Source organism: Cibotium barometz, chromosome 12 (assembly GCF_041138505.1).
Source record: "Cibotium barometz isolate CiBa-2024 chromosome 12, ASM4113850v1, whole genome shotgun sequence".
NCBI classification, from domain to species: Eukaryota; Viridiplantae; Streptophyta; class Polypodiopsida; order Cyatheales; family Cibotiaceae; genus Cibotium; species Cibotium barometz.
Window position 1 is genome coordinate 10,756,390 of NC_141057.1, and position 144,179 is coordinate 10,900,568.

Genomic DNA, 144,179 nt, shown 5'->3' on the forward strand with positions numbered 1-144,179 from the left:
GTCGGATGTTGGAGTGCCTAGACAAGGTTTGGTTGAGAACATTGGGTGCGACCAATGAAAGGCATGGATGTGTGGATTAGTGCAGGATGAGAGTCACAGTTAGATGGACTGTCCAAATCTGTGTACACAAGTGCCAGTGGCAAAGGAATGTGTGAAGAGGTTTAAGTGCAAAGCTTGTAAGGGTTTGTTCATAAGTGGAAGCTTAGTAGGATTTTCTTTTAGACTTGGGGGTTGTTTAGCACTTGGACTATCCGAGTGATGTACTTGCTAGCAAACCTAGTTATACTAGCCCTACCCTCTTGGGGGGAGCGCTCCACCCACTCAATGTGGGGAAGCAGTAGAAGGAGAGTTGAGGGCAGTGCTTGTCTTTGAGGCGAGGTTTCCGATGGGCTTGCCAGTGGTATCGGATTGCGGGTGTATTCGCATTCACGATCATGTGGTGCCCCATGAGTCGGAGAGGGAATTAACGAAAACAACATTCTGCTCTCGCTTCGTCATCTTCTCTTTTTCCGACTTCTTCCCGGGTTATTGTTATCGCAACTACCGGTTGGTTCGTGGGGTTTTTCCGGCATTGGCTGCTTTGCCGATTGCTTATTCAGAGCCAAATGCTTATGTTTTATCGTTGCACCATTGCCTTCTTCTTGCCCGCTTCTTTGGTTTGGTTGTCGGGTTTGCGTTCTTCATTCTTGCCAACGTTTGTGATCCGTTGCTGAGCTTTTGGTGCGGCTTGGATTTTCTTCTTAACAACTTTTTTGTTTTGTTGCCAGATTTCTGGTTGTCTCTGCTTACTCTATCTGATGACGGCCGAAGCTTTCTCTCTCCTCTCTTACTCTCTCTCTTTGTCTCCTTTCACCCTCACCCTCTGCCTCTTCCTCCTCTTTCTCTTCTACATCTTTGTCTTGTAAATTGTCTACTAGGTCTTGCCTCCCACCAGCACTCATCCAAGATGTAGTGCCTATACTTGTAGATATGGTCGTGAAGCCTCTTGTTCTCAAGACCGATCATAATTCTATCAAGTTAGCGATAAATCATCTAGTCTTTCAAGTGTTGTATCTTATATGGAGATACTTGGTTCTACCAATGTAATCTGGCATTGTTTATCCTTGATGTGAACTCATGTCTCTAGCGAATGGCCTCTATATAAATAAATAAATATTTTTTGATGGATTTGTATGCTTTAAGCTCACAATGATCTACATGAGTCCTAATTATCCTAACTCTATCATCATGGATTTACGGATTTCATTGGTAGTAAAATACATATTTTATAGGGGGAGAGCATTTTATAGGTGGATGCTCTCCCAAGTGAAGATTCAGAAGGAATAAACAAAGGATTGCCTAACTTGCTTATCCAAAGCCTCTTGTTCTTAAGACCGATCTACCTACAACACACATTTTAAAGCCAAGAGGGAGATCCACAAACTCAACCCATACCAGACAAGCTTTCAGATGCCAACCAAACTTAAAAATGGTCTAGTCTCTATTTACTAGTATTAAGCAAGGATGTATACAAAGTCCTTAGATTTTCCCTATTTGACATTAGACACAAAGTAGGCAGCAAAAAATAAGTGCACGTTCAAACGAGTAAGATGACAAAGCACCTTACATTAGGTTGGGCGAGTAAAACCATGTTAATATATGCAATGGTTAACACACACACACACACACACACACACACACACACACACACACATATATATATGTATGTATGTATGTATGTACACACACATATACATATATATAGTCTTACAGAGTGTATACCATGTTAATATATGGAATAAGTTGGCAACTGCGTACTTAAACTCATTTTTTGTCTCATGAGATTGAATCACCGTTGGTGCACACCCCTTTGCGCGCGGCCTTGGCCACGGCAAAATAGCAGCAAAGCAGAAAGTACTACTATTGAAGGATCTCCTCAAGGGAGAGAAACAGACAAACAAACAACCAACTTGAGCAGCCGGCAAGTCACATTTTCTTCCAACAACATAATCTCAAAGGTCAAAACGGATGAATTGATATGTTATCAAAACAAATTCTTCAAATTGAGAGTGTGCATGCTCATCCACATCCTGGTGCTCAATTTCTAGATCCTTGCAAAGGCATGTAGATAATCCTTATCATGGCCTATGTGAATATTCTACCTTATTTATAAGGGATTTAATCAAGAAGTGAATAAGTGCCCAAAAAGAAAAGAGAGGAGGATCATGTTGATGGATTTGCTTCTTTTCTGTTTGTTTTTGATTGGGCTTTCCCAGGTTCATTGCATGTGCTTGCAGCCTTCTCTAAACCCTTCATCATCACTTGCCTAATTGCATCCATACCTCGAGCTATTGTTACATCCATCTGCATGCAGCTTGTAACTCAGACAGGTAGTTTATAAAGATTTAAACACATGAAGCAACTTTTGAAACTGAGCAATCTTGAAGCTCCTTTTGCTAATAGGAAAGAGAGCAAAGGCTCAGGAGCACCTGTTCCCTCTCAGCTTTGGTAAACTTCCGAAGAACGAAGGCACCTGGATCCATTGATCCTGGTGGTCTTCCAATACCTTGAGGAAAAACTTCTTTGAGCGTTAACTCTATCAACTTGACTGTTGCTAATGAAGGGTAAGATCAAAAAGGAGTGTAAAGAAGTCACCAAGTTTGATTCGTGGAAAATCACGACTCCCTTTGAGATGCTGAATCACACTTCTCATCCTGAATCAAGATTCTTGATGCAGGGAGAGTACTGAATGAGAACAGCTCAACACATGTTTGATGCAAGCTTACTTGAAAAAAACATTATCAGCAAATCTACCTACAACACACATAAACCTTATCACCCGTCTCTATTAAAACTGTGAACTAAGATTATATTAGCTTCAAATCTAGAATGGCATTTGCCAGCCATTTTGGAGTAAGTTATGAACCATCAAAGAAACTATGAAAAATTTATGCAAACGACATGCGCACAAAAACATACACTTTTAAGGAGAGGCTTACCAGACCTAAACCCAGAAGCAAGGTTGAGGATTTCATGAAGTAGCAGTCTTATTCAAACCTTAATGATACAGCATCCTCTCAGTGGTCAGGAGGGATGCAGCAGCCAGATTCTTGCGGGTTTGTCTTAGCTTGCCAGCCGATCAATTGATACACATTGCAGTTTGCTACTTCCCACAAGAGAACCCAGTCATGCTCAGGGGTTATTCAAGGATGGCCTACCGCTCTATGCCTGATCCCTCTTAAAAATGCTCTCTATAGTACTAGAGCTCTAGATATTGTATGCGCACATGTAGTAAGCAGTGATGTCCAGCACTCACTAATGTCGTTACATAGCCCACATAAGCATACATCCAACTTGGAAGAGTGCCAAGTCTACATAAGCCATCTCCTAACCATTTGGCCACACTTGGCCACCATCCAGTGTCTAAACTAGGAATTGTCGGGTGCCCGGGTACTCACCACAACGGCTACTCCTCATAAAGGGGGTTTTGCAACGTGATTCATCCTTGACCAAGAAAACGGGCATGAGAAACCATGAGCCTAGATTTATCCTTGACAAAGTATGAGGCAATCCCTTGAGGGGGGGGGGGGGGGGGGGGGGGGGGGGTTGTTGGGATCAAGGTCTTGCCTATGTGTTTGTTAGCGTATATGTGTAAACATCCTCTTACAAAGGATAAACACCCACTTATATTTATGTGTGTGAGCCCACTCTTAGAGTGGTCAGAAAAAATAACTAGATATTATACCTGTTTGCATAAGCAGTGATGTCACTCAGATGAGCTTCTAAGGCTACAAAAGCATTGTACTTGGTGAAGCTTTAGAACACACCAATCTATCAATCATTGAGTCGTATAAATCACTCTCTCTAGATCTTTGTTCTCTCTCTCTCTCTCTCTCTACTCACCATGGATATTTTCCACTCCTGTGCACCATGTCACAATACCAACTCTCTAGCTAGAAGGCCAAGGCTTAATCAAGTGCACTAGCAAAGTCAGTGGCGATGGCATCCAAGCTTTTGTTGTGGATGACCAAGTGGTTCTCCGCTATCACTCCTTAACCTCACCATGCAACCCTTGAAGCTCACCATTCATGGCGAGAGCACAGAGAGACTATGGTGGGTGTAGTGGGACCTTGGTGATTCCTTTGAGCCTTGAGGTTACTAGGCGGTGCCGAAGGAGTTGGTGCGCGGCTCTCTTGGGGTTTTGGTACCAAGGGTAACTCTACTTTGATAGGAATGGAAATGGATAATGCCACCACATGGACTTCGTATTACCTCTTGAAGCACGGTGCTCGAAGGATCTTCTGACTTCTTCGAGGATATTGGCTCTTGAAGCAACTGCTCTCAATTCCTAATTAAACTTGGGGGGTGGCATCAAAGACATGGCTTTAGGTCTCCACTCCATCTTTAGGATATAGGTTTTGACTTGGTGGTCGAGACTTGCGGTGAGGATTGCTTTGACCTCACGACCTAAACGTAGGGGTTCCGTTCGTAGAAGCCTTGAGCTTCTAGCAAGTTTGTCGGAATCTAGTAAGGTGTTGGCTATTGGGATGAAACTGAGGTCTGGGGCCACCACTTAACTTTCTTCAGCTTAGGCGGTTGTGGGGCTGATGGCTTGGTTTTCCGAACCTAAGCAAAAGGGTTCCCTTCATAGTAGCCTTGAGCTACTAACAGCTTGGTAGAGATACGAGCAGGGCTCGGGTTGTAAGTAAAGCTTTGTTGCTTGGGGCTTCCACTGGGCATGCTTCGACTCGCGGATAGCCTTCTGATTGAAGGCTGACTGCCAAGTTTTTGCTTGGGCATCATAGACTCCTTGGCTGGCCAGGGTGCTCTTGCGTATGCACACTTGCTTGGGGGCCTCCCTAAGGGGTTGTTGAGGTTGATGTTTGGGAGGTGGTCTTCGTCTCTATTGGCAAGGTTTTGGATCACCATATTGGTTTCAGGGGTGGTGAGAGGAGAGGAGAGTCCGGTTTTAGGGATTAAGGTGATGGTGTCTATTTGGAAGATGAGTATTAAGACGTTGAAAGGTTCAGGGTCTCCTTGTCCACCAAAGGTATGGTAACCATCCCAAGAGGAAGCTCGAGTGTAGCAGTTTGCTTTCGCCAACTGATTGTGCAATCAGTGGCTACAATCCATCCCCTCCCGAGGATGATCCTCTCTTCCATTATGCTTGCTAGTGTCACATGAAACTTGCAATACACAGGCTTAGTGCCTCAGTTAGAGTAGCTGTTGAAGGGATTAGGGGTGGGTGGCCTAATAAGGTCCATGTCTCCCAAGAAAAAATTGTGACTAGCCCCTATGTCAACCAAGGCTGGCCGCACAATTACGTGGTCTTTTTGAGAAAACACCAACTCCAGAAGAGCAGATTTCACTATTATTTCCATTTCGGCCACACCATGAAGGTCAGCTTTGTTTACAGAGATTTGAGGGGCCGTGGCCTCTTTGGTTCTTTTGCTGTCAGGGCAATCGCCTCGAGGCGTGCCCTGCATTTTTCCTTGTCCTGCCTTTGTTGCTCCTCCTTTTTCTTATGGATTTGATAGAGAATGTCCTACCACCCAGTAGATTTAATGAGAATTTGCTTATTGACAAACACACTTAAGATATAATTTAAATGATTGAAATGTTACCCATTGTGACCCCCATGTCCGCCTTTTGGTAGTAAGCGCATGGCAGCGAATTCCAAGTCCATGTCGTCAAAAATCTGCAAAGTAGAAGTGCAAGCGATCTTTGCCATTAGTTAAGAGACCACAATCTTTTAATTTGAAGTGTCCTTTCAGCTACAAGACATTTGTTTTCTTTTCTAGCTACAAAAAAAAAAAAATCTTTGAGCTGGTAAATTTATAGCAGGTACAGGACACTAAAGCATGCATCAAATCCAGCCGAAAAGGGAGAAAACAAGTCCTTTTCCATCTAAAAGAACTAAAGCTTATATAATCGCCAACCATTAAGCATTTGAATTAGCATGCCTTTTAAGATGGGAAAAGGTGGGATCGAACAAGCCAAAGGCAATGACTATACGACGAATAAGACAAGTGTGTTCAAGGGAGGAGAGTGGCATCAGCTAGCCAAGCCTTTATTGCAGAATTGCTCATGGAAAAACATTTGGAAAGTTAACAAAAAAGAGAGAATAGATGATTCACTGAGCTGGTTTTGCAAGGGTCACAACACTATAGGTGACAAGATACGTTGTAATGTTGGCATCACTACATTTCAATAATACTCCTTTTAAGTCCTCTGCAGTTGTCTCCCTCTGCTAAGGATGCCCACTTACAACATCCTGACACAAATATGTGGTAGTGGGAGCTTCTTTCTGAGATCATCACACATGGCCATCAGTGGCCTCCACCTTCCTATCAGGGAGAAATATGAACTTTAGGACACTAAGTTTGCCATGATACATCTCCTAGAAACGTACACAAATTTAAGTCTGCACAAAGGTGGTAGGCAGCACATACAACTGTTCGAAAGCTACACTCACACACACACAGTTAGGGTTTCAGCAAACAGAGTCACACAAAGAAGCCACACAAACATGGAGATGGAGATGGAGACGGACATAGTACACAGAGATGTTGAGAGTGAGAATCAATGGAGGTGGTAGAGCCAACCTTTCACGTATGTCACATCCATAATAATATGAAAGTACAGAGCAATAGATAAGAGTGTCCTTTCACACTGGATATCCAAGGGAAAAAACCACATGGGAAAAAGTTCCCTTGGTTAGGTCCTGTTCACACGTAGCACTACCATAAGTGTGCATTTGCCTTCAAATCCCCCCTGTAGTGTAAGTGTGAACTTGTGCAAGGTAGCACATCACTTCAAAGCTTTTGTTGGGCATCTGTTCAACACATGGATTGCACACATGATGGCTTCCATCCAAAAAGTATTGAGGCAAATTCTGTGCTTTCACCATACATCTCGCCATCTTCATGAGAGACATGTCCTTTCTCTCAACTACACTGTTCTGTTGTGCATTGATGTTTGATGCCTTCTCAAGCAAATAATCCTTGAATGCATTAGACACGTATTCTTCCCCTCTATCTGAGTGGAGTGTTTGTACCATACATCCATACATATTTTCAACCATTGCCACAAAATGTTGAAAGCATGTAAACACATCTGCTTTTTCTTTCAAAGGATATACCCAAGCAAACCATGAGTAGTCATCAATGAAGGTGACAAAGTAAAGATGCCCCCCCATGGATGGTGTCCGCATCGAACCACATACATCAATATGTATGAGCTTTAATCTATTTTCAACTCTAACAGCTGGTTTGTGGTGCATCTTTCCCAAGATACACCCCTCACATACATGTCCTATTGGAGACCTCAACACAGAGGTAGATAGGACTGCCAAGCAAGATGCTGAAAAAAAGTCCATGAAAAAACTGCCAGGAAAAAAACCGTTGGAGTGGGCTGAGCGGCTCTATCACAAGCTCCGCCCAACAGGGGAGGAGCCGCCGGCCGGGCTGGGCCGCGGTGGAGCTTCGGGCAATAGTGCCGTTTGTGGATGGCAATGGAGAAGAGGGCACCAAGAGGAGGGTGGGCAGGGAATAGAAGCGGCCACGTTCTAGGCGGGGAACTTAGCAGGACGGCGCACATGAGGCCGACAAGGTCCGTGTAGGCAACAGCAAGCAAAGGAGGTAAGAGCAGAGAGCTCTGATACCAAATGTTGGAAAGCTACACACACACAGAGAGTTAGGGTTTCAGCTCACAGAGTCAAATAGAGACGGAGATGGAGATGGACACAGTACACACAAGATGTTGAGAGTGAAAATTAGTGGAGATGGAATAGTCAACCTTCCACGTATATCACATCCATAATAATATGAAAGTACAAAGCAATAGATAGAGTGTCCTTTCACACTGGATATCCAAGGGCAAAAACCACATGGGAAAAAGTGCCCTTGGTTGGATCCTATTCACACATAGTAGCACCACAAGTGTGCATTTGCCTTCAACAACTACTTCGCCTCGACAAATTCAAAATGTTTACTCAAACATCTAAACATTTTCGCAAAATCTTAAACCACAATATACATAACATAAACTAACAGCAAATTAAATGATTGTACCATAAATCAAGGCAATACAAATGATGTAAATGGTGCAAAAGATAAGCTATACATAGTAGTCAGGACAAACTAGCGCACCCCCCACCCTCCCTCCCTTCCAAAAAAAAAAACAACCCTGAAAAAAACACACACCGTGCCCTCGTACACTCATTTGGTTAATTCTTTTACATTGATTCCAAGTCTTTAGATACGTTACATGCTACGTGGAAGTGGACTGATTATATGCTACTATCAACGCTAGCACAAACTGAACATGCACGAAGAGAATGGAAGAGATTCACCTAATCTACTGCATATATTAACTGAATGAGTGAATATTCACAATGATTGGTTACGACTCCAATCATGAATGCTGAGTGTTAACCACTAATGCATAGACTGACTTTACTCTGCTGCTTCAAAGCTGTACAGAGCTGAAACCTGATGTGCTATGGCTGCCAATCGCTAATCGAGACTTCGCTCTGCTGCACGAGGATTTGGCACGGCAGATCTCTGATTGAATGCTGAGATCTAACCCTGGCCCTGCTTTTTATGCTCTCATAACTGCTCCAGTGGGCCAGCTTTTTGCAAGCCCAAAGATTATGTCGTGAGATTCATAATCGTTCGTATTAGAAAGATGCCCAACCCTTGCCCCCTTGCCCAAGTTGGTATACACATGCTTCAGCTGCCCAAACTTGTCCAAAACTACCCATAACTTGTATATTTATGCCCACATGTGACTCATGTGAGAAGATCATAGTCAAATCGACTAGACAGAAATTATTCAAGGAATCTGGTCAGCACTCTTCCCTTGGAGAGTGCAACAACCCTGAACTATGTCGGTTAACCATTAGGTTTCCTACACAATCTTCTAGAAGAAACAATTTGTAACACTCTCTGTGTCGACTAGACATACCCCCTCTGCAAAAGGGAATGTCCACTGGAGAGGAAAATGCAGCCAAAGAGGGGCTGCAGTCCTGAAAAAATAGGCCGCCTAGTTCCAAACTCCAAGAAGGAAGAAAACGCTGATGAGAAAATACCTTCAGGCTGTAAGCGATGAAGCCAAAGTGAAGGGAGAGCAATCAGCAGCAACTGTCCAGAAAACGCAGCATCCAGAGGGCTGCAAATCTGAGAAAAACGTAGAGGTGAAGGGGCTGTAGATAGGGCACAATCTGGGCAGCAGAGGGAATCGCTGAACCGAGAGCGATGATACCATGAATGAGTGCACAGAGTGGAAGCAAATAAGCACTAGAGTGCGCTGAGCAGAGAGTGCAAGAGAGAGAGAGATATGGAGCAACTATGCTGAATATACTGAAGTGATACATTCCCAAGCAAGAGACAGAAAGTGTCTCGTAATTGAGGGAGCAAAAGAAAGACTAGGCAAGATGAAAAAGTGAGAGGCTAGCCCACCTATTTATACGTAAGAGGGGCTGGCCGACTGGACAAGATAAACTGGCCAACTGGACATGATGTAGCTGGCCGACTGGGGAAAATACGTCCACGCTAGGAAAAATACTAGAAAAATATATAAAAAAGGGGTGGCCAGCCCACAATCAAGGGCCATGAAAAAGGGACCAAAAGGGACACCAAATATGGGCAAAAACTGGGGATGAATGTGCTAACATTTAGGGACTCTTTTGTAAATCAAAATGGCCCTGTCCAAATCTTCTCCCTCGTACATAACTTGAGGATCTGATTGTCTAGCCTACCTATACCAGGGATCTCCAAGTGATGTAGCAAGATCCTACCAATCAAGTGTACATTACCAATCTACCTTTGCAAATTTTTTAGGTCTCTCAGCAACCCCATATGGAATACTGAGTGGACACAAAAGTTGCGAAGTATCGCGGGCATTTGGGATCTTTGTTGAGCAGGATTATTTTTTTTTTTTAGCATTTGGAATTTTTTTCTCAAGGTGGGGGAGGGGGGGGAGGGAACTCATACCATACGAGATCATATGGAACCGTACCGTACGAACCGTATGGTACGAATAGGTTCGTACCAATACGAGAAACAACCATGCTTGTGTCTCTGTGTACATGAACAGAAATGCCTGGTGGATTGGTGTTCCATTGGATCTAGTACCTCGTGTACTTGCCTGGAGCATGTCTATTTTGGTATAGTCTCATGAACGGGGATTTACCAATGCTGCATTGCATAGCATCTTTATGTGCTTGCTTACAATTGAAATTGAATGTTGTTTTCATGCTTGCTTGACCAATGTGTAGTTTCGAGTAAGGGGACGCCCGCCCGTGAACCGTGCGTGTATGAAATTGTCTGCTGACATGGTTATGTGGCATGTGGCAGGTGGTAAGTATTGGTCATAAACCTAGTCTTAGGAATTAGCACTTATTTATAAGTGTGTGTATACACACTTCATTAAGTTTTAGGCGACCAAAACTAACTTAGAAATTATGACCAGCCCTTCATTCACACACACTGATGTCCCGAGGTGGAGGTGGATAAAACCCAATGCCCACGGCTCAGACTTTATCCCCTTTGTACAAAGGGAGAAACCAACCATATGTCCGTTCTAGCTTGCACCACAAAGCACTTACCTGACACCTAGAGTGGACAACTCATCACCTCACTCTTTCCTCTCTCTCTAGAAGTAGGCGCCTCCTTCATGAGGCCTCTTTGGCTGTATTTTCTGCACTTTCTCCTTCTCAACTCCATATCCAAGCTTGCTAGGGTGTTTTCCAAGATTCCAAGAGTGTTTCCAAGTGTTGTACACTCTCCTGCACACTCCCAATGCTTGAAATTCACCAAATAACTCTTATTTTTCTATAATTTCTAGTCTTTTTACTGAAAACCCTAATTTCAGCCTTCCTTTCTCAAGTTGAACCGTAGGGGAAGCTTTCCCAGGGTTCCCTTCATCCTCTTGAAGACTTTTGTCGCAAAGGATTGTGACAAATCGAAGATTTCATCACTCCAAGCACTTCCATCGCGAAAACTTCCGCTATCATCGACTCTATTTGCAATTGGTAAGCTTTTATGCTTAATTACGAAAGCAAGTAGCAGGAGGGAGGAACCGGACTCCAAGATCACATACCCCGTGTAGTGTTTGTCCTACGTGCTCTCTTCATAGTGGGTGAGTACTTTAGGTACCGTGAGGTATGGTACGTGTACGGTACGAGTACGTAAAGTATGCATCAAGACAAGTACTTTAAGTACGTTCACGTTTTTTTACTATATATGTGTGTGTGTGTGTGCGCGCGCGCGCGCGTGTGTGTGTAAAATAAGAAATATCTAGCATCCATACAAAAATAGCATGAAAGACAATGGTAATATTGAAATGAAAACTAATCTATTAACTACTGAGCAATGACCAATGAGCAAAATAATTTAAAAACGGGCCAAATAAGTATTGTACATTGAACCTCATATTTAGTATGAAGATCTTATCCGTACGAGGTACGGTATCTATGGAGTGGTACCGAAAGTACTGAAGGTACACATTGGATGAGTACGAGTACGGAATGCCACTATGGCTCTCTTGCAAATTGTTGCTACCATGTGTTGGTGGAACAATAGAGAGCAGATGGTAGGAAACATGGACACTTGAGAGGGTAGTGTGAGTTGCAAGTCTACACCGACAACCACATTGCTTGTAATATTGTATTCATATGCATTGGTATGGAAATCTGGTCAGAAATGCCCATGACACTATGTACTTGATTCTCCCAAGATCAATATACTTTATTTGAGAGAGGGGCCAACCGTTCAGGCTCATAGTGCATCTCTTGTTAATTCAACAAATTACTTCTTGTATTAAGTATGTTGTCCATTAAATCTTGGTATATGTAAGTGTTTTGATTAGCATTGTGTTCAACCAAGTTACATTGGTATCAGAGCAAACGGTTCTCTTTCACTTCTATCGTGAAAGATAATCACCGTGAACACTAGCTATCTCTACACTTAGAACGCTATGGACAGCCATACAGTGAATGTTGGAGATGCTAACACAAGAGGCGGGGACAATGAAATGCATGCCTCCAATGCTTTACAAGATAAGCAAACTCATGTGGTGCACACTAGGGAACATGAATATGTGGGACAGCCGTTCCGTGGCAAAGAGAAAATGCAAGAAGAAGAGTCCATAGTCTAAAGGGCTGAACTTACTCGTACGCAGGCTCTTCTCTATGCACAACAAGAAGAATCGAAGCTATATCGCCGCGAGGATCCATTGGTACATGACCGTTTGAAGCCAAGAAAGCTGAATCTTATATGGATCATGCAATGGCAATGATTGCTTCAGAGTTGCACATGCAACCGAGGAATGCATCACGTGCATACTTGGCTTGTACCGAGCATGCCTATGCAGAAAAGGCAACCATCCCATATATATATATATATATATGAGTCCAGAAACATACCCAAATTCACCTTTTAGGAACGTGCATGCTATATACTCATGGTAGTTAACCCACAAGACTATATAACTATCAACTCCATTATGCATAGTATGGACTAGATACTACGACATTCCCACTAACGTCATCAGTGCCCACTTACGTCTAAGAGGATGAATCTCCATGCTATGGGAGAGGAACCATCGGCGACTTCACGCCATGTAGGAGTACCTTATGTAGCCCATGAAGGATGCCATGTTTATGGTAGTGGTCAAAATGTATGTCAAATGCCATTGCCAGTGACATGTAATTGACGCTGGTGAAGAGGGTGATAACATTCCCCTTGTATCTCGTACAAATTAAGAAAGTAATGTTAAAGAGTATTTTTGCGTACTTGATTTTTGTACACGATCATGTTGAGGAAAATAATGTGCATGTAAACACTCTTAGTAATGATAGGCTGAAATTCTTGCAAGAGTACAATGATTGTTTTGTTGATGAGTTACTAAAAGAGTTGCCACCCATACGACTAGAAGATCATCGCACTGATCTTGTGCCAGGTAGCTCACCACCTAATAGGCCAGCCTATCATGTAAGTGCATCCCAAAAAGAGGAGATCATGAAGCTAAATGAGCTTCTTGGTTCAGCCAAGCTCTTTCCCATATTGTTCGCCCGTCCTCTTGGTTCAAAAGAAGGATGGATCCTTTTGTATGTGTATGAATTATAGAGCTTTGAATAAGCTCACCATCAAGAATTAGTTTCCGATTCCACGCATAAACGACATCCTTGACAAGTTGGATGGATTGGCATGCTTTAGCCGAATTGATCTCAAAAGCGGGTATCATCAAGTGCGTGTAGTGCCTGAGGATACACAAAATTTCTTTCAAGTCAGCATTTGGGCTTTATGAGTATCTTGTTATGCCTTTTGGTCTTACAAATGCCCCGACTACATTCAATAGAATGATGGATCGCATATTCCATGGGTACAGGAAATTTACAGTTGTCTTCTTTGATGACATCCTAGTCTTCTCGAAGACCGAAGAAGAGCTAGAACTCATTTAGCTATTGTTTTTGAAGAACTCCGTAAGCATAAACTCTTCATAAATGCAAAGAAGAGTGAGTTTTTCTTGTCAGAGATGCATTATCTTGAGTATAGTGTCCAAAGATGGAGTGCAAATGGATCCTGCAAAGGTTGATGCCATTTGGAATTAGCCTGAATTAAGTTCGGTGCATGAGATCCGTAGTTTTCTTGGATTATGCTCTTATTACCACATGTTCATTCGGCACTTTGCATGGATTGCTTCTCCTTTCCATGATTTGACAAAGAAGAAAGCTACATTCAAATGGACTAATGTAGAGAGGAATGCATTCCTCAAATTAAAAGATGCAACTACTCATGGTCCAGTGTTGATTATTCTGGACTTGCAAAAGCCTTTTAGTGTGGAATGTGATGCATTTGGAAATTGCATAGGAGTTGTCCTAAATCAAGAGGGACATGCCATGGCTTATAAGAGCCGAAGATTACATGATGCAGAGCTCTCTCTTGGCATTTATGAGAAAGAGCTCTTGGCTGTAATTCATGCACTCACCATATGGAAACATTACCTTCTTGGGGCTGATTTCACTGTGAAGACAAATCACCAGAGTTTTGAGGTATTTTCTTACCCAAACTAAATTATCGGAGAAGCATATGAGGATGGCCAATTTCCTCTCTATGTTTCATTTTCAGATCTTATACACCCCAAGGAAGAAGAATGTAGTGGCAGATGCATTGTCACGAAAGCCGTATGACTTGTCTGCCATACGTGATTTGTATCATACGGATACTGATTTTGCCACTATTTGGGCTGATTTGATAGCAGGTCATGCACATGTCTCGTATGTGATGAAAGAGGGTTATCTTATGAAAGATAATTACCCATGTGTGGTGTCTAACATGAGGCAAAAGGTTTTGGACGAGTGCCATGCTCCATATGTTGGTCATAGAGGCATAATGCCTACTATGCACATGATTGAGAGGTATTTCTTTTGGCCAGGTATGCAGAAGGACATAGAGGCACGTGTACGTGCATGTATCACCTGTCAAAAGGTGAAATTTGATAGGCAAAAGGCACCACGTTTGCTTCAGCCATTGCCTATTCCCACGCAGCCATGGGAAAGTATTACAATGAATTTCATTATGGACTTGCAACGGACCCAATAGGGTGTTGATGCAATATAGACAATTGTGGACAAGTTTAGCAAGCAAGCTCACTTCTTGCCAGTCAAAAAGACCATCAAAGCTGAGCATATGGTTAAAATATATCTTGCACAAGTATTCAAGCATCATGGAATGCTAAAGTCCAAGAACTACAAGTCTCTTTTGGCGGGCCTTATTTGATAACATGCACACCAAATTGAACTTCTCATCATCTTATCACCCTCAAACGGATGGACAAAGTGAGGTTGCAAATTCAGCCATGTTGAATCTCTTGAAATGTTATGTGGTGGATCACAAGTCTTCTTGGGAGACCGCTTGTGGAATTTGCATACAACAACACGGTGCATGCATCTACGAGAAAGGTCCCGTTTGAAATTATTTATGGTAAAGTGGTTTTGCCACCCATCCTTTGCACAAAGAATGAGATATTTGCAGCTGATGAGTATGTAAGAGACTTGGATATTGCTTTTGCTTAGGTGCGGACAGCCATTGCAAGGTCACAAGACAAGCATAAAAAGGCTGCCGACAAGCATAGAAGGCAATTGGATATTAAAGAGAATGATTGGGTATTGCTGAAATTTGAGAAAGCAAGGCCTGGCAAAGAGGGTGCATATCCTAAGCTTGCAACTAGGTACTATGGGCTCTTTCGAGTGATCGAGAAGATCAATGAAGTGGCTTTTAGATCGGCATTGCCTAGTCATTGGCACATACACAATGCTTTTCATGTGAGTCTCCTTCGCAAGTATGTAGGGCCGGAGCCCAGTGAAACAGTCATTGAGGATCCACCAGAAGTGGATGAGCTTGAGGAGATCTTGTAGCCAGAGCAGATTGTATGTCACAAGGAACGCAAGTTTGCTGTAGGCAAAGTTGTCAGGCGTTACCTTCTGAAGTTTAAGAACTATCTTCCCATTGATGCTAAAGAGATAGATGAAGAGTTTTTTAGAGATTGCCGCATTTGCTTCTGACATTTGGATGCTTTTTAATAGCGGACAACTGTTTAGAAGTCAAGGGGGATATCACCATTTGGTCAACCAATTGTTCCACCCGTGCTTTCTCATCATGTATGTACATTGGACTGGTGTCCATGGCAGTTGTATATGTCGGGGATTGATGTCACTCATGTGATACTCTGGAATTGGCTTTCCATTGGGACTTGTGTCTCTATGTACATGCCTGGAAGTGCCAGGTGGATTGCTGTTCCATTGGGTCTGGTACCTCGTATACTTACCTAGAGCACATCTATTTTGGTATAGTCTCATGAACGGGGATTGTCCATACCAACGCTGTATTGAATAGCATCTTTATGTGCTTGCTTGCACTTGAAATCGCATGTTGTTTTCATGCTTGCTTGACCAATGTGTAGTTCCGGATAAGGGGACGCTCGCCCGTGCACCGTACCTGTGAAACTGTCTGCTGACATGGTTATGTGGCATGTGACAGGTGGTAAGTATTGCTCATAACCTAGCCTTAGGAATTAGCACTAATTTATAAGTGAGTGTGTACACACTTCATTAAGTTTTGGGCGACCAAAACTCATAAATAATGACCAGCCCTGTGTTCACACACATTGATGTCCCGAGCTGCAGAGTAAGCTCGAGGAATGGCTCCGAATCTCCAAGAGAAGCTCGAGGCCCTCGAGACGGCAATGAAGGCACTAATCAAGGAGAACAAGAAGACATCCGATTCCAACCTCAATGAGGTGGAGAACAAACTACACCGGCACATCATGGCCCTCAAAGCACGGTCACGGACCTTGAACAAGAGAACACAGCACTCAAGGAGGAGGTGAGTGCATTGAAAGTGGAACTGGTAGCCGTCAAGAACACCGAGAAGGAAGAAGGGGAGATCAATGACAACACTCTCACGGCCATCAAAGAAGAGATCTCCAAGGAGATCACAAAGGACATGGAGGGAAAACTCGAAGCCAAGCAGTCAGGATGGGTTGAGCTATGGAGGATCTAGATTCAAAGATACAGACAGCAGTTTGGAACTGCTATGGAGCACTTTGGACACATCCTGGGAGGATGGAGGAGGTCATGGAGGGACGGGACATCATACTACTTACAGAGACACACCAGAGCCCAGAGAGGGGGCTACCCAAAGTAGAGGGCTATCAATGGGAGTTTACATACAGGAGGACCACACGGCAGAGCACATCGAGAGGATCTAGAGGTATAGCGGTACTCTTCAAGCGAGAGCTACAGGAGCGCCTACACGTGGTAGCACGTGACCAGGAGGCTAGATACATGTGGATTAGACTGCAGCTCTCAGCAGACAGAGTATAATACATTGCTCTATGCTACTTCTCTCCTAGAGGATTGAGATATGCCATGACAGCAGAGGATGAGAGTAGAGGCGAGGAGGAGGACACAGGGCCATTGGGAGAGTCACCATATGCAGCCCTTTCAGATGAGATCATACACTACTCCAACCTGGGGGAAGTCCTCCTTATGGAGGACTTCAATGCACGGACACATAGCCGACAGTGCGACATTTATGATTTCGAGCACCCCGAGGTGATGCACACACTAGAGGTGGAGGACATGGGGCCGGATAACACCAGATATGGTCATCACTTACTTGAGCTGGGAGCGCGACACCATCTTGTTATTTATAACGGGATGAGACAGTGGCAGGATTCAGGAGCACTGACATGCTTTCCACGATCGCGGGGGGGGGGGGGGGGGGGGGGGGGGGAACAGTGGACTACATCATGGGGTCCATGGAGACTACACAGGCAATGACATCTTTCACCATCCCCCCTTGTCTTATTGGTGCGGATCACACGTACCTGTTTACTGTCACTGGCGAGCTCCACACCAGCACCCACACAGCCCACACAAGCATTGCATACAACCTTCTACTTCACCCATGACTTGGCAGACATATATGAGCATCATGTATATGACGGGCTATTCCAGATGGATCCCCTGTCACCTCAAGACACACTCACCACCCAGTTGTCATCTCTACTACATACGGCTGCCACCCACAGCTTCCCCCATCATACACATTGCACACAAAGATAGATCTGGGAGCATGCCCCAGAATCGGTGGTATGATGATGAGTGCAGAGAGCTATATAGACACCTCCGGGCCCAAAGAGCACTGGGGACCATTATACAGAGACAGGCGAGCCGACAGATGAGGATCCTCACACACCGTAAGAGGCGTGCATATGAGGAGGCATAGTACTAGGATATATACCACCTACTCATGAGCAGAGATGCAGTCATTGCATGGCACAGGATGAGAAAGCCTCGCCCTCGTACCTCGATTGAGGATCCACACACATGGCACACATATGCAAAGAGCCTCTACCATATCCCTCAGCAGCCGCCCATACCACAGCCACCACAGGAATCCCGCCCTACCACCTCTACTTTCTTTACCGCCTCGATGGTAGAGAGAGCTATCCGCCGGTTACAGCATGGGAGATCGGCTGACCACACAAGTATACAGAGTGAGCATCTTATTTATGCAGTTGACACACTGGGACCCTTTGTTGCTCACCTCTTTAATAGGGCACTAGTGGAGGGTCTACCAGCTGAGTGGACTATGCACACCATCGTGCCTCTCCACAAAGCGGGAGACATGCTAGACCCCAGCAACTACAGGACTATCATGATTGGTCATACATTGGCCAAACTTTATGGCGCAGTGCTCGAGGCAGAGTTGAGCTCATATGGAGAGAAGGAGGGACTGCGAGCACCAGGGCAGGCTGGATTCCGACGAGCTTTCTCCACTATTGACCATATATTCACTCTGAGATGTCTGATTGACCAGGCTAGGGCGCGGGAGAAGAGATTATACTGCTGCTTTGTGGATTTCCGCAAAGCATTTCACATGGTGCCACGAGAGAGACTCTTCCAGTGCCTACAGTCATTGGGGATCCCATCAAAGATGGTTTGGGGCATCTATGCTTTATATGAGCAGGTCTTTGGGCGCATACGATGCCCCGGGGGGCTATCTGATGTTATTGCTAGCACCATAGGTGTGAAGCAAGGATACCCACTCTCTCCTACACTATTTAGGCTATACAACGATGAGGTGGCTGACTTCATTGGTCACGGTCGTGGGGACGGGGTAGACATCTCAGGTCATTATGCTATATGCAAATGATATTATTCTGGTCTCTGAGTCGCAAATGGGACTACAGCACCATCTCCATGCACTCGATGACTTCTGCACACAGAGGGGGCTTACAGTGAACCTTGGGAAAACCAAGGCTATGATTTTCCATACCTCAGGGCCGGTTCGACGACAGGCCATCTTCACACTAGCAGGAGGACAGGTAGAGGTGGTAGACTCATATGTGTACCTGGGGATTGCATTTACGACTCCGCCAGGAAGATTTACTATGGCACAGGCAGCCAGGGATAGACTCACATGAGGGTATGCAGCTCTGGCCATGCTAGAGAGATAGCGTCACCAGGCACACTTCCAGGAGCCCCGCACGAAGGGGTAGTTGTTTGACACACTAGTCACCCTTGCTTTGATGTATGTTGCAGCAATATGGGCACCTGGGCTCGCCACCTCCACATGGTCTCAGATAGAGAGGCCTTAGATTCTTATGCTCTCACGGATGATCCGCAGCAAACCCTCCGTCCCACATGACATTGTCCGGAAGGAGTTTGCTGCACCTCCTATGCTAGTAGAGGCCCTCTTCCAGACGATCTGCTTCATACGGAGGATCAGAGATATGCCATTAGATCGACTCTCACATAGAGCTTTTGAGGCGTCCAGGCAGCTCGCAGAGAGTGGAGATAGGAGTTCATGGTATTCACAGATGATACAGTGGCTCACTCAGCATGGTCTTGACATAGATCACCTGCCACCTTTCCAATATGATATACATGCACCACACATCCAGCTCTCTCATAGTGAGAGGAACACAGTCCTTCGGCAGGATTTATGGCACGATACACTCAAGAGACTTGGATTACACCCAGTCAGCCTCTACCGCTGAAGATGCTATACTACAGAGATCAGTTTATGCGTATCTCAGCGGATGGATTCATACAGAGACCTCGATACATGGATGTGTACATGCCTCTCACAGTGCTTGAGTGGTGATTGGCTAGCTCAGAGTGTCATCACACCAGCTTGAGATTGAGGCAGGTAGGGCAGCACGGATCCCCAGAGCAGAGAGGATATGCAGACTATGCCAAGAGGAGGTTGAGAGTGAGGAACATTATGTATGTAGATGTAGAGCATATAGTGTCATTAGAGAGAGATACAGCACTATCTTCGGTGGACATCCCTCACTCCGCCAGATCATGGAGTCCGCGAACCAGCGCAGATTTGGCCAGTTCTTGCTAGAGACACAATGCCACAGAGAGACACTGCAATGGACTCATACCACAGGGAGAGGTGGGCGACAGCTCTAGCTCACTGATTTCTTCCAGAGATCTATCCCAGTGCCTATTCTGACACAGGAGGGGGTTACACTTCAGCGCGCTACGGACCTCCGAGCCAGACAGAGACCGAGAGCACCAGGCTACCAGACTCCCAGACTACATCAGAGGGAGATCACAGAGATACGGGCTCGACATCAGCACCATATCCAAGAGCGGCTAGCTCACTTACACTCACACCCGGAGATCATGCTCCGAGGTATTTTTGCCTCGCCATCGCCTATGTATCACATATTACACCCCCATTATGGTACTGGTTGGAGCTAGACAGATCTGCATTGCATTCTTGTATACCCTGCGCATACAGGTTGCATACTGAGCCTCTAGCAGTAGTGCTCCATCCATCACCCCCCTACTAGCTCAATACTTTCATAGTTTATTTCATGTTCATTTTGTCCTTTTTTTTCCTGAACATCCAGAAGACATTGACAGTTGTACATTGATTTGTCTCATAGGTCGAGTTCGGCCTCTAGTACACATTAATACAGCTCTCTCTCTCTCTCTCTCTCTCTCTCTCTCTCTCTCTAGAGGATGGGCTCCTACTCATGGATCCCCTGGCACCTATGGATACCATTACAGCCTAGCTGGCATCACTCCTACACACGGCTGCATTACAGAGCTTCCCACATCGTGTCCACTCAGGAGAGCCTTCGAGATCTGGGACTATGCCCCAGAACAGATGGTATGATGACGAGTGCAGGGCCCTATACTCACGGCTCCGCATACAGAGAGCCTTGGGAGCCATCACAGAGCAGGAGTTGAGGAGAGAGATGAGGAGACTTACTCGCCGTAAAAGGCGGGCCTTCGCAGAGATACAAGAGCTAGAGATCTTTCATTTCTTCATGAGTAGAGATAGCCCTATCTCATGGCGGCACTTCAGAGAGCCCCGGACACCAACACCTATTGCAGACCCACAGACATGGCACACATATGCAGAGGGCCTATACCACGCCCCACAGCCACCTATACCTCAGCCACAGGAGCCTCGACCTACCACAGCTAGCTTCTTTACCCACTCGATGGTAAAGGAAGCTATCCGCCGCCTACAGCATGGACACGCCGCCGACCATATGGGCCTGCAGGGTGAGCATCTCATATATGCAGTAGATTCTTTGGCTCCTTTTCTTGCACACTTGTTTAACAGGGCACTAGCAGAGGGTTTGCTTGCGGAGTGGACGATGCACACCATTGTGCCGTCTCACAAAACAAGGGATATGCTCGATCCGAGCAACTACAGGACGGTTATGGTTGGCCACGTGTTGGCCAAACTCTATGGTGTAGTGTTGGAGCAAGAGCTTAGCTTATATGCTAAGCGAGCAGGTTTACGCTCATCATGGCAGGCAGGCTTCAGGAGAGCTTTCTCTACCATTGACCATGTATTCACTTTGAGATGTATGATTGATCAGGCCAGAGTGAGGAAGAGAAAGCTCTATTGCTGCTTTGTGGATTTCCGCAAGGCATTCAACACAGTACCATGAGAGAGGCTCTTTCAGTGCCTACAGTCTCTTGGCATAACAGCAGATATGACATGGGGCATCTAAGCATTATATGAGCAGGTTTTTGGGCGAGTCAGATGCCCAGGAGGTATGTCCGAGACTATTGCTAGCACCATTGGTGTGAAGCAAGGATGCCCACTTTCCCCACGCTATTTGGGTTATACATTGATGAGGTGGCTGACTTCATTACACGGGGAGGCGGAGATGGAGTTGATTTAGCAGGTACCTCAGTACATATTATGCTTTATGCTGATGATATTGTATTAGTGTCTGAGTCTCCAGGTGGTCTACAGCAGCATCTACATGCACTCCATGATTTCTGCACACAGAGGGGTCTTACTGTGAACCTTGGTTTGGTCTTTCATACATCAAGACAGGGCAGGAGTCAGCTGACATTCACTCTCGCAGGACGCCAGGTGGAGGTGGTGACATCATACGTGTACCTAGGGGTTACCTTCTCTGCAGCAGCCACACGCTTCACCATGGGTTCGGCAGCAAGAGCTAGATTGACACGGGGATATGCAGCATTGGCTATGCTAGAGAGACAGTGCCACCAGGCGCATTTTCAGGAGCCCCGGACGAAGGGGTGGCTATTTGACACATTAGTCACACCGACATTGATGTATGGAGCAGCGGTATGGGCGCCAGGCCTTGCTACCCATTGGTGGACACAGATAGAGAGACCACAGGCCCTCATGATGGCACGCATGATACGTAGCAAACCGTCAGTACCCCATGACATTATCCGAGCAAGAGTTTGCCGCGCCTCCTATGATGGTAGAGGCCATATTTCAATCTATATACCTACTAGACAGATTCAGAGAGATGCCACAGGACAGATTGTCATTCAGAGCTTTTGAGGCATCTAGACAGCTGGCTGAGGCAGGAGACAGAGGATCATGGTATGCACAGGTCACACATTGGTTCTCACAACATGGCCTAGACATGGATCATCTACCACCATTCCAGTATGACAGGGATGCACCACATATCCGTCTCTCTCATAGTGAGAGGAATAGAGTATTGAGACAGGATCTATGGCAGCTCTATACACGAGAGACATGGATATCGCCTACACAGCCTCTTCCACCGAAGATGCTATACTACAGAGATTACTTCATGAGTATCACTGATGATGGATTTATAGAGAGGCCTAGATACATGGAGGGCTTTTTACCACATGGCTCCCGAGTGGCTATTGGTCAGCTTAGAGTTTCATCACACCGATTGGAGATTGAGACTGGCAGAGCAGCACGGATCCCCCGAGAGGAGAGGGTATGCAGATTGTGCACAGAGGAGGTGGAGACTGAGGAGCATTATGTATGCAGATGCAGAGCATATATAGCTATCAGAGAGAGATATCCCATTTTATTCAGAGAGCCACATTCCCTACGCCAAATCTTTGAGGCAGCAGACCAGCGCATACTGGGGAGATTCATTCTAGACATACAGCGCCACAGAGAGACATCACTACACGCTCAGATAGCTCCAGAGGGGGAACAACAGACACAGATTACTACATTTTTTCAGAGATCCATCCCACTCCCAGCCCCTACACGGCAGGGAATTACTCTCCAAAGAGCAGAGACACTCAGAGCCCGCAGGAGACAGAGGACACCTTGCTTTCGGACACCACGCCTATACCAGAGAGAGATGACAGAGATCAGAGCTCAGTTTCACAGAGGGGGTGCGGAGCGACTGGCTCGCTTTAGAGCACACCCAGGCATGTTCTTCAGGGAGCTGTGGACACCCCCTTCATTGATGTATACCATTTTATACCCCCAGTATGGTACAGGATGGAGCTAGCTAGGTTGCATATCATGATTGTATACTCCATGCATATAGCTTTGCATTCTCCTAGTAGTAGAGCTCCATCCCCTCCACCACTCATTGTACTTATTGCACACCTAGATTCAGCTTTTTAGTTCAGTACTTTTTCATTTTGTTGGGATGACAGAGGATACCCCATACAGGTACACCGATTTGTCTCATAGGCCGAGTTCGGTCTTTTGGAAGACGTTAATAAAATCCGCCATCGACCAATGAGAGACTTCTTTGGATAGTGATGTGTATGATGCTTACCTTTGTTGCTGGAGTTTTCCTCCCAGATGTTATCCATTAGGAGCTCCTAGTACCGTACTTTTCCTCATAGTTATTTCAGTTTCAGTTAGTTGTTTTTAGCTTTTCTTACACAGACATTGTATCAGATCCACCAATTGTTGTAACCTTTTTGGTCTCATAGGTCATTTTGGCCTTTTGAAGACGTTAATATATCATTTCATTTCATTTCTCTCTCTCTCTCTCTCTCTCTCTCTTCAATGCCTCCCCTTCAATGCCAATTCACTTGTGGAGGTGGTGACACCTCTTTGGGTCTCTAGGTTTGTGTTGTCCTTCACCACTCCCGTCCTATTTGCCCAAATGTTAAGAGTGGTTTTTTTATCCTTTCCTCTTAGTGTAGCCCCCTAGATAGCGTGGGCCAGTACGTTAGTGGAGCACACCTTGAGGGACCACCCAACTAGTTTCTCCCACCTTAAACGTGACCTCCGGATCACATATGCCATAGGCCAACTTTGGTCTACGGCACCACTGGAGTTCGTGACACCCATATACATATACATATAGACAGACAGACAAATAGATAGATAGATAGATAGATGGAGATATAGAGATATATCTTTCAAAAACCACTAGAATATGATGTCATCTCACACATTTCAGGCATTATGATTTTTGTTAGCACAAGGCATTGTAAAATTTGGGATTGCAATTATGGGATTAAAGGAGATGAAGAAAATAAGGAATTGGGATTAGGGCGAAAAAGAGATGGGAGAAGAAGAGGTGAAAAGAAAAGAAGAAGAGAGGAGAAGACTACTAAGAAAAAGGGGAAAAGCAGAGGAAGTTGAAGAAGGAAGAAGGAAGAAGAGGAGAAGGAAGGAGAAGGAGAGGAAGAGGAGTTGCTACTACAGAGGGACCTACTCTAAGGGAGAAAAAAAAATATTTTATTTTTTTCGAAATGGCTAAGAGGTTTTTTAGAAATGTTTCGCTTCGAAACATTTCAAAGGTTTCGAAATGAGGAACGTGTTTTTTTGTGAGTATGCTCCGAGTCAGCATTGGTGGCTAGTATTCAAGGTTCTTGTCCATTTGCAGTAGGCATGGATCCCCCCCCCCCCCCCCCCCCCCCGAAACAAGATTCTTCTATTAGTTAATAGAAAACAGCCTTAAAAGGGTAAGTACAAACTCGCTTCCATTTACAGAGCAAGGATCAAAGAACAAAAAAGGGAGAGGAAGCATCCCCTTCTCCTCCAGCTGGCCGCTCTATGAGGAGAAGGCTATCTCATACAAGGGGTGGGGGAGGGAATAACCACACGGGTGGTCTATAGTGCCAAGTGGACTTACCACCACTATTTGTGAGAAAAGAACTAGGTCACTAGAGCCTCAGGAAGGCTTCCCGACGCTTCCGCATACAGTCAGAGCCACCCTGAAGCTTTCCGCCCACTGAATGCGGAGGGTATGAATGATGTCGAGCCAGATGCTCCTAACGGACTCCAGAGGCAGGGTGTGGGTGCCTTTGATGGCTTTGCTACATCGATCTCTCCAAATGTGCCATGCGGCAATGCTGCTACAAATCTCCCATCTCTCGCTCAAACCAGGAGTCCAATGACCAGTAGATGGGGTTGGGACTGGCACTATCAAGACGCGAAGGTGAGAGACATGAAGAGCTAGTCCCCCACCTTCCTCCTCATAAGCTATGACGACCTCGGCCTTAATGACCCAAGCGACAATGCCGCAAGGAATAGTATGGGACGCATCCCTACCCATAGTGAAGATGCGGAGAATCCACTGCCAAACCTGCTGAGCCTTCGGGCATTCCCAAAGACAATGTCGCCGAGACTCCTGGGGATGACCACATCTCGGACATGATGCTAGTCTACCTCAAATGGCCAACCACGTGCCTATCGCCAAACTCCTATGTGCTAGCAACCACAAAAAGAGAGTGATCTTCCGAGGTCCCAGAGTCTCTTCCAAAAATGTGAGAGAAAGTGTGGTGAGAGGCCCTGAGACTACCAGTATCCTGCTGCTGCCGGAGTGCCCTCGACCTCGGGCCTCTAAATCCTATGGCCAAGCCATGCGGTGTATGCAAAAAATGGGGGTACCCAGATCTTGAAAGAAAGTGAAGCAAATAGAAAACATAGATGTAGGCCCAAGTACAAGACCTGTAAATACTGGAAACTGATGTTTATTGCTGAAAACTGAGCACGAGGGAAGCCCGTAGGTATCGTATAATGATAAGAAGCAAAAGCCGTTGCTAATGACCTTGAGTGGATGCAGGAATATGAGATGAAAATGGGGGAAAGGGGGACAGCCCTTATATATTCCCATTGATAGCTGGTCGGCCAATTGTAGTAGGCCAACAGCATCACAATAGCATAAAAATGCTATAAAAGCATTAAAAAATAGGGAAAAATAACTAAATAAATATGCACATGCAAGGCCTCATAAATGGCCAATACAAGCATGAAAATGATGTAGTAGACCATCTCGAGATGTTATATTCCAACACCTCCTCTTTTGCGCCAGAGGGTCGGTCCAATACCAGCACGCTGACGTAAGAACTCCAAAAGTAGCCGAAGTTTGGTCTAGGGGGATCCTTTGGTTGATCATGGATCCTGTAAAGCATATAGAACTGAAAAGGATCGACGAACACTGGACAAAGAAGAACATCTCCTCTCAAATCGGAAGGAAGAGGTACAAGTTGAAGTAATGGACACATCCAAAGCAGGTGATGTAGAAGCAGCATCGGGATCAATCCAAAAGAAGAAGTTCTCAAGAAAGGGAACCACTGATAGCTCCAAGGAAAATGGTACCTCTTCTGTATCTGTATAACAAGTATCGGTACCGTAGTGGACTCCTCTGAAGAAGAAGAAGAAGAAGAAGAAGAAGAAGAAGAAGAAGAAACAACTGGTGAAGTAGGAGTCGGTGACACCAAAATGCTTGGAGAAGGGCTAGGAACAACCACCAATAGAGCAATCACTGGAGAAACCGCACAGGTAGCAACTCCAAAATCCACCAAAGGTACGCTAGATGAAAATATTGTCTAGGTTAAAGATTCTCCAACAATAGGAGAAAGATGATCTTCAGACGATGAATCCTTCTCTGGAGAAGGAGGAAATGAAGTAACCTCTATCATGGATAACTAAATCCGACAAGGTTGAAGTTTGAACCAAAATAGACTCTAAAATAGTAGAAGTAACCACCAATGAGAATTCCATATAACCCTCTGAAGGTGCCTCCTCTGGAACATTAGAAGCGGAATCCTCCTCTGAAAGCATATCTTGTAGCATAGGAGGGAAACCCAGAGAAATATCATCAACACCATGGAGAGGGTAGGCACGATCATCTGCAATGTTAACGGAGGAAGAAATCATTGGATGATCCTCAACCTCATCTGATGTGACCCTAACCTCTACTGAAGAAGTCGTAGCTGTGGTCACTAGGATTGTGTCATGTGGAGAGGGAGAAAGAGAATCTGAAACTGACAAGGGGGGCACTTTGGCCCTAGTCTCCTGATGTTGTGAGGCAATGCCTAAGTCCGAATACCACCTTTGAAGTTCAAGGCACAGCTGAGAGGCATCATAAGAAGTATATAAAAATTCCACCCGTATGGAAGGTGACAAAGATTGGATGATAACTATCCTTGCACAAGCATCATAAACTCCACGATAAACATGATCCAATAACCGAGGAGAAGCCTCCAAAGTTAACTGAGTCCAGTATGACCAAATTTAATAGTTGGTAGAAGTAAGGGGAGGGTTTCCAAAAGCCATCACCACCAAGAATCCAAACCTCCTCAAGAAAGACTAGAAGAGAGGGTGGGTGGAAGATCCAGGCATTGGAGAAGAAACTGTAGAAGCAGGAGAGAAATCTCCTGAAGCTATGTTCTCTGAAGAAAGGGGCTGAATTTAAAAAAATCAGCAAATCCTCCTCTCAAGTTGTGCACAGCAAGAAGAAAGGGAGGGAGGGGGGTAAACTGAAAGCAAAGGAAGAAGGAAGATCTCTCCAAGCTGTAGATCCCTGCCCTCAGTACCTAGCAGAGGGCTTCAGCAATGCAATCAGCAGAAAAATCAGCAATCTTTGCTAAAAATTCAGAAATACAACAGTCCCAAGCATCAGATAAAGAAAACGCAGCAATCTTGAGGAAGCCTCTGCTCCCGGAAGAAAACGCAGCTCTCTTCTGTTTACAGGTCAACGTTTTTCTATGATACCATGAAAGAAAGTGAAGCAAATAGAAAACACAGATGTAGGCCAAGTACAAGACCTGTAAATGCTGGAAACTGATGTTTATTGCTAAAAACTGAGCACGAAGGAAGCCCGTAGGTGCTGTACAATGATAAGAAGCAGAAGCAGCTGCTAATGACCTCAAGTGGATGCAAGAATATGAGATAAAAATGGGGGAAAGGGGGACAGCCCTTATATACTCCCCATGATAGCTGGTCGGCTAGCTGTAGCAGGCCGACAGCATCACAATAGCATAAAAATGCTATAAAAGCATTAAAAAATAGGGAAAATACCTAAATAAATATGCACATGCAAGGCCTCATAAATGGCCAGTACAAGCATGAAAATGATGCAGTAGACCATTTGGAGATGATATATTCCAACAGATCTCCTCCCTGTCTTTAGGATCACACCAAGTCCACTTCCTTGGGGTCCCACTGGAGGCGCGTGATGGGTTGGCTCTCCCAAATCCATAAACACCAGAGTCTCTCCGTGGCCACCTTGGTCAGTGGTGGGTCAATGTGGCACTCATGTCCATGGAATCCGATCACCCTCACCCTCTGTAACGTACATCCCTTGAAGTCTTGCAAAGGGAGTCTGATCTCACTATATGCCATGAGGTCCAATTGAAAAGGTGAGCAAGGCGGAGCTCTCATCCGGGCCATGAATTGCCAGGAGAATATCATGCCTAGTGAACACTCCATACCACTGCGGGGGAACAGGGTCAAGGATCGGGGTCGGCCACTCCGGAGGAATGGCAAAGTCGATGTCGAGGCTGAGTCTGCCCCTACCCCGGATCCCAATCAGGCCCCTCTCCTGAGCCGCTGGGGTGAGCTGTTTGAATGTAAGCCAATCTCCAAGGGACCTAGCAGGGCCCGTGCTCAAAGCTCCCCAGGATACATGAGGGCGAGTCCCTAACATGTGACCACTAGGTAAATGGATCAGGGGATTCCAAATCAGGGGTTGTTGGAGAGACGCTCCTTGGAGGCTACCGGAACAAATTGCTAAAGGGCCAAGCTGAGGGGATCCCAAGCTTGTAATAAACTAGTTGCAAATCTGTCCTCAATGTTGGGGTAAAGGCGTTATGCCCACCCTTATAGTGTGTACAAGCCCATAAGTTATAGTACATAGTACACTTAGTACTTTTAATGTACTAAGTGCACTATGTGTACTAGTGCAATATACATGTGTGATAGGGGAGTCACACACTCATGATTGATGAGTTGACTTATCCCCACAACTCTCTCTCTCTCTCTCTCTCCCTTGCTTCTCTGTGTATGTCTCCCACATAACTCTTAACCCTAATTCTCTCCCATCAACTGGTATCAGAGCGGGTGTGCGGGTGTGCGGGTCATCTTCATCGCGAAGAAGAAGAAGCTCGGCTATGGAGCCTTGAGCTTGGCACGAGCAGAAGAGATTGCTTGGAGCTTTCGGTGCTCAGCAAGGAGCACATGCGCTGCAAGACAGTGAGAACTGTCGTACAGCTGTGGGTGAAGCGAAGGACGACTTGACACAAGCCGGCAGAGACAGTGCGGTGAGCGTGTAGCGTTGGTGGCCACAAGGCGTGTCAGGCGCCTACTGCAACAAAGGCGTGTAGCGCTGGGCGAAACTGAAGCGCCCGGCGTTGAGCGAACAAGCGCTGGGCGTAGATGCGCTAGGCGAAAGCAGGCTTGAGCGAAGGCGAATACGTAGGCAACTGAACCAGGCGTCTCCCATTCACGTTCGGCTGTGGTCGCTAAGGCACTTCAGCGTGGAGCGAAGAAACAGGCGAAACATATGCGAAGGCTGGCGCTAGGCGAACATTGCCGGCTTCATCGTCCGCTTCACCCTTCTCGTTTCGATACCCCGCCACTCCTTCGATTGAAGGTGAACCGTGTGCATTCTTCGATTGGAATCTCTTGAGGCTCTGCAGAAGAGGTGAAACCAGGAGTTTGTCACCCAGCCGTCCTCCCTACCTGCACAGCTGCAGGATCATCAGCATCTGCATCAATACAGCACCAGCATATTCATCACGCCCCCCCTCTCCTGCAACAGAAATCAACCTGCAAATCAGAGAAATTCAGAATTTCATAGGTACTTGCCTTTAATTTTTTGCGAATTTCTTATCAATTAAATCAATTGAGCAGGTACAGGTGCCCAATTGCTCAATTTTTGAGCAAAATTGGCAAAATTGGGTGACATTGGTCACAATCAGGATAAATTTGCAGGAAATTGGTCAAATCAGGATCAATTTGCAGGAAATTGGATGTCGAAATTTGGGGCTTTTGATGTAATTGTGCAATTAAGCACTCATACATGCTGTATGATGTGAAAAATCGCACATTTGGGCAAAATTGCAGCAAATTGCAGTGCAAATCAAGGGGCTTTTGTGCCGATTTGGTTGATTTGCATGCAGGCAATCGCATTTGATGCTGTGGATAATGTGTTGATGCCTTACAAGCACTCAATGTGCCTGTAAATCAAGGGGCTTTCATGTATTTGATGTATATGTGGCCAGGGGGAAGCATCGTGAACACTCTAAATGCCTTCATGTGCGTCAATGTACCATGCATGATCAGAAATTGATCTCAAATCAAGGGGCTTTTCAAGTTTGTATGCTTGTTGAGCTTGGCAAAGCAGCAGGCAAGACATATATGCCTTGAATCCTCAGAAATCAGCTTGCAGTCAAGGGGCTTTTGCCCAATTTCTGTTCGGGACTGTTTTATGCAATGTACAGGACTGTAAAAGTCTGATTTTCACTCATTTGGACAGCCAGGAGAGCATTTATTGCTATTGTACCTGCTGGTACAGATTTGGCACAGCTTTGTGCATGTTTTGGCATGGCTGTACACTGTTTTGAGTGACCAAAAGGTTCAATTTCAGCTGCTGTACTTGCCGGTACAGGTTTGGTACATTACAGGTGAGCACTTAGTACTGCTGTACAGTACTTTGGAAGGGCAAAAGAGCACATTTAAGGTGCTGTCCAAAATCTGCAGCAACCAGATTTTGGTGTTTTCATCACAAAAAGTGGGAGAAAAGTTGCATTCTTGCTTCCGCAGTGGGAGATAAAGCTTGGGAGAACATTTGTGAGCACTTTGTGTGCTTTGGGTGCAGTGTTTGCACATTTGCAGGGAGTCAGGCATTGACAGGTTGCATTTTGCTATGGCAACCACAGGTGAGAGCTCTTCATTGCTTCACATCAAGAAGCTTGAAGGCTCGCATAACTATGATATTTGGCAAACCCAGTGCTACAATGTGTTGCTCCAGAAAAAGCAGCACAAGCCTATCAAAGAAAGGGGTGTAATGCCCGCTTCTCTTACTGCTGAAGAGTGGGAAGATATGGATGAGCTGGCAAGATCTACTATCATGTTGTCTGTGTCAGACTCATTACTTTTCAGCATTCGTGAAGAGAAGACAGCTTGGGGAATGTGGCAAAGATTGCAGGACTTGTATGCCCAACAAAGTGCCTCAAGCAAAGTGTATTGGTTGAAGAAACTCATAGGCCTTCAGATGAAGGAAGGGGCATCTATGACAGCCCATCTAAATGAGTTTAATGGTATTGTCAGCCAGGTCATTAATCAAAAGTTGGCAATGGACGATGAGTTCAAAGCCACTTTTTTGTTATGCACTTTGCCAGAGAGTTGGGACACATTCAGGACAGCCACTAGCAATTCGCATGCTATGCTGTCATATGCAGATGTTGAGGGTGCTCTTCTTCAAGAAGAGATGAACACGAAGAACAACTCTGTTGGAAAGTCCAATGCAATGAATGCACGTGGGAGATCCCAGCAAAGGGGGAAAAGCCAAGAAAGGGGAAGGAGCAAGTCTCGCTCCAAAAAGGATTTGGAATGCCATTATTGTGGCAAGAAGGGACACATCAAAAAACAATGCTACAAATGGAAAAATGATCAAAAGGAAAAGGGAAAAGGCAAAGACAAAGAGAAAGATGAAGCCAAAGATGTAAAGCCAAAGGGCAAAAGTGGAGTCAAGATTGAAGAAATCAATGTGTCACATGCAGGTGGCAGTGAGGATGAGGTCCTCTTTACGTCTTCACTTGATGCCCATTCACTTCTTACAGGTGGTCATGGTATGCACTCATGGATCATTGATTCAGGTGCCTCCTTTCATGTCACAGGTTGCAGAGACTTGTTTGTCAGGTACACTGCTGGCAATGAAGGAGTGGTTTATTTGGGTGATAACCATGCATGCAAGATTCTTGGCAGAGGTGATGTAAGGCTTGTATTTTCAGATGGCTCACAGCTTATGCTCCATGATGTCAGGCATGTGCCTGAGATCAAGAAGAACCTGCTTTCTACTGGACAGCTTGATGATGCTGATTATGTTACCACATTTGGTAGTGGAAAGTGGAAGATTAGTAAGGGCTCACTGGTTGTTGCCAGAGGCTCTAAGGTGGACACTCTTTACTTTATGCATGCAGGTGTTTGTCACCATGCTAATGTAAATGCAACCGAGCTGCCGGAAATTTCTATGTGGCATAGCCGGTTGGGACACATGAGTGTCAAGGGAATGGAGCAATTGTCTCGTTTGGGTTACTTGCCTTCTCTAAAGTTTTCAAGTTTTCAGTTTTGTGAGCATTGTATATATGGTAGGCAACTACAGTGCCCCCACAAGAAAGCTCTTGGACAGAAAGATGCTCAGTTAGAGCTTGTGCATACAGATGTATGTGAGATGCCTCAGCTTTCTTTGGGAGGGGCAAAATATTTTGTCTTTTATTGATGATGCCACACGCAAGGTGTGGGTTTATCCTCTTCGTTTAAAGAGTGATACATTCTCAGTGTTTCAGAAGTTTGTTGCTCTTGTTGAGAATCAAACTGGCAAAACACTGAAGGCTTTGCGTTCCGACAATGGTGGAGAGTACATGTCCAAACAGTTTCAGGACTTTTGTGATGCTAAAGGCATCAAGAGGGAGCTCTCTACTCCTTATGATCCTCCACAAAACGGGACAGCAGAGAGGATGAATAGGACCATACAGGAGAAGGTCCGTTCTATGTTGTCACATGCTGCATTACCTCATGGTTTTTGGGCTGAAGCTGTTATGACAGCCGTTCACCTTATAAATAGGTCACCTAACACGAGGCTTGGTGGGAAAGTGCCAGAGGAAGTATGGACAGGGAAGCCTCCGTCATACAAGCACTTGAGAGTGTTTGGTTGCGTTGCGTACGTGCACATACGCAAGGAAATGCGCACCAAACTTGATCCTAAGTCTCACAAATGCATATTCCTAGGATATGGTGACAGAGGTGAAATGGGGTATAGACTTTGGGATCCCATGAATAGAAAGATCATACGCAGCAATGATGTCATTTTTTATGAAACATGCATGTATAAGGAGCCTGCAAGGCAACAGGAGCCTGGCAGAGTCATCTTTGATGATGATGGACATCATGGACAACAACAAAGGGCTGTAAATCAGCCATTACAGCAGGAAAACCAGCCCTTAAATGGTGCTGAAAATGGTCCAAATGGACAGCCAGATATGGCAGAAGATATCCCTATGGATATACCACAGTTGGAGGAGATACCGGGCATGATATTTCAGCCTTATGGCATGGAACAGGAGCCACCAATGGGTGATATGCAGGCTGGACAGCAACCTGCAAATGATGGTCATTGGGTACGGAGGTCCACTAGACCCTCCAGAGTCCCTGACAGGTTTGTTCCAGGGGTTGACTATTTGATGCTTACTGACTGTGGGGAGCCCTCATGTTATAAGGAGGCTTTACAGAGGGCAGACAAGGCTCTATGGGAGCGTGCCATGAAGTCAGAGATGGATTCTCTGCATAAAAATGGAACATGGAAGTTGGTGCCTTTGCCTGCAGGCAAGAAGGTTTTGCCATGCAAGTGGGTATACAGGCTCAAAGTTGCACCAGATGCAAAGCCAAGATACAAAGCCAGGTTAGTGGCTAAGGGCTTTAAGCAGGAATATGGTGTGGACTTTGAGGAGATCTTCTCTCCAGTGGTCAAAATGACCACACTTAGAGCTGTGTTGGCTTTGGTTGCGCATGATGTTCTGGACTTGATTCAGATGGATGTGAAGACTGCTTTTCTTCACGGTGATCTCCATGAGGAGATATATATGCAGCAGCCAGAGGGTTATGCAGTGAGTGGAAAGGAGAAGCTTGTATGCAAGCTGAAAAAGAGTCTTTATGGGCTCAAACAGGCACCAAGAGAATGGTATCATAAATTTGATACATTCATGAAATCTCAGAAATTCAAGAGAAGTGACATAGATCACTGCTTGTACACCAAGAAAGCTTTGGATGGCAGTCTATTGATCCTCATCTTGTATGTTGATGATATGTTGATTGCCGGGAAATCTCGTAAGGAGATGGATACCTTGAAGCAGAGGTTGCATGAAACCTTTGATATGAAGGATTTGGGTGATGCAAATCACATCTTGGGTATGCGGATACTTCGAGACAGAAATCAGCATGTGTTGTATTTGTCTCAGAAGGAATACATTGGCAAAGTCTTGCAGAGGTTCAATATGGACGGGGGGAAGAAGACTAGTACTCCTTTGCCTCCATATGTGAAACTCAGTGCTATGGACAGCCCACAGTCAGATAGAGACAGGGCTGATATGGCCAAGATTCCGTATGCTTCAGCTTGTGGCAGTCTCATGTATGCCATGGTTGCTACTAGGCCGGACATTGCATTTGCAGTGGGAGTGGTTCCTAGATACATGGCCAACCCTGGCAAGAAGCATTGGGAAGCAGTGAAAGGTGTCATGAGATACTTGAAGGGCACACAGGATTTGTGCATTTGCTTTGGCAAACAGGATGCGTTAGTGCATGGTTACACGGATTCGGATTATGCCGGTCATCCAGATAACCGGAAGTCTACTACCGGTTATGTGTTTACATTCACAGGAGGTGCTGTGTCATGGATATCCAGGATGCAGAAGTGCACTGCCTTATCTACTACAGAGGCCGAGTATATTGCAGCCACAGAGGCTTGCAAGGAGGCATTATGGCTATCTCGGTTAGTGGTTGATTTGGGTTATACAGGGGATATTCCATTGTTGCATTGTGACAGTCAGAGTGCCATTCAGTTGGCAAATAACCCTGTCTTTCATGCAAAGACGAAGCATGTGGATGTGAAGTATCACTTCATCAGAGAGGTGATAGAGAACAAGCCAATTCAGCTTGTTAAGATTCATACGGATGACAACCCGGCTGATCTGTTGACAAAGAGTTTGCCTCCGGAGCGGTTTGCTCATTGCAGACACTTGATGGGCATTGGATGAGGCCATTTTCAGCCTTGATATGGCCTTGTATATTATCATGTACATGCTGATTTTTTTTTTTTCTTTACTTAAGGGCACTTTGCCTTTAAGTGGGAGGTTGTTGGGGTAAAGGCGTTATGCCCACCCTTATAGTGTGTACAAGCCCATAAGTTATAGTACATAGTACACTTAGTACTTTTAATGTACTAAGTGCACTATGTGTACTAGTGCAATATACATGTGTGATAGGGGAGTCACACACTCATGATTGATGAGTTGACTTATCCCCACAACTCTCTCTCTCTCTCTCTCCCTTGCTTCTCTGTGTATGTCTCCCACATAACTCTTAACCCTAATTCTCTCCCATCACTCAAAAGCTGAAGCCAGGGTCCACATCTCCGTGAAGATCCATCTAGTGCTCTGCGGCCAATGGCCCCCCAGACTCGCTGTACGGGCTGAAATCTTGGCCAGGAAGAAATCCTTCCAAGGCTCGCTACTTGGAAGAAGTCCTCTAACAATCAACTTGCCCAGAAGTGCACGGCTCTGAATGGCAGGGTTGATAATGCCCAAGCCCCCATTGCTGGCTGTATGATCACTCTCCAAGCCACCTTGGCCCGAGTATGCCTCCCGTCGCTGCCAGCCCACACAAAGTTGCGGATCAACCATTGGACCTAACCGATGCAAGCCCGTGAGAAGGCCCAGCAAGAACATGGTGGCAAGAAAAACCTAGTTCGCCACCACTACTCGGCCGGCTAAGAAAGCCTCCTCCCTGAACTCCAGTATAGAAGCTTCTTCCGAATGCTTAGAAGAAGAGGGGCTAGCTGCTGCTTTGGGGAGATATCGATGCCCACCTCGCATCCAAGATAACGGACTGGAGTGCCCCTCGGAATCCACACGAAAGCCTCAACTAGACGCCAAGTCGGGGCAAGCAAAGAGCCAACCCAAAATCCACACGACTTGTGTCAGTTGATCTCCGTTCCACATGCGCGACAAAAGATCTCTATCGCCTCTACAAATCTCTAAAGGTTCCCCCCATCTCCTGATAAGTATGTTGTTGTGTCATCTACGAACTCGGAGTCTAGTAGCTCCTCCTGAGCACGAATGGGGAGACTCAATCCTTGAAGCCCAGTCTCCTCAATTGAGAGAAAAATTCTTATGGCCTCGGCAACAAATAGAAAGAGATACGGTGCTAGAGGGCAGGCCGACCGGACCGAGCCAGAAAGGGGAAATATGTCACCTCTAACTCCCTGAATGAGAACCTGACTGTGAGAAGCCAAGTAAAGTCCGGAAACACCACGGATCCACTCCTCTGGAAATCCCATCCAGCACATCATCCCCTCCAAAAAGCCCCAATCAACTCTATCGTAGGCTTTCTCAAAATCCAGCAGGAGCACAATGAGATCCTGATGGCACATCCTGACCGAAGCAGGTGCCTCCCAGAAAGTGAAGATGATGTCCAAAATGCTTCGGTCCTAAACAAAACCTATTTGGGTATCATGAATCAAGTCATGGAGGAAAGGCTAAAGTCTCCGATTGATGGCCTTGGCCAAAATCTTGTAAGCGGTCCCAAGAAGGGTGATGGGTCTCCACTGCTGAATCTCCAATATGTCACAACCGTCTTTGGGAATTAAGTGGATCAAACTCTCTGAAAGCTTCTCTGGCATGGCACCATAATCACTCTTGTTGAAGGCTTCTCTATGGCTGCCTTCCATGAGATCCCAATGACAAAGAAAAAAGGAGACTGGAAGCCCGTCCGCTCCCAGGCATTCGCCCCTAGGAAGTGTCATCAAGGCTAGACAATTGCTAGCGGCGGATTGACGTGGGCGATGCACGGCAACCTGGTCTCGACGAGATCTCTCAATAATCCTTATTTTCGCGCCCCTTGGGATAGCACTATCAAAGCCAAACTAGGAATGGCCGACGGCCGTAGCGGATCGAAGGCCCAACCGGTTAGAGAGGTCCACTTCAAGACATACACCATCATGTTCACAGGAGCTGTGCCTCACACCAGAAAGGACCGGTTTCCGAGGCCTCCATCAGCTCCTAAGTTGTGAAGGGAGTCAATAGGAGACTCCAGAGAGCAAGAGAACCACCTCTCTCGTATGCCACCAGACCCACTCTCGTGCATCCACCACCTGTAAGGATATGGCAGCGCCCGTGAGAAGGGGTTTGAAGCAATCTGTGGCTATGGCTCTCACATGGGGGGATTTTCGAAACGATAGATCCATCCTATGGATACCATCTCTCCGCCTGTGGGGACCTACAATCTCAAAGAAATCCCCAGTGACCCAATCTCCCGCCTGCATCCAAAAGGAAGCCTTGGCATGGTATCTGTACTCCACTCTCTGCTCCTCTATGGATATGAGCTCAATACAGGCGGCAGCTAACTAACCCTCACCTGAAGTTGCTGAAGAGAAGCAAGGTCTCAGCAAATGCTCCTCTCCTACTCACGAATCCAGTCGATTTGCTCTGTGCTGCGTCTTGAAAGATTGGGGCCGGTGGTCCTCCTATCAGACCTCGAAAGCACAAGCTCCCGGGGCTACGTCCAAACTCTGGTAAATGCCAAGGGCCCCCTGCAGTGGGCGTGGATTCCTTCACCTCTCATTGGCTTTTACATTGCTTGGATTTACTCTAAGGTGCACTCTTTATAGGTTCATTATTACAAGGCTTTCATTTCTAAGGTTTTGGGCTTTGCAACATGGACAATTAAATGGCTCCCCCTAAGATAGGTGTTACTTGATTTTTCCCAACAATCTCCTCCTCAAGTAATATCCATCCCTCTAGCATATATGGATTTGACCTATTTTGTTTCCATCTTAGCTTGGGTGATGTTTTACACAAGGTAGGAAGTGGGGATGGCCTTATGTTAGTGGTTAGAATGCCCAATCATCATGGGCTAGGTTAGGCGTCTGTGGCTTTGGGAGCACCTCCCCTTAGCCTAACTACAGTGGTATCCCGGGGAGTGGTCTTGGCACAATCCCTTCAGCAGCAGGTCGGAGGCACAATCCCCCTCTTCCAGTGCGCTGCCAGATTGGGGCATTGCACATTACTCCAAGAGTTAGACGGCACTCCCATGGCCTCCTCTTGGTGGCGGTCTCAGGGCATCTCCCCCTTCGGATTTCTAAGATCAGATAAAGAAAAAAAAAAAAGAATGAAATAAAGCATAGAAAACAAAGTCTTCTCCATGGGGGACAAGTAAGATCAAAATATAACCCTTACCTTAGCTTCTTGGAATTTTTGAAGCCTCATTATAAACAAAAATGAAAACAAATTCTTCTCTGTGGGCACAATGTAAAGACATTACAGCTTCAAAACACAAGAATATTTACAACATAATCAGCCATACTTTGATGAAAACTAAAGAACAAATCATTCAAAAAAATATCGTCCGTCACTGGGCTGACATTTTTTTCTTAAGGGTGACGAGATCAATGGCATACCACAAGAATCTGTTGGATAGGTATCCGATAGTACGCTGCAAGCGGCCCAACCTTTTTATGAGAACAAACATGCTTAATCAATTATTGTTTTCCAGCACATGCATGCACAATTTTTTAGCATAATGAAAGCTATGTTAAAAAAACTTGCTGGCAAATGCTTTCTTATTATCTAAGAAATGTAAAGATAATTAAAATACTGTCATTAAAAACAACGAAGCAACCTTTCCCAAAGCATAAAGGAAAAAGAATTCCTCTATATTAGAACAAACAAAGGATTAAACAAAATATTAAGACCACTCCAAACAAAATGCATGTTCATGTATATGAGTATTAATCAAGTACGTAGCTCTATATTTCTGATACACTCGCTTTATTTGTTTGTTGCAGGCTATTGCAGTGGGTATCTCAAATTGGTGATACCGAAACTAAACTGCACATGGTCTTTTTTCAGGATATGTTAGTCTAGCAGGTACTGCTAAATAATACCAATGCTATTACTTCAGAAAATAGTCTGATAAAATTGGTAATTTGACAATACCAAGGATTGTACTAGTTTGATGATACTAATGCTAATCTTTTTTCAGGATATGTTAGTCTAGCAGGTACTGCTAAATAATACCAATGCTATTACTTCAGAAAATAGTCTGATAAAATTGGTAATTTGACAATACCAAGGATTGTACTAGTTTGATGATACTAATGCTAATCTAGTTGTGTTCAATAGCCTAGTCTAGAAGACAATTTTCATTTAAGTGAAGGTGGCTGCTCTCTCACTCGGACTATGTTTGCACTACCTTAGTAGATGGGTTACTCTCTCACTCGGACTATGCTTGAACTACCTTAGTAGATGGGTTGGGAGTACGGTTGGTAATGAAACTCGCGGCGGGTGCCCGGGGGACTAGGGTCTTTGACACACTTGTTGATACCATCAATGCATATTAAAACACTTAAACATGGCCATAGCCTTAACACATCCATCATCACTTTGCATAAGACATAAAAGCTAGACAAAACATCCACAAATGCTGAAAATGGATCTTGCACATGTGACACCACACAGAGGCCGGAATGGGCCGACCCCCCCCCTTGGAGTATTTTATTACCCAAGGAGATTAATATCATGTACAAGCTTTGAGGGCCTTACTCTCCCCACGGGAGATGCCGGATTATCCATATACAAATCCCATACACAACCCAACACGAGGCTACCAAGCTAGCACATAGGCTGTAGAAATGCTGAGCCAACAATATAATCCATATACCTCCGTGTGGGTACTGATTCTTCCCCAAAAACCATGGGTCTTCATGCAATAGAGCTGGTACAGTAAGTACAACTCTCCATTCAGCCGGTACAATAGGTACAATGGCTAGTACAGCAGGTACGATGGCTGGTACAATGGCTGGTACTGTCGATACGATGGTTGGTATAGCTGGTGCGGTGGCTAGTACAGTAGGTACAGCAAGTACAAATGTTGGTACAGCATGTATAGTGACTAGTACATCAAGTACAGTGGTTGGTACAGCGAGTACAAAAGCTGGTACAATCGATACAATGGGTGATACAACAAGTACAACAAGAACAAGGATTGGTACAGCCAGTACAATGGCTGGTACAACAAGTACAATGGCTAGAAATCATAATAAATGATTAAATACCCTTGCCTTCAGTATTTCTTCGCGATGGAAGCCTCCAAAACAGTCCCCAACAGCCGGTATTCTTCATGGGCAGTCTTCAAGAGACAGAGAAAGAGAGTAGCCATCATTAGGGCAGCCAGTAACGGTGGTAGAGGCTAGTGTGCAGCAAGAGAGCCTCCATTAATGAAGAGAGAGGGCTCCAATTTATAGATTTGGACCTCCCATGAGCTAAAATGGCAAGAGAAGGCTACAATGACAAGTGGAGAGCCACACAATAGCTGAAGTGACAAGTGTGAGGCCACTTGTCTCACTTTGATCCACTTTCTAACAAGTGTCAGGCCACTTGTCTCACTTTGGTCCACTTTCTTGCCACATGTCCCAATCTAAGAGATGGGTCCTTCCATAAACTTTATCTCTAAAAATATCCCAACTGGTAGACATTCTGTCATAGGCACTTTGCCAACTCTTGGTATCTGTTCAATTCCAGATGTAATGACGCGAACAAAATTTCCATCGGAGTCGGGCCAAAAATAGCAGCTCTCCTAATTTTAGGAGTGTGATCCTTTGTATTCTAGGATAATCCCCCATTCCCAAAGCTTGTACTTTCCAAATATTTAGACATCCTAGAGTCCACCAGACCCCTTTCATACTGGAAAATGTCCAAGTTGGTGACATCCTCCCCAGCTTCTTAAAAGTTGTCCGCAACTTTAAGCTTCAAGCCATATGTTCAATATATAATCATGTCCCATCAAGTGGGCGAGACGAGACAGTCTCAAAAATCCAATACATCTGAAGAATCCATGTCCCAAAGAAATGGGTGAGACTAAATAAGTCTCCATAATACCAAAATGATGTCCCAAAATAAATGGGCGAGAATTCCATGGAAGATATGCTAGACACAGGCACAAGAGCCAATTGTGTCTCAAATCACCAATATCAATGAGATAATCATATGCCAATGAAAATCACCAACCAGGTGCTAAGACAAATAAGTGCCATGCACAAGAAACTAGTGCCTCGCACAGAAACATGTGCTATGCACACAAACTGGTGCCATTCAAAAGCACAAACCATGGTGACAGAAAAGCTGGTTCTCCATAGTTCTGGCAATCCTTTCTCCCAATCCCAACAGTTCCCATGTTCTCCCATACAATCCCAACTCTGATCAACAACCATGGTGACAGAAAAGCTGGTTCTCCATAGTTCTGGCAATCCTTTCTCCCAATCCCAACAGTTCCCATGTTCTCCCATACAATCCCAACTCTGATCAACAAGCATGGTGTGGAAACAATGAAACACTCACTCCACAATCGCAACACGAATCCACGTGTATGGTGGAGTGTTCATTGAATTGCCCTTTCACAATCCCAACATGAATCCACATGCATGGTGAGATGAACAATGAACCTCTTGGCCTCTGTATGGGGAGATAGTGATTCTAATATGGCATTAAGATAAATAAATAAATCCATGTCCCAAATAAATGGGCGAGACAAAACAATCCCATAAGTCCAGATATCATAATCCATGTCCCAAGTAAATGGGAGAGACAAAATAAGTCTCCTGCCAACAAGGCATCGGTCCACATGACTCTTGGCATAGACATAAGTCCCATGCCAACCAGGCATCATGTCCACTTTACCACTTGCACTCTGTGTTGGTACTCTAACCACACACCTTGGATGAGAGGTGGGCTCAAGTAACAAGATAATCATAAGCATTTCTGCTACACATAGTTTATAGGCATTTCGGCCACCAACTCACACTATCCTCTCAAGTGCCCATATTCCCTTCCATCTGCTCTCTGTTGTTCCCCCCAGATGTGGTAGAAAGAACCTTCAAGAGAGCACGTAGGACAAGAGAACACTACACATGGTATGTTGTGCTCGACACTACCCTCTGAAGTGCCCATGTTCCCTTCCATCTGCTCTCTATTGTTCCACCCACACATGGTAGAAACAATCTTCAAGAGAGCACGTAGGACAAGAGAACACTACACAGGGTATGTGAACCATGAGTTTCATAAGTCCAATGCATCCCAAATAAAGGGAGCCAAAAAGAATAATCCATAAACCTGAGGATGGATCCAAATCCCTAGAAAAGAAGTCTTGGAATCCATAGACCTGTATACCATAATCCTTGTATACCATAACTCTTACCACATACTCCGTGCTAACCACACACCTTGGAGTAGAGATGGACTTTTCTCCATAAAAGCATCATATCCATGAGATATCCAAAGATTTCTTCTCTATAAACTCGGACAAATTCTTCCATAGAAATTGCTTGTGAAGCCCAATATCTATATAAATCTCGTCCAAGAAAGAAATCTCCATAGATATAATCCATCCCAATAAAGGGAGCCATAAACAATGTTTCCCTGAAACCATCTCAAGGCAAACAACACCACCTTTCTTCTTGCATGGCTATGCAAGGATTAGTGAACATCAAAAACACTTCATAGTAAATAGCCAAAGCACCAACTTTGCAAACTCAAAGTATACTTAGCTTTTCTTTGCCACGTTGATCATGAAGCCAAAAGAAATATCTCGTCACCATATCCTTGAGATATCTTGAGATATATCTCCATATAGCTTGCCTGTAAGCTTGATAATATAATCCACAATATCCATATGGAAAGAGTGCTAAACGTGTGCACATAAAGCCAACTCCATACTTCCAAGATAAATTATGTGAATTCATAAATCCTTAGACCAACAAGCTGTCTACTGCTCATGCTCTTGCTTCATAAGCTATGAAGCGGCTGGCCATGCTTAACAACAATGATGGTAAGTGTGGTCCCCACTTGAGATCTTTTCTCTTCCTTATTGATAGAAGGAAGCCTCCACTTCCAAGAAAGCCTATGCTCTGATACCAATGTGACTCGCGGCGGGTGCCCGGGGGACTAGGGTCTTTGACACACTTGTTGATACCATCAATGCATATTAAAACACTTAAACATGGCCATAGCCTTAACACATCCATCATCACTTTGCATAAAACATAAAAGCTAGACAAAACATCCACAAATGCTGAAAAATGGATCTGCACATGTGACACCACACAGGCCGAAATGGGCCGACCCCCCCCCGGGGCCCTTGGAGTATTTTATTACCCAATGAGATTAATATCATGTACAAGCTTTGAGGGCCTTACTCTCCCCACGGGAGATGCCGGATTATCTATATACAAATGCCATAACACAATCCAACACGAGGCTACCAAGCCGGAACATAGGCTGTAGAAATGACGAGCCAACAATATAATCCATATACCTCTGTGTGGGTACTGATTCAGGTACAGTGGCTGGTACAACCGGTGTGGTGGCTGGTACATCAAGTACAACGAGTATAAATGATGGTACAACATGTACAGTGACTAGTATAGCAAGTACAGTGCTTGGTACAGCAAGTACAAAAGCTGGTACAGCCGGTACAATGGGTGATAGCAAGTACAACAAGTACAAGGATTGGTACAGCCAGTACAATGGCTAGTACAGCAGATACAAAGGCTGGTATACAAGAAGTACAATGGCTAGAAATCATAATAAATGATTAAATACCCTTGCCTTCAGTATTTCTTCGCGATGGAAGCCTCTAAAACAGTCCCCAACCGCCGGTATTCTTCATGGGTAGCCATCATTAGGGCAGCCTGTAATGGTGGTAGAGGCTAGTGTGCAGCAAGAGAGCCTCCATTAATGAAGAGAGGGGGCTCCAATTTATAGATTTGGGCCTCCCATGAGCTAAAATGGCAAGAGAAGGCTACAATGACAAGTGGAGAGCCACACAATAGCTGAAGAGACAAGTGGAGAGCCACACAATAGCTGAAGAGACAAGTGTGAGGCCACTTGTCTCACTTTGATCCACTTTCTAACAAGTGTCAGGCCACTTGTCTCACTTTGGTCCACTTTCTTGTCACATGTCCCAATCTAAGAGATGGGTCCTTCCATAAACTTTATCTCTAAAAATATCCCAATTGGTAGACATTCTATCATAGGCACTTTGCCAACTCTTGGTATCTGCTCAATTCCAGATGTAATGACGCGAACAGAATTTCCATCGGAGTCGGGCCAAAAATAGTAACTCTCCTAGATTTTAGGAGTGTGGTCCTTTGTATTCTAGGATAATCCCCCATTCCCAAAGCTTGTACTTTCCAAATATTTAGACATCCTGGAGTCCACCAGACCCCTTTCATACTGGAAAATGTCCAAGTTGGTGACAGGTAAATATGGGCAAAGGGGAACAACGGTTTTGCCGTGTCCTACTCAAAACTATTAACCAGTAGTAAGCCCAATTGAGAGTACAAACTTCGCCTTGAAAGACCTCACTATTGTCAAAAGTGCACAGCGGAAAGCATGAGACAGAGGCACAAAGAGAGAGAAAACGAATCTGCATAATGATGAAGAAGCAATGATACAAGCAGCCTTGTGCAAGGGGTGGTCCCCATAGGTGAGGGCATGATGAACAACTACTCCCGTAAGGGAAGACCTGGGGCTAGAAGCCCCTTTCAAGGTGAGAACTAATGAAATAAGAGCTTGGCTTTTATAGCCCCTACAGGAGCTCGCCAACTTGCTCTAGAAAAGGACTCACGACTAGCAAATCATAAACATGTGAAAATGGGTGGCCAACCCTACAACCAAGGGCCCTGAACAAAGGGAAAAATATGGTGCTGCCCGGGATAAATCTAGGCACCCTTGATACACAACTTGGGCACACTACCAGGAGATGAATAATGCTAACACCCCCTCTCAGATCCTAGGAGAAACCGATCCAAGGAGTTGGAAAAGGAAACCTCCAAAGCAAGTCGAGAAGTCGATCTGTTCCCGCCTCTGCCACTTACTCCAAGAAACTGCTCCCAATCAGAAGTCCAACAAAATCCAAAAATGAACCACCAGATGTCCATATCTCCAACCCAATCTGTATCACACCAGTCCACACAATGTGCTCCCTCTTCAAACCAAGAAAGGATGTCGTCTGACTCTCTACCTCCAAGAAAAAATCTGCTCCTTAGAGAACACCGCCAAACTGTCTCCCTGTTGGCACCCCCTCTAGACACCCTAGAGGCCCACAATGTACATCAGCCCTGGTACTCAAGCCTCCAACTCTGAGCTTGTTGAGCACCAATCTCCAAATACAAGGTTTCCGGATCTCCATGTATCCCTCGGTCCAAGAACGCCGCTCTGTCTTGCTAATACTCCAAGTGGAAGAAACATACCTCCAACACTGTAGCTGACAATCCTACCGGCTCCTGACCTTTAAAACCTGTATCCATAACTCGTCGTCGCGTGATGGGACTACTACTCACACACCCCTATGAGTCACCCGATCACATGGCAACACCCCCTGAGCTCTTTGGTGTAAACTATGGCACTGAGCTCAAGAAAGCTTTCCTGCCAAAACCTGACACCCCTAGCTGGCAAGCTCCCAACCAACTAGTCACGTGTCCATGTGGAACCAAACTTCCACAACTCATCATCCCAAAGCACAATCTGATGTCAATCATCTGCTCCAAACTGCTGCTCCACTGGTACCTACGTGTACCCAATGAACCTGTACACATGCCATGCATCCTGTTCCCATCTTGCAACTGAGCAAGTACTTGTGAACCTCCGACAACAGCTCTCGTCACCAAATGACCTAGCCTAACTCTGCATGAATGCCAATATCAACCTGTACACCAAGCTCCCAAATCAATGCTCATCCTAGGGATGAAGACTCATGTGCCTGTACCCTGTTATCTAGAAGGCCATCTGCCTGGGGAACAGGAGTGGCTCATGTGCCTGTACCCTGTTATCCAGAAGGCCATCTGCCTGGGGAACAGGAGTGGCTCACCTTGCCAAGTAACCACATCCCCCTCTCAAGGTGAACACCCTGAGAACCTAAAGGAAACACCTGTACACCAGCAAAACTATGCTGAACTGGCACAAACTCATAGACCCCCTCTACTATTGAGAAAGGACTAACTGTCTTCCACACACACCTCGAGGATGTGAATCCAAGTGTGCACCCATGAGTCTGAAAACTCTAACAAAGCAAAGATTCAAGGGCTCAAGGCCATGTGGGAAGGCACCATTCCTGGAAAAGAACACCTGCCTTCACTGCCTCCAAAACGCAGATGAGATAATGCAAAAAATGCTGTTGTAACCAGCCGGCAGCACGTGTACCACGAAGAAGAGAGGGAAGAGGAAAACACAGCACCTTCAGCACCTCCTCTGGCTGCCCCAGATCTGCAGACAACGCAGCACGTGTATCTCCCCTACTCTCTGCAGAAAACGCAACGTGTCTCTCCCCTACTCGCTGCCCCATATCTGCAGAAAACGCAGCCATAGGGGGCTACCCTCCACCTCTGACTTGGGGGCAGAAAAAAAACGCAGCCTGTAGGCGGCTGATCTCCACCTTTTCACAAGGTCCCAACATGTAGCTATAGCTAGCTGCCCCTTCACCTCTTCACAAGGTCCCGACACGTAGCTATAGGGGCTGCCCACAGCACCTTCTCCAGAGAAAAACGCAGCCATGCTGCCCTCCTTCAGAGAAAAACGCAGATTCCTTCTCTCTCAAAAAAAACGTCAGAACACTTTCTGTAGAAGAGCTTCAACCTGGTGCTTTGATACCATGTCAAAAGTTCGCAGCAGAAAGCGTGAGACATAGGCACAGAAAGAAAGAAAACGAATCTACATAATGATGAAGAAGCAATGATACAAACAGCCCTGTGCAAGGGGTGGTCCCGTAGGTGAGGGCATGATGAACAACTACTCCCGTAAGGGAGGACCTGGGCCTAGAAGCCCCTGTCAAGGTGAGAACTAATGAAATAAGAGCCTGGCTTTTATAGCCCCTACAGGAGCTCGCCAACTTGCTCTAGAAAAGGACTCACGACTAGCAAATCATAAACATGTGAAAATGGGTGGCCAACCAACCCTACAACCAAGGGCCCTGAATAGAGGGAAAAATATGGTGCTGCCTGGGATAAATCTGGGCACCCCTGATACACAACTTGGGCACACTACCAGGAGATGAATAATGCTAACTATTACCTACAAAACTTCCTCTCAAGAGGAAAGTTATATTAAGTAGGCTACGCAAGCTTGATTTTACACTCTAGGTCCAAGATGACCATAGGGAAATTCTAGATAGGTACAGCAAAACAAAAATTTGTGAGTGAGATTTCCAAGGAGCCGGGTCACTATAAAACAAGCCACACCAAGCTTGATCATACATTTTCTTTCTAAAAGGTTTACATTGGAAAATAACCACACAGTGGTAAGGGAGAAATGCCTCCCAAAGGCAGGTGTGGCAAATAGCCGGAGAGAGCCCAAAGCAAGTCCTCTTTCAATTAGTAAGACCTTTGTGGAGCACCAACCTGAGAAAGATTTTGACCTACTCACCATCAACATATCATACCAAATGTATGAATGGAGCATTGAAGTGAAAGGGGAACACTTTCCCTAGTACCTAGCAATAGAGTTGAAGTTCAAGAGAATATGGATTTTGGCCTGGCGTTTGAAAAGGCATGCCGTGCTCATATTCCAACCAGTTCCTAAGGGGAAAAATTGCTTTTTCAAGAAAATCTTACCTTTTTCAGAAGTTCCTTCTCTCTCAAATCTCACTCAGGGGACCTGGCTACTCCCCACGGAGCTTCCATCGAAGATTCACTTCCACAATGGTGATGGGCCACTTGATTGTGGCTTCGCAGCATAATGATGATGATGATCCCATTTTGTATCATATGGCTCAGATTTGACATTCCCAGCTCATAGCTCTAGTCTTTGTTTTCTTTCGTACCATGATGAGACACTATTGTATCACTTTTGGTCTCATAGATGAAGGCTGCTAGCTGTTAGACTATAGAGGATAAAGCTCCATAATGGAGAGTGCAAAAAGACGGAGAGAAGAGAATGTAATGCTCAAGTGATTGCACGACTCAATGCTGATTTGATTGATGATCTTGATTGATGAGTACAATGCCTTTTTGTAGGTATAACCTTATCTTATGACTCAACACAATCACACACACACACACACGTGTTGCCACATGGCACACTTATCACCTCATAAGAGGTAGTTCACGCGCGCGCACACACAATAACACATATAAGGGCTGTATCACATGGATGAAGCTCCAAATATCCCAATAAACCCCCCTTCAGAGCAAAGGTGGTGAGACTTGAATGCAAAAGAAAGATAGTACCTTCTAACCCATCACATGCTATGCCAGAGTTGACTCATCATGCACACCTCCAGTGTTATGATAGCCCTCTAATCACATAATGCAACCGAGGTAGCAAGACTAGCACTTCAGTCACCCCCTAGCTCCTAACTAGGGTAAATGAGAAAAAGGAACCCTTTATAGCATCAAGGCTCTTGTTACACACAAGAAAGGAAAACATAGATACAATCATATTTTCAAGAGACTAAACTGGGCAAAGAACCCTTATTAACTCACAAATACATAAAGGCAGCTGGAATGCCCACTCATCGTCTATCTCATCAAGGGAGACTTGGGCCATTGCTACAACTATCTTCTCCTCTTCATTAGGTTCCCCTTCAGATTCAACAGTAAGATTTGTGTGATGTTTCTCTTGCTTTGTTTGGCGCCACCGCCCTGCCACAAAGCTCTCACCCAGTGATTCTACTTCCATGCGGAATCACGTCAACAAACTAGTCATTGCGATCTAAGATATCTGGGTGCAAGAAGGAGATTTCCACTGAGGATATGGCCATCCGGCTACTTGCTCAGTTGCCCCCAAAATATGAGAGCTTCTATTCTTCACTTGTTACCTCAGAACGGACCGAAATCATTACTTGGGATGAGCCAATGCCTATGGTCCTTGATCAGGAGAGCAGATTCAAGGATTCTTCTTCAAAGAAAGGTTACCACACTTCATTAGACATAGAGGGGGGAAGCCTAACAAAGGCTGCACTTCCCTCTAAGGACTCTAAGGACTCCAAGGACTCTAAGGATGCTAAGCCGAAGGGGTCTTCAGCTCCTAATCTTCTGGCGAAATTATTGCTCCAAACAGGGGCACTTATGACAACAATGCCGGAGTCACATGTGGGACTTGACAGGGAAGTCGAACGACAAAGGGGTGAGCTCATCTGCCAAATTTGTGAAGGAGTCAGCTTTCGTCACCCTGATTGATCTCCAGTTCGATACTCCCCATCCAGTGGTGGAGCAAGCTTTTCCTAATTATTCCAACTCATCTCAGTGGATTTTGGACAGTGATGCCACATAGCACATGACTTATTGCAAGGACTGGCTTGATGCTTTGCAGCAACGTTGTGCCAGAGTTGCCTATTGGAGATAACTCTACTATCCCCATTCTTGGCGACAATGCCCCTCATTCCGGACAAAGTATACCTCGAGAATGCTATATGTGCTAGCTTTAGGATTCCATCTCCTTTCTGTACATGAGATTTGCAAATTGGGCACTAAGGTGGAATTTATGGGGGACTCTGTGGTCATTTGTGACCCTCTCACTAACAAGATCCTATGGCAAGGCTAAGTGGACCATGGCCTTTACAAACTCACAGCTCTTTACTCTCACACAGGTACCCGCACAAGCGATCTTTGGCATGCTAGATTTTATTGGCATATATGATATGAGTAGTGCCACATGTGAACATGGGCTAACCAAGGCATACTCACCAGAAACGAGAAACGAGAACGGAAAAATTCGAGGAATGGAGACAGGGAAACGAGTTTTTAGGGGTGGAAACGGCCGTTTCCTGTGACAATATCACTACGGAAACGAGAAACGGCCATGGAAACGAATGGGGTCCTGAAACGGAGAAACGCGTTTCTAGGGATTGAAACGGCCGTTTTTTGTTAATATGAACCAAGGGCACTTTCTCCCTTTGGGTTTTTTCCCTTGGCGATCTGGTGTGAAAGGACACCTTCTACTTTAGTTGTATTATCATATTATGGAGTTGACCTTCTAGCTCCACACATTCCAATGCAATCTATTCTTTGCATCTCTCATCACTTGAGTATGCTTGCCTATGAGTGTGCTTGCCTATGAGTGTGCTATTACTGTACCTAACCCTAATTCAGTTGTTGCATGCAACTCCCCTCCTCGGCCAACAGTGGTATCAGAACTAATTCCTGCTTCCTCTTGTGCAGGCGTTCATCCGTTCACCACGCCCGACTGTAGTTGTCTGACGACACTGCAACCATCCGTCTTTGTCTCCGGCCGACTTGTGTGCACCTGTTCTATTGCCTTGTCTGCTACCTTGTCTGGCTCTCTCTGCTCGTGCCCCAACTGCCGGCTATGCTAGTGCACATAGGACCCCCCCCCCCCGCAGGCGTGGTGCTCGCACCAGTGGGCGAAGCTCGGCCCACTTTGTGGCTGATGTGGCATTGGATAGATTTTCTGTCCGACAGCTCGTCGTTGCCGCCTGACATCATCAGTCGTGCTCGCCGTCGTCGTTTCGCAGATTCGTCCACTCTGCTCGCCAATCGACACCGCCGTTGGTTCGCCGTTCTATGCTCTCGTTGTCCATCACCCATGCTCGGTCACCTTGGCCATTCCAATCCTGTTGCTGACTTCATTGTTCGGCTCTGGCACCCACGCAAGCCTCTACATACTATCTTCCTTGTCCAACACTACCTCTGCGAACCTCCAATTGTTGTCTTCGCTGCAAGCAGGCCTCAAGGCCCCCATCGCCCACCTTCCCATTTCGATGGCTGCCTCTTCCATTGCTGCTTTTGACAACCGGTCTTCCCAATGGGCCAACAATGACTAAGAGGTATTTTTTGGCTTTTGCTCTTGGGGTTTTTTTATGAATTACTACTTCAGTGCAGCTGGCAGCATTACAGTGCAAAATTACGATAGCAAGGTTTAGTAAGATTTGGGGTTGTTTGAAAATTCGTGCTTACTTGCACAATTGCAGCTACAGGGTACACAAGGATTTAAGGCTTTTGCAATTTACATGCAATTGGCACAAAACTGAGCCCAACGATGCATGAAAATTTAGGGCTTTTTGCAAAAATTGGGACTTTCCATTCTACAAGCCTCGATTGGATGTTTATGCACTTATTGTGCAGAGATTTGCATTGCTTGTGTTGTCAAGACACTCCAAACATTTACTACGGCCTTGTATTGAGGCAAAAAGTTTGCCTCAAGAATCTGTGATTGCTTGGCATAGCACTCCGGTTTATTGGGTTTTTTCTTGCAGGTGCTTTTTACAGCATACTTGGTTGCAAGTGTAGTTTCATGGTCCGAAACCTTCTTGTGGCCAATGGTTTATGGGGTTATGTATTAGGTGAAGATGTACACCCTACAGACAGCACCTAACACACCTGGCCGTGGTGCTCAGCAAGCTGCAGTACCCACTCCTTCCTCACAAGAGCATAAGAGATGCGATACTCGTGATGCCCAAGCGATGGCTTTGATTCCTTTGTCAATAAAGCGATCAATCATACCGCATATCAGGTCTTGCAAACCATGTATCAGTCAAAGAATGAGGCCAGGGTTGCATATCCCAAGCGATGGCTTTGATTGCTTTGTCAATAAAGCAATCAATCATACCACATATCAGGTCTTGCAAACCACATATCAATCAAAGAATGAGGCCAGGGTTGCTCAGTAAATCTTGTGCAAGATGAGTGGGACTTTTCTTACTTGCAGTTATGATGCATCATTAGAGCATATGTCTCTCAGTGTCAATGAAAGACATGACACATGGTACTTTGACAATGGTGCTTCTAAACACATTACTTTGACAATGGTGCCTCTAAACACATACCTCACAAAGGATCTTGGAGGGAGACATTATCGTTGAATATTGTCCTACCCAAAACGACACTGCAGACTTATTCACACCAAAGGATTATCTCAGTCAGCTATTTGCATTTATGGTAGCTCGGGCCTAGGGCCACTTCCAGGACCTCAAAGGGGGTGTTAGCATATATCATCTCCTATTGGTGGCTATTTTGGTGTCCCATGCTCAGGCAATCCCCCTATTTTTCCCCTACTTTGATGTGGGCTGCCCACCCTTTTTTGACTTTTATGCCTATTTTTTCCATCCTTTTCAAGTCATGTAGGAGTCTTGAGGGAGTCGGCTAGTTCATATGGAGATTATATGTATGATGTCCCTCCCTCTCACTTTCATCATCGCTTTTGGTCATTTGGCGAGCACCCTTCAGCCCTCTGCTTACGGAGTCCACTCCTCTCCTACGGGCTGGTTGTATCCATCTTTCTTCTTGAGGATTAGTGCTTTAGCATTTTGCTGTTTTCTCTCATCTCTCACTTGATGCTTCAGCATTTTTGTCATTTGTCTACATCTTTCCGCTGCCCTCTGATAGAATATGCCTGGCAAATACCCACAAACGATCTAATGTCATATGCTATTTCCGGAATCTCCTAGTTAGGCATTTCTGCAACCTTTGCAGGGTCTAATCACATGCCTATGGCACTGATTATAAATCCGAGGTAGTGAACCTCATATAAACAAAACTCCAATTTCTTCTCATTGACATAAAGCTCATTGCTTTCCAGCAATTTCATCATTGTGTCGTCGTCAATGCTGTGCTGCTCTTCTGTAGCTAAGAAAATCAGTATGTCATCCAAAAAAATGAAGACACTTTCTCTTATCAAGTCCCTAAATACACGAATCATCATGCGGTTAAACGTAGCTGGGGCATTAATTAATCCAAAAGGCATGACCACAAACTCGTAGTGGGCCCACTCAGTTCAAAATGCAGTTTTGGTGATCTCGCCGTACACAATTCTTACCTGATGGTAGCCACTTTTGAGGTCAGTTTTTGAAAACACCCTTGCTCCATTCAGCCTCTCTAAGATGTAATCAATCTGAGACATAGGGAACTTGCTCTTTATCATCAACTTGTTGAGCGCCTGATAATCTACGCCTTCTAGTCTGGAGTAAGGTGAGGTCCGTTGTTCGAGTTCTTGGAGCGACCCTGACGAGGTCTAGTTCTAACCCTTGCAAGAGACAGTGGCTGCCTTGTCTACTCCGGGCTGGGAGGTCTTTGGTTTCCCGTTGTACTTCATCTCGGCACTTTGCGCGAGCAAAAGTGCCCAATCAAAAGTTTCTGGTTCAAACATGTGCACATCCCGTAGTCGTTGTCGAGGAAACAAATTTTGCAAGGATCTGGTGTTCTCTCTCATCGTCAGAATTCGTCATAGTGGGAGTGGTCAGGATTTTCCCACGCAACAATACCATCCACTGTGTGTGTTGGAGACGTTCCTAATCACTTCCAGAGGCTATAAACCAACCATCCTTCGAGGAACAAGAGTCACACCAAAATGGGAGTATAACCAGTGTCTGAAAACCAACCACACAAGCAAAAAATAAAAATCTTCTTTTTCTTGGCTGAATCTCTTTACCAAAAGGCAAAGCTTTGATACCACTATAACATGCGGAAGCTTACAGAGACAGGATTATACTTCAGATACTGAATATTCAGCACCTTGGTTCCTAATGATTGCACAATGTAGCGGAAGTAAGAGTGCAAGAGAGAGGGGGAGAGAGAAAAAAAGTTGTATTACCGTCTTCAAAAGGACAAAATGACCTATGAGACCAATGGTAGTGTAACATGCGGAAGCTTTAGAGAAGATCGGTAACTTCAATGCTCAGAAATCAGCACTCTTTTCGCGACGGAATTAACGCACAAAACTGAATGAAGATGTGCAGAAAATAGAGAGAGAGAGAGAGAGAGAGGGAGAGAGGAGAGGACACAGTATTGGGTCCCAAATACCCTCTGCAGGGCCCCCACCACGGATGGTGTATTTGCTTTATTAGAATGATGTAAATCTGAAAAGAAAACACAGAAATCTTGACCTTTCTTGGCTGAGAAATCCCTGCCCTTGACCTTCACTCCTTCACCCCTTTGCGTTAGCAAGCCCTTGCTTGTCTTGGCCCCTTGGATTGCTTGAGCACTTGGTGAAATATGAGATAACACAAATGGACCTCGGCCTTGGTATTTATACTACTCAAGTGTAGCAGTCGGCCAGTATTATAGCAGTCGGCTGTCGGCTGTCATATATTCAATCCACGACTGAATAAAACAGTCGGCCAGTATTATAGCAGTCGGCTGTCATATATTCAATCCACGACTGAATAAAACAGCATTAACTCACATTAAATGTTGCGCCTGTTTTCCTACTTGGCTTGGGCACCTATGCGCATGGATAAAAGTGGTTGGGCACTGTGCCCCTGCTGCCTGGGAGGCTGGGCACTGATTACACTGTTCTGGAGACTGGGCAGCTTGTATGGGCTGCCCCATACTTGCCCTAAGTCCCACCTAGGGCTGGATAACCAGTCGGCTACAAGCCCTCATGGGGGTGGTTTCACACCATCCCCATGCCCACACTAAGACTTGGGATAGCCCTATGGGCTGACCCCTTGTTCTAAAAGCAAACCCTAACTAGCTACACAGTGATCTGGCATCCGGTACCATACCAGATACACAAAATCACTGACATCATTCCAGAGGGAGACTCACAGCGCGGACTGGCACTGTTTCATGTGCAGGACAGTGCACAGCTGACCTTGGACTCTTGTGCAGGACAATGCACACCTGACCTTGGACGACTGAGATGGATCCCTGGCTGACTCCTCCCGGACTAGGCTCACATGGGACCAGTTTACCATCCCAGGTCCTGCACCGTCTGTATAAATATGTCGACGTGGCATCCAAGTGCGGGATACACGTGACATCCCCTTCTGCTTAACGTGACGGAAGCTGCAGAGCCTCCAAATAATCCGTCAATAATGCCACATAGTCTTCGAAAAACTCTTTGTCAAGCCATATCGCTTCATGGGTCCCTCGGTCCTGAAACTTCGTGAGGAACTATCTTTGTCTTTGGCCTGAGCCATGCTTGAAACGGTGCAAAAGGATCTATTCTGGAACCATAACCTCTGCTTCGTCAACAATATCTGATTCCGCTTCGTCTTTGACTTCTGAAGGGATTGGACTTGCATATGGCTTTAACCAATTGACGTGAAACACATCGTGCATAGTCCAACTCGGAGGTAACTTTAACTACATAGACACCTCATTAAATCTTCTTCCTGATGGGAAAAGGTCCGAAGCTCCTGAAAGACAACTTTGGGCCTCGCTTGCCCACCTGTTTCAACCTTTGCTTCATAATCCGAAGATAAACCCAATCCCCTTCCGAAAACTTCATATCCCTTCAGTCTTTATTGGCCTGTCGAGTGTAGGCCTCTTGCGCTTTAGCCAACCTGTCTTTAACTGACTCCAAAATCTCTTGATAAGACTCCGTCACTCTGTTCGCTTCAGGTATTGAAGACGAGGTCCTGGTCAACAATGATTGGAAAGGTCTTCCAAATGCTACCTCATATGGAGTCCTGCCAATAGCTGAAGAAAAAGAATCATTCAAAACAGCTTGAACTAAAGGCAAATAAGATTCCCACTTACCTTGCTGATCGTGGACATAACACTTCAGCACATCAAAGGCCAACTTGTTGTATATCTCTGTCTAGCCATCCGTCTGTTGGTGGAATGCACTGGAAAAATTCAATTTAGTACCAAAGTTATCAAACAATACCCTCCAAAAATGACTGGTAAACTTGGGATCACGGTCTGACACTATGGTCCTAGGAATTCCGCCAATCGGGTGCCAATGCCGAATGAAGAACTGGGCAACATCCTCGGCAGTCACATTGGCCCTGCAAGGAATAAGCATAACAAATTTGCTAAATCTATCAACAATAGTTAAGCACTGCGTATTACGCTTACTCGGACTGGGAGGCAGATTCGTGACAAAGTCCATTGAAATATCTTGGAAAGGACCCTCAAGAATTGGCAAGGACTATAACAACCCTATCTTCTTTCCACGAGGAGCTTTCACCTTTTGACAAATATCACAGCGTTGTACATATGAAAACACATGTCACCTTATCTTTGGCCAATAATATTGCCGTTTCAATTTCTCCAGAGTCGAATTCATGCCCCTATGACCACCAGTACTGGCGTCATGGGCATCATGGAGAAGAGCTGCCCTGAACGACTTCATGACACAGAGTCAGCCTTTGTAGAAAAGCCAACCATTGCGTATCAAAAAGTGGCATGGTCCTGTGGCATCCAATGCCTGTTCCCACTGTGTACCGAATTCCTCGGAATCCGTGTACGTACGCTTCATGTCATCTAGTCCTGTGCCAACAAGATCAAGTCTAGTGGTCTGAATCTAAGTCACTTGTCCCTCCCTGCTCAAAGCATCGGCCACTCGATTGGCCTTTCCTGAAAGGTACTCGATCATACCACCGAATTGCTGGAATATCTGGCTCCAACGGTGTTGTCAATCACTCCACCGTGCACTTGGCATTGTCTGAATCCAGCGTAATGTCTAATGGTCAGTGCGAACCTCAAAGTCACGGCCATACAAAAAATGTTTCCAAGGTTTCAAGGCATGTATAACTGCTAGGAGTTCACGATCATAGATTGAGTAATTTTTTCTCGGCGGGCAGTAGCTTACGAGACATGTAAGCTACTGGATAACCATTCTGTTGTAACACACCTCCAATTGCGATATTACTCGCATCGGTGATCACCTGAAATGACTCGCAGTGGGACAGCAGTTCATCCAGCATATAGTCATCAAATCAGCATATTCAGCACCATAGGCAGCATATTCAGCATATAGTTCATCATTCCTACCTCCTACATAGAGGGAAGCCGGCATCAAAGGGTGGACCTCAGCATTGGAGCAAGGAACAGTCCTCATCATCAGCATTCAGCCCATCCCTCTCATCCCAAAAAGGATCTCCATCTAGGACAGCATCATAGATCTATTTAGATCTCATTGTAAACCCATTCATCTAATATAGCTGCATTGCATTGCATTAACACTATTTGTCTCTCTCTTAAACATCATTAAGTGAAGTTTAGTAAGCCTAAGGTTGTGTTTACGACGGTCAATCCCACACGTCACATTGGTATCAGAGCGTTACAGGATAACCAGCCTTAGATCATTTTCATTCCATCAGTCATTCAGTCAGACATCATGTTAATCGCTTTAGCACAGTTAAACCTAGATCTCAAAATCTTGCAAGCCATCCTTAGGGATTTTCCCTTAGGCATGCATTAGTAGCCCATCCATTTGCATTCTTGCACAACATATAGGGTTGCACATGGCTTGCATAGCAGTTGTGATATGCAGCGGAAGTCTTTGTATTGGAAGATCCTGTCACACAAATGCTCACACCGTCTTCTGTATCCTGAGTTTCGTGAGTTTAGCAATCCACTTTAATACTTCAAACTTTAAAGAGATATGAGAGAGAGGGATATGAGAACTGTACACCAGATTGGGTCCCGAATTACCCACTGAAGGGCCCCCTATCCTGATAACGAGATAGTATTTGCTTTTTTTCTTTAGAGAGAATGACTCTGGACTGTAGATAAGCCAAACGCAAGATCTCGGAGGATCATAAGCTGGCTGAAGTGTACACGACTTTAGAAACACCTCGATGAACTGATCTCGAGCCTATGCACTCTTCCCAAGGGCATGAGGAAGGGCTGCACACCTGAGGCTGAGAAAAGAAGATGGTGGACTGTTCTAAGCTATGTTAGAATGCTGTAAATGCTTATGAATGCTATGTTACCTTCACCAAAGGGCTGGTGTATGACTGGATGATGTACTGAAGGCAGGATACTGATGTAAACTGATGATTCAGGGCTGAGAATTGCTGTAGACTGAAACGCAGACCTGTAGGGATGATGCTGGACTGAAACGCAGGCTGAATGCTGATGCTGGACAGAAAACGCAGGGCTGTAGACTGAATTCTGGCCTGAATAGATGCTGAAAGCAAGCAACTGTTCACATGCAAAAAAAGGCAAGTATCTTATGCTGATTTGGGGCTGATCTGATGCGCTTATGGCTGTAGGGCTGCTGAAGATGCATGCGTTGGAGAACCAAGGTTGGCTGAAGCAAACTCAAGCACTCCAAGGGCTGGATGAGACTAGTCTAGTGCTGAAGGCAAGGGAACTCCTAGGGCTGAGGAGGAAAGCTCTTAGCACACTGAAGACTAAATGAGAAACTAAGCCCTCTATGCAAGCCTATTTATACTAACTAGAGGCTGGTCAAGTTGGCTGGTCATTTATTTAAAAAAGTTTATATTTATAAATGACAATAAATGCTAAATAAATACCAAAAAATATGGAAAAATACCAAATAAATCCTAGTAAATTCCCTAAGGCTTCTGGGATGTTCTAAATGATGCACAGGCATATGAATGCATATTATGCAGGATGCAGAGTGCTTTCTGATGCAAACCCTAAGGCTTCAACTGACTCTACATGCATGAATGATTCTCTCCAAGTGGGTTAAGGGACTTGACTGACTGACTGACCCGCTAAGGCTGAGGAATGACCTACGTAGCTCGTGCCTGACTTATCCTAGACTGAGGATGTACAATGGGGTCACGGCGTACGACAAATATCATCCTACTAGGTTCTAATACTGTACAACTGTTGCACTGCTGATGATGAGCCATCTTGTCACCATGCACTGAGTGCAGAGTGCATGTGACATTCCCTCCTGCTTAGCTTGGCGGCAAGTTCATGGCTTCCAAGTAGTCCGCCAACAACTGGGGGTACTCTTGGAAGAACTCCTCGTCTAGCCATACGGCTTCATGGGTGCCTCGATCTCAGAATTTCGTATAGAAATGACGTATCCGTCGACCGGAACCATGCGTCCATCGATAAAGAAGGATCTGCTCAGGCTCAATAACTTCTGCTTCGTCTACCACGTCTAGCTGCTGTTCATCTGAAACATCAAACACTTCTGGACCAACATATGGTTTTAGCCAAGAAACATGGAAAACATCACGCATTGTCCAACTGGTAGGCAACTTTAACTTCATGGAGACATCACTTAACTTTTTGACTACTGGAAAAGGACCAAAACTACGGAATGAAAGCTTGGGACAATGTTTGCCCACTTGTTTCAATCTTTGTTTCATGATGCACTGATAGACCCAATCCCCTTCCTTGAAGTGGATATCTCGTCTAAACTTACATGTCTTTCTGTGAACTGAATAATGGCCACGCTCAAAATTGAGGGCCAAACTGGGTTGAGTACCAAACTCTGCGGAATTGACATACTGATCTTTTATGCTATTTAAGTCTTTTCCAAGGATGTTGAAAATGGTAGACTCCGGACTGGTCTGGATGCTGGTCTTTCTACTAAGAACATCTGCTCTACTGGGTTATGCTGACCAGGGATGTACTTAATCATTCCTCCAACTTGTTGGAAGAGCTGACCTTGTCTACTGTGCTGAGCACTCCACTGGGCACTTGGCATCATCGGGAGCCACTTAAGTGCTTGGTGGTCTGTGGTGACTCTGAAAATATGTCTATAAGGAACATGTTTCAAATGTTTGAGAACTGACTGCTGTTCTAGCTTGCCCTTGAAAGTCTTGGAAAGACAAGAGGGAAACTTGCTAGGAGGTTCTGCTAACTGTGGGATACTGGGTAGGAGATCATCCTTAAAAAAGTCTGAATGAGAAAGGAGATCTGCCAACTGAGGGACTGAAGAAGATGAGACAAAGGTTATCGATGAGATAGAAGCTGTCTAAGCATAAATCAATGCTCCTTCTGCTGCTCCCTTGCACATAGCTCGTCGGGCCTGGAGATGAGAAATCATAGGAACGCCAAGAATGCTCCTATTGCCCCGAATCATGATAGGCTCAGGAAAACCTTTAGAGATAATAAAGGTGTCTTGCCCCCCATTGGGAATAGGTTCATACTGACGAAACCACTGGATTCCTAAGATCATGTCACATCCCAAGAGAGGAGAGACAATGAAATCTCGCTGGAATGAGGCCTTTTGAACTTGAAAAGAAAACTGTTGTGCCTGTTGAGATATGTAGGTGCGGAGACCAGGTGTAAACCCGTCTACCTCCAAATGATAGGGCACTAAGGTACAACTCATGTTGGTAGCCAACTGGGGAGAGATGGCGTCCTCAAAACTACCCATGTCAATAAGGATTATGAACTGTCGGCCCTTGGCAAAGCCATAAGCTCGGATCAGGCTTTTGTGTGTGGTTGTTGCCTCGTCCTCCTGCTTAGCATCAAGTACCACGGATAGCATAGAATGCATAGAAGGTAAGATCTGAACTGCATTGGTGGTAGCAGGCGGGTCTGGAGGAGCGGGGGATACTACGGCAACTGTGGCAAAAGGCTCTTTGGAGGCTTGCTCCGTTTGCCTTTTTGGACAATCCTTCTTACCATGCCCAATGGTATGACAAAAAAAACATCGATTTTCTGACTGATACTATCTTTGCTCTTCTGGAGGAAGATAGCCTCCAGTGATGCCTGCTTGAGCCTTTTCCTCAAGGGTCTTCTTAGGCTAGGATTCCTTACCCCCTGAACTAGAGCTAGGATTGTTGTCTGTCTTAGTGTCTTTAGAAGACGAATTACCCTTCCCCTGTTGGGGTTTAGTACTGGACTGTGATGACTGCTTGGACTTGCCCCCGTTGAGCTTCATTTCTTCATTCTGAGCGAGAGTCAGGGCCCGGTCACATGTACTTGGTTCAAAGTTACGAACTGTGAACCGAATGTAGAGTCCAATCCACGAATGAATTGCTCCATCTTAGCCTGCTTAGATAACCCTAACTGTTGTGCTAAAGTAATAACCTTACCGGAAAACTGAAGCACTGGGGATCCGTTCTGTCTGAGTCCATAGAACTCGTCTTTCAGACCGGTCATGTACTCGGACGGGAGAAATCCGGTCTTCAAGTCATGGACAAAGATGTCCCAGTCAAAGGCTGTGACACCTCTGGCCTGGTCTGTATGAATACTAGACCAATGCTGCCACCAAGTGACTGCCTCACCAGTGAGATGGGGAGCCGCTAAGTGGACTTTGTCTTGAGGGTCTGTGACCGTAGACAAAGGAAAATGAACATTAAACTGATGAATAAATTGATTAACTGATGAATGATCACACTTCAGTTCATAGATCATCCATCTCCTCAGCGTTTCCTTCCGAGGCAACAAGGAGAGCATCAGTTCAGCATCAGTACATCAGCGTTTCAGCATACAGATAGCATTCGAATGCCTCCAACGCTCGTGGAGTCATTCGAATCCGTTCCATACGGAAGGCTGTCTTGGGGATGTCCCCCTCCACAATCCTCACTTGGTGGTACCCACTCTTTAAATCAAGTTTCGAGAACACCTTTACTCCATTCAACCTCTCGAGAATATAATCTATTCGAGGCATCGGGAATCTGCTCTTGATAGTCAGCTTGTTGAGTGCACGATAATCGACACACAGACGGGAAGACCCATCTTTCTTCTTGACAAATAGGATCAGTGCTGCAAATGGCGACACTGGGGCGAATGAAGCCAGATTGCAACAATTCTTGGAGTTGGCGGTCCAACTCCAATTTCATTGCCTTGGAAAGGCGATACGGAAACTTGCTCGAGGGTTCCGAGCCTGGGAGGTGGTCAATCTTGTGGTGCTCCGATCTAGACGAGGGGAGCTGGGGAGGGAGGCTGTCCCGAAGAAAAATATTCTGGAACTTTTCATGGAGAGCCGAGTATTTCTCGGAAGCACTGGCCACCGTCTGGGCTGTCTGGATGTATATCATCGCACACTGTGTGCCTTTCCTGACTGCTCGCTTAGCCTGCAAGTGGCTTATGAGTGGAAAGTTCGGAATCCCTAGCTCACACTTAATGGCCACTGGGGCGTTTGACACATTCCGATTAATCTAGAACGTGTGCTTGTCCCACTTGACATCTGGAAGAAACTTGTGAAACCACTGAATATCCAAAATTATGTCTGCTCCTACAAGAGGGGCAACCATAAAATCACACACAAATTCTATGCCCTGAATAACTAACTTAGCACCTAGAGCTTCATACTTGACGCTCGTTGTCATGCCTGTGCTAAAACCCTCAACCTGCTTGTCCACCGAAGTCAGGTCGAAACGGGCACACCTAGCGGCCTGTTCCATGATCACATCCTCCGTGTTGCCGCTGTCAAAGAAGACGACGACTGTCTGGCCACCTCTGTAGCCAAAGGACTTGAGCAATTCATTGCGCTCATACTCCTGGTCATGGGCGCCCTTCAGCTTATCTTCAAGCTCCCGGCTAATAATTGCTCCGACTGAAGCACCGGGGTTTGAAGAACTAGGGGCAGCCACTGGGGTCTGTGTGGGAGCTGTCCTCACCCCACGGAAGCTGTGGAGGCAGCAGCGGCGGGCTTTGGAGGCTTCTTAGGAAAATCCCGAGAAGTATGTCCTTTTGTATGACAAAAGAAACATCTACCCTCCTTGTACTGAGAAAGCTCCTCAGCACTCAACTTGCCACTTGTCTTGCCTGCCACCGCTTTTGGTCTGGAGTAAGCTTCGACGCATTGTTCGAGTTCTTGGAGCCAAAGGCTCTCGGGCTCTGTCCTGGGGAAGACCCCGTCTGGTTCTGGCCTTTGCCCCCCGAGGCCGTAGCCTTGGGAGAAGCCGGCTGGGAATAAAGAGGAGAGACAATGAAATCTCGCTGGAATGAGGCCTTTTGAACTTGAAAAGAAAACTGTTGTGCCTGTTGAGATATGTAGGTGCGGAGACCAGGTGTAAACCCGTCTACCTCCAAATGATAGGGCACTAAGGTACAACTCATGTTGGTAGCTAACTGGGGAGAGATGGCGTCCTCAAAACTGCCCATGTCAATAAGGATTATGAATTGTCGGCCCTTGGCAGAGCCATAAGCTCGGATCAGGCTTTTGTGTGTGGTTGTTGCCTCGTCCTTCTGCTTAGCATCAAGTACCACGGATAGCATAGAATGCATAGAAGGTAAGATCTGAACTGCATTGGTGGTAGCAGGCGGGTCTGGAGGAGCGGGGGATACTACGGCAACTGTGGCAAAAGGCTCTTTGGAGGCTTGCTCCGTTTGCCTTTTCGGACAATCCTTCTTACCATGCCCAATGGTATGACAAAAAAAACATCGATTTTCTGACTGATACTGTCTTTGCTCTTCTGGAGGAAGATAGCCTCCAGTGATGCCTGCTTGAGCCTTTTCCTCAAGGGTCTTCTTAGGCTTGGATTCCTTACCCCCTGAATTAGAGCTAGGACTGTTGTCTGTCTTAGTGTCTTTAGAAGACGAATTACCCTTCCCCTGTTGGGGTTTAGTACTGGACTGTGATGACTGCTTGGACTTGCCCCCGTTGAGCTTCATTTCTTATGAATTGCTTCCAGCAACTTAAGGACTTTCTCCACATCAATGTCATGCTGCTCAACCGTAGCTGAAAATACCAATATGTCGTCCAGAAATATGAACACACACTTTCCAATCAAATCCCGAAAAACACGCATCATCATGCGGTTAAATGGAGCTGGAGCGTTCGTCAAGCCAAATGGCATGACCACAAATTCATAGTGGGCCGTTCCATACGGAAGGCTGTCTTGGGGATGTCCCCCTCCACAATCCTCACTTGGTGGTACCCACTCTTTAAATCAAGTTTCGAGAACACCTTTGCTCCATTCAACCTCTCGAGAATATAATCTATTCGAGGCATCGGGAATCTGCTCTTGATAGTCAGCTTGTTGAGTGCACGATAATCGACACACAAACGAGAAGACCCATCTTTCTTCTTGACAAATAAGATCGGTGTTGCAAATGGCGACACACTGGGGCGAATAAAGCCAGATTGCAACAATTCTTGGAGTTGGCGGTCCAACTCCAATTTCATTGCCTTGGAAAGGCGATACAGAAACTTGCTCGGGGGTTCCGAGCCTGGGAGGTGGTCAATCTTGTGGTGCTCCGATCTGGACGAGGGGAGCTGGGGAGGGAGGCTATCCCGAAGGAAAAATCTTCTGGAACTTTAGCCGAGTATTTCTCGGAAGCACTGGCCACCGTCTGGCCTGTCTGGATGTATATCATCGCACACTGTGCGCCTTTCCTAACTACTCGCTTAGCCTGCAAGTGGCTTATGAGTGGAAAGTTCGGAATCCCTAGCTCACACTTAATGGTCACTGGGGCGTTTGACACATTCCGATTAATCTGGAACGTGTGCTTGTCCCACTTGACATCTGGAAGAAACTTGTGAAACCACTGAATATCCAAAATTATGTCTGCTCCTACAAGAGGGGCAACCATAAAATCACGCACAAATTCTATGCCCTCAATAACTAACTTAGCACCTAGAGCTTCATACTTGACGCTCGTTGTCATGCCTGTGCTAAAATCCTCAACCTGCTTGTCCACCGAAGTCAGGTCGAAACGGGCACACCTAGCGGCCTGTTCCATGATCACATCCTCCGTGTTACCACTGTCAAACAAGACAACGACTGTCTGGCCACCTCTGTAGCCAAAGGACTTGAGCAATTCGTTGCGCTCATACTCCTGGTCATAGACGCCCTTCAGCTTATCTTCGAGCTCCCGGCTAATAATTGCTCCGACTGAAGCACCGGGGTTTGAAGAACTAGGGGCAGCCACTGGGGTCTGTGTGGGAGCTGTGCTCACCACGGAAGCTGTGGAGGCGGCGGCGGCGGGCTTTGGAGGCTTCTTAGGACACTCCCGAGAAGTATGTCCTTTTGTATGACAAAAGAAACATCTACCCTCCTTCTTGTACTGAGAAAGCTGCTCAACACTCAACTTGCCACTTGTCTTGCCTGCCTCCGCTTTTTGGTCTGGAGTAAGCTACGCACCTCCCATTGGATTTGCGTGTCAAGACCATACAAAAACTGCCCTTTCTTGTCCGAATCAAATAAGCCTAATTGCAAACATAAAGTCGAAATTCTATTGGCAAACTGAAGGACTCGTTGCACGTTCTGACGCGCTCCCCTGAACTGGTCTTCGATTCGCTCAAGGTAGTGGAGCGGTAGAAACCGCTGCTTAAGATCGCGGACAAACTCGTCCCACACATAAGCTGCCATACCTAATCTGGTGTGGGCGTGAGTCCACTGAGTCCACCAAGGAATGGCCTCACCTTCTTCCAAGTACCAACTGGCTAAGATCACTCTATCAGTATCTGTCTTTCTAACTGCAGCAAAGTAAGCTTCAAACTGATGCAACCATGAATAAAGAGTTGTAGTTTACCATTATACTTACTGAAGTTCATTTTCTCGGGAAAATGATTCGAGGGTGCCGCAGATGTCAATCTGGCGTCCAATATTGCTAGGTGACGCTCGTGCTCCACGCGTCACATGGCTTCGTCTTCTCCTTGTCGGATCTCCAATGCACGCATCTGCAACTCAAGCAAACAGCTCGGTTGCGGTCGTGACTCTACGAGAGGTTCCCTGTGTCGAGGATCTGGAATCTAGGATACGGAAGGAGAGGGAGGAGGAGATGGAAAACGCGACGCTGGGGAACGGGTACGTTCTTCCAGAGCTGCAATCTGCGCCTTCTGCTCTTCCAACTTGGTCGTCTAGTCTGCGATTGCTCGCATCATCTGCTAGAACATATCTGTAACACTCAAGCTTGGTGCTCTAGCTGGGCTCCCTGGTGCACTCTGGTCCCATGGTTCTTGGTCTCTCTCATCGTCGAAGCTCGCCATAGCAGGAAAACGCACTTCCTTTCCGGAGCGCAATCTGACCATCCACTATGTGTGTGGGAGACGTCTGGAGGCTTCCGGAGGCTGAAAACCAACCGTCATTCGTCGAGGGACAGGAGTCACTCCGAAAGGGGTAGTCCACTGGGGTCTAAAAACCAACCACACGAGCGAAAAAAATTCTGGTTTCTTTGCTGAATCTTTGCACTTGAAGTAGGCTCTGATACCACTGTAACATGCGGAAGCTTCAGAGATGATCGGTAACTTCAATGCTCAAAAATCAGCACTCTTTTCGCGACGGAATTAACGGACAAAATTGAATGAAGATGTGCACAAAATAGAGAGAGAGAGAGAGGGAGAGAGGAGAGGACACAGTATTGGGTCCCAAATACCCTTTGTAGGGCCCCCACCACGGATGGTGTATTTGCTTTATTAGAATGATGTAAATCTGAAAAGAAAATACAGAAATCTTGACCTTTCTTGGCTGAGAAATCCCTGCCCTTGACCTTCAATCCTTCACCCCTTTGCATTAGCAAGCCCTTGGCTGTCTTGGCCCCTTGGATTGCTTGAGCACTTGGTGAAATATGAGATAACACAAATGGATCTGGGCCTTGGTATTTATACTACTCCAGTGTAGCAGTCGGCCAGTATTATCGCAGTCGGCTGTCATATATTCAGTCCACGACTGAATAAAACAGAATTAACTCACATTCCTATTCCTGGGCACCTATGCGCATGGATAAAAGTGGTTGGGCACTGTGCGCCTGCTGCCTGGGAGGCTGGGCACTGATTACACTCTGTTCTGGAGGCTGGGCAGCCTGTATGGGCTGCCCCATACTTGCCCTACACCCCACCTAGGGCTGGATAACCAGTACCACCCCTGGCCTGCCCCTAGGGCTGTCCTACAGCCCTCCATGGCCTACCCATGGCTGGTGGGTACAGCCAGGGCCTTCCTGGCCCTCATGGGGGTGGTTTCACACCATCCCCATGCCCACACTAAGACTTGGGGTAGCCCTATGGGCTGACCCCTTGTTCTAAACGCAAACCCTAACTAACTACACAGTGATCTGGCATCCGGTACCATACCAGATACACAGAATCACTGACATCATTCCAGAGGGAGACTCACAGCGCGGACTGGCACTCTTTCATGTGCAGGACAGTGCACAGCTGACCTTGGACTCTTGTGCAGGACAATGCACACCTGACCTTGGACGACTGAGATGGATCCCTGGCTGACTCCTCCCGGACTAGGCTCACATGGGACCAGTTTACGATCCCAGGTCCTGCACCTTCTGTACAGATATGCCGACGTGGCATCCAAGTGTGGGATGCACGTGACAGGTAGTCAGTTGTGCAGTGCACTCTAACACGTCTGTGGCTGGATCAGAGTTTCTATTCCTCCCACAAACATGGCAGAGCATAGATAGTCTTGTGGAGGGCCCCTGTGGGCAAGCACTGGCGGTATGGGACGCCAGGGCTGACTGGCATGTATCTATGGTGTGGAGCCTTAGCCCTATGGTTGGGTGGTGAGCTATCATGCACTCTTTATGTTTGGCTAACCCTAATCTTGTGTTGGACTGTGTTACATGATTCTTGGCAAGATAGGTTTTGTGGGCTTGTTACAAGAAGTTACATATCAACCACTGTACGTGGCCAATTCACGCCTTGGAAAAGGCCTAGCAAGAGGCAACGTACCACATGTTAGCGAGAAGGACCAAGGTAACAAGTGAGCGCATGGTCGTGCTCCAATATAGATGCTTCTTCCAAATGCTCAGAAGAAGCAGGGCAAGCTACTACTCTAAGGTGATGTCGTGTAATATGCGGAAGCTTCGGAGAAGGATCGGTACTTCAAAACTCAGAAATCAGCACTCTTTTCGCGACGGAATTAACGCACAAACTGAAAGACGATGTGCAGAAAATAGAGAGAGAAGGGGGAGATGGAGAGGACACAGTATTGGGTCCCAATTACCCTCTGTAGGGCCCCCACCACGGATGGTGTATTTGCTTTATTAGAATGATGTAAATCTGAAAACAAATACAGAAACTTGACCTTTTCTTGGCTGGAAAACCTGCCCTTGACCTTCAGTCCTTCACCCCTTTGCGTTAGCAACCTCTTGGCTGTCCTGGCCCTTGTTTGCTTGATGCACTTGGTGAATTATGAGATGATCTCAATGATTATTGGCTGGAGTATTTATACTCCCTTTTGCATCCAGTCGGCCAGCTTCATGAAGCTCCACGACTCGGTCTTATTCAATAAAATGCTTTCACACTTTAATAAATGCTGGCCACTCTACGCCTGCCTGCTCGACAATTTCCAGGCTGCTGGGCACCATGCGCATGGGTGTGGGACTGCCCCCTACACCTGGCCGACTTGCTGGGTAGGGTTTCTAACCCTGTCGGCTGCCTGTCCAGCAGCCCTAGGGCTGGCCGACAGCCCTTCCAGCCCAAGCCATGGCTGGTGGGCACAGCTTGGGCCCTCCTGGCCCCTTGGGGGTGGTTCTACACCTCCCCCATGCCCACACTAAGAGTGCAAGTGCAAATCTTCGCACTGGGGTAGCCCTATGGGCTGGCCCCATCTCTACATGCAAACCTACATGCCTACAGAGGTCTGGCATCCAGTTGCAAACCAGATACACAGAACATCTGACATCATTCCAGAGGGAGACTCACAGCGCGGACTGGCACTGCTTCATGTGCAGGACAGTGCACACCTGACCTTGGACTCATGTGCAGGACAATGCACACCTGACCTCGGACGACTGAGATGGATCCCTGGCTGACTCGTCCCGGACTGGGCTCATATGGGACCAGTTCACCATCCCAGGTCCTGCACCTTCTGTACAGAAATGTCTACGTGGCATCCAAGTGCGGGATGCACGTGACATCCCCTTCTGCTTAACTTGACGGAAGCTGCATAGCCTCCAAATAATCCGTCAATAATGCCGGATAGTCTTCGAAAAATTCTTTGTCGAGCCATACCGCTTCATGAGTTCCTCGGTCCTGAAACTTCGTGAGAAACTGTCGTAGTCTTCGGCCTGAGCCATGCTTGAAACGGTGCAGAAGGATCTGTTCTGGAACCATTACTTCTGCTTCATCAATAATGTCTGGTTCCGCTTCGTCTTTGACCTCTGAAGGGGGTGGACCTGCATATGGCTTTAACCAACTGACATGAAATACATCATGCATAGTTCAACTCGGAGGTAGCTTTAACTGCATAGACACCTCATTAATCTTTTTCCGGATGGGAAATGGTCCGAAGCTCCTGAAAGACAACTTTGGGCATCGCTTGCCCACCTGCTTCAATCTTTGCTTCATAATCCAAAGATACACCCAATCCCCTTCTGAAAACTTCATGTCCCTTCGGTCTTTATTGGCCTGTCGAGCATAGGCCTCTTGCGCTTTAGCCAATCTGTCTTTAACGGACTCTAGGATCTCCTGGTAAGACTCCGTCACTCTGTTCGCCTCCGGTACTGAAGGCGAAGTCCTGGTTAACAACGACTGGAAAGGCCTTCCAAACGCTGCCTCATATGGAGTCCTACCAATAGCTGAAGAAAAAGAGTCATTCAAAACAGCTTGAACTAAAGGCAAAAACGATTCCCACTTACCTTGCTGATCGTGGACATAACACTTCAGCACATCAAAGGCCAACTGGTTGTATATCTCTGTCTGGCCATCTGTCTGTGGGTGGAATGCACTGGAAAAATTCAACTTAGTACCAAAATTATCAAACAATGCCCTCCAAAAATGACTGGTAAACTTGGCATCTCGGTCTGACACTATGGTCCTAGGAATCCCACCAATCGGGTACCAATGCCGAATGAATAGCTGGGCAACATCCTCGGCGGTCACATTGGCCCTGCAAGGAATAAGCATAACAAATTTGCTGAACCTATCAACAATAGTTAAACACTGTGTATTACGCTTACTCGGACTGGGAGGCAGATTTGTAACAAAGTCCATCGAAATGTCCTGGAAAGGACCCTCAGGAATTGGCAAAGGCTGTAACAACCCTATCTTCTTTCCACGAGGAGCTTTCACCTTTTGACAAATGTCACAGCGATGTACATATGTAAACACATCACGCCTCATCTTTGGCCAATAGTATTGCCGTTCTAATTTCTCCAGAGTCGAATTCATGCCCCTATGACCACCTGTAATGGCGTCATGGGCATCATGGAGAAGAGCTGCCCGGAATGATTTCATGACACATAGTCGGCCTTTGTAGAAAAGCCAACCATCGCGTATCAGAAAATGGCATGGTCCTGTGGCATCCAATGCCTGTTCCCACTGTGTACCGAATTCCTCGGAATCCGCGTACGTGTGCTTCATGTCTTCTAGTCTTGTACCAACAAGGTCAAGTCTAGTGGTCTAAATCGCAGATACTTGTCCCTTCCTGCTCAAAGCATCGGCCACTGGATTGGCCTTTCCTGGAAGGTACTCAATCATACCACCGAACTGCTGGAATATCTGACTCCAGCGGTGTTGTCGATCACTCCACTGTGCACTTGGCATCGTCTGAATCCAGTGCAATGCCTGATGGTCAGTGCGAACCTCGAAGTCACGGCCATACAGGAAATGTTTCCAATGTTTCAAGGCCTGTATAACTGCTAGGAGTTCACGATCATAGACTGAGTAGTTCTTTTCGGCGGGCAGTAACTTACGAGACATGTAAGCTACCGGATGACCATTCTGTTGCAATACACCTCCAATTGCGATGTTACTCGCATCGGTGATCACTTGAAATGGTTCATCCCACGAGGCAAGGGCTAAACAAGGCGCTTCTGATAAAGCCACCTTGAGGTTCTGGAATGCCTCCAACGCTCGTGGAGTCATTCGAATCTTTTGCCTTCTTGTCTTCACTCCCTTTAGCAGATCGGTGAGGTCTGCCGAGAGATCAGAAAACTTGTCAATGTGGGTGGAATATGCCTGGCATATACCCACAAATGATCTAATGTCATAAGCGGTCTGAGGTACTTCCCAGTTAACAATCTCGGCCACTTTAGCCGGATCAAGTCGAATGCCTTCAGCACTAATTATATATCCCAAGTAATGTACCTGGAACAGATAAAATTCTGACTTCTTTTCATTGACATAGAGCTCGTTGCTTTCCAGCAACTTAAGGACTTTCTCCACATCAATGTCATGCTGCTCAACTGTAGCTGAAAATATGAGTATGTCGTCCAGAAATATGAACACACTCTCTCCAATCAACTCCCGGAAAATACGTATCATCATGCGGTTAAATGTACCTTGGGCGTTCGTCAATCCAAATGGCATAACCACAAATTCATAGTGGGCCCGTTCTGTATGGAAGGCTGTCTTGGGGATGTCCCCCTCTACAATCCGTACCTGGTGGTACCCACTCTTTAAATCCAGTTTGGAGAACACCTTAGCTCCATTCAGCCTCTCGAGAATATAGTCAATTCGAGGCATCGGGAATCTGCTCTTGATAGTCAGCTTGTTGAGTGCACGATAATCGACACACAACCGAGAAGACCCATCTTTCTTCTTGACAAACAAGATCGGTGCTGCAAATGGCGACACGCTGGGACAGATGAAGCCAGCTTGCAACAATTCTTGGAGTTGGCGGTCCAACTCCAATTCCATTGCCTTAGAAAGGCGATACGGAAACTTGCTCGGGGGTTCCGAGCTTGGGAGGAGGTCAATCTTGTGATCCTCCGGTCTGGACGGGGGGAGCTGGGGAGGGAGACTGTCCCGAAGAAAAATCTTCTGGAACTTTTCATGGAGAACCGAGTACTTCTCGGAAGCACTGGCCACTGTCTGGGCTGTCTGGATGTAAATCATCGCACACTGTGCGCCTTTCCTGACTGCTCGCTTAGCCTGCAAGTGGCTTATGAGCGAAAAGTTTGGAATACCTGGTTCACACTTAATGGTCACCGGGGTGTTTGACACATTCCGATCGATCTGGAACGTGTGCTTGTCCCACTTGACATCAGGAAGAAACTTGTGAAACCACTGGATACCCAAAATTATGTCTGCTCCTACAAGAGGGGCAACCATAAAGTCACGCACAAACTCTATGCCCTGAATCACTAACTTAGCACCTAGAGCTTCATACTTGACGCTCGTTGTCATACCTGTGCTAAAACCCTCAACTTGTTTGTCCACCGGAGTCAACTCGAAACGGGCACGCTTAGCGGCCTGTTCCGTGATCACATCCTCCGTGCTGCCGCTGTCAAACAAGACGACGACTCTCTGGCCACCTATGTAGCCAAAGGACTTGAGCAATTCGTTGCGCTCATACTCCTGGTCATGGGCCGAGCTCCCGGCTAATTATTGCTCCAACTGAAGCACCGGGGGTTGAAGAACTAGGGGTAGCTGCTGGGGTCTGTGTGGGAGCTGTGCTCACCACGGAAGCTGTGGAGGCGGCGGCGGCCTTTGGAGGCTTCTTCGGACAATCCCGAGAAGTATGTCCTTTTGTGTGACAAAAGAAACATCTACCCTCCTTCTTGTACTGAGAAAGCTCCTCAGCACTCAACTTGCCACCTGTCTTGCCTGCCTCCGCTTTCTGGTCTGGAGTAAGCTTAGACGCATTGTTCGAGTTCTTGGAGCCAGAGGCTCCCGGGCTCTGTCCTGGGGAAGACCCCGTCTGGTTCTGGCTTTTGCCCCCCGAGGTGTTAGCCTTGGGAGAAGCCGGCTGGGAAGTCTTGGGCTTGCCACCATTGTGTTTCATTTCTGCACTCTGCGCAAGCGAGAGTGCGTCCTCAAAGGTGACTGGCCTAAACATACGCACCTCCCATTGGATTTGCGTGTCCAGGCCATACAAAAACTGCCCTTTCTTGTCCGTATCAGATAAGCCTAATTGCAGACACAAGGTCGAAATTTTATTGGCAAACTGAAGGACTGGTTGCGGGTTCTGACGCGCTCCCCTGAACTCGTCTTCGAGTCGCTCAAGGTAGTGGGGCGGTAGAAACCGCTGCTTAAGGTCGCGGACGAACTCGTCCCACACATAAGCTGCCATACCTACTCTGGTGTGGGCATGAGCCCACTAAGTCCACCAAGGAATGGCCTCACCTTCCAAGTACCAACTAGCTAAGATCACTTTGTCAATATCTGTTTTCCTAACTGCGGCAAAGTAAGCTTCAAATTGATGTAACCATGAATAAAGAGTAGTGGGATCGAGTTTACCATTATACTTACTGAAATTCATTTTCTCGGGAAAATGATTCGAGGGCGCCGCCGGTGTCAATCTGGCGTCCAAAGCTCCGAGGTAACGCTCGTGTTCCACTCGTCGCATGGCGTCGTCTTCTCGTTGTCGAATCTCCAATGCACGCATCTGCATCTCAAGCAAGGAGCTTGGCTGCGGCTATGACCCCGTGAGAGGGTCCCTGTGACGAGGATCTGGTACCTGGGATACGGAAGGAGAGGGAGGAGAAGATGGAAAACGCGACGCTGGAGAGCGAGAACGCTCCTCCAGAGCCAAAATCCGCGCCTTCTGCTCATCCAACTTGGTTGTCTGGTCTGCGATTGCTCGCATCATCTGCTGGAACATGTCTGTGACACTCAAGCCGGGTGCCCTAGCTGGGCTGCCTGGTGCACTCTGGTCCCATGGTTTTGGTTCTCTCTCGTCGCCGAAACTCGCCATAGCGGGAAAATGCAATTCCTTTCCGGAACGCAATCTGACCATCCACTATCTGTGTGGGACTTCCGGAGGCTTCCGGAGGCTAAAAACCAACCGTCCTTCGAGGGACAAGAGTCACTCCGAAAGGGGTAGTCCACCGGCGTCCAAAAACCAACCACACGAGCGAAAAAAAATTTCTGGTTTTCTTTGCTGAATCTTTGTCCTTGAAGTGAGCTCTGATACCATTGTAATATGCGGAAGCTTCAGAGAAGGATCGGTACTTCAAAACTCAGAAATCAGCACTCTTTTCGCGACGGAATTAACGCACAAACTGAAAGACGATCTGCAGAAAATAGAGAGAGAAGGGGGAGATGGAGAGGACACAGTATTGGGTCCCAATTACCCTCTGTAGGGCCCCCACCACGGATGGTGTATTTGCTTTATTAGAATGATGTAAATCTGAAAACAAATACAGAAACTTGACCTTTTCTTGGCTGGAAAACCTGCCCTTGACCTTCAGTCCTTCACCCCTTTGCGTTAGCAACCTCTTGGCTGTCCTGGCCCTTGTTTGCTTGATGCACTTGGTGAATTATGAGATGATCTCAATGATTATTGGCTGGAGTATTTATACTCCCTTTTGCATCCAGTCGGCCAGCTTCATGAAGCTCCACGACTCGGTCTTATTCAATAAAATGCTTTCACACTTTAATAAATGCTGGCCACTCTACGCCTGCCTGCTGGACAGTTTCCAGCTGCTGGGCACCATGCGCATGGGTGTGGGACTGCCCCCTACACCTGGCCGACTTGCTGGGTAGGGTTTCTAACCCTGTCGGCTGCCTGTCCAGCAGCCCTAGGGCTGGCCGACAGCCCTTCCAGCCCAAGCCATGGCTGGTGGGCACAGCTTGGGCCCTCCTGGCCCCTTGGGGGTGGTTCTACACCTCCCCCCATGCCCACACTAAGAGTGCAAGTGCAAATCTACGCACTGGGGTAGCCCTATGGGCTGGCCCCATCTCTACATGCAAACCTACATGCCTACAGAGGTCTGGCATCTAGTTGCAAACCAGATACACAGAACATCTGACATCATTCCAAAGGGAGACTCACAGCGCGGACTGGAACTGCTTCATGTGCAGGACAGTGCACACCTGACCTTGGACTCATGTGCAGGACAATGCACACCTGACCTCGGACGACTGAGATGGATCCCTGGCTGACTCGTCCCGGACTGGGCTCACATGGGACCAGTTCACCATCCCAGGTCCTGCACCTTCTGTACAGAAATGTCTACGTGGCATCAAAGTGCGGGATGCACGTGACATGTCGACCCCGACTTGGTAGCCAAGATAACGCATTGGTAACGCACTGGGGCACCTCTTGGAATCCCCTGGAAGGACTCAACTAGTCACCAACCCGAAGTAGGGGATGAGCTAACCCAAAATCCACACTATTTAGTGTCAGTTGACATGTGCTCCTAAGGCCCAGCAAAAGCCGCAAACCTTTGGAGATTAGCTATTGTCATCTGCAAACTCTAAATCAAGGAGCTCCTCCGAAGATCTCATAGGAAGACTAAGGCCTTGTAGTCTAGTCTCCTAATAAGAAGCTAAAAAATTGCTCACTACCTCCACAACAAAAGAGGAAGGGCACAAGGGGACAACCCTCGCGTACTAAACAAGAAAGTGAAAACCTATTGCCCCAACCACCCTGGATCTGTGCGAAGCCGAGTAGAGGGCAAAGACACCTCGGATCCAAGTGGCGGGGAAACCCATCCTACACAATCCCTTCAAGAAAGCCCCAATCCACCCTGTCGTAGGCTTTCTTGAAATCCAAAAGGAGAATCGCTAAGTCATGTTACCGTAGATGGGCCATGGTGGCGGACGACCTCCCACAGGGTTAAGACATTATCGAGGATGCTCCTATCCTAGATAAAACCTGTCTATGTACCATGGATCGGATCTGGGATTTGGAGTTGCAGAGCAACAATCAACAACTGATGGTTTTGTCTAGGATTTTGTAGGCAATCTCCAAGAGGGTTATAGAATCTCCAGCTTGTTAGCTCCCTCCTTGGGGATCAAATGAATCAAACCCACTAGCAATCTCTCTAGCATAGATCCGGAAATCATAATCTCATCGAAGGCCACACGGAAGACGCCCTACATGAGCTCCCAATGACGAAGAAAGAGCATGGGAATCGAAAGCCCATCCTCACCTAGGCACTTGCCCCTCGGGAGCGCCTGCAAAGCCTCTGCAATCTCCTCGGAGGAGAAGGGTGTCATCAAGAAGCTCCGGAGAGTCGATGGAACCACCTCACGTGCTACAAGCGGCCTCCTCCATATGTGTGTCAACCAAGAGCAGGAAGTACAGATCAATCGCAATACTGTAGACTCAAGGGGATCTAATGCCACCAGCCCATTACTCCACAAAGTCGGTAAACATCATCCCAATAGAAATGTAGACCTATCGAAGCAAAAATTCCTAGTCACCCTGTCTCCGGCTTTGGTCCAAAAGAAGCTCGCACATGGTGGCACTACTCCATTCTTTGGTGTGTGTGCTCCCACCACTACCGTCCTCTAGAGCCTCATTCATAGTGAAACCCCCCCCCCCCCCCCCCCCAACATGGGTAGGCAATCTGCTCGAGGAAATCCTGTTGCAACTATATCCAACCGTCAATCTGATCTCTCACCTCATTTGGGGCATAAATGTTGACACCCACAACGTCCTCCCCAAGTGAAAGCAATACCCACTTAGCTCTACCTGAGATGATGGTGCTAGAGTCTACTACCCAATTTTCAAGTAATGCTCTTAAATCATGAGAACAACTAGTCGCCTACGATGAGGATTTGTTAAAGGTCTTCACACACTACCATCTTGCACTACGTGCAGATGGCACCTTCCAGGCCAAAGACCACTCCACACAACTAAAAGAACAAACTATGAGCCCTCAAATACCTCTCCTCACCATGCAAGGCTTTGGGAGAGAGTTTGGAAGGGGAAGTCACAATCCATCCAGGCCCAAAATCGCTCAAGGTGAGCACGGATGCGTGTTGACAAGAAGGTCCACTTGGCACGCTCGTGTAGGATTGAGTGCGTCATTAATGTTGGCACATCGTTGTGAATGTACCTAAAAATCTCCTTCTCAATAGCAGAGCTGAAACGCAATAAGATAATCAAACTGCAACCTTCACCCACCTCCAAGCATAGTTGTGGGGAACTCCCAATACTCTCGGTTTTTGGGCTGTTTCAGCAATTTTAGGGGGGTCCAAAGATCCGAAACGCATTTCAACCGTTTTGGCCATTTCCATTTTCCGAACGTCATGTCTCAGCATTTCCCATTTCCTTGTGCCGTTTCCCCAACAACACCTCTCATTTCCCTTGCAAAACCCCAATTTCAAGGCAATATAAATTGCTCATTTGTTATTTCTTCTCACCAATCTCCTTTTCCCTAGTTTAGGGTCATAGACTCTCGTATTTTCTTGCATCTCCATGTACTTCTTCTATCCCTCTTCTTCTTTCCCCTCCCCCTTATTTTGCATCCCCCTTGCTCATGTGGCATTTCCCCTTTTCGACCCCCTCATATTTGCCGTTTTCGTTTCTGTTTCGGTTTCCATGTTTTCCATAACTATGCCTCAAAAGCCTCAAGATCCATCTCAGCTATCAACCATGTGTGGCTGATAGCCTCTGGTATCCTTAGGTCATCCAGAATGTGCAAGAAGTCGATAGCCTCACTCCTAAGAGCATTGTCCACTGAGGTTCTGTCCCACTCCCATTTGGGGAGGACAACACTCAAAGGGAAAGATAAAACCACCACACCACCATTTGTGAAGGAAAGGTGAGAGGGTGAGAGTGGTGGAGAACAACACACACAATGAGAGGTCCCACCACCTCCGCTAGGGGACTGGAGTCCAGCGAGAGGCACCTGAAGAAAGCATACGTCACTGGGTGTCCCAAGGTGCATGGAGGTATTCCCTCGGCGGACTGTCGGGAGAAGGTTGAAACTGGAGTGCAGAAAATGATCATCTCCACCGGGTTCTAGTACTGCTGCCAAGACCTGTACCGACTACCCTCATTTCTGCCACGTCCTTTGAGCAGTACTCATCTATAGCAGTCAGTTTCAACAACCAGAAAGGCATGACATCACAGCAAGACCTTGCAACCAGATTAATGTCTTCTTCTCCCTTCACAGGCTGCCTGTTGTAATATTATATGAATATACATTATGTGTGTGTGTGTGCGCGCACGCGCATGCACGCACGGATGCGGGTGACAAGCTAGAGTCTTACCGATTCTCCAGATAAGTTGACATAAGTCTGCGGCTTGGCAAGCAGCACTTGTGAGGAACCAATTTCTCCTATGCAGGGCCCAAAAGAAAAGAACTACAAATAAATTATACTACTAACTCGAAATGTCAAAGAGCAAATTCCAAAAGCGAAAGTGATGATACCCCTTCCCACGAGTGCTTTATGTTGGTTTACGCTCAGCCTGATGCCTTCTGCCTCCGCTATGGCATCAATCATCTCAAAACCAATCTGCAAAAACATCACAGAGGGGTTCATGCCCAGGGAGCGTTTACTTTTCTAGCAGAATGTCTTTTCTAAACAATTTTAGGAAGTCGCGTGGGGGGGAGAGAGACTGACATTGTGGCGGGTACCCTGATACAGCTTCCCTGGGTTGCCAAGGCCTACCAACAGCCAGGGATGCTTGGGGCTGGAGCTAGGCTGGGGCTGAGCGCCACTGCGAACGGCACGATTCTGATGGCGCGATGACGACGGTAACCGCATCGTTGACAGTCGCCAGTTCGAGGCATGAAGCAGATGTTGCATTTCGAGAGCTCTCATAATTGTACAAGTTTGATTTAATAAAATAAATAGCTCTTAGTCAATTCACGTTCAAAGACGTAACCTTGTAAAATCCATCTATTTGTAGTGAAACCGTATGTAAGATCGGAGGCAATGAAGTTAATGACAAAAGCGTTTTTATGTTCAAGTCTAAGAATGAGCTTGCTTGTCTGTTTTTATGTTCAAGTCTAAGAATGAGCTTGCTTGTCTCTGACTTCGGCTCGAAAAAAACAAAAATACAGTAAACCCTCGTTACACGTGGTACCTTACATGGCAAGGGGGAGATTCTAAACCCTCACAAACGGTTGCCATTTACACTAAAGTCTCATCCTCAACATTGACATTCTTTTCCCAAAATGAAGATAAATCCTTCCTCGAACCTCAATGAACCTTGCCAAGGAATTGCAAAGCCTCACACTAGACAATTGCCTCTTAAGAAAATTATAATCTTATCATCGAGACGATCCCTCTCCAATACAAAATCCTTGGCCAACCACTTCCTTGACATCCATTGAGCAACATTACCAAGCCTATCCACCAAGATGCACCCCAACATCATACCATTGCCATGAAAATCAATGGTGCGTGCGTGTTACATAATGTCCACCCTTTAGCTCAACAGGGACGTCGGACGTCAGTCCCCCATGCTAGTGAATTGGTATTGTGAGTGACCTCGCATTAAATACTAGGTACCTAGTGTTATTGGTATAGCTTAAGACCATGCTTGACGGATGCTTGTTGTTGAAGTGTAACAAGCAGTGCCATGTTTGACGACTATTTGTGGTCAAAGTGAAACAAGTGGACGACGCTAGACAACTGCACACGGTCGAAGAGTAACAAGTGGACTACACTAGACAACTGCACATGGTCGAAGAGTAACAAGTGGTTTATGCAAATGATGTGCCATGCTAATTGAAGTGTAACAAGTGGTAATACATGCCATGCTAGATGATGTGTAGTATGAGAGAGAGAGAGAGAGAGAGAGAGAGAGAATCTGATAGTTGAAAGTATGCAAAAATAGGTGTTTCATAGAAATGGTAAGATCAGGTACTTTGAGGCATCCTCTCCAAACAATTTCCTTGAATGCTACAAGGGATAAGAGACTAAGAGAGAAAACTAATCTTAAGAGAGAAAATGTATCTGTTTCTCAAGAAAATATTTCTCATTGCTTGAATGTAGCTTTATATAATGTTTCTTATAACACTGGTAATGTGTCGATCCATGGGATGCATATTAGGGATATGGGGGAGAGTTCATCAAGATGATATCAAGGAGATGAGCACAAAGCTTAGCCATTACCAATAAGATAAAAACTTAGTAGACATAATCATTGAGACATTGCTACAAATAGAACTTCTTTGAAAGCAAAGAGCTTACCTATATATTGACAAGATGTTGGGCATAACTATAGTAATAAGGTTAAAGCTTAGCAAGGATAAACATCGACATATTGCGAGGGATAGAGCTTTTTCAAAAGGAATGCATGCTAATATTTCTTTCTCTAGTATTGATGTGTTGATACATGAGAATCGTATTAGTAAAAATGCATCAAGGTCTTTTTAGGAAGGAGATAAATATAATGGTTTGCCATTAGCAATAAGAATAAAACTTAGTAAAAGTAGTCGACGAGAGCTAGGAATATGACTTCTTTGAAAGCAAGGAGCTTGCTTGGATATAGACAAGAAGATAGAAATAACACTATGTCACTAGCAATGAGATTAGAACAGGGATGAGCGTCGAGACAGATTGCCATGGATATACCTTTTTTGTGAATTCCATTCATATGATGATAACAAGGGAGAATATATACTCACAATGAAATAGGACTTGCATATGTCCTTATACTGAAAGAGAAGAATTTAATGACATGTTAACAAGGGATGATCTTCATGAGGATGAAGAAATGATAAATGTTCATCACGACTCATATGTAGCATCTTTTTGCGATGTGACAAACAAGTAGCATGTGCTCAAAGGGTGACAAGGGATCTTCATGAGCAAAGAGAAATGCCAAATTTGCACCAAGATGCAGAAGTTGCATTTGTGCATCAGAGTAGAGACATAGCGCATGCTCAGGCAACAAGGGAAAATCTTCATGAGGAGAGAAAAACAAAAATTCTTCACCAAGATGTAGAAGTATCATCCATTCATCAAGGTGCAGAAGTAGAACATGTGCAAGTGATGACAAGGAGTGATGTTTAGGGTACTTTATGTAATGTGCATAATAAAGAAAAGGGGGGGGGGATTTTGTCTATTCTTCATGAATATCCCTGCGTACCAAGTATGCATGGTGCAATGTGGTTGTTGCTCTATTTAATTGTGATACACTCATTAGGAGAACTCACAAATCGTTGTGGGCTTTTATGAAGCACAATTATGGAAGTGTGAAAAGAAGAATTCTTGTAGACAAGCCACGATGCATGCCTATAATCCTTATGTAGGGGCATTCTATAATGTGGGAAGAATGTTGAGGACAGTCCAAGTTTAGAAATAAAAATGACAACATGTGAGGGTAGGAGTACATCAAGGCAATACTTGATTCTAATTGGTAGAGGTATGGCATGTGAGACTCCTACCCCTTTATATACACAATAATATTGCAGCAAAAACTAAACTAAGGGTAAAGTAACTCACTCGGGGCCTCATATCACAATGTCCCAATGCTTGGCTTTCCAATATCTGATTGAAACAATCCTTGGCTATCCAATATCTAATTGAAACAATCCTTGCACAAGGAAATGTGTATGATTCCATAACGTGTTTCTCTTCATAATTCTCACAAGCATGCCCCATCATGTGGGGATCCTCTAAGGCTCAACATAACGTCGACTCCTCAATTATGAAGCCAACTTCTCTATTCTTTTTAAAATAATTCTTAACCTAGCTTTTCTACCCCAAGTTTTTCATTCTATAATACAATTTGGTCTCAATTCGGAAATTACCCACCATAAACTTGAGTCCCCTCTACCGCCCACTTTCCAGTGGGAGATCCTTTTCTACTTAGACTAGTTCCATCTAGCCTTTTGCTTGACCACTGGATCTATGGATTTGGTGTTTCAATTAAAGATTATTGTTTGTATCCGGGGACATGGGGTTTTACTCCCAAGCCCCCTAGACACTTGAGTATCGTGAGAACACTTCAACATATATAAGCACACCCATGTCTTTAAAAAATTCATAATTTTAGTATTACACCCACCTCTTAAAATAATTCGTAATTTTAGCGTTACAATTTATATTGTTAACTTGGTTTGCTTAAATCTATTACAAAATACACTTAACAAAAGAAAACATCATGAACATAACCATTGTAGCCTAGAAATTACCCTTCCAAGTCACTTGAGCATCACCCATTTGAGTTCAATATTCTCATAACCGGGGAATTACCCTTCCATATCACTTGGGAATTACCCAATTATTATTAGAGTTCACAACATATCATACTTACTATGTGCTACAATAACACAATTCATTGAGCACTTTCATCAATCGATTTATCCACAATTATACCAAGTAAACTATCACAAATCGGACACAATAACATCCCTTTTGGTGAGTCTCTACTGTGATCCACATGATTCAATTTAGTTATAATTATCTTAATTTATTTAAGGGTCTATCAAGATTACCTTAATCTTTTCCAAGGTTATCCCTCTTCTAAGGATATCTTCACAGTTTCTCAATCACATAACAAGGGACTATATTCCATCTAATCTTTTTGGTTTCTTTAAGCTTATATCCCCTGAAACATTCCACAATACTCCAGCAATTTTGTAATAGAACTATTAACATAAAGAGCACTAAGGATCTTTGCCATGATAATATGTCTTTCTCTCAAGACTAACTCCTACCTTAGATACCATCAATTCCTACCCATTTAGGTAAAATTAAGGCAATCCTTAATTAACAAGACACTTAATCCAAGTTTAGGTCCATAACATTTTTCAGAGTTACTAATCTTTAAGCTTATATTCCGTGAAACATTCCACAATACTCCAGTGATCTTGTAATTGAATTATTAACATGAAGAGCACTAAGGATCTTTGCCATGATCATATGTCTTTCTCTCAAGACTAACTCCAACCTTAGATACCATCAATTCATGCCCTCCTAGGTGAAATTCCCTTAAACCATAAGAGATTAGACTACCTAAAGATCACATAGCTCACATAGTCTTACCTTATGTTGAGAACTTTAATCATAGAAATAATTTCCTAAGGTTAAGTAGATTCAACCTCTTTCAAATAGCACTCTTGTTTTGTTTAGCCTAGAATACTAAGGAAGGTATAATAAAATTTCTAAACTAAGATTTCTACCTTTAGATACCTAGGTCTCAATCTTCTCCACATGAAGTTCTAGCAGATTTCTTATTATTAGGACCCATGCTTAGTAAAAATTCTAGGGTTGCTTTAGTTATCTCTTTTTACTAAGGTCTCACATAGGAGTAGTTGTGATTAATCTTCTTTGCTTAACTTCCATAAGCCTTTCTTAACCTATACACATTCTTAAGAAGATCATGCTCAATTGATCTATGTTTTACTAGAGTGTGAATATACTAGGAGTAACTTAAGTGTTTTTATCTAGGCTACTTTCTTTTTCTTTCTCTCTCTAGATGCCCAATCTTAGTTTTAGTGATTCTACCCTTATGTTTACAAGGAGCTTATCTCTTTAGCTCCTATGGTTGGAAGTTAATACAATTAACTCCTTTGCTCTTGGGTTAATTACAAAGAATCCTTGTGTTTAAACTCTCTAATCATGGCCTTATGGCCTAGTCTACTTATAGAAGAATTTACTAACATTAGGTCTGATGTTCTCATAGAGAAAACCAGTTGCAGTCACAAGGGAATATCATTTACATGGACCTCTATAGGTTCTAAGTATATCTCTTAAAATTGAGCTCCCAAAATAGCCTTATTATTCTAAAGTTAACTGGCCTTATTCTCTTAAGTTCATGCATCCATATACACTATCCATATAATATGAAATCATGCCTTAAATTTATTCTTAATCATGCTTAAGGACGCCTTGCTTCATATCCCCATGTACTATAGTACCAAAAATTATCATAAACAAATGTAAGGGGATAAATCCTTAAGCAATTTAACCTAAAATAACAAGATGCATAATCTTAGCATCATCCCCTAGGGTTAACATATTCATCGCATACATCATTATTCCTTACATCTTATATTTATGTGCATATGATGAGGATCATGCATATCCAATCATTCCAATCGTCATCTCAAATCATTATTTTCATAGAATGGATCACATCATTAAGTCGCATACATCATCATTCCTCATATCTTATGTATGTGCATATGATGAGGATCATGTATATCCAATCATTCCAATCATCATCTCAAATAATTATTCTCATAGAATGGATCACATCATTAAGGCATACAACACAGTGTTAAGGATTTTCTCCCTCTTATATGAGTTATCATTTATGGCATACTGAATCCTTCATATGTCCACCTCTCTATGTCAACGCCATGACTCTATATAAATACCTACATCACCCACGTATATATACATTTACATATGCATATCACATCCCTCTGCAACTTCATATATAATTAATTGTATGCAAGAACATCCATATCATCTTGTGTATTATTCAAAAGAAACTTTGCACCCATGTTCTTATATTTACTCATGGAAACGCATGTTGGAGTAGACTGTCTTTAATCCATCACGTATATAATCTTTATTATGATGTAGTTGTGCACTTAAACATGTGTGCAACCTTATAGACAATGCTAGGGGTCATTCCCATTATATTACACTTCATCCACGTGTGCATGATGCTTTGGGAACCCATTCATCATCATGGGTAATCAAACTAATAAACACAATTCTTGTCTTTTATAATTTACATTAGGGGAAATTCGGTCTCCAAATGGGCCCTTTTAGATCCCATTAAAATAATATAAGGCTAGCTAATGAGAGTGCTTGGATTCTAGATCCATGTAACACGGATCTTTTTTGTAAGAGTGGTCCCCAAAATTTCAAGCTAAAAAAAAAGGAATAAAATATATTGGCATAAAACTAAAAAATAGAAGAATGTTATCCTTGAATACCACCTACCAAAATGTATGTCAGAAGAAATATCAAGAAAAGAGGCCAGAGTGATTGTTATGTTTGTTAATCTTCCTGACCATGATGTATGTCATTTGTGAAAACTTACAGGGTTTTTTGTCAACTCGACTAGAAGGAAAATGAAGTGCAAGGTTCACAACATTTCTTTAAATTTTTATTTTCGTTATTTAGATTGTTGAGCTCAACGAAATGGTAATAATGTTCTCTTTTCCCTTTGTAGATGAGCTCTAGGAGAAAACACATCTGCGACATTGAAAGTGTGGAGCTTTTTAACAAGAAGGATGCTAATGGTAGCTGGATCCCTTAGCGGTTTAGGAAGTCAAACTGGATCACGAGCGATGAGACCCAGCATTTGAGGAGCATTTAAGGTAAAACAAAAAGACATTGGTGATCCTAACAAAGCATTAGAAAGGTAGGATCGTGGAGTTTTGAAGGCGACCAAATGGTGCAATCAAAGTCCTTGTGTAGCATGTTTATATGCACACGAACATAATGCTACATCACCACGATGAAAGTACAAGATCTAAGATAAATAGTAAGAATCAATAAGTAGTCTTTGTTTTTTGTGTTTAATGCCTGATTGTTTTGTGCTTTATAGCTAAGCATTAAAATTTTCTTGCAGCTTTATATCAATTGAATGTGGAGGAGTGGCAGAATGTAGAGTGCATCAGTGGAAAATTTAATGTCTTTCATATAGAGATAGGCATATTACTATATGATAACCCATCCAGCCATTTAGCTGCACAAGGAATCTTCTTTTATAATTCCATGTATGTTTTGGCTAATGCAAATGATAATGTTGGTAGACCAGAGTCTATCCCACTACCACCATTGTCTAGCCAAGAATGGTTTTGTTCTTGCACAGACATCATTGCAGCATACAAGAATAATATAAGAACAGATATGCATACAGCAATGAAACCATCAACAGTTTCTAAGGACATTTGAGTTGGTTTATACCATTTAGTGCCTTTGCACAAATGTTTGCATCATGTGAGGGTGCCAAGAAAACAAGTTAACATATCAAGTGAGGTCCCTTGATAGTGATTGGATGAACCAAATTTTGGCGGAGGGATGGGATGTAAAGAGGACCTCTGTAGAAGATGCCATTGAATGTAAAGTAACAATACAAGATGTTACATTCAGGTGAAATTAAAACATAAAGTTTTTTTTGTGTTTGTAGCAAATTGTGCTAGGGCGGCATTTGTTAATTTTAAGCATTGATTGTTTCTATGACCAGGTATTTCATTGGGAGGCAAACATTATGCATGCGATTTCATTACAGAAGATGGTGACTAAGGAGAGACGTCTGGCAAAGCTTGAATCAAGACATGCATGATGGAACACACTCTTCCATCATCGATGTTGTCATCCAGTTACAAGGTTGAGACCCGTTAGTGGTCAATGTAGAAAGCCATTGGCCACCATTGGCCTTTCTTCGACAAGAGATCCAATTGATGTGTAGTGATGTATTGAGGGATGTTAAGTTAGATGGTAGGAAGATCGGAAGCAGGAGTGAAGCTTCCAAAACCTGATCAGTTTGTATCGAACCATATATCCTAGAGGTTGTGGAAACCTTGAGATTGTAACATTTCCAGCTATAATAAAATTTCAAGAGTTATCTTTGGTCTACATGATGTTGTATGAATGTTACTTTTTTTTACATTTTTTTCTTTCTATGGCAACCACACGTCTTGGGCATCCCTGCTCCTCTACCTTGAAAATGTCTAGATTTCAACATTAAGCAATAATAGGCTATTATTTACATACGTTACTTTGAATTCTACATATAAGCCCATATCAGTGCAATATAGACCTTGTGTAGTGCAAGTCAGTATAACGCGATATAAGGCTTCCCCTTGCTAACGCCCAATGTAAATCGTGTTGTACTGACATGCAATATACAAGTTCTTTTTAGCTCAAATATGGAACCCTATTCCATATCTCTATCTCCTAGTTGTGTTTGCTGAAATTTTAACAATGCAAACTTAGTATAGCTTGAATTTAGAATCGTGGAGAACGAAAGAAACATTTAATGTAAAGACATCACCGTAAAGCGAGTTCTCTTAGAGATCATCATTGCAACATGGAGATACAAAAATGCCTTGTTAAAATTTGGCATGACAAATTTTTTACATGTTTAGAGCAGTTAATACAAAGAATTTACACATTGTCAATATAAATTTACACTTTGCGTCAAAGGTGAATGGGCTGACGCAGAATATTATCGTTGGGCAGGGGAGTGCTCTTGCTGTGCTTGCTCCCTTCTTTGAGGGGATGGCGAATCTCCAAGATGGATCCACTCCCTGTCAGTTGGCATTTTTGGATACTGTCATGGCAGGGCGGCATTGGTCTTGGCCGTTGTGGAGGAGGTACAAATGCATATGGCATATCAGGCTCTCGTTTCCCAATATTGTTAATTAGAGTCTCAATTGTTGTGGCCCTATATAGTCACACATCCAAATCTATATAAACTGAGTCTTAGGTTCTACATATACAAAAAATTACATATGTGCTATCAGTGAATGTAAAAAGAAAAGTTTTAAGGTATCATTAGAAGAAGAAGTGCATGCTTACATTTTCTAAGGGTAGTGCCACCATTACGTGCAGCAGCAACATGGCGTTGTAGCACACTCTCCAACCATAGCTAAAGCCATCATGTTGCTCTTGGACTTTGCATATCTGATGATCTCCGTTGAATCTAAAATCTCCTCTTGGGTAAGGGCCTCAATACTAGCTATTAACTTTTTAATAGATCTGCACACCATTTTTCAAATATCTCCCCTCCCCCCTCTCTCAGAGTAATATAAAAAATGATCATGTGGACTTATTGCCTCACGTTGCCATGAGATCATGCAGTTGAATTGGCAAGATAGCATTGCTTCGCCTCAATATCTACAATAATCAAACTCCAGTGTCTACTACAAAAGTTAATAAACAGTATAAGACTATAAACCTAGTATCTATGTCAGAATACCACAAGTACAATTTAGGTCACATGACACTTACGCTTCATGGTAGGCCATTACAAAGATTTGGGCATGGTCCAAATCTACATGCCTAAACCATGGACAGATATCCATGTAGGAAACATCCTCTGAAACCAGAAATGGGGATATAAGAGAATCCGATCCTGCGTTGAGCTTCCCATGGCAGATTTGACAAAACGAGACTGCATAGATAATTAACATCGTATTACTTCGAGAAAGAATAACACTTTAAATTAAAGTTTAGGGCATGGAACATAACAAATCTTAAAACAGCCTTCATCACTCTATCATTGACCTCCTTGTGTATTCTGCATAACACCTCAATCTCTTCCACCTCGAAAGGGAAGTATTGAGGAGTGTCTCGCACACCGGCAACCTCACAATGAAGGAGGGGGCAAAATAACTCAAAGCTTGGACATTAGAACTATGCAATTCTTGAAATTTAGCTTCTCTCCTTGCCCTTTTAATTCTCTCCATATCAGCCTTCCTATTTCTGGCTTTGTCTCGTTAGTCTTTTGTACATTTTGTCGTGTGTCATGCGAATGATTTCCCTTAGTCTCTTTAGTGACAAAACTATGTCCTTGCCTCGGGGGAGATCTACACGATATCTTTCATCCTTGTGTCAGTGAGGCTCATTGGCTCTAGGGTCTTGTCATATCTGAACCTAAGAAGCCGTACGAGTACATGTCCTTTGACATTATTATTGTAGCATTATATGGTAGTGATGTGTGTGAACACACTTAGGACCACCGGGGCACTTTTTCCCTCACTAGGAGGTTTTTTCCCCCGTGCGTATGTACACCCTCTTAACTACTCATTTTGGGGTGTGTACTTATCTTTTGTATCTGGCATACATTTGTTCATTCTAATCTAGTGAGTTTGTGTTCTCTCAAGCTTCTCTATCTTGTGTGTGTGCATTGTTGCAACCCTAACCCTAATTCCAACAATTGGTATCAGAGCTAGTTTCCTTGACACTTAATCTAGTAGTCTGCCTCCCTCCTCACACGACCCTATTTTTCTGTCTCCGATTGAGATACTCTCTTACGAGAAGAAAGTGTATACTGTAGTTTGTTGTATACATTGTATACAAAAATTTTTGGGATCTGTGGCTTGATTCGGGCACGTTTCAGGCGCGTTTTGGGCACCGCAAGGTTTTTGCAGACGTTCTGGAGAGGCGTCATTTTGGATTGGTTTTGCTCGAGTCAGGGGTTTTAATGTGTTTTAGGCACTTTGTATCCATGGCTGAAAATTCATGTGAATGTAAAGTTGGCACTCTTCGTTCAGATCGAGGGGGGGAGTATAAGTCCAAGGAATTTCATGCATATATGGCTGAAAAAGGCATAAGGCATCAATGTACAGTGCCATACACACCTCAACAAAATGGTGTGGCTGAGAGGAAGAACATGTCTCTCATGGAGATGGCACGATGTATGGCAAAAGCCCAAGATTTACCTCATGGTTTTTAGTTAGAGGCAACTATGTGCGCAAACTATGTGTTGAACAAATGCCCTACCAAGGTCTTGCAGTATAAAACTCCTTATGAAGCTTGGCATGGCAGGAAGTCTTCTGTGGCTCATTTGCACTCTTGCTCAGATATTATCAATGATGTATAAGGATGCTTGTCGCTACTATGAAGCCACCCTTCCCACTAAAGAGGAATTTCAAGATGTTCAGCAAAGACTTAATAGTCCGCAAAGGGAAGAGGAGTGTTCAATTGTTGAAGCTATTGAGTCATCAATCAACTTATGGACAAACGATTTACTTATTAATGATGAGAATTAGAAGGTCTGATTATAATAATTTTGAATATCGTGATGAAGCTTCTGGATACTCCATTTGTTTTGTTGGCTTATGGACAATTTTGTTTTGTATAGCTGGTGGTCTATGGCAATTATTTTCTCATACGCGCATTAGGATCACGAGTGGGAGGACTTGGAATGAAGTCAGCACTAGTAGGGGAGTACATTAATCGGCTTAAATTTCCAGAGGTCATTATCTTCCACAAAAAGTTTTCAAAGAATAAAGCTGAATTCCCATTGTTTGCAATCAAAACATTATCTAGATGCCTTGGGGGATACCCCGTCAGGTGGAATGCAGATAAAATCATGCTTCTTGAGAAGCAAGTAGTGGTGTGAACCTTCGGGCAGGGCCTCGGAGTGTATGCTCTAAGGAGCAAATATTACTTAGCCTACATTGCATATAAATTAACATGTGGGATCAGGGATCCCAAGATGTTAAGTGAATATGGCAAAAGGGAGCTTCTCAAATTTAAAAGACCGAGAGTTCCACTAATTCTATGAGTGCAAGATGATGCCGAGCCATCTGCAAAGAGGGAAAACCTTCACGCACCAGAGGATGCTATTCAGCAGGATCAGGAGATGCAATAAGTAGTCTTTGTTCTCTTACTCGTTCACGTGCATCTAAATTAGAGTTGGGATCATATTTGACTGTCTTCTCTAACACTCCTTCTAATTTATTGTTCTTGGTCTCTAGATCCTTTGCTTTTTTATCCAATTCATGGTTCTACAAATGCTGAGCATGAACAACTTTTACCAACCCATTGTATTCATTCTCCTTGTTAGACAGTCAAGCCTTTATCTGCTTGATCTGAGCTTCTTAGAATTATCTCTGATGTTCTACAAACCACAAAACAATACTGACATTGAAACTAACTCCTTTCTTTGCAAAAATATACTGTGCAATAAAACATTATCATTAATTTCAGACAAGTTTGCTTTCAAATAACATAAAAAATTGATGCCATAGTACCTCCATTGAGCATTGTAGCAACACTTCTTGATGCCCTTCTTAAAGCAATAATACTTCTTGGTAGCAAAATAATCGAGTATAGAAAATTAATGAAGGCAAATATAAATTAATGAGTATAGAAAATTAATGAAGGCAAATAATTGAGTATAGAAAATTAATGAAGGCAAATATAAATTTTTGGTTCCACTTGAAGGCACCAGAAAGCCAAATCTCTCTTCATTGTTGTCCATGCATAAATAGTATGTGAGGAAAGAGGAGATTAAGGCGAAAGCTTAGAGGCTTCCTTGAGAGATTGAAGATTTGAATGGAGGGAAATTCAAATGGAGAAGTGTGGCTATTGAATTAGGATAACTTGCCCAATGATAACCACCATAACTTCATGAAAATGCACTAGAATAGAACTTAAGCATATTTATTGCGTTGAAAAAAAGATCTATTCATAATACTAAGTTCGCTTCCAAAGATATATTCGAGTCCTTTTAAAAAAATGCCCCTCTTTCCAATCAACCTCTTCTAATTCCATGTTGTACTTATGTCAGAAATATAGTTACATAGTTACATATGTAAGAAATATCCTTGTACTTGTTTTCTTACTTTTTAGAGTACTAGCTTTTCACACATGAATTTCCACTCGTAGTGGTTGAAGTTACATAGAATTTAAGAACATTAGAATAAAATAAGCATTGAATCTCTTTAGAAAATATGGAAAAAGAAAAATTTAGATTCGAAAAGAAGAGAGAAACCCAATATAATAATATTATTTTTACACTTTTTTGGGATTCTAGGATGGAGAAAGCCTTTAAAGGGCCCATTTGGAGCCCGAATTTCCCCTAGTGATAACATATGAGGTTCTTGACACGGATGATACCACACCCTACTAGGCGTTTCATTTACTTTCTATTTCTCTTATCAATTACGTTTAGTCCTTATTTAGGGATTGCAATTCCTAACAAAACTCCATCCTAATTCATATCATAATCCCTTTCATTATCTTCATCATAGTCCCTATTACACTCCCTATCACAATCTCTTTTATGATCTCTAGCATAATCTCTCCTATATTATTTTTTAATTAATACTTAATCAATAAATTAGCTCAAAATTGATAAATAATAGAGAAGCTAGGGCTATATCTCAACCACCAATAATGATAAATATTTGAAGTATTACTAAAATCATACCTTGCAAAAATTTACAAAACAATCTGAATCACTATTTTGCCCATAACTAGAGCTCCCAAACTTAACTATTTTGTGTAGCCATACAACTTTCTAGTTTGGGCCCAGATCAAACTAAAGGATTATGAAGGTATAAAATGTACAATAATAGAGGTGTGTCTCAAAACAACATTCTCTAGAGATGAAGAATGTTATATTTTTGCCCTCCCTCTAGCCTTCTTATATAGACAAAGGGGTAGCCCACCATGCATGAGAAGGACTTCAAAGTGTAAAAAATGGATCTCATGTAATCCTCCATGCACTCACGTTAGTCTCCATGCAACTCATGTTAGAGCCTCCATTTATTTTAAGTTAAGTGGAGTCTGGAAATGCATATTGTAGATCCTTTTATTTTCTTATTTTTACCCTTTTAAAATGTTCCCTTCATATTAAGTTTGGATATATCTTATTTTTCAAGCCCATATTTCCATGGAAACCACACATTTACTTTATATAGTTATTTATTTATCAAAATAATAGGAGGTATCTTATATCCTCGCCCCCTTTAAAAAATTTGAGAGGTCCTTGTCTCGAGCTCTTTACACCCTATGTGCGGGTGTTACTCACGTGATATATTTCTCTACCAAAGAATATATAACTTATCTTATTTATTCTATCACTATTTGTATACAACGATGAGATCTAGCTCTAGAAGCTTAGATTTTCTCTTCTTTTATTACATTAGAAAAAGTATCAATCTTGAAAGTGGCTGATTGGATATGGGTCCATACTTTTGAGCTTTTTTTTCCTCCCAAGCTTGAGGAGAGGTCCTTGGTTAATTTGGGTAGTCTTTCATTAGATAGTCTTGTTGTTGGCACTGAAGCATTTATCTTTATGAAAAAGTTAACTGCATCACTCCCCATGTCTATTCTTGAAGGCTACTTATTGCCTCCCTCTTAATCTAGTAGGGATGATCCTAGTTGGTTGGTGCAATTATTCATCTGATGATACTCTTGTTGGCCTCCCTCTTAGTCTAGTTAGGGAGATAAATTTCTTCTTTCTAATGGCCTCCCTCTTAGTCTAGTTAGGGATGATCCTAGTTGGTTGGGGTAATTCTTCATATAATGATCCAGTTCTAGCATCTAAACGTCCATCTATTTTCTCTAAAAAGATTTGATGCATTGCTCAGAGAGGGCACATCTATGATATATTCTTGAGAAAAATGCCCCTCTCTGATCTAATTATCCCTGATTCTTGATTTTGACTTAGTCATGAGTGTTCTAGACTAAGAAAGGGGACCTTTTTTGGAAGGGGTGGTATCCTTTTGAATAGCTTCTATTGGAATAACTTTTGGAAAATCCTCCTGCCATAACCATGGCTTTAAAAATGGAGGATGGTTTTGCATTCTTGACTAGGTTATTCAAAGGTGGATTTCATTTTATCCTCCTTAAATTATGGAGGATAAAACCTTTTGTGAAGGTTTCCTTTCATGGTATCCTATAATAATTAATTCTGGTTCCAATGGTTGGCTGACAATAGTTCTTCCAAAAACTAGTCCGAGCATTCACTATAATTTTTAAGCGGGCAAGGGAAAACTTGCTTCTTTCATTATATCTATCCATATCAAAATACTTGCCCATAGGCTCTATCCAAGCCTCTGCTTCTTCACCCTAATTCTTTCCTTCTCCCTTGAAGGGATCTGGTTGGGCTCTGTGAAGGGCTTCTTTAATGTCATTATCCAAGGTTTCTTGGTGAGGCATTTCCTCTTGCTTGAAAAATATCAAAAAAATCTCTTAGACTCAAACTCACTCTTGAGAAAACAAAAGGTTTTTATTCAGTTGTTCTATTCTCATACATAAGTAATGTAGCTTCATGAGATCTCCAATCCAGTATAGTACTTAACATTATTTAGCTAGGACACTCTCCCTCCATTGATAATTTTATTTAGCTAGGACACTCTCCCTCCATTAATAAGTGATGTAGCTTCATGAGATCTCTAATCCAGTATAGTGTTTAACATTATTTAGCTAGGACATGCTCCCTCCATTGATAATTTTATTCCTTAGAACCAACTCCTCCATAAGATCTAGTCTCACATTTTATAGGGAGAATAATACTCTTTTTAAACTACTCTAATGGACTAGAGTAAGCAATGATCCATAATGATTTGTCATCTCCAAAGTCTATTGGCTAGTTAACTTAATGTATTCCCTTTGTCATGGGTAAGAACTGATCCATAATGATTCGTCGTCTTGAAGGTCTTTTAGGATGGTTAACTTAACTTATTCCATTGGTCATGGAGTAAGCAATGATCCATAATGATTTGTCGTCTTCAAGGTCTATTGGCTGGTTAACTTAACTTATTCCCTTGGTCATGGGTATGATTCGTGGTCTTCAAGGTCTATTAGCTAGTTAACTTCCCTTGGTCATGGGTATGTTAATCTAAAATTACCATCTCAATAAAATCGTGAAAGGGTAAACTTTCAAGTCTCCCTTAGTCAGTGTAATACTCGGGTTTTTTTGGTAGTTGAGTCACTTCCCTTTGAAGGTACAACTTAAAAAAAAAAACCCTCTTTCTAACTTTGGATTCTTAATATATTTTTGTTTCAATAAGTAAGATTTAAGAGGATTATACAAACTTTGAAAAGATATTGAATCTCAAGTGTCAATTAACTTGTTAATAATTTAACGAGAACAATTCAAAACTTAATCCTTTTCTTATGATTTACAATTCAAAACTTTATCCTTTTCTAATCATTTACTATATTAAGACTACATGCATGCTAAGCCCAAAACTACTTATCATTGTTTGTCATTTATTTCTTAAGATTTGCTTCCAAAGTACCGAGGATCACTTGACATGCCATTTGGGATACCAACACACAATGCACTCAAGAATTACACATCTGAGGGTACAACATCATTATCCAGGATGCCAACAACTTAGACATCTGGGATACCACCACCTAGGCATGGGATATACCAACACCTAGGCATGAGATATACCAACATCCAAGCATATGGGATACCAACACCTAGGAATATTAGGAATTACACATACAAGGGTTCATTCACCCTTGGGAATTACACATGAAAGGTGCAACATCTCCTGGGAATTACATATCTAGTTTCAGACCCACATTCATCCTCATGATGGGGTTAAGATCCCAGATAATCACCTTGGTGTGAAGCATCCAGATAACATCCTTATATCAACTATTCAAACATGTGTTAGTACCTTATTTAATAATTTACACCATACAAAACACTGGAGATACCTTATTTAATAATTTACACCATACAAAACAATGAGATATGTGCTGAAATTTTCTTTTAAATAGAGCTTCAATCTATCCTTCTAGTCATTCATGTGTTAATGATTTTCTAATAAGATTGCCTTCTATATTTCTCAAAAGGCTACCCCCAATCTTATTTCTTAGATTTGTTGTATGAATATCTTGCATGTGCACCCACAAGATACAAGCACAATTTCTTAGGATGGCTGTCTTATCATGTGAAGATATTCAAACCACCTCTCTCAGACGGTCACTCTTTAAGAGATATCCATATCACATGCATTCAAGCCCCTATATATAAACCCCCTTTTTACAATCTTTAGTTTTTAAAGGACCCCCTATTGTATACAATCTCTTTTTTATAAAAGGGTTTAATGTATGTATATATATATATATCCTTCCATATTTTTTACACCAATCCCATGGGTCTAGCCTTTCACCTGACCATTGGGTCTATGGAGTTGGTATTTCAATTAAATATTGTTGGTTTGTGCCCAGGTACAAGGGGTTTTACTCCCAAGCCCCCTAAAATCGACAATTGAGCATCATGTATACTTTAAAAATAGAGGGGCACACCTACCTCTTAAAACAATTCATAATTCAAATAGTACAATCTAGATTAGCTTGTTAACTTGGTTTATATAAATATATTACAACATACATTTAACAAAATAAAACATCATGAACATAACCATTGTAGCCTGGGAATTGTGATTACCCATCCGAGTTCAATATTCTCATAACTTGGGAACTACCCTTCTAGGTCACTCAAAAATTACCCATCCGAGTTCACAACAATTCATACTTATTAATAACACAATTCATTGAGCACTTTCACTAACCAATTTATCCATAGTTATACCAAGTAAACCATCGCAAAAACTAGACATAATAACTTGATCCCTTTTTGTGAATCTCTATCATGATCCACATGATTGAATTAATTATAATTATCCTAATTTTTTAAAGGATCCATCAAGGTTACCTTACTCTTTTCCACGATTATCTATCTTCTAACGATATCTTCATAATTTCTTAATCACATAACAAGGGACTCTATTCCATATAATCTTTCTAGTTTCTTTAGGCTTATATCTCGTGAAACATTCACAACATTCCAATGATCTTATAATAAAACTATTAACATGAAGAGTACTTAAGATCTTTGCCAAGATCATTTCTTTCTCTCAAGGCTCACTCTAGCCTTAGATACCATTAATTCCCACATGTTTAGATAAAATTAAGGTAATACTTAGTTAACAAGATTCTTAATTCAAGTTTAGGTCCATACCATTTGTCAGAGTTACTAAACTCTTGGTCATCTTATTCCCTTAATACATAAGAGACTAGACTACCTAAAGTTCACATAAGAGACTAGACTACCTAAAGATCACATAGCTTACATAGTCCTACCTTCTGTTAAGAACTTTAATCATAGAACTCATAATTTCCTAAGGTTAAGTAGATTCAACCTCTTTCAAATAACACTCTCTTGTTTTGTTTAGCCTCAACTACTAAGGAAGGCATAGTACAATTTTCAAACTAAGATCTCTATGTGTCAAACTTCTTCACTTGAAGTTCTAGTGGATTCTTATCTTTGAGATCTATGCTTAGTCGAAATTCTAGGGCTTCTTTAGTTCTCTATTTTTACTAAGGTCTCAACAATTTGAAACATAAGAGTAGATGCGATTAATCTTCTTTGCTTAACTTTCATAAGCCTTTCTTATTCCATACACATTCTTAAGAAGATAATGCTCTATTGGTCTAGGATTTACTACAGTGTTAATCTACTAGGAGTAACTTAAGTGTTTTTCTATATGCTAGTTTCTTTTTCTTCCTCTATCTAGATGCACAATCTTAGCATTAGTGATTCTACCCTTATGTTTAAAGGAGGTTATATCTTAAGTTCCTATGGTTGGAAGTTGATACAATTACCTCCTTTGCTCCTAGGTTATTTACAAATAATCCTAGTGTTCAAACCCTCTAATTGTGGCCTTATGGACTAGTCTACTTCAAGAAGGATTTACTAACATTAGATATGATGTTCTCTTAGAGAAAACTAGTCGAATCCAAAGGAATGTCATTTACATAGACCTCAATAGCTTCTAAGTATATCCCTTAAAATTGAGCATTAACCTAAAATAAGTAGATAAATAACCCTAGTATCATCCCCTAGGGTCCATTTATTCATTGCATACATCATCATTCCCATGTATTATGTATGTACATATGATAAGGATCATGCATATCCAATCATTCCAATCATGACCTCAAATCATTATTCTTATCAAATGGATCAAAACTTTAAGTTTTATGCATCACAATACATTGGTAGGGATTCTCTCCCTATTATATGAGCTATCCTTTATGGCATACTAAATCCTTCATATGATTCCGTAAGTATACCTCTCTATGTCAAAGCCATGACTTTCTATAAATCCCTACATCATCCATGTATATGCACATTTACATGTACATATACATGGATGTATAAATGCCTACATCATCCATGTACATGTACATTTACATGTACATATACATGGATGCATAAATACCTACATCATCCATGTATATGTACATTTACATGTACATGTACATATCACATCCCTCTTTAACTTCATATATAATTAACCATATGCAAGATCATCCATATCAATCTTGTGTATTATTCACAAGAATCTTTGCACCCACGATCTTATATTTACTCACGGAAACACATGTTGGAGTGCACTACCTTCTTCAACCATCCCTTATATAATCTTTATTATGATGCACTTGTGCTCTTAAGCATGTGTGCAAGCTTACATACAATGCTAGGGGTCATTCCCATTATATTCCACTTCATCCAAGTGTGCACAATCTATGCTTGGGAACTCATTCAACATGGGTAATTGAACCCATAAGTATAATTCTTGTCTTTTACAATTTATCTTATATAACCTATGAGCTTCATAATGATGTGGATGATACCACACCCTACTAGGGGTTTCAATTACTTTCTAATTCTCTTATCAATTACTTTTAGCCCTTATTTAGGGAATCCAATTGCTAACAAAATTCCATCCTAATTCATATCATAATCTCCATCATAATTCCTATTACACTCCCTATCAGAATCTTTTATATAATCCCTATCATAATCTCCATCATAATTCCTATTACACTCCCTATTACAATCTCTTCTATAATCTCCATCATAATTCCTATTGCACTCCCTATTACAATCTCTTTTATAAATCTCTAACATAATATCTCCCATAATATTATTTAATTTTTAATTATACTTAGTTTATAAATTAACCCAAAATTATCAAATAATAGGAAGCTAGGCCCATACCTCAACCCCTTCTAGTCATTCATATCAATGATTTCCTAATGAGATCACCTTATGTATTTCTCAAAAGGCTGCTACCAATCTTATTACTTAGATTTGTTATACAAACATCTTGCGTGTGCAATAACAAGATACAAGCACAATTTCTTAGGATGGTTGCCTTATTATGTGAGGATAGTCAAACCACCTCTATGGCTAAACTCTTTAATGATTTACAAAGCAACAAAGTAAGAGTAAGTGACATCTTAATTCTTTTTTTATTCTACCATCATAGCTTATAATAATCCACTAAATCCTTGAAAATGTTAGGTTCAACCATTATTTGATTAAGTAGCCCCCTTTTCTTAGGGTGGACACTTCAAAAATATCTTATCCCAAGTGAGACGTAGCTATTTGATTGAATATCTTATTTGATTAAATAGTCCCCTTTTCTTCGGGTGGACACTTCAAAAATATCTTATCCCAAGTGAGACGTAGCTATTTAAGATCATTATTTGATTAAACAATCCCCTCTTCTTAGGGTGGACACTTCAAAAATATCTTATCTCAAGAGAGACCTAGCTATTTAAGACCTAGAAAACCTTGGTTTGACACTTGATGTGTTCACAAATGGAAAGCATGCTCTGATACCACCTATGAGACCCTTACCCCTCTATAGACAATAATATGGCAGTGAAAACCAAGCCAAGGGCAGAGCGACTCACTCGGGGCCCCATATGACAATGTACCAAGGCTTGGGTATCCTAGTAGATCACTAATATCTGACTGAAACAATCCTTACACAAGGAAACAATCCTAGTAGATCACTAATATCTGACTGAAACAATCCTTACACAAGGAAATGCGTACGATCCCACCAGGTGTGTCCCTTCATAATTCTCACAAGCAGGTCCCATCGTGCTTAACATGACATCCTAACTCCTCGATTATGAAGCCAACTTTTCTATCCTTTTTAAATTAATTCTTGACCTAACTTTTCTACCCTTAGTCTTTCATTCTAGAATACAATTTGGTCTCGATTGGGAAAGTATCTGCAAACTCGGGTCCACCCTACCACCCACTTTCCAATGTTTGATCTTTTTCTACTACTAAAACTAGTTCCATTAGGCTCAAGCCTAGCCCCATCAAATCCCATGGGTCTAGCCTTTCCCCGACCATTAGGTCTATGGAGCTAGTATTTCAAGGGGTTTTACTCTCAAGCCCCTAGCTGACACTTGAGTATCATGCACACTTTAAAAATATAGGTACACCCATCTCTTAAAATAATTTATAATTCAAGTATTATAATCTAGATTAGCTTATAAACTTGGTTTACTTAAATATTATAATATACATTTAACAAAAGAAAGCATCTTGAACATAACCATTGTAGGCGTGGGAATTACTATGCCCCATTCGAGTTCAATATTGTCATAACCTAGGAATTACCCTTCCAGGTCACTCGAGAATTACCCATCCAAGTTCATAACAATTCATACTTACTATATGCTACAATAACAAAATTCATTGAGCACTTTATCCACAGTTGTACCAAATAAACCATTGCAGGAGGCCGGACATAATAACTTGATTCCTTTTGGTGAGGCTCTACCGTGATCCACATGATTTAATTTAATTATAATTATCTAATTTCTTCAAGAATCCATCATGTTTACCTTACCTTTTTCCAAGGTTATTCCTCTTCTAAAGATATCTTCATAATTTCTTAATCTCATAACAAGGGACTCTATTCCATATATTCTTTATGGTTTCTTTAGGCTTATATTGTTGAGATATCGACCTCGTCTAGTGAGGCGGTGGATACTGATGACCCGCCTGGGGAATAGGCCCCACACTTACACCACTGGTATGGTTGGTGAGATCTTGGGTGATATGCGGCCAGTGGGATGACAGGCTATGTGACAGCCATTCTAGAGACTGGCATAGTTATAGCGCCAGCTCATTTAGTCGGGTTCACACTATAGAGGACCCGTGTATATATTGGTTGAGTACCTTTCATATTATTGTGTACTCTTATCTTGTATATGGTGTGTTGAGTGTTGAGTAGAGAAGAAGAAGATTTTCAGCCTCTCACCTTATGTGTTCTCTATTAGGGTTTTGTGAGTGTGTGTGTGCTTGCAAGAGCTCAAGCTCTCTTCCCCCCTGCATCTTTTCATGGTATCAGAGCCTGGTTTGTGCTAAGGGCTGAGCTGCAAGCAAGAGAACCACAGGAAGCGGTACGAGGGTAAGAGCTTCAACTACTCTTCCCTATTTGTGTTGGTGACTACACCCTTGTCGGGAGCTCTACGGGAGGCACCGGCAACGATCTCTGATTGAGGAGCTTTCTTCGCGGGAGTAAAGCTATAGGGCAACTATACTGTCTTATTAGGACTTCATTTTCTGGGCCGAAAATGCGTTTCGGGCACGTCTGGACCTCCGTTTTTCAAAAAGCAAGCGATTTCGAGCACTGCAGGTAAGTCATCGATTCTCTGCAGAACTCTGTTTTAAGAACTGTAGGAAGACAGATTGACTGTGCAGACACTGTGGGTGCTGCAAGAGGTCAACAGTAGCCATTGGGTGTATGTATGCACATTGAAGTCACTGGTTGTGACATTTGAGAGTACTACAGTACCGCTGTGCAGAAAATACAACAGTTTGTGCAGAAAAACCAGAGTGCAGTTTCTGGTAAAATTGTGTATTTGGCAAGATGTCAAATGATGGGATAACCCAGATTGTGGCTAAGAAGCTTGATAAGAATAACTTCCATGCTTGGAGGTTCAGGTTGACGAATTTCCTGATGGGAAAGGGCTATTGGGACTACATAGAAGGTGAGCATGAAGAGGCACCAGAGATACCGGACATAAATCCGACTGCTGCAGATGTGAAAGAGTTTAAAGATTGGAACCAGGGAGCCAAGAAAGTAAGGTATTGGCTCTCCATTAGTATACAGGACACCATGATTGGACATATTCAGGATGCCAAGTCCCCCAAGGAGGCGTGGGACACCTTGGTTAAACTCTATGAAACAAATACCAAGGCACGCAAGATACAGTTGAAGAAGGAACTTCATACTGTGGAGAAAAAGAGCATGTCTATGAATGACTATGCGTTGAAGATAAAGGGTATTGTGGAATCCCTTGCATCTATTGGTGTGTCAGTAGATGATGATGATAAGGTGGAGATCTGTCTACGTGGTCTTGGGCCACAATACAAGGCGTTTAAGACGTCCATTCAGACTCGGAAAAACATTCCCAACTTTACAGATTTGGTGTCTATGCTGATTATCGAAGAGAAGAGCTTGGGTGAAGACCAACAGTCTTCACAAAGCAAAAACAGTTCAGAGCAATAGGCCTTCTACACGAGTTCAAGAAGAGGACGAGGTAGAGGAGGCCGTGGACGCGGTCAAGGAGGTGGCCGAACAGGTAATCAGAATTATGGCCAGCAGCAGCAGCAACAACAACAGTCCCAGAATCAACAACAACAACAACAACACACAGGTGGAAGAGGCAAATTCAGAGGCAGGGGGAGTCAAAGAGGCCGTGGAAATTAGCAAAGGCAATATAATGATGCACGTGAATGCTATTATTGTGGTAAGCCTGGACATGTGCAGGCAGAATGTTATAAGAAGCAGGCTGACATGCAAAATGGGAAAGTGCAGCAAAACAACTATGCATCCTCAAGCAGAAATAATGAGGATAATGAAAGGTTGTTTGTTATGCAGCATGTTGTGAATGCCGTGTCTGAAAATGTTGAAGCAGCACAAAAAGATGATGTATGGTATGTGGATTCAGGTGCTTCGAACCACATGACAAGTCATGGGGAGTGGTTCAAGGAGATGAAAAACCTGGGAAGACCAGGTTTTGTGGAAACAAGAAATGACACTGCTCATCCAATTGCCCATGTTGGAGATGTGCCATTGTCTATGCAAGATGGCAAAGTGAAGTACCTTGCAGATGTACTTCACGTTCCGAACATAACAAAGAATCTGGTCTCAGTTGGCCAGATGATTGAGCAGGGTTTGCAGGTTCGGTTTAACCCTGATGGCTGTTATGTTGAAGACTTTAAAGACAAGTGCAGGTTGGTTGCAAAAAAGGCAACAGAGTGGGCAAAATGTTTACGTTGGATGTAGACATGCCTGAGATGAGTGCTACGATGTTTGCAAATGGTTCAGGGATTGTTGCAGACACAGACATTTTGCATAAAAGGATTGGACATGTGAATGTGCAGAGATTGAAGTCTATGCAGACTAAAGGAATTGTGACAAGGCTGCCAAAATTTAAAGTGGAAGGTATGCAGAAAATATGTGAAGCATGCCAATTTGGGAAGCAAACAAAGCATGTGTTTCCACGTAATAGATATGTGAGCAGAAATGCGCTAGATGTTGTGCATTCAGATGTATGGGGTCCTACGAAGACCATATCTATGGGAGGCTGCAGGTATTATGTGACTTTCATTGATGACCACACAAGGAAAGTGTGGGTATATTTCATGGAGAAGAATGAGGTGTTCACTCACTTTCAGAATTTCAGAGTTTTGGTTGAAAAGCAAACAAGGAAATATGTAAAGTGCCTAAGGTCAGATGGAGGGGGAGAGTACTCCTCCAATGAGTTCTCTGAATATTTGAAGAAGAATGGTATTCGGAGACAGTTTACATGCAGATACACTCCGCAGCAAAATGGAGTTGCTGAGCGGAAAAACAGACACATTGCTGAGATTGCACGAGCATTGATGGAAGAGAAGAATATGCCGCATAGCTATTGGGCTGAGGCTGTTTCTACAGCAGTATACATCATGAAGAGGACTCCAACTGCAGCCATACATGATGTAACTCCAGAGGAGAGGTTTACTGGCAGAAAACCAGATTTGTCTCATCTGAAAGTCTTTGGATGCATTGCATATGTGCATGTGCCAGATGAGCTGAGAACTAAGCTGGATCCGAAAGCTGAAAAATGTGTGTTTATTGGATATTCCCTTGAGCAAAAGGGATACAGGTGTTATAACCCTGCTACACGTGAGTTGAGGGTAAGCAGGGATGTTGCCTTTGATGAGATGAGCAGCTGGTATGCTGCGGAAAAAGATGCTGTTGGGGCTGATGTGAGTGGAAGTGTGGTTGCACAGAATGTAGGTCAGCAATCACAATCTTTGAGTGGACCAGGAGAGTCCTCATCTAGTGGGTCTGTTGATAGACCATGGAGTGGCAGGCTACGTCATAATACCAGTCCTGCAAATGTGATTAGTACATCATGTAAAGGAAAAGAGAAAGTGGTTGAGCCCCTTGGTATGCCTGGCATTTCTGCAGGGCATTCTCATGTTGATGGAGAGTCTAGTGGCTCATATATGAGCCTTGATGAGGAGCTTGGGATCCCAGCTATGAGAACAGCTGGTGTAAAGAAGGCTATGGAAGCCATGAATGAAAAGCTGCGAAGATCTGGGAGAGTGAAAAACCCTATGCAGAGATTTACATATGATGGTTATGTGGCACATCACTATGCATATATGGCAAAGGTTGTGCAGGTTGTTGAGCCCACATGCATTGATGAGGCTGTTGGAAATGTGTGTTGGGAGAAAGCTATGGATGAGGAGATGGATGCACTATATGGAAATGAGACTTGGGATTTAGTGCAATTGCCTGAAGGCAAGAAAGCCATTGGATGCAAGTGGGTGTACAAAGTAAAACATAACAGTGATGGAAGCATAAACAGGTACAAGGCTAGATTGGTAGCCAAAGGATATGCGCAGACATATGGCATTGATTATGAGGAAACTTTCAGCCCAGTTGCCAAGATGGCAACAGTGAGAGTTGTGATAGCAGTGGCTGCGTCAAAGCAATGGTCTTACATCAGATGGATGTAAAGAATGCATTCTTGCATGGGGATTTGCAAGAAGAGGTGTATATGTTGCAGCCACCTGGTTATGAGGATGTGGTCACCCCGAGCATGTTTGCAGGTTGAAGAAAGCCTTGTATGGCTTAAAACAAGCACCAAGAGCATGGTCTGACAAGATTTCTGAATATCTTGTCACTATTGGCTTTCATGTAGCCAATGCAGATTTCTCACTGTATGTGAGACATGGTGATAGAGGGGTTGTGCTTGTTGTCATCTATGTAGATGACTTGATCATTACGGGGGACCATGATGCAGAGATCCTTGATGTAAAGATCTTGCTTAGACAGAAGTTTGAGATGAAGGATCTGGGGGAGCTCAGATATTTCTTGGGCATTGAGGTGATTAGGTCACCACATGGTATTGTATTACTACAGAGACAGTATGGCTTGGACATGTTGTCCAAGTATGGTATGACAGGCTGTAAGCCTATTTCCGTGCCATTGGATCAGAATGGCAAGTTGAGTGCAGATTCAGAAGAGATCTAAAATTCTAGGGTTGCTTTAGTTCTCTCTTTTTACTAAGGTCTCATGCATTTGACTTATAGGAGTAGTTATGATTAATATTATTTGGTTAACTTCCATGAGCCTTTCTTAACCCATACACATTCTTAATAAGATAATACTCTATTGACCTAGGTTTTACTAGAGTGTTAATCTACCAGGAGTAACTTATTTTTTTTTCTCTAGGCTATTTTTTTCTTTCTCTCTCTAGATGCCCAATCTCAACATTAGTTATTCTACCCTTATGTTTACAACGAGCTTATCTCTTTAGTTCCTATGATTGGAAGTTGATATAATTAACTACTTTGCTCTCGGGTTATTTTTAAAGAATCCTAATGTTCAAACCCTATAATTTTAGCCTTATGACCTAGTCTACTTCTAGAAGAGTTGACTAACATTACGTCTGATGTTCTCTTAGAGAAAACTAGTCAAAGTCACAAGGGAATATCATTTACATAGGCCTCTATAGGTTCTAAGTATATCCCTTAAAATTGAGCTCCCAAAATCTCCTTGTTATTCTAAAGTTAATTGGTCTTATTGTCCTAAGTTCATGCATCCATATACACTATCCATATAATATGATATAATGCCTTAAATTTATTCTTAATCATGCCTTAAGAATGTCTTGCTTCATATCCCCATCTTATAAAGTACGAAAAATTTTCATGAAAAAATGTAAGGGGATCAATGCTTATGGAGTTTAACCTAAAATAACAAGATGCATAACCCTAGCATCATCCCTTAGGGTCCATGTATTCATCGCATACATCATCATTTCTCATATCTTACGTATGTGTGTATGATGAGGATCATGCATATCTAATCATTCCAATCATTGTCTTAAATCATTATTCTCATAGAATGGATCATGTCACTAAGTTTTGTATACATCACAATACATAGGTAGGGGTTCTCTCCCTATTATATAAGCTATTTTTAATGGCATACTAAATCCTTTATATGATTACCTAAGTCCATCTCTATGTCAAAGCCATGACTATCTATAAATACCTACATCCTGTGCACATATGTACATTTACATGTACATATCATATCCCTCTTTAACTTCATATATATTTAACCATATGAAAGAGCATCCATATCATCTCATGTATTATTCACAAGAATTTTTGCACCCACAATCTTATATTTACTCATGGAAACACATGTTGGAGTGGACTACCTTCAATCCATCAGGTATATAATCTTTATCATTATGCACTTGTACCTTATAGAACATGCTAGGGGTCATTCCCATTATATTACACTTCATCCAGGTGTGCACAATCTATGCTTTGGGAACCCATTCATCATGGATAATCAAACCCATAAACATAATTCTTGTCTTTTATAGTTTATCTTATATAACCTATGAGCTTGTTAAATAGGGTTAATGACAGAGATGATACCACAACCTAGTAGAGGGTTTCAATTAGTTCTCTTCTCAATTACCTTTACTCCTTATTCATGGATTGTAATTCCTAAAAAAATCCATCCTAATTTATATCATAGGCCCTATCATAATCTCCATCGAAATCCCTATCACAATCTCTTCTACTATAATCTCTCTCATAATCTTAATTAATACTCAATTAATAAATTAACTCAAAATTGACAACTATTAGAGAAGCTAGGGCCATCATAGAATGATAAATAATTGAAGAATTAATAAAATCATACTTCATAGAAGTTTATAGAAATTTGTGAATCACTATTTTGCCAACAACCAAAGCTCCCAAAATCAAAATGCAAAATATTTTATGCATCGAAAAGGCCACAAGGGCCGCATAACTTTCTAGTTTAGGCCCATATCAACTTCGATGATTATGAAGGTGCAAAATGTGCTATAATAAAGGTGTGTCTAAAAGCAAAATTCTCTAGAGATGAAGAATGTTATGATTTTTCCCTCCTTCTAGCCTTGTTATATAAGCAAAGGGGTGGTCCACCATGCATGAGAGTGACTTCCAACTATCTCAAAAAGGGATCTCATGCAATCCGCCATGCACTCATGTTAGCCTCCATGCAAGTCATGTTAGAGCCTCCATTCAAAATTCATTTTTGAGTTAAGTGGAGTCTAGAAATGTATGGATTTCCTCTTATTTTCTTGTTTTTACATTTTAAAACATTACCTTCATATTAAGGTTAGATATACCTTAGTTTTCAAGCCCATGTTCGCCATGAAAATCACACATTTGAGGCTAAAAAGCTCACAAGCCTTTATATATATTTATGCCTTTGCATCTTTTTTTTGCAAACTTAAGTATATACCATCTTTTAATATATGATAATAATTCTCTCTATATCCTAATATTATCTCTTCAATGTTTATCAATTCAACCTTAAAATTTTCTTATGAGCCTACACTAACCCATTATTTTTCGAAGGGAATTCTTGTAACTCTAGTAGGAAAAAACTTTTCATTTAATGAGACATTTGACTTATTATTACCTTAGATTTAATTAATATGTAATTTAACTATTTCACAAGGCTTGCTAGTGTTATTTTCTCTCTCTAACCTTTTGGTGATGTGCACATGATAGGCTTCCATTTAAATTTTATACACACCAATCTTGTCTAGCTTGCTTGGAAATTAATCCTATAATTTTATTTAGCCTTATTTCTTAGGCTTGTTATCTAATTCAATATTCTCATGGGTGTTCCTCTTTTTTACTTCTGCTCTTTAATCTTTTCCTCTTAAAATAATTGATGAAAATAAATCTACTTTATATTTTTCATTGTAAAGTCTTATACTTTTAACATCTTTGTATCTGGGGCTTGTAATCAATAATATTGTAAACAATTCAAAGGTAATACACCATAATCTTATCTTTTTTTTTTAAAAGGGTCCTATTACCAACTTATAAAACTTTTGGAAGAAAGTTTTTAACATATTATATAGCAAATATTTGTGTATTGGAATACTCATATTTGTGAAGAAGATGAAGGGTTTGCATGTATTGAGTTTGAAGGTTTGTGTAAATTTTAACATATAAATATGGATTAAGATATTTCAAAAGCACCCAAAACAAGTCAGAAATAACTCAAAAGTAGCCCACAAGCAGTCATAAAGCACTTATAAAGTAGCCACAAGCACTACTATAATAAACTGATCGATAGTAGTGTCAAAAGTACTCTAAAGTAATCGGTTTACTATCAAGAAAGCTTGTTTCATTCATGGGAGGAGAGCTTGTTACATTTAAATAAAGGGTTGAAGGTCAAAAGTCATCCTATTTTAGATTGCCTCATACACCTCAGGTGACAGACTGAACAAAATTTCCATTATAGAGATATGTTACATAGAAAATTTAATTGTTTTCACAAGATGGGAGTACAAGAAAATTGGAGTGTCAGTATCAAGTAAGATGTATTTGTCCTCCTCTACTTTGGCATAAAAAAACACTTCACAACATATGAGCTTGCAGCAATAATGTTCCCCCAACTATCCTTCTATGTTTTTGTGATAAGCTTCTTTGCCACACTGCACCTGACAATATAGAAGTCTCCACCCTTCTTATTGTCAACCTTAGAATTCACTGCAAAGTTATCCCCCACACAAAGATAATTGCTAAATCCTTCGTGTGATGGACTCTATAAGTGAGCTCATTAATGCCATCTTTGCCATTATTAATATCCACCACTGGGAAGAGAATATGGTACTCCCACATGTTAACATATTCCTTGTTTTTGCATCTTCTCCATTTACCCTACATACACCAAGAACAAAAACATGATAACCTCCTAGATCTAAGTGCTTATATATCATCACAGGGTGAATATCCATTCATGTAGTAATAGATGGAATGCGACTAGGGGACAACTTCACATTCCCATTTGTTAGTCTTGTCCACATCCCCTTCATCGATCTCCTAAAAACTCTACTTACATCCCTTTCCTTGGAAGAGTAACTAGAATTAGCACCATGAGAAAGGCTGGCCCTTAGAAATATCACCACATTTGCTGCACATTTTAGAGTCCCACCATTTTTCCTTTAGGTTCTCATGTGTGAGTGCTCTCTTAATAATAGCCCCTGTCCCATCATGCTCTCCCTTGCCATGGCCTAAACCAAAGAATCTCCATGTGACATGTCAATCTGTGCATGCTACAAATCTTTTGTGATGTTGCTCCATCTAACCATACCCAATGTTACTTGAATGCAAACCCTTGATCTTTTATCCATCTATCGTGCAATAAGGAAAAATGTTAAATAAATAGTGTATCATGCACCTTATTATTAGAAATATAAAAGTGCATGGTTTTCTATACACCACTGGGCACCCAGTGGTGCTATGTGCACAAGAATGGTGACTTGGTTCAAACGCTAATACATAGCATACTACTGGGCACCCAGTAGTATGCTATGTGCACAAGAATGGTGACTTGGTTCAAATGCTAATACATAGATTGAATCTCATTCTACTCCTTGAATATATATTTTTTGCAAAGTCAACTATAGACACCACCACATCATCTAGGAAACTCAGCACACACTCCTTGAGTTATTCAACCCATCATATGTAAATGATGTTATGCTCGATAAATTTTTTGAGGTGTGTTTGGAACATTAACAAGATCTTTGCATAGCAAATCCCTGCGTTTGTCCTTTATTTTTTTCTTCTTGCTTTTGTCGTCAATCTCCTTAAAGACCTTCAGAGTTATATGCATGTCTACCACCTCCTTTGGACATAATGCTAATTTTTATATGCCACAGTCATTGCACTAGCTATAACATAGTTGAGGTTATGGAACGTTGATCTAGTAGGTCTAGGGCACAACACAAATTCCCAGATATTAGTAACACTCTTGAAGCTTGCTGAGGAGATATACAACCAGTTGTGCCCCTGTCACATTGGCACATACTATGTAGGTACATTGGCATGATGATTTATGGATGTCGAAGAGCTGCTGATGCCATATTTGATTTATCGCATCCTTCAAAAAGGACATCTACACATGATAGATATAAGAACATATATATATATATATATATATATATATATATTTCCATTAGTTTGTGCACAAAATATGGCCCTATGCACTCAAACAACCGTAGTTGGATTTTCAAATTTAGATACACTTCCTTGAATATTCAAAGTAGTTTGACCTATCATGGTGTGTCCATATAGAAACATTAAACTTATCATCCTACAATAACCTTGACTCATTTTCATAAACATTGTCATATATTATCAAGCAATAGTGGTTCTACTTATAACTAAATGTCATAGTTGAGTGTTGCAAATGCTTGATGATTGCCTTGTAATTACTATTGTGACTTGAAACCAGTCAAAAAGTAAACACACACTAGATACAAAACCATCTGGTGCTTTGCAGTAGGTGCCTTTTTCCATGCCTGTGATTGCTTTTCAAGCACAAATTAGTCACAGAGTAGTCATAAACTACCCACAAAGCAATCACAAATCCAAAGCACTCACAAAAGTAGTAAAAAAGCATTCATAATACAAAGCAGTAAAAAACCAAACTAAAAGCATTTATAATACAAAGTAATCAAAAAGCAATCACACCAGTAGTTTAAATGCTTACTAGTGCTATGGTTACTTCTTCCATGCTTGTGATTGTTTTTCAAGTAGTACTCGTTGTGTGTGCCTTATAATTGCTTTCCTAAATTGAAAGTAGTCAAGGTAGCCATAGAGCAATTTTAAAGCAATCAAAAGCCCTCAAAGAGTAGTTCAAAGCAGTCAAAGTAGTTCCAATGCAGTCCCAAAGTAGTTAAAAGCACTCAAACAGTAGTTCAAAAAAAATACAAAATAGTCAAAAGTAATCAAAGAGTAGTTTAAAGCAATCATAAGTAGTTAAAGAGCAATAATTGTAGTACTAACAATGCCAACTAGTGCTTGCGATTGCTTTTTCTATGTTTGTTACTATTTTTTAGGTGGTGGTGGTTGTAAGTACTTTTCAATTGTTGCTATTATGCCTTGAAAGCAGTCATAAAGTAATCCTAAAAGATTCACAAAGTATCCAAAATATAGTAGTCACAAAGTAAATTGGTTCGTGTGGCTTAGTTTTTCATGCTTGTGAGTGCTTTTCAAGTAGTAGTGGTATTACATGCAATTGAGAGTGGTATTACATGCAATTGCTAGTCATTATTGAGAATTATCTATAGTTTTAATAGCTTGATGATGACATTTATAACTGCTTTTGTGACTTGAAAGTAGTCACAAAGCAGTCAACAAGTACTTAAAAAGAAATAATTTAGTATTTATAAGATTTACACACTCTTCTCAGTTGCAAGTAGAAACATAACTGCTTGACAATCAACCACAAACATGGAAAAAACGATCATAACCTTCTTTGATTGGAGTTGAAGAAGTAGTGTTTTGCTTCTTGAGACAAAGAAATTATAGAAACACTATTGCTTCACAAAGCAACCATAAGAGCTCATCAGATGATCGTGGCTGCTTCACTTGGGACAAGGTGCTCCTGATGTTGGATAAATATGCTACTTGAAAGCAACCATAAGAGCTCATCTAGATGATCGTGGCTGCTTCACTTGGGACAAGGTGCTCCTGATGTTGGATAAATATGCTACTTGAAAGTCAACTTTTCCCTTGCGTCTTGCACATCCTTAAGGGAGGGATGAAGGCACAACTATTGGGAGATTCTGTTTCTTGTACTTGTTTGTTGATCAAAGCAATGAGCCAATTGATTAACCACCTTCACTACAACAAATAAAGAGCATAGCTACGTCAAGAGCTACGTAAATTTAAAAGAATCTATATGTGAAAAAAATGATCACACGGCTATTCATGTGGCTACAACCGTGTGTTCTTAACTGTGTGTACATCAGCATCAATAACCACGAATAAGATCTGCAACACACTGCTTTCTACAAAGAGCAGTGTTATATGCATCTTCATCATTTTGGTACGTGAGCAACAAGAACATGTTATTGATTATCTTCATTAATGTTTTGGGTTGAGCTATTGAAAAGAAACCTATACAAATGCATTACATTGAATAAGTATTGATGGATGCATATGCTTAAAAGCATTACTGCATATTCTTAATATCCTTTTGTTGGTGATGAGATTCCAAACACTTGTAACATCATGTAGAAAAATTAATGTATTGACTCATATGCAAAAGCCTTATGCTTATGACTTATGGCTTATACATTAAGCTTTATGCATAAGCTTAATACATAAGCCACATACATTAATCTTTATGCATAAGCTTTATACTACATAAGCTTTAAGCATAATCCTTATGCATTAAGTTTCAATGCCAAAAGCCTTATGCTTAAGCCTCTATGCATAAAGCTTCATGCATAAGGCATTATGCAATAAGCCCTTATGCATAAAGATTTCATGCATGAAGCCATAATGCTTGTTGCATAAGGCTTCATGCATTAAGCCCTTATGCATAAATCCCTTATGCTTAAGCCTCATGCATAGAGGCTTAATGCTTAAGCCTCAAAGCTTTATGCATAGAGTCCTTATGCATAAAGCCTCTATGCATAAGGCTTAATGCAATAGGCCCCTATGCGTAAAGTTTTGAGGCTTAAGCATAAAGTCCTTATGCATAAATCCTCTATGTATAAGGCTTCAAGAAATAAGTCCTCATGCATAAAGATTTGAGGCTTAAGCATAGAGTCCTTATGCATAAAGCCTCTATGCATAAGGCTTCATGCAATAAGCCCTTATGCATAAAGCTTAAGCATAGAGTCCTTATGTATAAAGCCTCTATACATAAGGCTTCATGAAAGAAGCCCTTATGCATAAAGCTTAAGCATAGAGTCCTTATATATAAAGCCTCTATGCATAAGGCTTCATGCAATAAGCCCTTATGCATAAATATTAAGCATAAAGCTTTGAGGCTTAAGCATAGAGTCCTTATGCATAAACCCTCTATGCATAAGACTTCATGCAATAAGCCCTTATGCATAAATTTTAAGCATAGAGCCCTTATGCATAAAGATTAAGCATAAAGGCTTCATGTAATAATCCCTTATACATAAAGGCTTCATGCATGAAGCCAAAATGCATAGATACAAAAGCCTTAAGTTTATTGCATAAGCCTTATGCTTTATGTATAATGAAATAAAATACTCCCAAGCACCCAGGGGTGCACCATAAACAAGTAAAGAAATGAACTATGAAAGACAAGTACTTTAACCTTGAGAAGAAGATAAGTAGGCAATGCATTGCGAAGTTGAGCTTATGTTTTAAGGACAATTTACAAGTATAAGAAAATATATATGTTGATAAGATTTATGCATATGGCTTTATGCATAGAGCGTTATACATATGCTTATGCATTAAGCTTTATGCATAAGCCTTATGCATATGGCTTATGTATTAAGCTTTAAGCATATGGCTTATGCATAAGCTTAATGCATATACCATATGCATTAAGCTTTAAGCATAAGCCTTATGCATTGAGCTTCATGCAAAAGCCGTTTGCATTAATCTTATGCATAAAGGCTTCATGTAATAAGCGCTTATGCATTATGGCTTCATGTATGAAGCCATAATGCATCGATGAAAAAGCCTTAAGTTTATTGTATAAGTCTTATGCTTTATGTGTAATGAAATAAAATACTCCTAAGCACTCGGGGGTACACCATGGACAAGTAAAGAAATGAACTATGAAAGACAATTACTCTTACTTGAGAAGAAGATATGTACGCAATGTGTTGCGAAGTTGAGCTTATGTTGTATATACATAATTACAAATGTTTCTGGGTTGTAAAAGGTCGATTATTACCTCTTGCTCAATGTCTTCTTTTGCCAAAGTGCTGGTGGGGGCGGAGAGGTCAATCGAGGACTTAGCCTCATCCTTTTTTGGTGCTTTGGTCTCCTCCATCACTCCAGCAGCAAGGGTATCCTTTTTAGCCTCTAGCTTGTCTTGTAAGGTTGTGAATTCCTCCTCTGGAACTAGGGCTTGCTCCGCGGTCTCAACCACAGTTTCCTTGACCAAAGCAGCTGTCTCTGCGATAGATTCTCCAAGGGGTAATATAGCACTATCTAGGTGAGGACCGAGGTTGGACGTATCAAGGTCCATCTCACATTGTGTGCATATAATGCCGAAGCATTCATCCATTCTCAAGCCAGCTGCCTTTTCAAGGTCATGAAGAAATAAGTATTCTTCACCTTCCACCGTTTATGAAATTAAAGGTGTCCATCAAACAATGACGCATGACAAGGTGGATGAAGCTCCACTTGTGTCTTAAAATGATATCATTGATACGAAAACACGTAAAGATAAATAGTGAGAAGCCAACCCAGTGCTCAAAGGAGTAGTGGAAGTTGAAAATATTAATGAACATAGAAGGAATCCTAATTGCTTTCTCCAACAAACTAGCCCATTGCTCAAAGGATAGTGGAAGTGGAAAAGAATGCCATATAAGAAATCCTAATTGTTTTCACACAATTTAGAAATGTAGCGCTTATCACGTTGGAAAGACTCACTTCCATGAATGCTTTGTAAGCTTTGAAAATCGAGTTCTTGATTTATGATTTTATTTATTTTGTGCTATAGAAAGAAGAAGTACACAGCTTTTCTACAAAAAGGAGTACTGCTACAAACATCTCTCACTCCTCAGCTATATATGGCATGGGCCTCTCCACAAGGGATCCATGGTGGAGAACAAGCCAATGGTATCACATCAACATGCAAAGTAACTATTGTGATTGTCTAGATCAAGTGCAAGCACCTTTATGGCATCCGATTGATAGTTATGCGTCATTTTTTTACATTTGCCTTGTTCATCAATCCAACAAGGAATGCGTAAGAGAGGTCCCAAAGAAGTGGAGATTGTCTTGCATCAATTGAATCTATCTAGAGACACTCTTGCATCATTGGTGTCTCCGAGCCAACTCAACGTGCCGGCTCGAGGGAGTGTGCGACAAATTCAAGCCCATGTAACCCAGACTCTACTAGGACATGGGGGTGGCAAACCCAAATTTGGTAGATAGTGCACAAGGCTCATAAAGTTAATTGATTAAACCAACATATCATACGAGCGTTCTTAGGAAGAAGCATCAACGTGGTAGACATCATGTACGCTTTGATAAAAGGCCTTGAATTTGGTGTCCACATTGTTGTACCAAAACCTTGTTGTGTTAGATCCGGCATTCACGATGTCATGTCACACTAGTCATGCCTTGCTATTTTTGAGCAAGAGACATGTCTCTAGTGTAGTACAAGTGAGTCTTATTGGCAAAGGAGGTCAAAGTTCGTAATGATGCAAATAGTTTTTTTTTTTGAAAAAATCACTTCTTGTGAGTATGGTAACTTGTAAGATGAAGAGGTCTCATTCTCTTTGACTCCAACACTATAAGCCAAAAATCCATTCATAACCAAGCCATTGTATCCAAAGTTTACAAATATGAATAACCATACTTTGTCAAGGTTTAAAAAATCATACACAACCAATGTATCCAAAGCTTGCAAATGTACAAGACCGAGGTTTAAACTATTTCATGCTGAAAGAGTCTACATCATGACCAAAAGATTACATGCAATAGGAGTCTACAAGCCTAAAGGCCAAACCAATTCTTAACCAATGTAGATGCAATGTAGAATAGCTTTTGAAACAGACCAACATTTGGGTATTTCCATTAAATTTGGAGTCTATATGGAGACCAAAAACATTACATATCCACCAAAAATTACATGTGTTTGCTTACAAGTTTGTGGAAGAATATAAAACCTAAAAAATCATCCAAAATCATAGCTTGACAAGATTACAAGCCATCATAACCAAAAACTCTTTGAACCAATGTACCAAGGTGTCCATTGCCTATAAATGTCTAAATCCATGCAAGAAATATGTTATACCAAAAGTCAACATACATGCAATCTAGATGGATCCAACTTTGAAGATCTGCCTTCATATTCTCCACATCCGCATGTGAAAACCAAGCTTTTGAAAGTTGCATTAAAACATATCAACCATCAAACAAGGTAAATGAAGATAGAAATCAACCATATGACTCTACAACACATGAATGCAAGCACGTACCCAATTTCTAGGTGTTGCATACAATCGTACCCATTTGGTTGTCGAGGTATCTTGCCCATTCTACGGAAACCCAATAAGCATAAAGTTTGATTTGTTTACTACCATTGTAATCGTTCAATGAGAAATATACGTCCATTGTCTAGACACAACATAATGAATCCGGGTCCAATAGCTCTCTCTGCACTAAAGGATAAGAACAATAAAATGCTAAATGTTGAAGTACCCTGCATACCCTGCAATCAATACAATACAACCTTATCGTGTTAATAGAATCATGCAGTGACTTCTCTACATAACAAAAAATTGTGAACTTAGTACATGGATTTACACCTGTGTGCACGTGGCAACAAGTAGTTTGCCAGGGAGTGCATGGACAAAGAATCGAAGAACAAGAGAGCGCTTTGCTCCCTAGGCAATCCATGGAGGCATTGAAGGTGCCCATGCTTGTTAAAAAAGTGATGCTACAAGATTCAATGTACAAGACAAGGAGGTAGTGGTTAACTTATCAATGATCGAAAAAAATGTGAACAGCTAAAATTTGTCACCTCGTCTCCTCATCATGGCAGATGGTGGAGACGGTTAGAATCCTATGCTAGTGGAAAGGGGCGTGTCCTGATAACGTCAATTATTTATGAGCCACCTTAGTTAGACCCACCCACTTCCTCTCATTAATTAATTGAAATTCTTTTTCCACTCATTGTAGGCCCCCAATGTTACATCACACACACAAATACATAAATGGCAAAAAGGTTCACTGATTTCGTGCTTGCCTCCATATTCACAATATCATCCATGAGCTTGATATATCACAGTCGACAATGAGCCCCAACCTCAAAGGTCTCAAGGGATATACCATACCTTGCCTTAACCTATGTTAATCTTCTCCATGCACTTCCCGTATTGTGGTCACATGTTTGGATATGTGTGTGTGTGTGTGTGTGTGTGTGAGAGAGAGAGAGAGAGAGAGAGAGAGAGAGAGAGAGAGAGGGGACAATGTCTCAATGGCCGAGAATTTTTTTGTGCATTTTTTTGCAAGACCGAGACCGGAGATTACTATGGTCCCAAGATAACTTATCGATAGCCCATCAAATTTAATACACATAAGAGGAGGGGAGATATGGACAATTAAGGCATATCTTTTCAAATTTGAAAAATATATCTTAAATTTCATTTCCTTTCTAATAAAATTCACCGTCATCCGCCACGCAGGCCCGAGATTACCTTTGGGCCAAAATTACTCTGCCGGCAGCCTCCAAGATGTACAACCCTCATCTAAAGATGCAACCCCCAAACCTTCTCCACCATGGAACCTTGTGGAGAGGTCGTGTCATATATAGCTGAGGCCACTATCTCAAACATTTAATTGGCAATGTAATAATGCCTCCATATTATTTACACGTTACAGCCACTAAACTAATGTATGATTAATATGCATACATTATAGCCGGTTAATGCATTCCATTATAGCCACTTAAATTATTAATATGCATACATTATAGCCAGTTGGTGCATTGTACTAACTGTGTTTAACTTTATTATATATGATGATCAGATGATGATGTTGGTAGTGATAAAGCTGTGAAGATGCAATTGAAGAAGAGCTGATTCAATTTTCTTTATTTTCATGCCACAAGAAAAATATAATATTTTTTGTTAATGTATGCATCACCTGTTTGTTAAGGAAGGAAGATTAAGAGGCACACTAACCTGTTGTAAATCGTTTCGCCAGTAATTTACACTTGGCAGAGTGTGCGATTACTTGTTTATTCACAATGTCCTTAAATATTTATTTATTTTTGGGGTTTTTGAATGAAGAAAAATAGGAGCAGATTGGTGACGTGCCCTAATTTTTTTATTTTTATTAAAGAAAATATAGTCTACGCACGTCGATTTCCGCTGCAGTGAACATTCGCGAGAGAGTCTATGGTCTAGGCCCCCTAGGTCCTAGACTTTCCAGGGCTGGTGACAGGTGTCCACGAAGACATCATGAGCTGTGTCGTTTTCGAGGGTGGGCCCGCGTTTGACTTTTACCGAGTACTTTACGGATGCAATGATCAGTGGTGACTCGCGAGTACTAGTGACTCACGTTACCCTAATAGAGCCCTAGCAGTCCACGCTGTGACGCGTATCTGAAACGTGGGCATCCATGCACTTCCATGTACAGTCCATTGAGAGCCTTCGTGCACAAGTGCTGGCCTGTCACGGTGAAGCCTGCACCACACACTTCACTCCTTCACGTCGTAACTACCTTTCAAAACTCAAGAGTCGACTCCGACGAGCGCGATCAAGATCGTGACGTCGGGACTCGGCACTTAATACCCAGCGTATGAATAATAGACCTAAGGTCTCAAATCTCTCTTCACCGTACGTCCTTCATCCCCTACGGCCGGAGTTGGATGGCTGACCGTGAGGGCATTGCAATCCTATGTGTGTGTGCGTTTCTCTGTGTTTAAGCGGGCAGAGTCATACAGCAACGCCGAGCATAAGTCTTGCGCCTAATTAACACCTTGATGGCCATTTCCCTTGTGCGGAGCGAAGCGTGTTGTCAACACTTCCCAAAAACATACAAAAATGATATCCAAAAAGCTTGAGGAGAACTTTCCCGCATCAAAGTCCAACAAATTATGCTGAGAAAATAGTCTGGGCCACTCTAGCCAGAAGCTGCCCAAGAAAACAAGATTTTCTGAACTTCAGTCCACAATTTTTACAAGATCATGATATGGTGAGAGCACTTCATGAGTACATGGGGACTCTACTTTTTCAAGGCTGATCACCTGTCTTGCATAGCAAAAGTCTCTCAATTAATTGGTGTTGTAAGACAAGTCCAAATTGGATGCAAGTGACAAGACATTGTGGTTTGCAACTTGCAAGGGAGGAGGCTCCTGATCACTTGGCATGGCACGTGAGATGGATGGCTGGACATGTGACTCCTGCGTGTTGCCCATTTCAAAATTAGGCGTCATTCCTTGTTCATGCGGCTGCTGACGACCCAGCATTATCCCCACCACAGCTTGCTAATCAAGACAAGATGAGCAAGATATCAGCGAAGAAAGAGGCAATCACTTATTGACCCGGCATCAGCTTGCTAATCAAGTCAAGATGCCATGCATGTAAACACTTATCCACCACAGTACCGTTCAAAGAAGGGACCAATAATGATTAATTCCTCACTTGAGTGTTTAAATGCATATGACACACAATGTGTGTTCGAACATTCACACTATATACTCTACATGCACCTGCACACGTGCCCACACGCACATGCACGCACACGAAATACATAAATATACGCATCCAAACCTGGCTAAGTGGTATTAGATTAAGCACTCCTGATGCAGGTGCCATAGTTGTTGGGTTTACAGTCTGAAATGCAGACTGCCATTCTGAAGGTGGAGAAACAACACTTGAGCTGAAATTCCCATCCATTTCTTGACCCGCATGAGCCTCTTCTGCCTTTGATGTGATGTAATTATGATCTCTAGAGTCCATGTTCACTTTGTCATCCTTGGCCTGCTGCATGCACTGAGTCTCCATATGATATAATTGTCCCAGTCTGAAATGTGACAAGGTCTGTGCATTGGCTTGATCTGACTGTGAAGTGGGCTCCAATTCAGCCACCTGACACAGTGCCCTTGGATACAATGCAGAGCTAGCTGATGAGCACTCCCCCGTGCCTTGTGACTCCCTGGAGCATCAACACACAGATTCTAAACAAGTCTCTAGAAATGTCAATTCTTTCATGCACAATGCCTGAAATCTGAGTTTGGCTTAGCCGGAATACACCTACATGTGTCAAGATATTGCACAAACAGTTGGTGGCTGGTGTTAACACATCGCATCCATCAAATGCAAAGGGCATATAATTTATGTAGTGTGATTCTCGGCAAGACAAGAACATGCTGCGTGCAGGCATTTCTCAAAGTACCTCATAGAAATGATGGTTCCTGGATGTTCGGATACATTTTGAGAGTTGGCCTGAGAATCTCTCAAACTCAACCAACTATGTATAATGTGCTGTGGAAAATGGTGAAGCATGCCTCCAGCTTGTACTTGCATTCCATACAGCTGCATAAGCTTTGAAGTCAATGACTCCAAATTTTTTTAAGGATTTCCAGTATCTAGCATAAACTTACAAGGTTACGACCTATCCTATTGGCAACATGTCAGATTACTAGTCCAGAGGCTTGCAAGTGGAAAATGTATAATGCAAATCTTACTTGTGTACGTGCTGCATCAAACGGTACCAACTGACTGTTTTCCATGGCTTGCTGTGAGCACAATAAAGGAACTTCACATGAGCAAAACTTGCAGCAGAAAGTAGGACGAGAAAAGAAATGCCAGTTAATGAGCTCAAGAGAATCACCTTACGCATCCGCACTGTCTCTAATGCACTCTGCAAATGCTGTTCTAAATTGTCCAGTTGTTGTACAGAATTCACACATTTCAAATCGCCTTCATAGACCCTGGGAGCACATCATACTCAGAGATGGTACTGTGACTATTATTCAATTACAAAACCAAATTATCAATCCTACAATTCTCACAATAACATGCCAGAACAGACTTCCACTATTACATGCAGAATCTGCCATAATACTCATAGTCAAAGGATCTTTGGAGCGTGCATAGCTTGCAATAGCATGCAGAGACTGCGATGACATGCATAGTCAAAAGGCTCCTTGGAATGTCATTCAGTAAGAACTCTGGATCCCAAAGGCTGTTTCAAATGTACCTTTCAAGCTTTACAACATGATTGATCACTCACTTGACAACCTCATAATGGGCTTCTATGAAGAAATTCTTAAAGTTCACTCATAATGATGATAGGCAACAGCACATCTAGCGGCTGCAGCAAGCTGCCTTGACTTGGACCCGTCATCAACGAAGTATCTATAACGTGTGTGTGTGTGTGTGTGTGTGTGTGTACCACCACACCCCAAATAATCTGGCCATTTATATCTCATGAACCGCGATGCCATTACGTTACCAGGAATTGGTTTTATTACGTTCATGGATGGTTCATGGGATATGCAAACAGATAATGTAATGCATCTTTGACTTTCAATTTACGAATTTAAAAAAAGAGAGTTTATCAAATAGAATGGAGAGATGATTAAGGCAAAATGCACCTAAGCCTGTTCTCCATATCTTGTAGCTGGACTTGGGTCCTTTGAATCTCATATTGAAGAGTCTGCTCAGGCACGAATAGTTTAAGGGGTCTCAACAAAGCAACGAGGCTTGACTTTGAGTGTTTATTACTAGATAATCAACTCATGAAATGGGCTAACTTACCTCCAAGCTGGTAACACGTGAGCTGCACAAGATAAAGCAGAAATGAGAACAATCGAGGCCGGAGGCTTGCAGCATATGTTGACCATCAATCTCACATTGATATGATCGGATGATGTTTTGTTATAATTACCTGGAGAGCTGAATAGCCATGTAGCTCTCTTGTTTAAGTTTCTTGGCCGCTTTCATTAGTATCTGATTAAGTGAGCAAACAAATCGGTTTTCATTCTTTCATGTATTTTGAATTTAAAGAGAAAGTCTATAAGAGGAGCAGAGATTAACTAATTTGTTTGAAAAAAGTAAGTAATTACTTCAGGATTTTCTATCCCTCGAGGGGCGTTTGATTCGTGGCGACTATCGAACCATTTGAGACACTGGCTGCAATGAGAAATAGACGAGGAAAAAATGAGAGAGAGAGAGAGAGAGAGAGAGAGAGAGAGAGAGAGAGAGAGAGAGAGCTATTCAGGATGAAGCTACTTTTGTTAGCAATGGTGAAGCGAGCTACCTTTTAGTTCTTTCGTGGTCTGAGAGGTTGGCAAATCGAGTGATGACATCTTCGATCCTGAAGAAAGGCAATAAAAGAATGGGACTGATCCATTGAAGGTGCAGGAAAAGTGTGTGTGTGTACTGTGTGTGTGTGAGAGAGAGAGAGAGAGAGAGAGGAGAAGAAGAATGGGACTGATCAATCGAAGGTATAGAGAAAGTGTGCGCGCGCGCGCGCAAGCCTTCGTGTGTACGTGTGTGTGTGTGTGTGTGAGAGAGAGAGAGAGAGAGAGAGAGACCTCTTTTTGCCGGCGAAGTGGTTGAGCCTTCCTGAAGGCGAGAACATGATGAGGGCGATGTCGATGTCGCAGAGGACGGAGAGCTCGTAGGCCTTCTTGATCAGCCCATTTCGCCTCTTCGAGTACGTCACTTGCCTATTGGTCGGGTTCTCAATCTTCCTAATCTCCAGCTTCACCCTCCCCATATCCTTAATCAATCCCAATTTATTAGTATATAACCTACTAATCCAAATAAAATACCCTGATTATCTTGACCTAATCGCCAATTACCGCCATCACTGAAAGTCTTTCAACGCCTTTTCCCCTAAAAACACTCTCCTTTCCCTGTCAGCCGACCTTCCATGCTGTCTCTGTCATGCAAAAGTTTAAAGGAAGGGGGAGGAAAATCAAACAGCTGGTGGTAATACTGCTGTGAAGTCTCAGATAATTGCATGCGCTTAACAACCAAGTATGTATGAAATAATACGGTGTTGATCTTGGTGATAAACGCACCTTGCTTTACCAAATTAGGGCATACTAGAAGTGGAACTTGCAGTAGAGCAGTCGGTTTACTGGTAGCAGAAAAGGCAGCTACTGCATGCAGATACTACGGTCGAGTCTGCGGCGGCGTTAGGATGAATCTTGACGTTGAGTGGCAGCAGATCAACTGACTGAGTGTGGGCATGGACGTATAGAACAAGCGATGATGATCCAACCTCCTGTAGGCTGTGAGCCAGAAGAGCTACGGCTCACGAGCAAGCTGAGCGATGGCAAATAATGATGAAAAATATACATGAAGCTCCCTCCCTATATTGTAATTTTCCATGCCTCTGCTGCTGCATGGTGGGCCGCCAGTGCATGGACACGCCGCTGCTGTGAATGTTGCGACTAGGCTGCTGCTACTTACGACTTCCTTTGTCTTTTTGCCCCTCAACGACCATGCTAATCTCCCTCGCCGATCCCTTAATCGCCTCGCTTAACCTCGTCATTGATTGAACCCCCGGTGCTCCCCACCACTCGACATTCATTGCCCCTAGCATCTCGCACCAACAACGCGTAAAAGACAACACTCCAAGTGGTAGCCTTCCATGAATTCCATAGCTACGCGCCCGGACCTTGGCCCTTTGCTTCATCGAGTCATCGCCATTGACCAGCATCAGAGTGGCATTTTTATCACCATCCCCATGATCGACAATATCCATTTTAACGTTTATGCTAGGTGGTGTTTATGCTAGGTGGTGTCTACACATCCTCATGAGTCACGATTCACGAGCACACTCTTTACTAGCCGTGCTAGTATGCTACCAAAGGTAATGTGCCCAAGCTTTTAGGTTGTTGGTCATCGGGGATGGATGTTGAGTAGAGAGGGGAGCTTTATGTTGCTCTTTTTTTACCTGCCTAGCATAGTAAGCACCCATGTTGCTCTTTTTTTTGCCTTCCTACAGCATGTGTATATATTGTCAACCAAACTTTGGAACGTAGGTAACCACAATAGTTGACCAATAAACTGGCCTAGAGAAGATAATTAGCTTGTCACAAGCAAAGATGTAATTGGTGCACATCCAAACTTTGGAATGTAGGTACCAACAATAGTTGACCAATAAACTGGCCTAGAGAAGATTAGCTTGTCACAAGCAAAGATGTAATTGGTGCACATCAAGAGGTTGAACAGAGCAAGGATACATTTATAGTGCCTAGTGCAAGTTTACAAAACCAAGGTGCATGTTAGCATCATCGACATTCTATCATCGAGCTCATGTTCAATAGCTTTGACAACATCATCATCATTTTCATTGATTTTTGCATTCATGTGAGTAACATTCTACAATCTACACTTTGCCATTTTTCATACAGTTTGCAGGTTTTGTGGCCACCATCAGTGATCTATTGGCAGCCATCTCGGTTGCACTCTCAATGGGCATTGATAGTACCTCTACAGGTAGTTAGAATGTTCATATTTTAAATGAGAGATTCGTTATTTGCAGGTTGAAATGGTAGGCATTGACGTATTTGGGATGCTTTCTATTGAGGATAAACTTGACGGGACCAACTACCCATTGTTGTCCTATATAATACATCATGTATTAGTTATCCAAAAGGGCTTTGGAATATTGTTATGGTATTGAGGAATGCCCTATCTCACTAGCATAGGATAATATATGCACTTTGGATAGTGATACTCATTCAAGAGTAACTGTGGCATCATCCTCATCCACACCTCCCAGTGCAAAACAAGCCTACTCTTGTCATCCCACTATAGTGGGATGGTAGGGATGCACATGCACATGCATTGGTGGCACTCTCCATGAAAAGGAGGATTATTTCTCATCTTCACTCATGTAAAACTACCAAGCGAGCTTGGGATACACTTGTTGTGCTTTACCAAGTGCGTAACCAGGTACGAGTGGCCTACTTGTGCAAATAGTTAGAGTCCGAGCATATGAATGAGGGAGACTAATAGTTATCACAAGGATCACAGATCTCAGAGAGTAGCTTATATGTATTGATGAGGTCTATCTAGGCACTTCATTGGTGTCTATTGTTCGCATAGCTTTATCGGACTCATACTAGGGTTTTGAATCTATACTTCAACTCATGATGAAGGGTAACACCAATGCTCTTATGTTTGATGAGTTGGTTATAGTGCTCTTATAAGAAGAGCAATTTGGAAAAACTGAACTAATATGTGTATGGAAGATCAGACATTCGTTGCCAGCCAAAAAGGTAAAGGTAAAGCCTTTTCTTAGGGTGGCTACAAGCCAAAGATAGAATTAGACCAGTTTTTTGGCAAGGATGTCGATAAGAAGGGGGGTGATAAGCCTACGAATAAAGACAGCGCAACTATTGTCTGAAGCCAGGCCATTATATCAATGAATATAGAAGAAGGTTGGAGAAGGAGAAGAAAGAGTTTGGCATGGCCATGGTTTCGATGCATCAGCACACCAAGTGCTGAAAAGAAGGAGTCAATGAACTATGCATATGATGATTGGGTGCACTTTAGTTATGAGCCTTTTGTCCAAGATGTATGCATGTTAGTGACAGATTAGCATGTCTAGTATTTTGATAGTGGTGCTAGCAAGCACATTACTTCTTAGTGTGATTTGTTTTCCTCCCTTTATTCTGCTCCTCAAGGAGACATAGTCACATGTGCAAACATCTCCTAATATACAATGAAAGGAGTTTGGTAAGGTTGTACTCATTTTATTGTAAATGGTGGAATAGTCACTCTCTCAGAAGTCTTGTTTGTTCTAGGAATTAAAAAGAACTTGCTATTAGTTGCTAGGGTAGGCCTAGTGGCCATATTTATTTATGACAGGTGTATAGTTCATGACTGGAGTAATGAAGACATGACTATCATATACTCAGCCATAGGTTTTACAAGTTGGACAAGTATGAGAGATTGGCATAGAATGCTTATTGCGTTACTACCACACATACTATGAGTGACACGAAGCTATGGCATGCCCATTTTGGTCACTTAAATTTTGGTAGTTTGTTGTGCCTTAAAAGGTAAGAGATGGTGCCAGATTTGCTAAAGCTTGAGGCCCCTATTAAACACGTATATGAGGGGTGCATTTTGGGCAAGATGTAATAGGTATCATTCTCGAAAGATGGATTAGGTGATGCATGTGGTCCTATGAGGATACCATCAATTGGGGGATAATCGAGGGATATCTATAATTTATAACTTTTATTTGATGAATACTCCAGGCAGAAGTGTGTCCTCGAAGGAAAATTCAGAGGTTTTTACATGCTTTGGATACTTTGTTTCTATGGCTGAAAATGTGTATAGATTGAGGGGGAGAATAAATGTCAAAGGAGTTTCATGAATATATAGCAAAAAGAGGCATAAAACATCAATGCATAGAGTCTTATGCACCTCAGGGAAATGGTGTAGCTTAGAGGAAGAACATATCTGTCATGGAGATAACAATAGCACGTTGCATGGTTAAAGTCCAGAATTTGCCTCATGTTTTTTGGTTGAAGTTATGTGTGTCACTTATGTGCTAAAAAGATTCCCCACAATGTTATGAGGAGTAAATTTATGGAATATATATTTCCATGTTTTTGATTATTTATGAATTGGAGTTAAATCTGGGTGATTGTAGCTTACTTTATGCGTATGCGAGTGAATCAATATATGCATGGGAGTATTGGTTACATCATCTTTACATCATCTTGATTGATGATATGAGTTTCATATGGTTGTTTATATTTTTTTTATCAATTAATTTATTAATTGATTAGCTTAGTTGATGTAAGTGAAGATCATTGGATTAGATAATGGAGGCACGCTAGTGGTGGGTCATGAATTTTTTGAGATGACCGATTTTGAGTGTCGACAAATAATATTCGCTTTTGTGACACAAAATGCCATTAATTCCTTTTGGGCACCATCCATATTTATTAATGATGCATATACTATTTGGGACATGTGAAAGCTCCCTTGTGCATATTTAATTCTTCAAGATATGTACACCTTTATATGGTTTTAGATTCATACCAAAAGGAAGTGTGGACTCACTCTTGTGTGGGGGCGAATTGGACCCAATCTTGTGTCTTGGAGTAATTTTCTATTCTGCTTATGCTTTGTATTTAATATTGTTGCAATCAATTATTTGGGTTCATATGAACATCCCACTATAACCAAGGACTTATAGACAAATACTTCATATGAAGCTTAGAATGGAAGGAAGCCCTATGTGGCTCATTTTATGTGTTTTTGTTTGTCTTCTTGCTTATGCTCTTGTGCCTGAGAAACAATGAAATAATGTAGCTGTTGTGCTGATAAGGCAGTACAATGCATTTTTGTGGAATGCAGCTTAGAAAGAAAAGGATATAAACTCGAACATCAAACCACAGGCAGATTTTTGTGAGCAGAGATGTTGTCTTTGTTGTTGAGAACTCAGTTCAACCCATGCTTTTATGTAAAAAACAACAAAGTGTATACTTACATAACATCTTTGATAAAATCCTACCTTTGTACAATATCGGGCAACCTCCACCATATTGGATGATCGAGAAGATTTCTTAGAGCTATCTATTCATATAACCGTCTCCCTATCCTTGCTATATTAGATGTTATTGAGGTTAGTATATAATGATTCCAAAACACAAGGGTGGCTAGAAGCATATGACACTTACCTATATAATAAACTTTATGAAAGCACTCTATACCCCCCACATGGAATTATTAAATTATATCAGGAAATTGTTTCTACATTAAGGTAGAAGGGGGAGATATTGACACATTATCAAGAACACCAACTTTTGCATCCTCCCCCTTTACATCTTTTGGGGCTTGCTCACCTTGTGGATCAGGTAGCCTTGGCCTCTAGGGCATCTTCTTTATCCTCCTCTTTATACCTAATCTTTGCCTAGTTTTGCAAGAATCTCTTTGTGGGTGGAAATAAAAGTAGCCAAGTTGTTAAAACCCTAAGATCTCTCTAGATAATTGTTATGCATAAAACATGCATAAAGCAGGCATAAACTCAACCACCCAACCACCCCCGAGCCCAAGGGATGCACACATGAATAATGAATGAAATACATCATACCTCTACCTTGATGTCCCATACCATCAAGAGGTATAATACAAACCAATAGCATGTAGCTATAGTGTGAATGGTAGGTGAGGAGATATGGACCTCTACACAAGAGACCATAGCATGAGCCTCCAAGCCATCAAGCTCCAAGCTCCAAAGCCCACCAAGCTCCCTTGAGTGTGCCCCATGCCCCTATTATATAGGAGGGCCCTCAAGTGACTCTTGACTTTCCATTCCTTATGTGTGACCCTTGGATGCCTGACCCTAACCTTAACCCTTAAGGTTAGTCCTAACCCATGCTCCACTAGAGCTTGTTCCCATGCTCCCATGCTCACAAGTCTAATGTGGGTTAGCCTCCTAGTATATGCACACATAATGTGTATATAACATAGCACACATAGTGTACATATAACATACTTCCCCTCTCTCAAAACATTGCACTCTTGCAATGAAAAGAAGAAGAACTGCGCTGAACAAACTCAACCGACTCCCAAGTCGAATTCTCAATTTCCCTATCTTTCCACCTAATTTTAACCTCAGGGATTAGTCAACTACAAAGTTTCCTTTCCCTGAATTCAAGTACCTTATCAGGTTCATGTGGAACATAAGATAATTCATCGACTTCAACGAGTTCTTGAGGAGTAACTGTGTCATCCTCACCTCCCAGTTTCCCTTTCAATCTATCGATATGAAAGACTGGATGAACTCTAACAATTGGAGATAGTTTTAGTTCATACGCAACCGTGCCAATCCGATATATAACTCGAAATGGACCACAATATCTAGGAGATAAATTCGAGCATTTTCCCATTGACAAAGTCTGAGAATCTTTAAGAACATTAAAATAAATCAACGCTCCTGGTTCAAAAGACCGAGATGAGCGTCCCCTATCAGCATAAAACCGTGCCCTATCATGAGCACTCCTGATAGAATCCCGAGCTTCGGTCAGAATTTCCTACATATCTCGCAAGAAATCCCTCGATGCATCAAGCTCGATGTCCTTAAGACTGACATCAATAGGTGCCCTGAGATGATACCCATACATAAGTATGCACGGATTAAAATAATAGCCGTAAATTTAGAACTCTTATAGGCAAATTCCATCATTGAAATATTTTCCAATATGATGATTTTCTAGAGACATGCACGAAGCATATACTCTACAATCTGATTCATACACTCTGTTTGCCCATCAGACTACTGCGGATGATCAGAACAATTCACATTCAAAGTAACTTCCTCGTTGTAAACCATTCGGAATAAAGTAGGAAAACATGGCATTATAACAGCAGAAACCAGGGATTCATCGGTGCCCCGACATACCCACATCTGCATATGGAATACTCAACGTCTCGAGTTATCCATATCAACATAAAGAATCATCAACGTCTCGATGAGACACATATGTCCATCCGTAAACCTATCAGGTTGATTGTGTAAATCACCTAAAGTACGGAACTAAAGAAAGAAATGCCAACAAAGAAAGAATCCAAATTTCCTTATCCGAACACAACAAGATAAACTTGTTTGAACTCTAAAGAAAGAGATTTCAACAAGTGAAAATGCCGACGAGATTACCCTCATCAAAACATGCAGGTTATAGATAAAAGAAGTTTATCTAAAGAATGCCCACACTATAACTTCTAGTGAATTTAGAAAATAAGATTGTCTTTGAATGTTGAGGTCAACATGCTAAGTGATGTAAGCAAAGCAACAATCTTGAGCCCAAATTATCCCATAAGATAATATATGTGAGGGATCCCTAGCGTCCCATACCACCATGATACCACCCATACATACCTTAACAATTTGAAACTCCCTAGTATGCCGTCTAGGAACATATGAATGAAATCCTGTATAAAAGGAATAAGATGGCCTTATCCAGACTTTCACATACTAAACCTGTCTCTATATACTTGAGACTACATCAAGGAATAAATCCTTCTGAGTACATCATTAGAAAAGAAATTGAATTATTGGCGCCTTTCTAATGATAACTACCCAAAACACAATAAAGTTAGGGTAGAAAAATAACTCACCTAGATATATAAGCAACTAGGTATCCGAGTTGGAATATACATAAGAGTACGAGAAATATACTCCAAAATTATGTGCAGGTAAATGCTACCTTCAAAGCACATGCAATATTCAAAAGATCAAAAGATCCTTCTAAAACCATGGATAAAAGCATAGAAGCTACTCCAATCCATAAAAACCATAGTTGATCATAAAAATCAATGCATACCATCTAATGGACATAAATCATGCCAAAAGAAGCATTTAAATTGGTGGCCAACTCATCAATCTGGAGTATATGAACATTATGTTGTTCAAATAAAACTCCAAAGTAAGAAAGTGAAACACATGTGTGTAGCACTCAATAAGAAAACCCCTAGACACAAGTGATCTAGGCAGAACCTGATGAGTCCATAAAAACTTGGAAAACATCCAATAAAAATCCACCAAAATAAATCGATCAACTGACCCATGATAGAGTTTGTCTTAGGCTTAATAAATTAAGCACAAACCACACTTTAATAAGTGCAAAATAAATTATCATGGAAAAGTGTCAAAGGTGAAAACACTTTGAACAAAAATTATAGCCAAATTAAGGAACATGTCGAAAAAGAATGGCTAAAGAATGGTAAAAAATCATGAATACATTGTTTAGAATTAATCCAAACATGAATATCCATTAATACGAGATATAATCGTATTAATAATATGCGAATAACACGCATCTATCTAATGTCAGCACGAGGAAACGTACTTCAACATTAAATAACTCTCGAAAATATTAATTTCTCGAGAAAAAGAATTATCATGATTTTTTCCTAATTTTTCCAAATTTTACAGGGCCTCAAAATATAATAATTTTGAATTCCTTAAACCTATCCTATGGCATTCCAAACCTATATTTTTCCAGAAAATTTTTAGCAATTTAATTTGTCAAAATACCATTGATATTTTAAAAATACCAATTTTTAGGATTTCTAAAAATAATTTTTAGAAATTTCCTAATTTTCCCTGAGAATCCCATCGTTCACGAAATTTCCAATTCCGCCCGACAATTCTCAAATCCAATGAAAATTTTCAATTTTAATGGATTTTTCTAATTTTCTGGGTCAAAAAATATATTTTTAAAGGAATTTGAATGGTCATGGGCGCCCGAATGGACACACCACATGCCAAACACCAACCCCACATTTTCTCGAAATTTAAAATAACCTTTGTCTAATTTTCCACTAATTTTCAGGAATTTTTTTGAAATTTTTAATCAACCCCGAACGCATTTAGAATACGAACGGTCAAAAAATTTCGGAATTCCAACGGTTTTCCCGGAATACGGAAAGCCAAAAGTTTTGGGAAAATGAAAAGACAAAAAAAAATTCGGAATGTGAAAGGTCAAAGGTTTCCGGAATACGGAAGGTCAAAAGTTTTTCCGGAATTCGGAAAGCCAAAAGGTTTTGGGAAAACGGAAAGCCAAAGGTTTTCCGGAAGTTGAAAAGCCAATATTTTTCAATAAGAAATTTTCAGGATTTTTTCTGAGATTTTTTACTCAAATCCAGTAATTTTCAGAAACTTCCAGGCTTTTTCCCAAGCTTTTTCCTTGAAATAAATTCAAAAGCCTTTTTTTTGAAATAAAAAAAACTCATTTTTTTTAAAAAAAATGAAAAAAATGAATATATGTTTTATTAAGGCTTTTAGCCTTTTGATTTTTTTAGGGGGGGGGGCGATTTTTCGCCGGCGGCTGCTGCGCAGCCCCCCCCCCTCCCGTCGCCTGCGCATGGACCAGAGAGAGAGAGAGATAAGATTCTCTCTTCTCCCTTCTCTCCTCCCTTTCCTCTCAACTTTCATTTTCATTCTCTTTCTCCAATCTCCTCTCTCTGCTAAACAGAGATTAATTTAATCCATTGATTAATTTTTTAATTAAACATATCTTAATCATAATTATCATTAATTATGATTAATGTTTAAAAAAAAATCATTTTAAAGAGATTTTCTCACGGAAAAAATGAGAAAAAATCAGATTTGAGAAACGGAGAGGACCCCACGCACACGGGAGAGCATCTCATGCATCAACACGCTGTCCCCTACTGAATTTCAGTAGAAATTGACAGAATTTGATCGCATTCCCGCGGAAAAAACCCGCAAAAAATGTATAAAAATACATTTTTAATCAAAAAAATGCTCAAAAAATTCCTAAAAAATTAGGAAAAAATTTCTAAAAATTCTAGAAATTCAGGGAATCCATCCTCTCAAAAATATCCACCATAAACTTTATGGTATTTTTGAAAAAAAATCCATTAATGCTCGATTTTAACCATAAAAAATAGAAAAAAATAGCATTAACTCACGGTATTCCCCCGCAACGTCGATTCGTCCATTGAATTGAAGTACCACACGTTCCAATCACCATAACGATGATCCATGTGCATTTCATCAACACAAATCAACAAAAGATAACATTTTATTAGTAAATATTAAAATTTACTAAAAAAAATCAACAATTAAATAGAGATTGCTTCTTCCATGCCCACTCTCTTTAATTTTTTACTGTTCAATTAATTGCATGAACTATAATGCATGACCACATGGAAATTGTCAATGTACTACTTAGTTTTTGAAGTTGCCTGACGTGCTAGTGTGAATCATTAATGAGTTTAACCTTATTGGATATATTCTTGAGAATGCATGCAGTCCTTAGTTAACCTTGGAATACGATTGTCTTAGGTCTAGGGTCAAACCATCTTAATGCTTGACACCTGGCCATGTGTGTGTTGACCTCTAGGACATAGCTTTTACCCCTTTGTCGAAAGGATGCAAGACAAATTATAGTTCAGGAGCGAAGATCAAAAGAAATAGATTAAAAAAAAAGCCTACAATAAAAGGCAATACAAGTCTATGATGTGCTTTAATGTTGGCCTATCACCTTATTGATACTTGGTAGGCGAGGAGTATTCTACTCCAAACCGATGCCTTGGTTGGTAGGGGGTAGCCTTGCCTAAGGTGAACTAATAGATTCCTGGATAATGCCTTGTGTTAAACATGGTACCAGGATCGATGTTAGTTTTGCCTTAGGAAGGTCGCCATTATGTGTAAAAATTGTCACGTGCATTAAAAAAAAAAAAGGCAAAAGGCTCCTGTAACTCTGATGTTTCTTGTGTCCCTAGGCTCGTGGTATTAACTTGTTCTTAGAGTAGACACAGTGTGGTCATCTGTTTATTTATTAAGCTTGGTTATTTTCCTTGACTTAGGCCAGTTATAAACCTTGATTAACCTTTGACACCTTGCTAACTCTTGATTTACTTTCAATAATTTTAAATTCCTGTTAATTTGCTACACTAGCTCATTCATGTGACCCTTAAACCAAGTTCTCATATCAGCTTCCATTGTGGTCTAACATGCTTGAATTTATACACTTTATATCTTTTGAATTCCAGCATACTTTCACTCTACTTCCCTGTTTTACAGACGGTCTACCACAACAACCCTCTCGAGCTTACCATACCATAGCTTCCGAGGACGGAATCTATATCAGGAAGGGGGGCATGTTAACCTATGAGACGGACATTTAGACGTACTATGTTTTACGTCATTAATTTAAATATTCTGAGTCATGGGCCGGGCTTGTCGGCACCATATGTTAAAGATGAAGGGATTGGGTGATCGCCGATGAGAGGCGCACCTTGAATATCAGTAGGATAAGGGTTAGGGTCGACCGGCCATGTATGGGCGCCCAAGTGTGAACGGCCAAGTCACCTATAAGAGTCAAATGTAACCCTAAAATCCTCATTCTCATGTGTTGTGATACAAGAGTGCTCTTGCCTTATCTCTTTGGTTTCCTTCTCCTGCGTGTGAGAGAGAGAGAGAGAGAGAGTGAGAGAGCGATCGAGCACTGTGTTGCGGCACGACGGCGGAGAGGCGGTAGAGCGGCGACGGCGGCTCCTTCTTCACTGCGACGCGGGAATCCTTCAAGGGGGCAGTTAAGCGGTGAGTGATACACCTTTTGCATTCTGTTTGAGCTTGCCTTCCTGGTTGTATGCTTGCAGCCATTCGTGGCTCGCATACGGTGTTCGGCAAGTCCTCAGCTACGACCTGTGCGGCAAAAGCGCACAATTCTTAGTCTTATTTTTAATTGTAATGTCCTTTATATGTATATATTTTTTAAATGGACAAGATCTAAACCATTTTCCTTTTATACGTGCAAATGCAAGAAATATGAAAGGTTATAAGTTCTATACATAGACAGAAGAGATAATGAAGAAAGATGGATTAATGGCACATAAACACATACAACAAATTTAAATGGGTATTAATGTACCCCAACAATCAGGGTTTTTTCAAAGTCAAGATACAAGACAAAGGGGATTGGGACAAAGTATTATAAAGGTAGAACAGTAAACTTTAAAAGTAGAAATATTGATGGGAGTGCACAAAAATGGAGGTATTAATCTAACATGTGTATATGCACAAAGAAATCTCCCTGCACCCAAATAATAAAATTCCAAAACACAAGCCTAATGGTAAGAAGATGACTTTCTAATTAAGTAGCACATTGTTTTTATATTTCAATTTTTGAGATAAAGATATGCTGTGTCTGGTATGTCATTCAACATTATATCTATAGAAAAGAATGACAATATGTGAATTGCTTAAGTGGAAAGCTAAATGTTTTTAATGCTGAAATTGGAACTTTGTTATATGAGGGAGAGAATGCTAGCTTCTTAGCATCACAACCTATATTTTTCTATGATTCCTTGTACGTTGTGCCATCAAGGATTATTAAGTATGGTTCCTTATAGTCCATGTCACTCCCATTATTGTCAAGTCTAGATTCTTAGCATCACAACCTATATTTTTCTATGATTCCTTGTACATTGTGCCATCAAGGATTATTAAGTATGGTACCTTGTAGCCCATGTCACTCCCATTATTGTCAAGTCTCCAATTATGACCACAACCTACTATAGATGTGATTATTTCTTGCAAGGTAAAACTTGCAAATGATGTGAAAACTTCAATGAAACCAAGAAGAGGCTCAAAAGACATTCACCTTAGTTAGTTTATTCCCTTTGGCTATTTTGTTCACTTATTTGCAACTTGTAAAGAATTGAAGAAAATGAAGATTACATACAGGATGAAACGTCTCTTGGGTGAGCAATGGGATACAAAGATAACCTATCAAGGTGACATTGTTGAGTGTTGAGTTTTAAAATCTTATGTTACATTTGGATAATAAGTTGGTTAGTGTGATTATAAGCTCTATTTTTGAGTAATTACACTACATATAATTTCTTAACTTTTTATTATGTGATGAATAGGTACTTTAATACTTGTTGACAAACATTATGTATGCAATTTGTCTATAGGTATTTTATTACTTGACAAACATTATGTATGCAATTTGTTTATAGGAGGTTGAGACTTATGAAAAAGGAATGGTTTAACATGGACCAAGATATATGCGATGATTCTATAATGGTGAAATTGAACATTATTTGGGGAGATTATGAAATAAAAATAGTAATTGTGGAAGGAAGGCCATTGGCCAACTTAGCATTTATTAGACAAGAGATTTCCTTGATGTTGATTGACCCTCCTACTAATTTTTAATTTAAGTTAGATGGTAAGAAATTGAGGAGTAGATTTGAGCACTCCTTCACCTGTATACAGTGTATTACTCCCCACATCTTAGAGATTCTGGATTGATGTTATTGATAATTTACTAATTTTAATTACTTTGGTATTTCTCAAATTTTTATTTTATTTAATTTGTAATAAAAAATTCATCAAACCATCTTATCTATAGTAGTAAACTTTCAAATGCAATAAAGCTTTGTAATATAACTACTACATCTAATCTACCTTTTAAATGCACTAAGAATTTATAATTTTAAAAACGCATAGATCATGAAATATAAAACATTATAATGTAAAGTTAAAAATAACATTTTTTATTGGAAAAGAAAAACGTTTATATGGACAAAATGAATGTTTGTATTGAGAATGCAAAAATAGCTCCAGACAAATTATATAAAAAAGATGGCACAAAAAAACAACGTTTTTTATCTGAAAGGAAAACATTTATATGGATAGAATAAATGTTTGTATTAAGAATGCAAAAAGAAGATCCAGTGCTCAAAAAATAAAAGAATAATAGAGTATTCACAAAGGACAAAAGAAAAGTATACAAAAAAGATGGCATAAAAAACTTTACATAGGGAAAGTAAAAAGTTAGCATGGAAAAAGTGAGAACTCTCAATGCCTAAGCTATAAATAGTGTATAATTAGTTTAATCAAACTACTTGCTTCCACAACTTGCATTGTGTAACATGGTGGGTAACATTACTGATCATGAGCTTAGTAGATACCTCTCAGATTTACAACTCCCTAAATTAACTATAGAAGAGGTGTAGAGATTAACACCTACACAACATGAGTCAAGAGAAAGACTGGAGAAACAATATGTGAGGGTGAATTATATCAAATCTAACATATAAACCCTTATCTTGGTTAGTTATGCAAACCCTTTTCTTGGTTTATACTCTAACGAGTTATCATAATATCATGCTAATTATTTAAAAATTTACTAAAACTTGACAATTCTTATACAGTTTTGAGGAACAAACATAGTCAAATTTTGACACTCCTTAGGAGACATGAACAATCCAATATAAGTAGCTACTCTAGAGGAAAGGATAAGAGCAAAATGCTATATAGAAAACATCAAAACTTGGAATCAGCAGGATGAGTGAATATGTGCATGAAGTGAACCATAGTAACATAGTCTCCCAAAGTTTTTCATGGAAGATCTTTTAAAGTGTGACTTTTTTTTAAAAGGGGGGTCTTCTGTGGGAATTTTGCAAATAGGTTTCTTGAAGATGAAGAAGAACTAGGCATTCATTTTCGTCTCTTTGGTGTTCTACATGTGTTATATGCTCTCATTGGTCCAATATGATGGGGAGCTAACATTTTTTGAATTGATGTTGCTCGAGTTAGCCTGACATAGTCATTTGTGTTATAAAGTTCATGAGAAAACTAAATATGTTTTTTTGAACACATCATTCTATAAATAGAATATCAATAAGAAAGATAAAACCATCATCCACCTTCACATCATTTGTTTCATTGAAAAAACTATGCTCAATAAATTTTACTACATCGGCAATAACTCGCCAACACATGTGGGCATCGGTGCAGAAAGAGACCTACTAGACCAAAATATTTAGTATCATAGTCATATTAATTAGTTAATAAAAAATATTAAAATAAAGACTTACAGGTTTGTTGAAGTATTTCATTGACCTATACAAATCTTTTACAGAAGTCGTATGCTTTATTATTCTAACGATGTCATGCTTTGTAGATCTGTACATTATAAATTAAAAAAAGGAAAACATTAGTCATACAAAGAGACATCAAGATGCCCATGGTGTGTGCACTTACTTTTGGGTTTCCATTAGCACACTGTGAGGTATCTTGAAACAAATACTTATAGTTTTGCATCTCCATGAGGACTAAGAATTGAGTTCATGATATATGTTGCTTTAAATTCAATATTAACTATGATTAAGCTCTAGTGGTACCTTAAAAAAAGTTATTGAAAATATTTTCTCATAGAGAAATAGAGAGAGGGAGCACCTTTCATAGCAAGGAAACAAAAAACCTTTCACGGTATCAAAGGGGACACCATTGAACCAATGTCTCAATTCATATTGTGTTCTATTTGACTCTATGATGTAAGCTGAGAATGTAGGATCCAATATCCAAACTTGTCTTTGGATGTCATCTAACTTCTTTATCACCATCAGGAGACTTTAACAAAAAAATAAAGTCAGCTTCATAAAGAATTCATTTTGAATACTATTCTTTTGGACTATCATGAAGGGCCTAGTATGTACCTTAAAGAGAGAAGAACATTTGATTACATCATTAATCTCCCTTATCTGTATCTCTTAGAATTTCCACATTTTTTAGCTATGGTAGTCAAACTTCCCTCTCCATAGGCAGAAAGGATTGGCACATTGAACCCTTGAGACATGCCTGAGAGTAATTATGTATTGTTTGCATCCAATGTGATGACTGTATATTGCATTTCTTGAGTAATGTGTTTTGTACGTTTCTGAGACTCTTCTAATTTAAAATCAGCTACCTTCCTCACATTTATATCTTGAGTTACTTCTTCAATCTTTATCTTGCCACCATCACGCAAATGAGGATATAGTGGGGCCCTTGAAGCTGCTCCTATCGTGCATGGTGGGGTACCTTGACCTCTAAAATCTAAAGAAACGAAAGATTACTGACATATACATGAAAAAAATTAATTTAGGAAAGGTTGTTAGTCTTAGATGTTTTGCTGCGATGATGCTAGAGATGATTTATTTATTGTCAATGATGACTGTGGTGATGTGTTTGTTGCGTGTGAGTTGTTGCTCTACTATAATGGTAATGTTGTTGTTGTTGGGAATATAAAGAATGAAAAAAAAAGAACATAAAGCCAAATCTGGTGGGAAGACCGTATTAGGTATTATGGGAAAAATCCCGCATTATGGAAATTTTGAAATTGAGAGGTTTCATGTATTATGGAAATTTCCCACTTAATGTGGGAATAGTTATTGTGGAATTTCTTAATATAGAACGGAGGAAGGTAGTGTTGAGATAATCACGGTTCGAACCAAAAAAGTGGTACTATAATTAGTATTTGTGCATAATTATATTTTGAAAGGAGTTTGATAATCATGTAGGAAGGTGGTGTTGATAAACATCATTAATAAGAAAGTGGTATTTGTTTCTTTGCAACAAGGACCTGCACCAATTGAGTTGTACACTGCACAAAATTTATGAAACAATTGAACAAATAAGATAGAAACATTATTATATCAAAAGAAACATTATTATACCAAAAAAAATGTAGGAGGCACAAAGAAAAATTTCATTCAATAAGTGAAAATAAAAAATAATTTAAAAGAAGATAGTACAAAAGTACATCTCTTTTGGATATTAGAGTTATAACCTAAAAATCCACATTGTCAATATTGCATCTACAAATGCTACTCCTCATTGAAGGAACCATCAATATGAGCTTCATCCTCACAGGCCAAGCCTAAGCATGCTTTTGCTTTACGGGCTTCCTTTTCTGGTATCTTGATTCTTTTGTATGGTGGTGGATTCCTTGGTCTCCACGACCAAAGAATTGCATCAGCATTTTCCCATATTTGTTGTTTTGCCTCATTAATTTGCCAATATCCCTTCCAACAATCAGCATAAGCTTAAGTATCTGTCAAACCTTTCTTCCTTGCACAAGGTCCCTAATATTGAATCAAGAGTTTCTTGTAATTTGGTGATGTAGGCTCATCATCAATATCCGATTCAGCCATAGCAAGCCAAACTGGATAGATGTTTGTGTCATCTGGGTGCAGCATAATAAAGTGTCCTTGCTGAACATGTAGCATAGGGTTAAATGCCTCCCTTGGTTTATCCTGTGCAAGCCCACAATAATGATCATTATGTTCTTCAATACCTAAGAATCTTTGTGCCTGCAATTGTTCAACATTCATATCATCTAATTGATGGAACCCTTCAGATTTTGACCAAAAATCTGTGTACTTTCTTGCCTCTGATTGTATTGGTTTTCCAAGCTCTTCGATTACATTACTCCAATAATCTATGACGGGCCTATAATATCTTGGCACAAATGAACCATTACTTAGATTTTGCCAAAATTTTATGTAACCCTTCAATCCTGATATTACTTCTGCATGCATCTTTATATGCTCGGCCATTGGTAGTAGAGGTGGATCTCCTTTTGGTAACCTTGGTTTACCTTCACTGTCTGTCTTCCAAAGACGGATACTTCCACTCCAATTACGAATAGCTACATGTGCCTTAAATTGCATTACCGGTGTGTCTCCTTCCATGAAGAACCTGAATAGAAGTGGTTTGGAGTGACCTATAAGTGCTTCTTGCCCATCACAAATGTAGCCATCACAATATGCCTTGAAGTCAGGGACCTCTGTAAGCAAGAAGGGAGCTGGAGAAGAAGTTGAGCTGGTTCTTAAAGTATCCATCAAATGTGGTAAAGTAAAGGTTTGCCCCACTCTTAATTTCTCTGAAAACCTGCTAAACATGGCATCTATATCCTCATGTGTATGTCCGACCATTAGAAATCCCAACTGTACAGTTTTGAAAGCACCCCGTGCAACAAGCAATGACAAATAGGCAAATAAGTACCGATTTTTATTTTCTCCAGCACAATTATCTAGTTGTAGCAACAAGTTTTCTGGCAACTTGCAAAACGAGGAAACCCAATTCATTGTGTCTCCCTGATTTATACATGGTTCAACAATGGGATCTTTACCATCACTCATATTGTGGTTGTCTAAAGCTGTCCTTGAATTTAAAGCATGTAGAAGTGAAACATTGCTCCTTGGAAGCCCATTTGTTACTAGATCACCAAGAGGATGCTTATCCATCCTCTCTAAGTTATGTAAACAACTTGCAATTGAGCCAATTGTTAGATTGGGATCAGATGGCCATAAACCATTCAAAATAAAGTGTCCATAATGACCTTCTGCATGGCCATGAGTGATCATACCAATCAATGCAATTGGTAAATTATATCCCGAATCCACACCCTTGGGAAGGACCTGTAGTCTGGGAATGGCTGTTTTCTTTTGATCCATCTTGTCATGGATGATGCATACATACTTTTGTGGTTGGGTTTCCGAAAATATGCGCCATGCATAGTATAAGCTCCTGCAACTTTGTTGTTGTCGCATGTGAATATCTCTTTCACTGAGGAGCCTTGCTCTTTCTTCTAGACTAGGTTTGGCTTCTAGTTTTGCCTTGAGACCACTACACAAGGTGCACTTGGAGAACTCACTTGCCTTTGTTAGGGACACTTGTGGGTACTCTTTATTCCAAATTCTACTAAACGATGACTTTGATAGCCTCTTCTCATGTCCCAACTGCTCAAGTGTTGCGTTGATTTCATTTAAAATGTCATCTAGTCAAAGTAGAGTAGGACTCCTAAGATACCAGAGTGTGTACTATAAATAAAATCAATATTCTCACATTCATGCTATATACATTTATGTCAGTATACGTTTCAAAAAACTCATAGAAGTAAAAAAACATTACACATTTTGTTCCAAGTGAACATCGGGTTGCAAAATAAAGATTTTTTTAAAAAGTGCACATAGTTTATTAGCTCATTTTACAAAATATTTATCTCAATTTAAATAGCAATGAATTTAGGGTTTCTTTTTCTTTTTTGAGATAGATTTTCTTTTTGTGAGCAATAGAGCTCTTGAAAACACATGGACCATTTTTCCTAATAAGTAACCGTCTTTTGCAAAAGTAAATGTCTTTTCCAAAGAGAACGAGGAATTATTTCTTGAGGACTTTCATTAGCATTAAACTTTCCCAATTTCTAATTACAAACAACTATTTCCCAATTTCTTGAGACTATTTTTCTGAACATCAAGGTTAATTATCTCTTATCTTTTAGTATCACATCATCCAACCTATTTAAACCCCAATGACCGTATTAGGTAAAGTGGGAAAAATCCCATTCCCACATTGAAAAATTGTATGCATTTAATCTAGAATCTACCTTCTTCAACCTAGTATAAAAAATTTAAAAATGGTTTGCTTTATCAAGTGATGCTAGATCGAACCTAGTAGCTTGATCTTAGAAATAGAAAGGTTTCAAGATTTTTCAGATCCCACACTTGAAGGTATCCTTATATACACAACCACTACAAATTAACATTATTAAGGATAGAAAGAGTCTCCTTGGAGTAGGATGCACTTTGTGAAAATTACGATTATAAATTTTCATTTTGATGAAGCAATTCTACTAAAGAAATAATAAAACTTTTGCATTAACAACCAAAAGATAGCTGGATAAAAGGAGTCCCCTTAAAGTAGGATGCACATTGTGGATGCATAAGAGGAGTCTCATTAGACTAGGATGCACTCCATCTATGAATTTATTTATTGTGTTAAAAATTGTTCAATGCATTGCAAAGATACACAATTGAACAGTCTGCTCCCAAAGTTGGCCAAATTACAAAGATCCTCTATATTTTGTTATAATAGAGACCATATTCAAAGACCATTTACATTCAATTATAAAATGAAGTAACAAAATGTGCTAGTATCATGGGGGTGTAATTTTGACTTTAAGGGGTTCTAGCTCCACCACATGGTAGAGCTAGAATTTTGAGCTAGCTCTACCATGTGGAGCTACAACACATTGAGGAGGATTTAAAGATTTTTAGATCCACCACTTGGCCATTCTACAGTCCATAAGAAACCAAGATATAACATTTGATTGATCTAGACCCCCAATTACAAACATTGATACAAGAGATTGTATATTGAGAGTCCCCTTAGAGTAGGATGGACTCTCCAATTTTAAAGCTTCATTGTAATGAACAAGACAAAATGAACAAGATTTTTTAAATTGAGGTGGTGAAGGTATTATACTTATATATACAATCGCTATAGATTAACATTATTAAAGATAGAAAGAGTCTCCTTGAGTAGGATGCACTTTGTCAAAATTACGGTTAAAAGATTTCATTTTGATGAAGCTTATTCTACTAAAGAGTCCCCTTAAAGTATGATACACTTTGTCAATAGATAAAAGGAGTCTCCTTAGAGTAGGATGCACTCCATCTATGACTCCATTATAATAAAACATTGTAAATGAAAATGAATTTATTTTTTTGTGTTAAAATATGTTCAATGCCTTGCAAAAGGCACACAATTGAACAGCACGCTCGCGAAGATGGCCAGATTACAAAGACCCTTTATATTTTATTATAATAGATACCATTTACAAAGACCATTTACATTCAATTACAAAAGGGAGTAACAAAATGTACTAGTGTCATGGGGGTGTATTGGTTGAATGAGGTATTGAGCTTCTTTTTAAGCATGTTCATTTTGTGTACTCACAAGATTACACACTTAGATTATTCTCTCAATTATTATCTTGATTATCATCTTCATTGTTGAACACATTATAGTAGCTATCATCGAGTTTCAATGTATTCTTGTTGTTGTACAAAACATGGAGACCCCAAAAGAAATGAACTTTTTTGAAGAAAACTCGTGTAGTTATTTATCTGAAATGGACAATGTAGCGAGATATTTGCCTTGTTGCTCATATTGAGGTGTCTAGCTAGCATGGCTAGTAGTCCAACGTCAATCACTTTATCTCTTCACTTTAGATCTAGCACTTGTCTATTATAGAGCTGAAAAGGATTTCTTGATCCATGACTTATCCATTCTAGATCCTGCTCCACCACTTGGACATTATAGAGCTAGACTTCAGTGGATGCAAGCTCCACCAAACGGTAGATCTAGACTCAAAATTATGGTCGTATTTTATGACTTCCAAAGGTTTAGGTCTACCACACATGGATACTAGCTCCACCATGTGGTAAGGCCAAAATTCCATGAAGAGACCATGGCTGCTACCTCCACCACATGGTGGAGCTAGAGCTCAATAAGATACCACATGGTGGAGCTAGCTAGCTCCATGAAATTATACAGCTAGACTTCAATGGATGGTGGATCCACCACATGGTAGATATAGACATAGAATGCTAGCTCTACCACGTGGAGCAAGAATGCATTGAAAGAACCAAGATCTACCATTTGTTCAATCTAGACCCCCAGGTAAAAACATTGATACAAGAGATTGTATATTGAGAGTCCCCTTAGAGTAGGATGCACTCTCCAATTTTAAGACTGCATTGTAATGAACAAAGACTAAATAATTTGAAACAAGAATTTATAATTTGACATGGTGAAAGTTTCCTTATATACACAACTACTAAAAATTAACATTACTAAAGATAGAAAGAGTCTCCTTGCAGTAGGATGACCTTTGTCAAAATGATAGTTAAAAGTCTTCACCTACTCTTACTAAAAAAATAATAATTTGCAAAGTTTGACCAAAAGATAAAAGGATAAAAGGAGTCCCCTTAGAGAAGGATAAAAGGAGTCCCCTTAGAGAAGGATGCACTCCATTTATGACTCAATTATAATAAGACATTGTAAATGAACATGAATTTATTGCTTATGCTAGAATTTGTTCAATGCTTTGCAAAGGCAAACATTTGAACAATATGCTCCATAAGAGGCCTGATTACAATATCATATTTCAATATATGGCTTTTTATTACATTAAAAAAAGGCCAAAATACTTGCGTCCTCTACATTTGATTATATTATGGACAAACAAAATGAGCTTCATGGTGGTGTATTACTTTCATGATGCCCCCTCTTGTTGCTTTGCTTGATTTTCACTCTCTGCTTGCCTCTCTGCCGCCTCAGCTTCAGCCTCCTCTCTTTGCTTTCTTTGAATTTCAAGTTGTTCCTGCCTCTCTGCCTCAGCATCAGCCTCCTGCTGCTGTTGCTTCCACACCTTTGCCTTTTTCCTATTCTCTACTTCCAATTTCTCTTCTTCAAGCCATTTCTTCATCACATCATCTGAGAATTGGTTAGGTTTTTCTTCAAAGGCATTATCCCATGTATACTCTTGCCGATCTTCATTCTGTAGCCATAAAAACAACCAATTTCTTAAATCTTCTTTTAAAAAACTATACCTTTCCTTGGAAGGTTGTTGGTATAATTCTCAGACTATTAACCAGGTTCCTCGTTCATTCTTAAACACCTTATAATAGCTATCATCAATTATCAATATATTTTTCTTGTTGTACAAAGGATGGAGACCCCAAAAGGTCTCAAGCTTTTTAAAGAAAACTTGTCTATTCTGCACAACCCATGTGGATTTTGAACAATGCTCTTGTGAGAGAACGCCTGCAAACTTGGGCTTTTGTTGTGGAAATACTGTGTCAATTATTCCAGAGAGCTTAGTTCTCCTACATGCGCTCCAAATAAAAACATAAAAGAATTGAATACACCAATCTAAGAACTCATGTGCATCCTTGTGACATAGGACATAACGATATTGGTTAATTGGGTATTTTACCAACTCGTTGCTGTAAGGAGGATCCTTCTCCTCATATTGGGTTTTGACAACATGGCACAACAAACCATTAAGGTTTAGAATAATAGCCCTCCTATCATCCTCTTTGCGTAGGGGTACGCATATTGGGTCTGACGAATAACATGTCAGTATGATAACCCCCTCAGAGGGATGCACAAAGCGCAACCTTGCATCAATTTCCCATAGACGGTCAAGATGGCGCTGAACCAACTGTCTTCGTACACTCTGGATTTCCTTGGACATGTGACGTACTAATGCTCTGTGACGAAGAAGTCACCTCTGCCAATTAGAATCAATCACATGACCTGGAAAAAAATGAGCATGCTTAATGATAAAGGTGGGCATGTGGGGGAAGGCATGTTACAACTACTTTTATGCAAAGATAGATTTTAAACAATTACAAAACAAATGTGACTATGCACGCTAACATTAAACTATATACTGTTCTAAAATGTTGACTTTTGTTGCATTACAAAATGACCCAAGATGCAAAGACTCTTTCCATTTGATTCTAAAAAGACGCGACAAAATGTGCTAGCAGATATCAGAATGTGGTGAAATTAGAATGCATTGATCTAGATCAACCACGTGGTAGAGCTAGAATG

The 144,179-nt window shown here is 42.0% G+C and overlaps 2 protein-coding genes across 3 annotated transcripts; both read right to left on the reverse strand.

The window, feature by feature from the left end:
* Nucleotides 1-1,884: 1,884 nt before the first annotated feature.
* LOC147633047 (peptidyl-tRNA hydrolase, mitochondrial-like) lies at nt 1,885-78,045 on the reverse strand. 2 transcript variants are annotated; one of them, XM_086806045.1, is made up of 8 exons: nt 77,747-78,045; nt 77,554-77,638; nt 77,393-77,460; nt 38,437-38,487; nt 5,604-5,677; nt 2,635-2,693; nt 2,469-2,557; nt 1,885-2,343 (listed from the first exon to the last, which is right to left on the reverse strand). In XM_086806045.1, the coding sequence occupies exons 1-8, from the start codon at nt 77,945-77,947 to the stop codon at nt 2,203-2,205; spliced, it is 768 nt and encodes a 255-aa protein (XP_086662171.1). In that variant the 5' UTR covers nt 77,948-78,045; the 3' UTR covers nt 1,885-2,202. The 2 variants fall into 2 exon arrangements, with proteins under 2 accessions (XP_086662171.1, XP_086662172.1); XM_086806046.1 differs by having other exon boundaries at nt 2,469-2,545; nt 77,747-78,042.
* Nucleotides 78,046-117,480: 39,435 nt separating this feature from the next.
* Nucleotides 117,481-121,346, reverse strand: LOC147633048 (agamous-like MADS-box protein AGL104). Its single transcript, XM_086805783.1, has 11 exons — nt 121,018-121,346; nt 120,741-120,797; nt 120,547-120,613; nt 120,369-120,430; nt 120,239-120,260; nt 120,076-120,137; nt 119,310-119,409; nt 119,164-119,214; nt 118,872-119,011; nt 118,247-118,631; nt 117,481-117,960 (listed from the first exon to the last, which is right to left on the reverse strand). The coding sequence occupies exons 1-11, from the start codon at nt 121,200-121,202 to the stop codon at nt 117,748-117,750; spliced, it is 1,344 nt and encodes a 447-aa protein (XP_086661909.1). The 5' UTR covers nt 121,203-121,346; the 3' UTR covers nt 117,481-117,747.
* Nucleotides 121,347-144,179: the final 22,833 nt, after the last annotated feature.

Coding starts and splice junctions, on each gene's coding strand:
- LOC147633047 (XM_086806045.1), bottom strand. CDS start 77,947: ATGAGAGCTCTCGAAATGCAACATCTGCTTCATGCCTCGAACTGGCGA. Junction 38,488..77,392: donor TCAACTTATCTGGAGAATCG/GTAAGACTCTAG, acceptor TCTCATAAAAAG/GTTGGGCCGCTTGCAGCGTA. Junction 2,694..5,603: donor GGACATGGGGGTCACAATGG/GTAACATTTCAA, acceptor ATCTTGATTCAG/GATGAGAAGTGTGATTCAGC.
- LOC147633048 (XM_086805783.1), bottom strand. CDS start 121,202: ATGGGGAGGGTGAAGCTGGAGATTAGGAAGATTGAGAACCCGACCAAT. Junction 119,215..119,309: donor AGACAGTGCGGATGCGTAAG/GTGATTCTCTTG, acceptor TTGTGCTCACAG/CAAGCCATGGAAAACAGTCA. Junction 117,961..118,246: donor ATCTAATACCACTTAGCCAG/GTTTGGATGCGT, acceptor TGTCTTGATTAG/CAAGCTGTGGTGGGGATAAT.